This window comes from Panicum virgatum, chromosome 3K (assembly GCF_016808335.1).
Source record: "Panicum virgatum strain AP13 chromosome 3K, P.virgatum_v5, whole genome shotgun sequence".
NCBI lineage: Eukaryota > Viridiplantae > Streptophyta > Magnoliopsida > Poales > Poaceae > Panicum > Panicum virgatum.
This window is the reverse complement of record NC_053138.1, coordinates 15811740-15950849: the sequence shown is the minus strand read 5'-3', so window position 1 is coordinate 15950849 and position 139110 is coordinate 15811740. Positions and strand designations below refer to the sequence as shown.

The following is a 139110-nucleotide window of genomic DNA, read 5'->3' as shown; positions in this document are numbered from 1 at the left end:
AAAAAACGAAAATATAAAATAAAAAATAAAAAAACCGCGTCAGTTGCAAAATCTCCTCTCTCTCTCGGGGGTCAGAAGGAGGCTAGCAGGCCCAACACTAGCACACTACAGTCTAAAGGCAATTGAACCAATCTCCAGTTCCGCGGTACCTCCCTCAGCTGCTCGCCAATCGCCATGCCCATGATGCGTCGCCATCGGCATCGCCATGTGCAGACGCGCGGCGTGGTTAGCTCACCAACCCCCCCCCCCCCCCCCCCCCCAGAGAGGAGAACCATCATGCCCAGGATGAGGCTGCTAGCATGGAGTGTTGGGTACCAAAGGGACCCTATCAGATTATCACAAACTTTTCGAGGCCACACACAGGCGTCCGGAGCTTATTTTGCCGCAGCACCAGCTGCTCGACGCGGCGTTAGTTGGCAACATGAGTTGGCTCTTGCCACACCGGCTCCATCCCAGGCGCCAAAGCGTCCGCGTCACCAGTCATTTTAGCTACATTAGCACGGTGCCTCACTTCATCAGAGAGAGAGAGAGAGAGAGAGAGAGAGAGAGAGAGAGGAGAGAGAGAGAGAGAGAGAGAGAGAGGAGAGAGAGAGAGAGAGAGAGAGAGAGAGAGAGAGAGAGAGAGAGAGAGAGAGAGAGAGAGAGAGGGAGAGGGATGTGCTGGGGAAACACGAGATTAAACCGCGTTAAGTGTCATGGACTCATCGTGTCAACACAAGGGGGTAAAAAGGGACAAACAAGCATGGAAAAAGGGTCTACCTGTCTAATCCAATTGTTTTTTGTAATAAAATCACGACGTAGTGGGTGAAGGTCGCATCCATCAGCTAATGTAATGGGATTAGTTAGCGCTTTGCGCTTTCACTAGGCGTAAACTAAAGCCAACGACGGCAACATCTTCGGTGCGCGTGGTGGGCCTCGTGGAGGGTTGGAGCCCGATTTATGGCCGTATATAAACACCCCCCTAGTGGTTGCTCCAACAACCGGGACGGTGGTATCATCGTCGTTAGGCGAAAAGCAGGGGGGCATAATAATCTTCACATTTCAAATTAATGATCAGCAAGAAGAGCACTCCATCAAACATGCGTTGCCACGCACAGTGTCAGTGTCACATGTTCTTAGATTCTTCGCGACGCCAATAATAGCACATGAATTGAAGCAGCAGGAATGATCGGGCAGCAGTAGTTAATCTCCTGACGGGCTGCTTATTATTCTTTTTATTAAAAAAAAGGCGACGAGGACGGTCACCAAATGAAGCAGCGTTTATATAAAAATTAAAATTCTCGTGTTGACTTTGATGCCGCTGGCGGAGTGACCATTGGCCGGGAAAAACAAACAAAAAATGGTTAGTTGCGTCGCCTGACGAGAAAAAACAAAGAGCGCCGGCTGCTTCTGCCGAATCTATTCATCGCGCGTGTAATTTTTCATCGTCGGGTCGCAGAAGCGCTCGTTGCTCCCCTGTTCTACTTCTACCTCGCGATAGGGGAGGGGGCGCGGCCCCAGCGAGCAAGGGAGGAGGGGGAAGGGGGCGGGAATGGGTGGTAGGTGGGCGGAGCGGCCGCCGGCGAGGTCGCCGGCGGCCGGAGTGGTGGCGGGAGGCGGCGGAGCTTTAGGGTTTCGGGTTGCTGGGGGCTGGGGCGGGCTCCATGGCTGCCGGACTTAGAGGAGAGGGCCAAGGGCGGAGGGCAAGGCGGCGTGGGAGCGCTGTCGGCCGGGCAGGGTAGGACCTCCGGTGGGCGGAGGCCGGCGGCGGGGGCGAGAGAAGGCTGCAGCGGTGGTGGATCGACGGCGCGGCGGCGAGATTGGTTATCGTGGTGGTGGAGGGCGGTGGCGGAGGCGGCGAAGGCTGTCGGAGCCGGGGAGGTGGTCGACTGCGGGGGCGGCCGGGGGTGCTCGCCTCTGCGATGGGTTGGTCTAATCTCGCATAGTGCGAGGAATAGACACCCCCGCTGCTTCACGCAGACGCATTACAAACACGAGCTCGCGGCCTCGCGGGACATGCATGTCGTTCGGTCAAGTATTCAGCTGCTGCTCCCAGCCTCCCACCGCCACCGGTCGCTCCAACGCGCTCTCGCCGGCGCTAGGGGCACGGTACCGAGTACCGACACGCCGTTGGATTTGCCGACCCTACGGGATGGACGGCCACGCTACAGCACACAGGAATGAAGCCGCCAGTGAGGCGGGACCACTTTGTCATCGAGCACCTACTCTCTGAAAATCTGAAGAGATGGCTGCCGTTGGATCATCCGCTTGGTGATGCGGATGGGCGCCAGCTGGCCACCAGCAAAGGGCGGTGGCGCATCCCGGTACCGCACGTCCTCACCGGCCGGCGACAGTTTGCGAATATCACCCTGTTTATGATGAGATTTGCGGCTATTGCCTATGTATCTTTTTTAAACAACGACTCATCATTTGGAAGGCCTTTTTTGGGTTACCTCTTTGATTGCACTTAAAGGAACATCATATTGTAGCTTGTAAAGATAGGAATTTGCACTACAGTAATTTTGGGCTCACGCACCGCACGTGACTAGTTAGTAGGGAACATCTAATCGAAGGCAATATGTATGGTATGATTTCAAGTTTCTCTCCAAGTGATTAGACCAAGTCTACAGAATATTCTTTTTTTTTGTTAAGATCAAGTCTACGCAATTGTCATGCTATGGTCGGAGATAATAAAACCCATTCGTGTGCGAAAGCAAAAAAGAAAGGAAATGGTCTTATGTTGTGAACATGTCTTATAGCACTAAGTCATCGGTTGTAGAAAAATACAACCAAGATAGTTTGTTTTAGAAGATATCATTATAGCCTCGACAATGGCGGAGCTACGTGCAATGTTTGATGTCAGCTGGCATATATAATTTTGTGCAAAATCAGTGAGCAATCACTATTTTGTATTGTTCATATGTGGAGCTAACTTACCCACAAAAAAATATGTGGAGCTAACAATGTTGCGATCAAGAGCTGATTTCGATGGCTTCATCTGCTAGCTCAACCCCTCCAATGGCATTGATAACAAATAGTTTTAATAGTGTGATATAGTTGTCATATGTAACTATGTCCAGAAGGCAACTTACCAAAAAAGCACAACAACGTAGCAATGAATGATAAGAGAACTTTAGATAGTGCTAACCAAAGCTAAATATAATATAACATATTATCATCTATCATGTACACACTAGCTTTCAGAAAAGAAAATTTTCTTTTATTTTTTTACTTTTCCATAATCAAGTTAAAATTAGGCCATTCTCAGTGAGGTTTCATAAGTGTTTCATACACATAAAATATGATGTCATGTCACCATTTTAGATAATATGGCACTGATTAATCAGAAGAGAGATGAAATTAGTTTCATCTAGATGGAATCATGTATGCATGATTACCAACTCTTGATGAGTCTTAGAATTAAATGGGATGAGAGCCTACAAAAATAGCAAATACGAAACAATACATTGTGGAGTGAGTTTCATCCATGATTTCATTTGTGTTTTGGTGATGTGCACTTTTGAAAACAACAAAATGAAACCCCTCGTAGGGATTAGCCTTAGGGACCAAATAACATATTGATGCACCAAACCCTATCACTCCACACTTAGAGCAAGGCTAATAATATAGCCGGCTTGCTGGCTGTAAGGTTCTTTGCAGCACTATTAATGCATGGCTTATTTGTTTATCTCACAAATTTTTTTGGTTCTTATGTCTAAACTTATAACTCACTCCTCTTCTCTCTCATTCACCTTATCATTTAGTCAGTTTACACCCAATAATTATACTTACTCTTACCGTATGTCAAAAAACACCCAGTAATTATACTTACTCTTACCGTATGTCAAAAAGCCTACTGTGCGTTTGATGGCCATGACAGCTACGTTGACATAGTACCAGTTTCTTCAGTACTCGAAGTCCCCTCGATGATCGCATCCAGGCCATCTCCCTCGCCAGGATCAAGAAAGTCAAAATTCAAGTAGTACTTGCTCTACATCACACCGTGCAATATCTACATCCCTACATCATCTTTCTGGAATTTGCATCACCAAGTTTGCTACACTGTTCCCTGCTTCTAGTCGCACACTCGCACGACTTGACCGAGTCACTTAACCGAGTCTTAACCTGCGGTACAAAAAGGCCGTGCACCCAGCACACCAGCACATCACGCGGGAAGTCACACAAACCGCGGTCGCCATCCGTAAAACCGCAAGAATCCAGGGGCTCGATTGCAACCGGGGACGCACCGCAACTCAACTAACCTCCCCTCCGACGGCGACCGCGGGGCGGGCCGCCATTAGTTTACTCGCTGTCTCGCTCCCCCGCGCCTCCCTTTTCTCCAGCCATCCAGCCGTCGCCTCACCAACTCCCCATGTCTCCTACTCAAAAAAAAAAAAAACTCCCCCTGTCTCCTGCTCAAAAAAAAAAAAACTCCCCCTGTCTCGGTTAGCGTGGAGAGAGAAAGGGTGGCGAGCGAGGTCAGGTCAAGCCACAAGCCGGAGCCGAGAACAGCTCAACAGCAGGGGAGGCCGAGGAAAAGGGGAGGCGTGGGAGGCCCGCCCTCGAGGGAGCCAGAGCCACCGCGGCTGCCGTGCGCGGAGCAAAAGCCTGCATCTGGATCAGGCGTCCCCTTCGCGCCGCTCCCTGCTCCCGCCGCCGCCACCCGGGGCCGCCGCCGAGCGGAGATCCGCCCCGGGGCCTGGGCGCAGGCTGGTCTCTGGCTCTCTGCCTTCGCTGGTAAGGAAGCCCTTGCTTGGACGGGTTGTTAGCTTGCTTTGTCCTGCGGAATCCGATCCGTCCGGCTAGCTCCGGGTTCCCGTGCTGCGTGGCGCGGTGGAGAATGCTTGTAGTAGTTTAATTTCCCGAAGTCTTGCGCGGTTCAGCTGATCCCCCGTGCCCGTTAAGGTCCGCCGCTGCTGGTTAGAGAGAAATGTCTTGTCTTTTCTTTTCTTTTAAGGTGATCTCCTTAGCTCCTAGAGCTTTGGGTATCTTAGCTTTGGATCTTGCTGCTCTTGCTATTCGGATTGCTTTGGCTGGTAATTTAACACGTTTTTATGGATTTTTTTTTTGGAGAAAGTGAGTTCTATTAAGCACGAGCATGTACTGTTTGATCTTTGAGCTGACCTGAGGCAACTGGTTGTTTTGCAGGTACAATTCGTTTGATTACCTCCTAAATTCTCGATCCCCGTTTTCACATGAGTACAAGGGACAAAAAGTGCAGCAATTGTGACTAGAGGCTCGTGCTTTTGAGTAATTAAGGAGGGATACATGCGTAACGAAACCCTGATTCTGGAATGGTGTCCAGTCGAAGGAGCAGCGGGATTATCATACGGGAAGGGTCTAGGAACTGGTCTGAGTTCAATGATCCCTCGCCGTCTCCAAAACTGCTGTATTCACAGTCCTATGTTGCAATGAGGGGGTTGGTGGCCTCAGTGATATCCTTGGACTTTTTCCTGTTGTCAAGCAAGCTAAAATCTGCATGGGCAGGTATGACGTCCCATAGGCATATTCGATCTCAGGAGAGATCAAAATCAAGAGGATTGAACTGCAAGAGGGTTGTGGTTCATCTGCTATTGTGTTTCATGGTTGGCATTTTCATTGGATTCATGCCATTCTTCTCAGTTGATGTTTATAAGAAAATTGTCTCTGAAAATGAGAGGCTTCCGTTCCATGAGAGTGTGGTTGAGACGGAGATGATGGATACTAAAGTTAAGGAGTTGGAGACAGTTGTAGTAGAGAAAGAGGTTGAACTGATTGATGAGCCAGAAGTTGGAGAGAGTCCTCCAGTTCCTGCAATGTTGGATGACGAGGCAGATTTTGCTGAATCAACACGTGCATTACCTGCTATTGAAGATTCCGATATCAGTGTGAAGAAGCTGCTGATAATCGTGACAATTACTTCTGTTCGGCCACAACAGGCATATTACTTGAATCGGCTAGCCCATGTTTTGAAAGCTGTACAAGCACCTCTACTGTGGTTAGTGGTGGAATGGCCTGAACAGTCCTATGAAACAGCAGAAATTTTGAGGTCTTCTGGGGTTATGTACAGGCATCTTATATGTAGAAAGAATACTACAAGTGTGCGAAAGATTGCTGTCTGTCAAAGGAATAATGCAATCTATCATGTCAAAAAGCATCACCTGGATGGTATAATGCATTTTGCCGATGAAGAGCGGTCATACTCTGCTGACGTATTTGAAGAAATGCAGAAAATCAGGTCAGAACAGCCACATTTTTTTTTTGCTGTACCGATGATTCATAATAAGCTGTTTGAAAAGTTTATCGATGCAATTTTGTATAGATATTATAGCTTTTCCCCTTTAGCTTAACGCAAAATATTATGTGTTTTGTTGACACAAACAATCATAAGCATTAAAGTAGTCTTAATTCTAATGATGGAGCTAGAAAACCACAATGCTCCGATTCTTGCCTGAAACCTCTAATGCGAAGTTTCAGGTCAAAAGATCTGCTAGCCATATTTGGGTAGAAATAAATCAGACATCCTGTTTCCCTTCTCATGAACTGTGCTATGTTTTTCAGACGCTTTGGCTCATGGCCTGTAGCAATCCATGTTGGAACCAAGTATAGGGCGGTTTTGGAAGGCCCTATTTGTAAAGGTAGCCGAGTCACTGGATGGCACACGGTCCAGGCAGTTCAGAAGAAGAGTATGACTCGTCGATTCCCAATAGGTTTCTCTGCGTTTGCTTTCAACAGCACAATGTTATGGGACCCTCAGAGATGGAACCGCCCAGCTATGGATTCTGTTATAGTCCACTCAGGTGGAAGAGGTGGTTTGCAGGTGAGTATGTTTTAATGTAAACTATAATAGTCATAAGTAGTTTTTCACATCGCTTATGGAACCTCTGTTGCATAAAGTCAGCACTCATTCTAGTTGGTTGTTTTTTTTTTACATCTCGCCATGCAGCATACTGCGTAGCATTAGTTATCCATGGAAATGTTGCTTCTCTAATTGTATGAGATTTATGAATGAAGACAATCTGAAGAAACTGTAGATACCTTAGGGGTCTCTTTAAGCTGCTACAATTACTACAGTGAAACAAACTGAAATGCACCATGACCAACAAATTATGTGACAAAAACTATATCTACAATTGAGTTCTACTTGTCTACTTGGTCATAATACCGAATTACCAATAGATGTTCTGGCCTGCCATGTATCTTTGCAGGAATCGAGGTTTATAGAAAAGCTTGTTAAAAATGAGCGTCAAGTGGAGGGTCTTCCAGACAATTGCAACAGGGTTATGGTCTGGAATTTCAACCTGGAACCTCCTCAACTCAACTATCCCACAGGCTGGGCACTGTATAAGAACCTAGAAGCTGACATGCCTGTAATATAGTTTCTTGCTGCTGCACTAGATCTGCTCCTAGAGGTGGTTTTTCTCAGCGAGCCAGAAGCACCAAGGACGTTTCCAGTGTCACAATGGTTCAAGATCTTGACTCCCTGTTGTTACCAGATGTCAAAACTCCAGTTAGGTTGCTGGACGAAGCCATCCTGAGCAGGTTGCTCCAAAGATTACATGGATATCATGTGCGGAGATCTGCCTTCAGTAATTTCAGATCTATTGCGGGGCCAACCAAATCAGGATATTTTCCTCTTTCTTTTGTGTATTCCTTTTATGCTCTTTATTTTTTCTCTCCTTTATATTCACCAGCTAGATACATCATGTAGAGTATTTTTTTTAGGTTCTTCTGTTATTGCATATGTGTTACCTTCTTACAGATGTAAAAGCTCGCATACATTGGAACTGTTTAAGAGCAAAGGCAAATACCGTCTTGATACATGAAGAGATTAAAAAAAATGTTTAGCTTTTGAGCTGTTTTTGGCTTTTCACGGATTTACTTTCCCACGAGGCAATGGCATTGCAACACAATGCCTAACAATTAGGTTGGCCTGTCTGAGGTCTGAATTCTCGGACGTTTGATAAACCACATGGCCGTCACAGGTCAGGCGTGCTGAACGGTGGAATGAATGTATGATACGGGGCTTATGTTGGGCTCTTTTATCAGAGCTGTTCTGGCTTCTTCGTCACAGCGTTTAACAAGCCGACTACACTGGAGTTTCAAGACCAGGGAAATAAACTAGATACGGACTCTGTACATTCCTGTGCTATATTATATGCGGAGGGCTTGATGTTTCATACGATAATCTTACACGAAATCATAGATGGGCAGTGGCCTTGTAATGATAAAAAGTTTATAAATAAAATTATATGGTCAGCACATCCCAAGCGTCGATATGTCCGAGTGGTTAAGGAGACAGACTCGAAATCTGTTGGGCTTTGCCTGCGCAGGTTCGAATCCTGCTGTCGACGTTTTATATTTTTTTTTCTTCACCGGTTTTCTTATTTTTATTCTCAACACTTTTAAAATATTAATTTCATTGTATTGGTCAATGTGTTTTATATTAATTTTTTTTATCAATGCATTTGGTGCTAAATTTTGCTTTGAATTTCTTTAGCAGCAAACATATATTGATATACATCTTGTTTTCTGTCCCCAGGCTGGCGCGCTACTGGAGGCGACGTGAGCAAGCTCTCTGGGAAAAGGGCAAAAGGCGTTTAAATTTGCAACGATGAGTTCATCTTCCCTTCGACATCTTCGCAAAAATAGGCAGTCAGTTCATCATGCATTTCTGGATGTGCGTCCAGCTACTGCGTTCTGAATGGTTTTCTGAAACTGCAAGCATTTCCGAGTTCTGACGACCAGCTACTGCAAGACACTTCCTCGACCTGCTATCCGAATGACATTCTTTTGGCAACATTTGAGTTTGGGTTTGGACTCTGCTCAAGTCATATACCTGACCAAACAAGCAAGTCAGGGTCTGTTTAGTTCACGAAATCATACCTGACCAACCAATGGGAATGGACAAAATCGACAGCAGCGACGTACAGGAACGCCCGTTGATTGCTCATAAATCATACGGTTCCGTTCGTTATTGCTTTTGCACTAGAAAACATCTGTCAGGCACTTGAGACGATTTATTTATTTATTTACTTCTGTCCCCTGGATCAATGCCCGATAGGCCGATACGTATGATCTTTGTCGAGTGCGAATGAATCTGTATTGTGAAATTAAGAGCTATTGCTCTGCTAAGTTCCCTACGCGACAATGCCTCGCCTCGGCTGTCCTCATCTGCTGCGGCCAAGGTAAGCGGTAGCTCACCCTGGCGACTGGCGAGGTGACAAGTTACTTGTCTTCTACGGGTTGGAAGTTGGAATAACTAGCTAGTGATCAATAGTCATTCCTGCCGGCCACACGACGGCACGAGGCCAGCGGCGAAGGAGAGGCCTGGCGCGTCGAGTTGTCGCGAGCGAACGGGTTGACAGATCTAGTAGGGATGGATCTCGCGATTCGACGGGTACAGAAGTTTTTTTTTAACGAACAATACTCGACGAGTACGTTTCCATTAATATAGCAAAAAAAAATACAAAAATATAGTCCCGAAAAGCCATAACCAGTAAAAAGAAAAGAAACACACAACAACAACACCAACGGATTGAATTGAGACATCAACCCACGCCGAACGCAACTCCACTCAAACAATTTGGCTGGTCGGATTGGAACGTCGACGCAAGCCACACAACACATCTCCAAGAGGCAAACAATGTCCGTTCAGATTGGGACATCGACACGGACAATGACTCCATACAAAACCACCACAGCGTACCACCACCCAAAAAGAAGCCGAAAGTAACCCACCACACAAGCGCCGTCGGGGACGACGATGTCCCACGCCAACCAGCTGCTGCCATGCAGGATTGGCCGCCGCAGTCCGCTGCAAGCCAAGTAGCCACCACAACTCCTCCACCATGCTGCCGTCGTCTTCCGGTAATGCACACACGATCGCCGATCTCCCAACTCCGACCTTGCGTTGGCAGAAGTCAGTAGAGGAGCCTACTGCACCATACCGAAAGAGCCACTGCCATGCAGGATCCCTCGTCGAAGTACCGCTGCCGCACCATGCACCGCAAACATCAGAAACACCACGTCGGATCCTGGAACTCCGAGACAAGTCCTCGCCCAGGTCGGATTGAGGCATCGACCCAGGCCTCAAACGTGTGGGGCCTCGCCACATTCATCGTCGCACTCGACTCCTCAGACACCACCTTAAAACGCACGGGGGCTTCGCCACTTCTGTCGCTGGACTCTCCATAGATCCAGGTTTGCTTCGCCATCAATAGTGCCATAGTGCCACCGAGCCACTCCAATAACCTCGCCTTTGCTGTGCCGCCGCCGGAATCACAACTGCACCAGCGAACTCAAAGCCTCCAGAAACACGACCCACCACCTCTGCCTAGGTCGGATTGGGACATCGGCGGGTACAGAAGGTGAGGAGGACATCGGCGGCGGCCGCTGGCCGACGTGCCGGAGGGAGCAGCTGAACGAGGGACCGCCCCTGCCTCCATGCGTCCAGTGCTCGCCATCCAATCCTCCATCGGCCTGGCGAATTTCTTAGACGGCTCCTCGCTCGTGGCCAACGGCGGAACCAGGGGGGCGAGCAGGGGCCACGGCCCCCCTAAAATCAGTGAAAATTTTTAACCCCCACCTATATTCTAAAGCCCAACACAAAGGTCAATCAATGCAACGATGCTTTGTACTTAAGTTTTTCGGCCATCGTCCTTAACAAACCCAACAACACATATTGAACAGTGCACGTATACACATCTACCTAGGCAGCTAGCTAAATACTAGTCAAATCCAACCCGAAGACTCCAATATTACTCCATCCGTCACCAAATATAAGGCATTCTGGAGTTTTTAGAATAAATTATGGCTATATAAAAGACTCTCCTACCCCTAATTACCCTAATTATTAAGTATTGGGACTCTATTTGGTTAACTAAATATGTGCTAATAATTAAAGTAGCATGACATTTCTGTTCGCCGATGGCAAAGCGCCGACGGCAGCTACAGGGACGGCGAAGCCCTTGTTTGCCGTGTGTCAAAAGTCGTGCACACGGCGAACCTTTTCGCCGTGTGTATATATAGGCGCACGGCGAAAAAAAGCGAGAAGACGCCGTCCGGGCTAGCTGACGGCGTCGGCGTCTGTTCGCCGTGTGTCTGCACCGTGGACACACGGTGAACTTTCAGACTTCGCCGTGTGTCCTTGGTTCTGGCACACGGCGAAGAGCAAGGTTTGCCGTGTGCTGGCCCTTGGCACACGGCGAAGAGTAAGGTTTCCTGTGTGTTTTTGCTTTGCCGTGTGTTCTTCTGGCGACACACGGTAAAAGAGGTCTTCGTCGTGTGCCCGAAATAATGCACACGGCGAAGATTCTAGCACACGGCAAAATACCGTTTTCCGGTAGTGAATACCCTACATTTCTAGAAAACCAAATAAATAATGCGGTTTTCAATCATAATTGGTAGAAATAATTAGGGGTAACAAAGTCATTTGTTTAGATAAGTAATGTGTCTGAAATTTCCTAAAACTACACTCTTTGTGGGACGGAGGGAGTATGTTATAATTTTTTTCAGAAAACATGGTCAAACTAAAAAAACGAAGACATTTGATATTATTTTATGAAAGAAAGAGAATACAAATTCGCAATACGTCTGCGAAGTTGTAAAGTGCAAACAGAACATATGTAAAGCATTTTTTCTATCTAAAATATTAGGAACACGTATATATATCTTGATATATTTCTCACGTATAGTATAAAGTATCTGCTCGGCCCCCCTTATTCAAAATTTCTGGTTCCGCCGCTGCTCGTGGCAGAAATAGAATCACATGCGCCCGGCGAGGAGAAGCCTCGCTCGCCTCATCTGTCATGGGAGGAACAGGGCCGAGAGCGGCGCGCGTATCGGCGGTTCCGTTTCTGCGCGGGGCCATGGGCCGCCGCCATGGTTGAGCTTCCATCACGCGGTTGCCAGCGGCTGAAGCATACCAAACGCGCTCTGCATGCAACAACGAAACCCCCAACGAATCAGAAGGTATCACTACCACCACCACCGAATGCCACTTACGATTCCTCTCTTTATCTCGCGGCCTCCTCCGCGTCGCTTCCTTCTCAGCTGGTCCGCCGGCTCGCAAGCTACCCCGCCGTGCGCATGCAGCAGTGAGCCCGCGAGCGCGAGATGACGACGCATCACCTGGACCTCCTCCTCGCCGCGCTCCTCTGCGGCTGCGCCTGCACGGGCGCGCTCCTCGCCGCCGCCTCCCTGGCGCTGCTGGCCTTGCTCGCGGGCGCGCTGCTCGCGGCGCTCGCGCTCGCGGCCTCCGACGCGCGCAGGCTCGGGGGCCCGGCCGCGCGCGCGGCCGGCGAGGCCGCGGCCGACCTGAGGCTGGCGCGCGCGCTCGCCGCGTACGCCGTGGTCAAGGCGGCTGTGCGCGTGGTGCTCGTGGCACGGGCCAAGGCCGGCGCGATCGCGTCGCGCGTCAGAAGGCTCGAGGTGGACGACCACCGGGCTGCGCTGCGGCGTGGCTTCGGGCTTTGTTCTCTGCGGAGCTGGGCGTTTAATAATTTCTGTGTAGCATGACAATTCCAGTTGCTACAATTCAAAGTACAATAGAAATCTGAATAAATATCTTGCGAGTGTGGCGATGAGCATTTTGTATCGTCTATCTGTGCTAGAACTAAAAACAAAATTGTCTACGTAGTTATAGTGGCTATTTCTGACTTGATGATGTACATGAGGACATTTGTTTCAAACAAGATTTCCTCGCTCTTTTATACCTTTGGTGATAATGGGAAAGGATATGAGCGAGCGATGGAACTTCCAAAAGCTCGAACGTAAAGTCATTACTGTATTGCCTTCGACATGGTTTCCATGTCCAATTGGAAAATAGAACTTATTAACATACAAAAGGGGGTAAAAAAGGGCGCTTGATATTATTGATTGCATTCCTCCGAGGTACACAGGCAAATGGATTCTCAAATTTGATACACTTTGATGAAAACAAAATGCAAAGAATACAAGTAAAACTGTGAAACTAATCAATCTAGTATACAACAACGTATCCTCCTAAACCCAACACTGAGGTGCTTCAGATGTGTACAAACGAATATTTTCAGTGTCGTTGTATGGTTACAAAATTTCGAAGAAACATGCTCAAGACCTGTTATCTGGGACTTCGTCGATGCCCTGAACAAGAATTTGATGGCATGACAAAGCCGTACAATCACTATACACGGGCACCCAATGCCTGGAGCTGGTAAAGGGAGAAACATAGGTTAGGGCTTAGGGCAACAGCAGCATATAGGCCTTTGTGGTGAAAGGTATAGTTTCAAAGGATAAGCTAGATTCAAACCTGGCTAACGAGAAGATCCACTTGTTCTCTGTACATCTCTTTTAGGTCAACAATATCATTTCGTAGCTCTTCCAGCTGCAAAACAGAATCAAAATTAAAGTAAAATATAGAATTACGGTTATTTTACATAGTTCAGTTCTTATTTTGCGAACTGCATGCTGTTACTGCTATTGTTCAAGACTCTAGCTTACAAATAAATACTAACCAGTTCTTCACTACTGCATAACGCAAACATGTAAAAAAATGCATTGCTGACGCCTAACTCAAGCTTCAATTCATACCCCTTATGATACGGAAAAGATCCTGCTTCCATTTTCAAAAAAAGGTACTGTTTCCCCAGCTTATAAAATAAACTAGTTTTTGTCAATACTGATACCAGTGCATGAACATTAAAAAAACAGTGCATGTAACATTTAAGCCTATGCTTGTTGGCTGAGTTTACCTAGGCAGAATGTACCCAAAAAATGTTAACAGAAATCCAGCGAATCAAATACTGGTTAGTGACAGCATATGATTTGTTGCATGGGAGTATACCTCTTCATCACGTTCCCCCATAAGTTCTAGAGCTTGAAAATGCCTTTGTTTCAGAGCTTCCAATTCTGCCCTTAAGCCAGGCAGAGCAGCAGCTTCAGTCCGTAACTTTTCACACTGCATAAATTTTCAGTTCAGCTTGCATACAGACCAATAAAGAAGTAAAACTGTGATTGCATTGTCAGGATTTACTTGTTCTGTCATTTTCACCAACTCCTCTGCCAGTGAATTCCGAATAGATTCCAATGAGGCCTGAAACACACCATTGACATTATTTTCAAAGAACAATGCCCAGATCAGATCAGAATAACAAGTGAAAAAAACATGATTTCTTTGAGTGACTTCTGTCTCAATCAATATTAGAACAAACAATATGAAAGAAACTTCACATATTCTAGGAGCGTTTCTTTCAGAATATGATTCCGGAACCACCCTAAAGCAGAAACTTCTGCTTCTAAAGATGGAAGGCAAGAGTGTGTATAATGCACAGATCTGAAGGTACTAAGGGTTTTCGAACCGGTTCAGGATGGGACACAGCGACCAGTTTTTGGTAAAACTACGGTTGGCACAATTGTAGCAGGCAATTCGAAAATTGCATCATTTTTTAAAAGAGCAGCATGAAAGATACATTTTGGACAAGAATAAACTCAGTTATACAGTGAAAAACACTCAGCTTTTCAAACCTGTATACTTACTGCAGCCCCAGCTCTAATAATCAACTACTGCAAGTTTCAGAAGTTCACTATGACTATGATTGTTTAGCAGCAGGAGAAAGGTGACAAAGCTTGGGGTACAAACTGAAAACTAAACAGTTTGAGGGAAATAACAGAAGGACGTGTATACATACCAAGCGTGACATGTAAGAAGCCAGCTCCCCATCTTTTTGACGAAGTGCTGATTCAAAAGCACTCGGAGTCATGGTCCTCAGATAATATGACATATTACCTTCTGAAGACATTCTCCTTTCTAATGAAGCATTGTCTGATAAATCCAATGATGCTTGAAGGAAATGGCTTTCTTCCAGACTATTTATACTCCCAGAACTAGAAAGCTTTCTTAGAGGGGCATTTCCTTCAAGAGCAAAATAGGAAATAGTGAGGATGTAAGGTACCAAAGAGAGGCAAAGAAACTGGGTCTCACTCGCTTAAATTAACTGGAAAAAATCAAATGCATACTTGTTTGATCGGGAAGTGGAACCTTAGGTGCTTCACGGGAAGATGTTTTCTCAATTTCTGCCCTGGCAGCCTTTTCCCTTTCAAGGTCCTGAAAATGTAATTCACGAAAGATATTATTACAGGCATTCCAATTAAGTTGGGTCATGTATCAAGAAGCAAGCTAAACTGATATAATTATCTATTATCATTTTTCTGTAGCTATCATATGATCAGTCACATGTCAAAATTGTCCAAGTATAAGAAAAAATATGCTATATTAGAGCCTCCAAAGCCAAAAAAAGTTCAATCTTTGTGTTATATGATGTATTGATTAATGAATTTACTCAGTTAAAAATTAGGCATATAGATGAAATTGGCAGGAAACATCATCTTTATACACACTTACACAGTTCTGAAACTATTCAAAGTTTCAAACACAACTGGTACAATGATTTTTTTTCTGAAATTATTGCAGTTAACTACCTTCTCAAGCAGTTCCCTGTGTTCTTCTGCTTCTTGCAGCTCCTTCTTGTGCCTAGCCCTAAGCTCCTTTATTTCTTCTTCGAGTTGTTTGGCCCGCCCTTCTTGTATTGCCGCCTCCTCCTTAATTGCTAGGTACTCCTGTCTACTTTCAGACGCTCTCTGCCTCTCCTTTTCAAGAGATCGGTTCAGCTGTGTCTGCTCTGTTCTAAGAATCGTAATCTGCATAGACCCAACAATCATCCAAAAATTACTTGATCGTAAATCTGAAATTGAGATCTTAAAACCGTAATGCTAGCATAATTTTTTGTTTCGTTAGAAATTAGCACACAAACCTGGGTCTCAAGGACAGTTATCCGGGATAAACTTTGTGACAATCGCTCACTTACAGACCGCTCTTTTTCTTCTGCGGCAGCAGCTTTAGCTTCTGCTTCCTGCATATTCAAGCAAAACAACAGATTATACCAAGTTCTTCACATATATCTTCCTATATTTCTGCCTGATGCATTATGTCGACAGAATCATTTACTTCAGGTTTTTTATTGTTTTTGTGCAACTACAGTTAAACATTTTTTAACAAACCTGAAGACGAGAGTTCAAGGTTCTCTCAACACCAGCCCAAGCTTCTTCCCTACGAGCTGCTGTCTCCTGTTAACATTAGCACAAATTGATTAAGTGGCTGACAAAAGCAAAAGGAGCTCAATATGTTAAAAGAAAAAAGAGAAGAAGTTTGACACGTACACCAAGAATAAATAACAAACTAAGCGTGAAATAAGTTCAAGAAAATCCAAATACAAGGAACAATACCTGCATGGCTTCAATTTGCCTTAGGAGTGGTCTGGTAGATTCTGGAACTTGTGTGACCAGTTCATTATAACGAAGTTCACTGGCCTGAAGTTATTAGATAATGAAAGAAATTGAGAATTATTCCTTGATTATTTTACAGCCCAGTCAGCTAACCAAGAAGAGCCTTGCTTACTTGATACCGCTTTTGAAGATCATCATAGTCCCTTTTTAGCCTTTCTTCCCTGAAAGCAGCCTGAAACGGACCCAAAGAAACAGTTACAGTCAATGGAACTGACATTGAGCAGCTACAAAGTAGATGGTCAAACAGGTCATTACTCTTGAAGCATATAGCTAGATGGCATCAATTAGTTAGGTCAGCAAATAAAGTAGTTACCTAAGGACAGTTTGGTAATAGGTGTGGATACAAATGTTCAGCATTTACCTCCTGTTCTTGCCTCATAAGAGAATGCCTCAACTCCTCGATTGTCTTAATCAACATATTTTCTTTTTCACCAGCTTCTCTTAAAAGGCTCTCCAGTTCAACTTTGGCTTCGCTGTTGACTCTTGCTTCAGCCAATGCCTCAGCCTCTTTAGCTGCATTAAGAGCATTGGTGTAGAACTCCTTCTGAGCTGCAAGTTCAGTCTGATTTCTTTCTATCGTTTCTTGAAGCAACTTCTCAGTTGCTGCCTTGTCTCTCTTAATGCTCTCAACCTTAGTCTCCTCGACCTGTTTAATCATAAATTGCTAAGTGCATGCCTACTTTTGAGGAAAGGTAATAAAAACTAATGAAAACAACACAACATCATGTTCAGGAAACAGAACCAACCTCACTCATCTATCTAAAGATAATAACGGGAGAAAAACTTGTATAAATGCAACTAAATCATAAAAAATGTAAACAGCTATACAGGTAAGCTTTGATTGTAAGTTTGTAACCACATCATGAAATACAAGTGATGTGAAGTTATAAACCAAAGTTTAAACAAATTACAGCATCAGGTTATAACAGAAGTAACGAAAAGGGACTTTGTCTGATTTCATATTATGAAATCCAGCAAAGACATGTATTCTTCATGCTGTTCGATAAGGTAGGCAGAATTTAATTACTTTGAATCACAAAAGTCGATAAGAACTCAGTTTGGATTATATTAAATATATACAAAGTGCATATTCTTTTTACCTGGATCTTTGAGTTCAGACGTTGTTTTTCTTCTTCAAGTTCACGAATCTAGCTTCAACAGAAGAACAAAAAAGAAGCATAATTGGTCATACTGAGGAAAGCATTTTATTGTCTGAACATGGCGTAGAGTTTTATTCCATGCCTGTGCCCTCAGTTTTCGAATTGTAGCTTCTTGAGCAGCTTGCTTTTTGGATAACTCCTCACCTATTTCATTAGTAAAAACAAGATGACATCAACTGATGGCTCAAAACCAATTCAAAATGAAGAGGAAATAATTAATGGGGATCTAATTGTGTGCATCTGGAGTAAAGCAATGTAAGAAGTAACATCAGCGTGATATAATGTATTTTATGGTGTCACTAATGCATGAAATGGTCATTAAATTTAACGAAGAGAAACAATGATTTGTGTGTTCACAACATTACACTGGGAGAGGCCTTTCAATAATGAGAATTTAATATTGATTCACCATGAACATTAGTAGAACCGGCATAATAAATAGGTTATGTATACCTTCAGCCATGACCTGATTGATAATCTCATCCTTTTCTTTCAAAAGGGCAGCTGCGTCACTTTTTTTATTCTGTTCTCTCCTTAGAGTATCCCGTTCTTTGGTTAGTGCGTACACCTACATTCATCAAGGCACACAAATTACAAAAGATTTTTCCATAAGCACAAGATAATGTATAGATGAACCATAGCAAAAAAGGAAAAATAATTGTACAGGTTGACCCATAATAAAACAGAAAAAAAGAAAGATGAGGACAGAGAGAAAAGGCATTCTAGCAACTTATGGCATCCTGGCGGTGGCATTTCAGTGATCTCAATAATGCAACTTACATTTGTTCCTCCTTTTTATTATTAACCATTATCTCAACCAAACCAAATTGGAATAAATACATGAACAGTAAAAGTCTTCACCTATAATAACAGCCAGAAAATACAAGGAGTGAATCTAGTTTGCATTTTCTGGTGACTTTACCAAAAAAATATAATGTCACAAGAGTAAAGATTGTTTTTTAACTCCTGATTTTCTAGAACAATAGAAAATAGAAAATGAAGCATGTTGGTCAACTCCACGTATCAATCATCACACATCAGCCAATCTATCCTTGGTGAGTCGTGTACCTAAACAGCTAGTTGTTAAAGCATAGAAGAAAACAATGTTATTCCCACCACTAGCACAAAGAGTAATAAATACAAGGCAATCACACCAAAAAGGCGGTGATACAGTTGCAACAATGCATGCAGGTGTAACATGTCCGCTCAAGAACAGGTAAAATTGCAGCATGGTGTATCCTTTGCCAATGGCCATTACTCATAAATCTGGAAGCCACGACCGACTACCGAAGCATCAAGTAATGAGAAAGTGGCATTGTGCCTCACCTTCCTTTCAAGAGTTGCTACTCTCTGGTGGTATTCATCCTTAAGTGCATCCAGTTCTGCTTCAGATGATTTACTCTGTATCATATCAAAAATCGACCAGTCAAAAATTAAAAAAAGTTTAAGTGCACTACAGCACTAATGATTAATTCAGAGAGTAGTTTTATAGCATTCATTGCGTTCAGTTCCCATAATTTTTTTACTAAAAACAGCGGTAACTTTAAAAGAAGGGCGGGCCTGATGCAGCGGTAGAGCCTACCGTCTGTAACCGGAAGGTCCCGGGTTCGAGCCTCAGCCTCTGCACATTTGTGTGGGTAAGGCTTGGGGCTTAAAGACAACCCTTCCCCAGACCCCGCACAGTGCGGGAAGCCTACGGCACTGGGTACGCCCTTTTTTTTTTAGCGGTAACTTTAAAATTCATGACCTTATAAAAAACTGTTTCTGTTAGGGAAATGATGGAAAATATGCTCACAAACATACCTTGAGATCATCAATTATTGATTTGAGTTGCTCATTCTCGTTCATCAATCTTGCAATTTCATCAGCTTTGGACTGTGGAAATAATTAAGTGCTGTTAGGCATAAATGAATAATAAACAGACGGGTGTGTTGCAACTAAATGACATAAGATGGGACCAGAAACAAAATGTTTTCAAATGTACTAAGATGCTTCCCTTCTTCTCCACAAAAAGTATGAATTCATAAATTAAGCGTTCACTTCCATGTGAGAAATCATCTGCGGTTAACTTTCTTAGCATACTCTACATGCTTTTACTAATTTGCTAGAGCAGAGATTAGGGCATGTGGAAATGATACCTGAGATTGTCTTGCAGCACCTTGCAATGCAGCATCCATCATTTTCATTTCACGTCTTAATTTCTCTAGCTCAAAGACAGAACCAGCAGATTCCAGAGTCGAAGAACTTGTGCTTCTAACAGATTGCTGACTCTTTTCTTCTTTTCTAAAATCAATTGCAGGAGAACCTACTTCCACTGGTTCAGCAGGTACATCTGTCGAATTCACCACAGATTCATTCTGCAAATGCGAATCATGCTCGGCAATTATGGACTTTGATCTAAATTCTTCAGGCTGCTCCTGCACAATATCCTCCTGTTCATTGACAGATGCTGCCCCTGCCTCTGTCTTATTGCTTTCTTCCTCATTTTTTTCAGTATTAGTATTTTCATCATGTACTTTGACTTCAACATGAGCAGCTTTGTCAACTGTATCAGTGCTATCCTGTGGGCTACTTATTTCTAAGGGAGCATCAGGTTGATGATCAATCTTGTCCCCAGCTTCAATTATACCATCTGAGCTAGCCAGCACAGACTCTGGTTGTGACTGCAAGGCGTTCCCATCAGATGTCTCTTCCTTTTTTATAAGAATAGATTCCCCAGTTTTGGTGTCACCTGATTGATCTATTTTGGTAGGTGAAGATGCTCCACCATCAGGTATGTTGCCCACAGACTCTCCAAGCTGATTAGGCTGTGCTTCATCACTAGGACCAGAATGTTTGCTATCTTGATGGTCCTGGTTTTCATTCATAACTGAACTAATATTCTCAATGGAAACACTATGAGTTTCTTCTGCTGTTGAAGGATGTGTCGGAGATTGTGATGAATCATCCCCCTTAGACACTGGTGACTTAATGGAGCCATCAAAATCTTCTTCTACTGCTGAAGGATGTGTTGGAGTTTGTGGTGTCATGGATTGCTCAGAAACATCTGCCTTAGAAACATGTGATTCAGTGGAGATGTTATGAGCTTCTTCCGCTTTTGAAGGCTGCTTCGGAGATTTGGTTGTTCCTGATACTTCAGAAGCATCTACGTCGGATGTCTGCTGCTTAGTAGGGGTGCTATGGTTTTCATCCTCTGCTGGCGAATTCTTTGGAGATTGTGGCTTTTTTGATACTTCGGTGCTATCCTCTTCAACATTATGTCCCATGAAAGCCATGACAGGATTGAAGAATCCTATCCCATCAGAGTTGGATGTCCGTGATCCTGACGCTGCATCACGAAATAAACATTTATTTGATTTGACGAAGATAACCATGTAAACAAATGTTTACCTCGGAAAGTTCTAACCACCCAAACAAAACTATGAGAAACAGGTATTGACAAAGTCAATGCTTAGACTGGCTAAATCAATCAATCCTAAAAAAAATCAGCAAATCAGAGAGAATGCAAAACTTTTCGCATTTTCAAACTGATACGAGGTGAGCATAAGTTTGAAATTTGAAAATATGTCTAAATCAATCAAATAGTACACAATTCAACAAACTAATAGAGTGAACTTGGATTGCACGTGGAAAAGGACCCAATGATAAGCATATATTTTATTTGTCAAAACCAAGTTCTCTACAAACCCGGAGCATCAAAAATCAATTGAAACAGTTGATCCATCAGTGTCATTTCACTAGCCATAATGTTAATGCACAGCCAAAGCATGCACCAATGCACCCCGATTACACTGCAAAGGCGAATGACAGGACCTAGAGTCGTAGCATTAGCGACTCAGTTTCGTACCTTCTTCATCATCGCCGTGCTTCTCCTCTAAGCCAAGCGCGCTGTCAAAGTTCTTCTCGATGTTCTTCACACTCTCGCTGATCTTGTTGACTGCTCCGGCGATGTCCTGCAGCCCGCCCAGCGACACCTTCCCGGACCACCACGCCATCCCTGCTGCCGGACTCCGATCGCCACCAGCTCACCGCCTCCAGCTACGTACCCGCACCCCTAGATCTCAGGCATAGATCTGATCCGCGCCGCTGATCCACCTTCCCCCGCCCAAGCGCGCGCGAGCGGGGATCTGGACCGGCGACCTCGGCCCCGCCGATCAAATCGATCGAGCCCGCAGACCGCGCGAGAGCGAGAGGATGAACGTGCGGGAGCCGGGCCGACGTCGCCGGGGAGCGGGGGCGAGTAGCGGAGGAAGCACTTCGGCCGGCGAGCTCCCGCCGCGCGGCCGCGAGGCGGGAGATGTAGCTGCGGGAGGGAGGAGTGGGTGGGGTTGCGTCGGGTCGGGGAGCACGACGGCGAGGTGGGGGAGAGCTCGTGTAGTGCGTTCGGCCGTTGGCGTGGGGGCGCCGCGTCGGCGTCGGCGATCGCCCGCCGGTGCGGTGTGATATGAGCCGCCCGCCCGCGCGCCCCGCTCGGCTCGGCGCAGTGAGGTGGGTGCGATGGTGGGTCGGTGGATCTCGACCGGCCGGAGCTGAGCCGGTCGTCTTCTATCTGCAGCGGGTGCGGCTCGTCCCGTCGCTCGTGCGGCGTCGGGCAAGGTGCAGTACACGCTGCCTACCATGGCCAACCAAACCAACCTGTGCGCCGTACGGGGCATGGCCGTGTGGAGGCTCGGGTGGGCTGTTTCGCGTGGAACCGAAATCCACATAGGTTTTGGGCCCGTTCGGCCTGCAAATAGTCTGGTTAGAAGCTGTGTTGGGCCTAAAGTACAGAGCCTGACTAACATGGAAAACCCGTTCAACAGTCACGCAGACACCCCTCAAAAAAAAAAAAAGTCACGCAGACGACATGGTACATTGACTAGTGAGTAGTGATCACTGATCAGCATTGAGCATCCTCCTCACAAGATTTTTTTTATTTCGAGTGTAATTTCCTAATAGATCTGGAGGGTTGCGGCTTGGACAAGGACATCAGAAGCTAACAAAACTGGTGCTAGTACGGTACAGCAGCGAGCCGGGCTCCATGCTGGCATGCCAAGTCAGCTGGCAGCAGAATCAGGAGATGAGGATAAGCCTATCCGGAGCAGGCCACATGGCACCCTCCCTATGGGCCTCGGCCACCCCCGAGCCACGCGAGGCTGCCTCCCTCCCACACACGCCTCGGATCCTTAGCACGATCCGCCGGATTAAGTTTGTGCACGTACGTTCTCCCCGGAACACTAGCTAGCACCGGTCACAGCACCAACCGTACCGCCATGGCCTCCCTCACCGCCGTCTCCGTGCAGCCGGTCGCCGTAAAGGGCCTCGCCGGCAGCTCCATCTCCGGCAGGAGGCTCGCCGCCGCTAGGCCGTCGCGCGCCGGCGCCTGCCGCTCCGCCCGCAGGCCCCGCGGCGCCGCCGTGGTGGCCAAGTACGGCGACAAGAGCGTCTACTTCGACCTCGACGACATCGGCAACACCACCGGGCAGTGGGACCTCTACGGCTCCGACGCGCCCTCGCCCTACAACCCGCTCCAGGTGCCAACGGACTCGATGCGCAGCCGCATCGAGATCAATTTCTTCCTGCTGCAACCTCGCTTGCTCTTACACAAATTAAACTTTATCTCTGCAGAGCAAGTTCTTCGAGACGTTCGCGGGGCCGTTCACCAAGAGGGGCCTGCTGCTCAAGTTCCTGCTGCTGGGCGGCGGGTCGCTGCTGGCCTACGTCAGCGCGTCGGCGTCGCCGGACCTGCTGCCGATCAAGATGGGGCCGCAGCAGCCGCCGCAGCCGGGGCCGCGTGGCAAGATCTAAGCTCAGTTGTTCCTTCTCCTCCATCTGTCTCTACTAGCTGCTTGCTTGTACCACCACTGGCTCCGGACGCCATGGATCGTCGTCCCTGCTGCCTGTTGTGCTGCTGATATTTGATCGCGCTGCCTGTTTATCGATGTTGATACTGTTGTATTTATACTCTGGCATACGATTACAAATTTACAATGGTGTTGCGTACGTGCTTACCTTACCTAGATCGAGCTCGTGCAGTACGTGCACGTACAGTGTGCGTACGTGTTTTTTATGCTGTCCCGCACATGCTCTGTGATGCTGCTAGCCAAGAGCAGGACTAGTAACCGCTAGCCGGCTGCAACGATGCCAAGTCACCGTGTGGTAGTGGCGGACGCCACTAATATTTATCACTTCATGTGATACAGTTGTGGTGTAGAAGCACATGCAGCCAATAGGAGACAAGGGATCGCCTCTCCGCCGGCTTGAGGTGGACGCATTGTGAAACGCTCATTCCATTCTCTCTCTTATTTTGTCTCTCTTCCACGTAGATTCCAGCCGCCTCTCAGCCCGTTATTATACTTGCTCTAAGCTGCTCGATCGATTCCAATACTACTGTAGAGGCAGTGTACGTCTTCCTGGCAGAGAAGATATACAATGGAACGTACTGTTCCTCCACCGCCGCGTATGCATGGACGATGCAACTCAACACTTCATCGATAACTTGTTCTCGATTGGAGCGGCGACCCGGGGACACTTCGACGAATTCCCCAGCCCCAGCCGGAAGTCTCCGGCGACGGCGACACTGCTTTGTCTCGACCGATCGATCCTTTCAATTCCCTCCTCTCGCTGGAACACGCATCTCGTTGCCCAATCGATCGATCTCCACCGTCCCGCTACTTGCATTGTGCAGTAGCCGTCCGAACAATGAAACCAACAATCATGAGCGGCGTTTCCATTCTCCCACAAGAGCTTTGGTCTTCGTCTTCGTCCATCCTCGCTGCTGCAGTAGTGCAGTGCTGCTGATGGGGGCTATGAACGAGTGCCGCGTCACTGTCGATCGATGGGTGTGTGTGGGAGGACGAAACCAAAAGAGGCGCTAGCTGCTACCAAAAGCCGTCACGTGGAGGCCACCCGGCGGGCATCGTCACTCGCGAAAGGAGGGGGAGGGGCGAGGGCGAGAGGGTGCGCGCTGCCCTTTTTGACCGCGCCACTCCGTAACGTACGTGCCTTTGGCTCCATGCACGGGGACGACGCTGATGACGATCGATGATCGTGTCTGTACTTGCTTTTAAGCCCAATCAAGCCGAGGTCAATTTGCTTTTAATTAAGCCCATCGGAATCTCTGCATTTTCTATTTTACCCCCGTGATTCCAAGAACAATAATATATGTTTATTACTTGATCCATGGACATCGAATTGTTGCAGATTTAAGATTTTGCATGCGCGCACATCACGAGCGGCGTGGGCGTTCTATTTTTTTTTTTTTGAGCGCAAGGCGTTCTAGTTTCATGGTCATCAGCATCAGAGAGAGCCCAGACGACGTGACACAGCAAGGGCCTTCGAGGGGGGTCCAAGTCCAACGCCAAAAGGAGGATTCTACTGGGCTTTTCTTTTTTTTTAAAAAAAAAAGAAAGATGATTCTACTGGGCTTTTGTAGCCACTTTTACTGGAGATAGTTTTTTTTTTCTCTTTTAGTGGCTACTAGAGACAGATAATAGCACAAAGCAAATAAAAGCATACAGAAAAACTACAAAGACAGAGAGTTTTATGTAAAGCAGTTGTGAGGACCACGCTGAACAGATAAGAGCTAGTAGTACACTCCTTTGTTTTGCATGATCTATACGTTGATTCAATGACGAGTGCTGAGGTTGTCCATACTCGATGCTGTGACCTACCTCGTTCGATGATTTGCTCATTCCATCATGTGTTTGCCCCCGATGATTGGTGTCAGGACCATTAAGCCAGCTCTCTCCTGTATCATCATGTGATGATGTCTCTTAGCGTTGTAGGAGTGTATTTCCCCGCCCCATGGAACCATGTAGCAACATGTCTGATTCTTAATTAAGAAGTGCATCATATTCTTCTTGCGTCGCTTTTCTCCATTTTTGATCATCCAATGCTTCTTGCGGTCTCTCGAGGTCCACCTGTGTCATACAAAAATCCCATTATTGAACAATTCTACCAATAAACCTTTTGGGCTTAAAAACACCGCTTTGTAATCTAATCTTAGATCTAGTAAATAATAGGAGATGGATCTACCTTGCGGTGGCAGTGAAGAATCTTTCCCGCGAAAAGCATAGCATATCCAGAAGTTGATACAGAAGATCTTCGACAGAGCTAAATCTGGGGTTTGTGATTATGCACGCGATTACACACTTTTTTGCAATTTACATACTTAAAATTGGCATGATAGCGTAAGGGTATATTATCTAGGTACACTTTGTAGTTAGCAGTTAGCACATAGCTGAATTTAGTTAAGTGATCCCTAAGAATTCTTAGAAATCTAATCTGTTACCTTTATTTTGTTATGCACCTCGTAATGGTGGTATAACGAGGGAGCTATAACATGGTTTAAAATAATTATAAGTACTCCGTATAAACCAGCTTTCGTGATCTAGAATTCAGCTGCTATGATCCGATGAAAAAAAAAAAATCTCTGGCTGTGTCATGTGCCCACCTGCTCTCTCCTTTGGCTCAACCCAAGGTGAAGAAAACTCACCACCTTGCTAGCCTACTTCTGCACGGGTCGCGGTGGCCGCATCACTGCATCAGCGGGGTCTCACTTTCCGTTTCTCTTTCGCCTCTCCACTCCTCCCCCCACTCCTCTCTCTCTCTCTCTCTCTCTCTCTCTCTCTCTCTCTCGGCCTTCTTTTCCTAGTGGCGACGACAGGGCGAGGGGCGCCGCCCTTGGCCAGTTCTTCGTCGAGAGGTTCGCCGGCGACGAGGCATCCGGCAGGTACGCTCCCCCATTCCCTTCCCTTTCCCTTCCTGCCGTGCGAAATCGAGCACCCAAAGCCCTAATGTACGCTGTTTGCATTCGGATCTGGCCATGTATTTTACTCGCTAACTTCGATTTTCCCCCAAAATTATGGGTGTACACAGTCCTATACTGGGTCCGCCCCCTGAACTCAGGTGGGATCCGGGGAAATCTCGCGATACTTTTCAGGAGCATGTGATCCTGAGCAACGGTGGGTACAGTCAGAGATGTCTTCAGTCGGGAGCAGCAGTGGCACCAGGGCGGCGAATGGTGCCGCTGCCATCAGTGCTGCCGCGACGGCAGCAGGCTCGGCCGACGCCAGATTCCACTCCCAACTACTGCAGCAGGACAGGGTACATACGCTACACGACTTCTTGTTCCATGGGCGCATGAAATCGGGCTCGTGCTTTAGCCGCAGCTTTTGTCTCGCATGCTTTAGATATGTGGATGAGGACTGGAATTTCTAGTAGGCCTTGACGACCTAGATTGGCACAGCACAGCCTTTGCCTACCCAGTACGAATTGTACTGACCAGCAGTTGGTTAGAGCTTGAAACTGGGCATCTTATCCACCAATAATTAGGCTTCAGTACTACATGCTTGCTTGCTTCTATTGAATGTTCTGCTCAATTTACTTTTGTTTTTGCTGCTGATGTTGAAATGCACGCATTTGGTACTCTATACTTTTTTTTTTCAGTTCCGGAATACTGTCTTGCTCTTGCAATAGTATTCCCAGAGAATCTATGTACTACAGAATTGTTGATTTTAGGAACCCTGGCTACTTACACACATTGTTTACAGTTGAAGTCAGAAGCAAGATATCTTTTATACTTGAGATAATCCTGTTGTATGATAAAATCTCTTTCCACATGAAGACCTTCAGAATTTTGTGAAAGATTAACATTTCTTATGCTCTATTGTGGCACTGCCTTTTATGCTTATTGTTATATAATTTCCCTTTTCATGACTACAGTTAAAAGAGAAGCTGGCTAGTCTATGTGGGAAAGAGCTAGCCAACTGGGTTTGGAACCCTGGTTCTCGCTTTTGTTCAAGTGGGGTACCCACCTCAGTGTTTTAATTGTAGATAAAATGGTTCTTTTTGTATGTAAAGAGCAGAGGTCACTAATGCTTTGAAATTTCATTGTTGAGCTACTAGCCATACATTTTATTTCAGTTTCTAGAAACAGCTAAGTTATGTGGTTGGACTAATATGTGCTTCTCTATTAACAGCGGAGCAGATGGGCTGGCTGCTTTTCGGGCCTATCATGTTTTGGATTGCAGAAGGGCGGGAAAAGAATAGTTCCTGCAGCACGTTCTGATGGGAATGGATCAACTGCTCGTGGGAATGGTGTCCAGTCCAGTGCTAATTCGAACCAAAATGTGCCTCTGAATTTATCTCTTCTGGCTCCTCCATCATCACCAGCATCCTTTTCAAACTCTGCACTTCCTTCAACTGCTCAGTCACCAAATTGCTTTCTGTCAGTATCTGCAAACTCGCCTGGTGGTCCAACATCTAATATGTTCGCTGTTGGGCCATATGCTAATGAACCTCAACTTGTCTCTCCGCCTGTCTTCTCAACTTACACAACTGAGCCATCCACAGCACCACTGACCCCACCACCTGAACTAGCTCATGCAACTACTCCCTCATCTCCAGATGTTCCATATGCTCGATTTCTTTCTTCTTCCATGGACATCAAAACTGCCAGCAAGGAGCATAACATGCCTTTCTTATCAACAGCCTATTCTGGTGGTTCAGGACTCCAGGCATCTTACCCGCTTTACCCTGAAAGCCCTTGTAGCAGCCTCATATCACCTGCATCGGCAACTCCAAGGACTGGTCTCTCCTCACCTATACCTGAGCAAGAGGTTCCGACTGCCCATTGGAAGACCTCTAGGTCAGCCTGCGACACACCATATTTCAGGGCTTCACCCATTCCTGAGCAAGAAGCCACTGCACAGTGGAAGACATCTAGATCTGCCTGTGACACACCATATGCCAGGACCTCACCAGCCAATATTTTTGGGCTGGATTCATCTACCCCAAGAAATTACATGTTAGATAGCAACTTCTTTCGGCCAGCAGCATCTGCTCAATTCTATCTGGACCAGGCTCAGCAGACGTTTCCACATAACGGCGGGAGAGTTAGTGTCTCCAGGGAGAAGCAAGATGCTGATGAAATCGAAGCTTACAGAGCCTCATTTGGGTTTAGTGCGGATGAAATCGTCCAAACAAAGTCTTATGTGGAGATACCAGATGCACTTGACGAGTCATTCAGCATATCACCATTCGGAAACATTGCTGCTGCTACTGAGATGTGCTCATTTAATGATCTTCCTAATGAGGCTCAGAAGGTGGATAAGTCATTTGTCTATGTCAAAGATGGCACAAGTCCAAAGAAATCAACAAACCAGCTTTCCATTGATTCTCCAAATAAAGTGCTGCACTTGGACGTATTCAAAGGTAAATATCCTTACCTTTTAAGCCTCAATCATTCAGTTGTATCTGGGCATAGCAGAATCAATCTTTAGATTTTTCTTGCTACTATGCCAAATAAGTATCTGTTGACTTGAAAGTTGAGACACTATTTTCTATAAGCTGAACTCTGCATCTTTTATCAGCTACACCGAGATTTTAATATGAATAAATTTGTTATCCCTTGCTAATGTTGTGTTTCTGTTTCCTCAATTGCTTATTATATTTCTATCCTCGCATTGCAGGAACAAAAGGTGGTCATCAGTCTGAGGATGAGGGCATTGCAAAAGATAGCCATCCTTTCAGAAAGGCAACAGATGAAATATTGCTAAAACCCATAGAAGTAAGGAAGAAATCTCCTCCTGGCCAGTCGTGTTCAGATGCAGAAATCGAGTACAGAAGGGCAAGGAGTTTGAGGGATGCCAATGGCGTTTTATCGCGGCGCAGTGCATTGGCAAGACAACTGCACTAATAAATCACTAGTATGCAGGATAATTTAATAGTTCGCGTAGCCTAGTGTGCATCAAATGTGAGCTGTTGTTAGAAGTAATCTGTAGGCGAAGAGTAGCCTTTTGTCGTATCTGGGGATTATATTGCCTGAATGTTCTCTGGATATGCGGGTGAGCTTGTACTCTGTTTGAACTCCAAGATCCTCCTTTGTAGACACTCTAATAGTCCGCAGGAGCAGTGAAATGAAAGGGCGTTGGTCATTACAGGGCCTGTGTTTTGATCGTCCTGTGTAATTCTGGCAAGATTGTTTTGTTCATCCTGATGTGCCTTGTGCTTGAAATTCGCAGACTGCTGATTTGATTGGGCATCTTTCTGATGTTGATATATCTGTGCATATGTTTATTTGGGGATGATGAGTTGTCGATGACGATGAAGGTGGCTGCATTGGGTGGTCACTTTGGGGCTGAAAACATTTGCAATCTGCCTAGTTCCCATTCGGAAGGGAGAGAAGTCTGGCTTGGCCCTAGTTTGCATTCTGCCAGTCGATTGGATGTCTCCTTGGTGATTTGTCTTTGTTCTCGTTTCTTCCCTGGGGCAAGACAGCAGGTAGTGTTCCATTTGTATGTTTCTGCTTCTGCAGGTAGTGTTGGTCAGCAAGACAGCAACTTCTGTAACACAGTCTGACGTCTAGAATCTTAGACAAGGCAAACAACATCTGATCGACGTCAAGAGCATTTTAAACTCGTCATTTGTTGCTGTTATTTATTTGTTCTGCTACATGAAGAACTCTTTGGCGGACCAGGCTCCTCTGACGTAACAAAGGCACCTCACGCCGGGACGTACCTCCCTGGGTTTGCCGTTCCAACTAGGCACATCAGACAATCTGCTGTTTTTTCTTTTTCTTTGCGAAACACAGTACCGATGGGGGGCGTCTATATGTCGCTTTAAGCGACTTCAGGCGACAACATCGCAGAAGCATAGGCGGGCAGCGGGCAGGCGCGCACCGCGCGCGTCAGCATGGCGCGAGCGGCAACGGAAGCTGAGCGGCAACGGAAGCTAATTGGATGTTAGGCGTGCCATTTGCTTCAGAAGTGGTATTTATTGGAAAATGTTCTGATAAAAATTGTTTGGAAATGTTCGGTACTTCTGAGTTGTTTTCACGGTTCAAAATTCTTTTGTTTTGGCATGCGAATGCGCTTCAAATTGACCGCTTCATTGCACTATATCCAATGAAGCGAAATTGTTTAAGGGTATTTTGTAAATGTTCTGGAAATTTTATTTTCCTAATGTTTTGATAACAGTTCAAATTGTTTAAGGGTATTTTGTAAACAATTTTAATTGTTTAATACTTTACAGATATATTTGTTTTCATAATGCCGCGGTTTTTCAAAAAGTGTTCCGGAACATTTCAAAAGCGTTTAGGAACAATTTCAAAAATGTTCCGAAACATTTCAAAAATTGTTCCGCGGTATTTTCAAAAGAGTTCCGGAACATTTCTATATTATTCCAGAACATTAAGACAGTTCTCAAAAGTGTTTCTTTTTCAAAAGTGTTCCGGAAACATTTCAAAAGTATTCCGAAACATTTTAAAAAGTGTTCTGGAACATTCCAAATTGTTCCGGAACATTTTCAAAAGTGTGCTCCGGAACATTGTCACAAGTGTTTCGGAATATTGTTCCGGAACATTAAGATGGTTTTCAAAAAGTGTTCCGAAATATTTTCAAAAGTGTTCCGAAACAATTCATAAAGTTCCGGAACATTTCTTTAGTGTTCCGGAACATTTTCAAAAGTGTTCCTAAGCATTTTCAAAAGTGTTCTGAAGTATTTCAAAAGTATTTCGCAATATTTTCAATAGTGTTCGGGAACATTTCTATAGTGTTCCGAAACATTGTCACAAGTGTTTTGGAACATTGTTCGGAAACATTAAGACGATTTTCAAAAATGTTCTGAAATATTTTCAAAAGTGTTCCGGAACAATTCAAAAAAGTGCTTAGGAACATTATTCCGGAACATTAAGACGGTTCTCAAAAGTGTTCCGAAATATTTCAAAAAGTGTTCCGCAGTATTTTCAAAAGAGATCCGAAAGAACATTAAGACCGGAACTCTTTTGGGAAACATTTTCCAAAAAGTATTCTGGAACATTTTTATAGTGTTTTGGAACATTGTTCCGAAACATTAAGACGATTTTCAAAAATATTATGGAATATTTTCAAAAGTGTTCCCGAATGTTTTTCAAAAGTGTTCCGGAACAATTCAAAAAAGTGCTCAGGAATATTGTTTCGGAACATTAAGACGGTTTTCAAAAAGTGTTTCGGAATATTTTCAAAAGTGTTCCGAAACAATTCAAAAAGTTCCGGAATATTTCTATAGTGTTCCTAAACATTTTCAAAAGTGTTCCTAAACATTTTCAAAAGTGTTTCAAAAAATTTTAAAAATGTTTCGCAATATTTTCAAAAGTATTCTGGAACATTTCTATAGTGTTCCGGAACATTGTCACAAGTGTTTTGGAACATTGTTTCGAAATATTAAGACAATTTTCAAAAAAATTCTGGAATATTTTCAAAAGTGTTCCCAAACATTTTTCAAAAGTGTTCCGGAACAATTCAAAAAAGTGCTCAGGAACATTGTTCTGAAACATTAAGATGGTTCTCAAAAGTGTTTCGGGACATTTCAAACTGTGTTCCGGAACAATTCAAAAAGTGTTCTGCATTATTTTCATAAGAGTTTCGGAATATTTCTATAATGTTTCATTGTCACAAGTATTTTGGAACATTGTTCCGGAACGTTAATATGGTTTTCAAAAATTTTGTCAGAATATTTTCAAAAGTAATCCGAAACAATTCATAAAGTTCCGGAACATTTCTATAGTGTTCCGGAAAGTTTTCAAAAGTGTTCCTGAACTTTTTTTCAAAAGTGTTACTGTATGAATGGTTGGCTTAGCTTGCGTGTGCCTGCAGAAGATGATGAATGGTTGCAGAATCAGCCGGTCTGGCCCTGGCTGGCGCTGGCTGGAGCTGGTTATCTCCAGCCCAGCCATTTCAGCTCAACCGAACAGGCTGTCAGTGTTTGCATGAAAAGTATCCAATAAATAGTGTTAAACACTTTATAATGTTTTGAATGATTAAAAAATATTTTTAGGTTTGTTTAGAAATATTTCAGATTGTTTCAAAATATTTCAAATATGGTTGTAAAATATTGCATATATGTTTGGAGAAACATTTCAGAATTGTACTGGAACATTAGAACATTTGGAAAAAGTTCTGAAACATTGAGGACTTTCTTTTGGAACATTTCAGAGTGTTCCGGAACATGCTGATTTGTTTGGGAACATGAAAAGTTTCCAATAAATAGTGTTAAACACTTCATAATGTTTTGAATGATTAAAAAATATTTCAGGTTTGTTTGGATAATATTTCAAATTGTTTCGAAACATTTCATATATGTTTGTAAAACATTTCATATATGTTTGTAAAACATTTCAGAATTGTACAGAAACATTAGACCATTTGAAAAAGTTCCGAGTAAATGTTATAAACACTTTAAAATGTTCCAGAATTCTAAATGTTGTTTAACACTTCAAGACGCTAAACAGATTGTACAATAGAATAGGGGGAAAGCCTCCGCCGACGTAGCGGCGCGCAAAAAGCACGCGCGATGAATAAACGCCCCGTACCTAATGCACGAAGGCAAAAGCTAAGACTATGTTTGTTTCCATCAGTTTTTTAGCCCCAATCACATTAAAAGAAATCTTACTGTTTAGGAGTACCAAATAAAATTTGTTTATAAATTTTTTTTTGACAGATGAGTGCTAATTTGTTATACGAATCTAATGAGCCTAATTAATCTATGATTTGCTACAGCAATGCTACAGTAATAATTCATTAATTATGAATTAATATACCTCATTATATTCGTCTCGCAGTTTAGCCCAGAATTCTACAGTTAGTTTTACAATTAAACTTCATTTAATACTAATAAATATCAAGATTATTTTTGATGTGACATAGTCTAAAGTTTAGTCCCCGAAACCAAACAACTCCTAAATCAAATTAAAGAAGTAAAATTAGGATTAGAAGAAAGAAACGAGAATCGTAAGTGTCATTGGTCCATCCTAATCTATTTACAAAATTAAAATAATAGTAAAATGAGGCCTGCAAATTCCATATCACATCCTGCGTAGAAAATCGAGAACTGAGTAGCTGACGAATTGATACGAGAACATGTGTTGAATTAATATGGACCGACCTAATAGAAAGTGAAATAGTATTAGATGAGCCGGATAAAAAGAAAGAAAAAATCGATGCCACGTCCAGCGTACGGAATAGCCGAACAACACAACGGAACTCCGTAGCGACTTCTGCGCTTCTCGGCTTATGCGACGCGATGGCTGGCAGCCACGCGCGCGATAAATAGAATTGCCCGTACCGATGACACAGATGCTCTCAGTTGATAGAGGCTTCATGCTTGCAATAGAAAACCAGATCAATTCAAGTTCGGATGAGAAGGAACGCCAGATTAAATGTATGTTTTAATTCTTTAACTGACTTGCATGATTATGCTCCACAATAGTCTAGATCTGACATTCTGACCAATGATAGATGGCGTATGGTAGGAAGGAGATAGGAATCATGAATTTGGCGTGTGTATGTTTGTTTATCTGTGCATGGATTGTAACCATGAAACCCAGCCTTTTTTTTTTTGAGCAGAACCATGAAACCCAGCCTTGATGTCACATATACTTGTGGCCATTGTGGCTACTTATCACATATAATGATATCTGCAGGATATTATTCCAGAAGATGTATGTACTGAAGATATCCTTTGGTCATCTTATGACTTGGATTTTGAAGTCCAAAAGACTTGAAAGTTTACTAGTCGAACTAGCATCTTCCCCGAGCGTATACGAGATGCTTATGTTATATAAAATGTTTATCTTCAGAATTCTTTAGGGTGGCGTTCAGTTTTTGCTTGTTCCCTGGTTTTTTCCTGTATGTATCGCTGTATGTGGCCTGCATTTCGGCCTGCCCTAAAGACAAATTGTCAAAAATACCTCAGGTGTTATTACCTTCAGTAGAGGAGGTTTGTAGTGTAACACCCATGTGTTAAACTTGGGTTTAACTAGGTAACTAGTGACCAAATTCTCTCGGTTACAAGTCGAGTCACAAATCGACTCAAAACTCGATTTCAAATCCTGGAGCCAACGGAACCCGGATACTCCGGGTATGAATCCGGAAATTCTGGATTTACCTGGATACTCCGGATATTCTTTCGGATACTCCGGACCTGGAACTTTATATCTCATGTTTTGGTCCTTTTGCTGTTCCCAAACGTTATAAAACATTATTCACTCTCTCCCGTGCTCTCTCTCACTCTCTCTCGTGTTCTCTCACTCTCTCTCGTGCTCTCTCTCTCACCCCAAACCCTAGAGACCCAAAACCCTCCCTCTACCCTTGATCCAAGGCCAAGGGAGCTTTAATTGGGTGGTGGATCATCTCTCCCGCGTGCTCCTTCCATGGGCGGCTTGAGTTCAAGCTCTTGGTGCAAGGAAGAGCTCGCCCCAAGGTAAATAAGCTAGGGTTTGGCAAGTCACTTGTTCTAGGGGATTTAAATCGATTTCCTCCGGTTAGTCATCTTCTTATGAATCACTCTACTAGGGTCTAGGAGGGTTTCGATTTTTGTGGGTTGATTTTTGCTAGAAATCACGGTTTCAGTTTTTGGGGCGAAAAATGCTGTCGGGTCCGGAGACTCCGGGTATAAGCCCGGATACTCCGGGTTTTTGACACTCCGGGCGAAACTCCGGGTATAGCCCCGGAAACTCCGGATTTGGGAATCCGGATATTCCGGATTTAAATCCGGATATTCCGGTTTTGCAGAGTTATGAACGTCGGGTTGTGTGGTTAGTAGTATTTGTAAGCGGTTAAGGTTTATTTCAAAGTTTCAAATTATATTGCATACATTCTCATGTCATATGCATACGTATAGACGCCGCTGCTGAAGGAGTCGTATACGAGGTGGTTGCGGAGCCACAGGAGCCGCAGGGGCAAGCCCCGCAGCAGGAGGATCGTGGGGAGCAAGTCCAAGGCCCATCTCACCCTAGCACGGAGCCGCAGACTCAAGGCAAGCCCCGGTGCACATCCTAATATTTTAAATTATGTCATCTATATATGTCTCTAATATTTGTGCATTAGATTTAGGAATTGGTTGAAACCTTAGTTGCATGATTCCTAGTTTTTCCTGGGCCTCATACTAGTATGAATAGGTCGTTAGCACTGCTATGCTTAATAGGGATTGATAGAAGTCGAGTGATAATTCTATCACTCGCGAGATATAGGATGTCCTTATATTACAGTATGTGCTTTATTATATTCGAGATGGAAGGTAAGGGATGGGAGACCGGATGGGAGAAGGTATAGCCCCACCTGTGTTGATTAAGGACCGTTCTGTTGTCGGCTGTGCTAATCGGGGATTGAATTGTACTAACCGCATGTCGGGAGTAGGAGGTAGTCAAAACCGGCAAGCCGAGTACTGCCTTGCTTTGAAAGTACAGAACTTCATCACCACCCCTTAGGGCGAGTCGAGTAGTCGCGGAGAAATGGGATGCATATGTTTACTTTTGGTGGTCTCACGTTGAGCTCGACTGACTATATGTAGGTGGGGCGGTTCTGTAGTTCGAGGCGGGGAGGGGAAAGGTTGGTGCGTGGGGTCCGACGGGGCTTTTGCGTGCCGTGTTGGTTAGGTCCACCTTGCAAGGTTAAATCGGATCGATTCGCCGTGTCTCGCGGTCATGAGGGCCTTGATCTCTTGGTCACATCGTAGCAAGGAAAATGTAATAAATTGAGATGAGATGTGGACTACTATTATAAAAATTAATGGTTTGCTCACCATGATTGTTGTAGATTTGCAAAACATTGGAGCTTAGTAAATTGTTTACTCTATATTGAAGCTAAAACTTGGGAATAAGGACTCACTTGTAGTTGCGTTTTTCCGCAAAAACAACCACCGGCCAAAAAGTCTTGTATGTCTAGTTATGTGGGCTAAGTATACCCAATGGTCGGGTAAACCTTGCTGAGTATTAGTATACTCAGGGTTTGTTGCCACCATTATTTTCAGAACAGACAGAAGTTGACTTCTGCCCCTGCTGTATCAAGTTCATCCGCCGGGATGCAGAGGGGTGGGAAGTGGTGGAGCGAGACTGAGACCCCTAGGTTAGGGAGTGGTCGGTTGCACACTTTAGGGCAGAGTGTGCAGCTCCTCAATTTTTGTGACTGATCAGTCATGGTTATTCAGGGCTTATGCAGGCTAGTGTAGTTGTAGGATATAGTCTAGTAAAACTTCCGGGCATCGGATGTAAAGTTTGTAAATTATGCAAATCTTGTAAATTATTCGTATATGTGAACTCGGGTTGTAAAACCTAATATTTTGTATTCATATGGTGTTTATATATTTTTTTAGTATTATGTTGTGCTTGTACCATCTGCGCCCTCCTTCGCGTGGGACTTCCGGTGTTGTTTCGATCGGGACGTGGGTTGCGAAAGAATCGCCAAATTAAGCCGTTAAGCTAATGCACCCAATGTGTTCAAATGACGGCCATTACGCTTAATTAGAGTTTTAATTTGGCGGTTCTGTCACAGCTGGTATCAGAGCCGAAACGCACTGGGGATGGTACGAGCATGACTAGTTTTAAGGTTTTTACGACTTAAAAATAAAACTTCGACTTAAGGCAAAATGTTATTTAGTAGTGTGGGCGGGGGTTAATCGTAATAGCCCTATATAGCTAATGTTAGAGTTGTAGCTAGATTGTTGGGTTGGGGCTGAGAGGTTACCGTAGGACGATCATGCATTGTGCATCATGCCATTCATTGATTTAAAAGGATTCTTGCATTTAGTGGGTGGGAACAATGTAAACGTGATATGAATATCCGGATACTCCGGATATAGTTCCGGATATTCTGGGTGGGGGTACCCGGATATTCCGGGTGAAAATCCGGATAGTCCGGATTTAGTTGCAAAAAGAGTTCCGGCTTTTTAATTTAAATTGCGCTTTCTGCCTTCTTCCATGGTTGATTGCTTGTAATCAAAATTTTTGGGACTAATTCAACCATGGTTGAATGCAGAATGGGAGAGCCACCGAACCCTCCTGAGTTGGCTTAGGCCATTGCGGCCATGCTCACTGGGCGCGATGAGCAGACGGCACTCCTCCGTGAGCTTGTGGCGCAGGGCAGAGCGCCGCAGCCTGAGCATCACCACCGGCCACCTATTCCTGGATATGAGCAATTTCTGAGCACCCAACCGCCGTTATTTCACAAAGCAGATGAGTCGCTGGAAGCAGACAGCTGGCTCCGGACCATAGAGTCCAAATTCACCCTGCACCCGTACAATGATGGGGACAAGACAGGATTTGCCGCCTAGCAGCTTAGGGGCCCTGCTCGCACATGGTGGGACAATTATGTGGCTACATTTCCGGCGGGCACTCAATTCAGCTGGGCGGAGTTCAAGAACGCCTTTAGAGCATATCACATTCCTGCAAGGGTCATTCGCAGGAAGCTCACAGAGTTCTTGGCCCTGAAACAGGGTAACAGCAGTGTCCTGCAGTACTCTCAGGCCTTCAACACTTTGTCACAATATGCCGGGTACCATGTAGACACTGATGAGAAGAAGCAGGCGTGTTTCCGGCAGGGGCTTAGCAGTAAGCTCCAGGATCGCCTGGCAATGGTCAAGTTTGACACTTTCAGTGAGCTAGTCAATGGGGCTATCATTCAGGAGGACGCCCACCTAGCTCACAAGGTAGAGAAGAAAAGAAAGCCGCCGGCAGCGGGATCTTCAAGTAGCACTCCCCAGAGGTTTCGCTTGGTGCAGTCGGGCCCACAGAGAGCCCCTTTTCAGCACCAGCCACAACAGCAGTGGGGATACAGGCCCCCTCAGTACACATCATCACAGGGGACAACCAGACCTCCTGTTCCTCAGCAGGGTGAGCAGAAAGTATGGGTGCAGCAGCCGGGGATGCGCCCCAATTTATTCCCGTGCTACAACTGTGGGCAGCTGGGACACTTTACACGGAACTGCCCGATGCCACCAAAGCAGGGCCAGCAGTCCGGTCAGCTGAGCCAGAAGCAGAACATGGCTCATTTCAAGCCGGGGCAAGTGCACTACACCACCCTCGAGGGCATTCCAGAGGGAGCTCCAGTGATGGCGGGTACGTTTTCCATAAACGATCAACCCATTACGGTATTATTTGATTCTGGGGCATCTCACACGTTCATTAGCAAGGATTGTGCTACTAGACTTGGATTGGAAATAGGAAATATGTCGATTCCGTACAATATCCATTCGCCTGGAGGGTAATTAATAACCAATCAAACGGTTAAGCAAGTACCTTTGCAATTCCAAGGAAAAATCTTTGACACTCATCTGATTATGTTGCCAACTCAGAAAGTGGACATTATTCTTGGAATGAATTGGATGAAATTTCATGGGATTCTCCTAGATACGTCATCATATGTGGTGTACGTAAACTCTCCTCTTCATGGTTCATGACACTATCTTTGATGAATCATAAGTCGATGACTCCTATTGTGCACCACACTGAGGGCAAGAGCCTAGCCGATATATCAGTGGTGTGTGAATACCTGGATGTTTTTCCGGATGATTTGCCTGGCATGCCACCGGATCGAAATGTGGAGTTTGCCATTGAGTTGCAACCGGGCACGGCACCCATCTCTAGAAGACCCTATCGGATGCCACCCAATGAACTGGCGGAATTAAAGAAGCAGTTGCAAGAGCTGCTCGATAAAGGCTATATCCGTCCTAGCACTTCGCCCTGGGGCTGTCCAACACTCTTCGTTAAAAAGAAAGATCAAAGCCTCAGGTTGTGCGTGGACTATAGACTTCTAAATGCCGTCACAATTAATAATAAATATCCACTTCTCCGAATTGACATCCTGTTTGATCAGTTGTTCGGGGCCAAGGTGTTTTCCAAGATTGATCTCCGCTCGGGTTACCATCAGATCAAAATCCGAGTAGAAGATATTCCTAAGACGGCCTTTTCTACCAGATACGGGCTGTATGAATATCTGGTTATGTCTTTCGGGCTGACAAATGCCCCTGCTCATTTCATGTATCTCATGAACTCAGTGTTCATGCCTGAGCTAGATAAGTTTGTCGTAGTTTTCATTGATGACATTCTTGTGTTCTCCAAGAATGAGGAGGAGCATGCAGAACATCTCCGCATTGTGCTTCAGCGCCTGCGGGAACACAAGCTGTATGCTAAATTCAGCAAATGTGATTTCTGGCTCAAAGAAGTCCAGTTCTTGGGCCACATCATCTCAGACAAGGGGATTTCTGTTGATCCTAGCAAGATTCAGGATGTCCTGAATTGGAAAGTACAATCCTCCATTCCAGAGATCCGGAGTTTTCTTGGGCTAGCAGGTTATTATCGCCGGTTTGTACCGGACTTCTCTAAAATTGCTAGGCCCATGACGGAATTGATTAAGAAAGGGGTGAAGTTTGTTTGGGACGAAAAATGTGAACATGCTTTCCAGACTTTGAGAAAGATACTGACGTCGGCCCCTGTTTTGGCTTAGCCGGACGTTACTCGGCCTTTTGATGTGTATTGTGATGCATCAGGCACGGGGATCGGCTGTGTTCTCATGCAAGATCAGCGGGTGATTGCTTATGCCTCCAGAGCCCTTAGGCGACATGAAGAGAATTATGCCACCCATGATTTGGAGCTAGCCGCAGTGGTTCACGCTCTGAAGATCTGGCGTCACTATCTCTTGGGTAATCCAGTACATATCTACTCCGACCATAAGAGTCTCAAGTACATCTTTACCCAGAGGGAGCTAAATTTGCGCCAGAGGCGGTGGTTAAAGCTGATTAAAGATTATGATCTGGAGATTCATTATCACCCGGGCAAAGCCAACGTTGTTGCAGACACATTAAGTAGAAAAGTGAATTGCAACTGCACCTCAGCAATACCTGTGCATGCAACTCTATGCCAAGAAATGGAGAAGTTGAATCTAGTTATGATAGCTGAGGGTACACTTACCAACATTACCCTCACTCCAACCCTTCGGGATCAAATTATTGCTGCTCAGAGAAATGATGTGGGCATGTGCAAGATCAGACAGAGGCTTGGCGAAAATGATCCTCGGATTCAATGCTTCCATCAGGATAGTGAGGCAATTCTCTGGTTTAAAAATCGATTGGTGGTACCTAAAGATTTAGAGCTTCGAAATTAGATTCTTAATGAGGCTCACCTCTCTAGGTATTCTATCCACCCGGGCAGCAATAAAATGTACCAAGATTTGAAACAGAGGTTTTGGTGGACGAGGATGAAGCGAGAAATTGCTAAGTATGTATCAGAATGTGACATTTGCCGGAGGGTGAAACCAAGCCATTTGAAACCTGCCGGAATGTTTCAACCTCTGAATATTCCTTCAGGAAAGTGGGAAGACATCAGTATGGATTTTATTGTCGGTCTACCCAACACATCTAAAGGGTATGATTCCATTTGGGTAATAGTTGATCGACTCACAAAGGTAGCCCATTTTCTTCCGGTAAAGACTTCTTATACGGTGAGGCAATATGCTCAACTGTACATGGACCGTATTGTGAGTCTCCATGGGATTCCTAAGACTATTATTTTAGATCATGGGGCACAATTCATTGCACGGTTCTGGGAACAGTTCCATGCCGCTTTAGGTACACAATTGATCCGCAGTTCGGCTTATCATCCTCAGACCGATGGCCAAACCGAGAGGATTAATCAGATTTTGGAAGATATGCCGCGGGCCTGTGTACTCTCTTATAGTAAGAAATGGGATGAGTGCCTGCCCCTCGCTGAATTCTCTTACAACAACAGCTATCAGGAAAGTATCAAAATGGCACCCTTTGAAGCCTTGTATGGACGGAGGTGTAGAACTCCATTGAACTGGTCGGAAGCCGGTGAACGGAACTTCTTTGGACCCGATATGGTTAGCGAAGCTGAGGACCAGGTTCGTCTTATACAGGCAAATTTGAAAACCGCTCAATACCGCCAAAAGAGTTATGCAGATAAGAGACGTTGGCCTCTGATATTTGAAGTTGGTGATCGTGTTTACCTCCGGGTCTCTCCAATGAAGGGTGTTCAATGATTCGGAGTATGGGGAAAGCTAGCACCCTGCTATGTTGGGCCGTTTCCTATCGTTGAGCGTTGTGGGCCGGTGGCATATCGAGTGGAGCTTCCACCACATTTATCGGCGGTCCACAATATCTTACATGTATCCCAGCTCAAGAAGTGCCTCCGAGTTCCAACTGAGGCTGTTGATACGGAAAATTTACAGCTGGAGCCCGATCTTATTTATCCAGAGCATCCGGTAAGGATTGTTGATCACAAGACCCGGGTTACTCGGAATCAAACCAGCAATTTTTATAAGGTCCAGTGGAGTAATCACTCCGAGCGAGAAGCTACTTGGGAGACGGAGGACTTCATTCGGTCTAAATATCCGGAATTATTACAAATGTATCAAGGTACTCACCAAGTTCCATTTTCCTCAATTTAGCACATCCATTAAATCTCGGGACGAGATTTCTTTTTGGGGGGAATATTGTAACAACCATGTGTTAAACTTGGGTTTAACTAGGTAACTAGTGACCAAATTCTCTCGGTTATAAGTCGAGTCACAAATCGACTCAAAACTCGATTTCAAATCCTGGGGCCAACGGAACCCGGATACTCCGGGTATGAATCCGGAAATTCCGGATTTACCCGGATACTCCGGATATTCTTCCGGATACTCCGGACCTGGAACTTTATATCTCATGTTTTGGTCCTTTTGCTATTCCCAAACGTTATAAAACATTATTCACTCTCTCCCGTGCTCTCTCTCTCACTCTCTCCCATGCTCTCTCACTCTCTCTCGTGCTCTCTCTCACCCCAAACCCTAGAGACCCAAAACCCTCCCTCTACCCTTGATCCAAGGCCAAGGGAGCTTCAATTGGGTGGTGGATCATCTCTCCCGCATGCTCCTTCCATGGGCGGCTTGAGTTCAAGCTCTTGGTGCAAGGAAGAGCTCGCCCCAAGGTAAATAAGCTAGGGTTTGGCAAGGCACTTGTTCTAGGGGGTTTAAATCGATTTCCTCCGGTTAGTCATCTTCTTATGAATCACTCTACTAGGGTCTAGGAGGGTTTCGATTTTTGTGGGTTGATTTTTGCTAGAGATCATGATTTCAGTTTTTGGGGCGAAAAATGCTGTCGGGTCCGGAGACTCCGGGTATAAGCCCGGATACTCCGGGTTTTTGACACTCCGGGCGAAACTCCGGGTATAGCCCCGGAAACTCCGGATTTGGGAATCCGGATATTCCGGATTTAAATCCGGATATTCCGGTTTTGCAGAGTTATGAACGTCGGGTTGTGTGGTTAGTAGTATTTGTAAGTGGTTAAGGTTTATTTCAAAGTTTCAAATTATATTGCATACATTCTCATGTCATATGCATACGTATAGACGCCGCCGCTGAAGGAGTCGTATACGAGGTGGTTGCGGAGCCACAGGAGCCGCAGGGGCAAGCCCCGCAGCAGGAGGATCGTGAGGAGCAAGTCCAAGGCCCATCTCACCCTAGCACGGAGCCGCAGACTCAAGGCAAGCCCCGGTGCACATCCTAATATTTTAAATTATGTCATCTATATATGTCTCTAATATTTGTGCATTAGATTTAGGAATTGGTTGAAACCTTAGTTGCATGATTCCTAGTTTTTCCTGGGCCTCATACTAGTATGAATAGGTCGTTAGCACTGCTATGCTTAATAGGGCTCGATAGAAGTCGAGTGATAATTCTATCACTCGCGAGATATAGGATGTCCTTATATTACAGTATGTGCTTTATTATATTCGAGATGGAAGGTAAGGGATGGGAGACCGGATGGGAGAAGGTATAGCCACATCTGTGTTGATTAAGGACCGTTCTGTTGTCGGCTGTGCTGATCGGGGATTGAATTGTACTAACCGCATGCCGGGAGTAGGAGGTAGTCGAAACCGGCAAGCCGAGTACTGCCTTGCTTCGAAAGTACAGAACTTCATCACCACCCCTTAGGGCGAGTCGAGTAGTCGCGAAGAAATGAGATGCATATGTTTACTTTTGGTGGTCTCACGTTGAGCTCGACTGACTATATGTAGGTGGGGCGGTTCTGTAGTTCGAGGCGGGGAGGGGAAAGGTTGGTGCGTGGGGTCCGACGGGGCTTTTGTGTGCCGTGTTGGTTAGGTCCACCTTGCAAGGTTAAATCGGATCGATTCGCCGTGTCTCGCGGCCATGAGGGCCTTGATCTCTTGGTCACATCGTAGCAAGGAAAATGTAATAAATTGAGATGAGATGTGGACTACTATTATAAAAATTAATGGTTTGCTCACCATGATTGTTGTAGATTTGCAAAACATTGGAGCTTAGTAAATTGTTTACTCTATATTGAAGCTAAAACTTGGGAATAAGGACTCACTTGTAGTTGCGTTTTTCCGCAAAAACAACCACCGGCCAAAAAGTCTTGTATGTCTAGTTATGTGGGCTAAGTATACCCAATGGTCGGGTAAACCTTGCTGAGTATTAGTATACTCAGGGTTTGTTGCCACCATTATTTTCAGAACAGACAGAAGTTGACTTCTGCCCCTGCTGTATCAAGTTCATCCGCCGGGATGCAGAGGAGTGAGAGGTGGTGGAGCGAGACTGAGACCCCTAGGTTAGGGAGTGGTCGGTTGCACACCTTAGGGTAGAGTGTGCAGCTCCTCAATTTTTGTGACTGATCAGTCATGGTTATTAAGGGCTTATGCAGGCTAGTGTAGTTGTAGGATATAGTCTAGTAAAACTTCCGGGCATCGGATGTAAAGTTTGTAAATTATGCAAATCTTGTAAATTATTCGTATATGTGAACTCGGGTTGTAAAACCTAATATTTTGTATTCATATGGTGTTTATATATTTTTTTAGTATTATGTTGTGCTTGTACCATCTGCGCCCTCCTTCGCGTGGGACTTCCGGTGTTGTTTCGATCGGGACGTGGGTTGCGAAAGAATCGCCAAATTAAGCCGTTAAGCTAATGCACCCAATGTGTTCAAATGACGGCCATTACGCTTAATTAGAGTTTTAATTTGGCGGTTCTGTCACAGCTGGTATCAGAGCCGAAACGCACTGGGGATGGTACGAGCATGACTAGTTTTAAGGTTTTTACGACTTAAAAATAAAACTTCGACTTAAGGCAAAATGTTATTTAGTAGTGTGGGCGGGGGTTAATCGTAATAGCCCTATATAGCTAATGTTAGAGTTGTAGCTAGATTGTTGGGTTGGGGCTGAGAGGTTACCGTAGGACGATCATGCATTGTGCATCATGCCATTCATTGATTTAAAAGGATTCTTGCATTTAGTGGGTGGGAACAATGTAAACGTGATATGAATATCCGGATACTCCGGATATAGTTCCGGATATTCTGGGTGGGGGTACCCGGATATTCCGGGTGAAAATCCGGATAGTCCGGATTTAGTTGCAAAAAGAGTTCCGGCTTTTTGATTTAAATTGCGCTTTCTGCCTTCTTCCATGGTTGATTGCTTGTAATCAAAATTTTTGGGACTAATTCAACCATGGTTGAATGCAGAATGGGAGAGCCACCGAACCCTCCTGAGTTGGCTTAGGCCATTGCGGCCATGCTCACTGGGCGCGATGAGCAGACGGCACTCCTCCGTGAGCTTGTGGCGCAGGGCAGAGCGCCGCAGCCTGAGCATCACCACCGGCCACCTATTCCTGGATATGAGCAATTTCTGAGCACCCAACCGCCGTTATTTCACAAAGCAGATGAGTCGCTGGAAGCAGACAGCTGGCTCCGGACCATAGAGTCCAAATTCACCCTGCACCCGTATAATGATGGGGACAAGACAGGATTTGCCGCCTAGCAGCTTAGGGGCCCTGCTCGCACATGGTGGGACAATTATGTGGCTACATTTCCGGCGGGCACTCAATTCAGCTGGGCGGAGTTCAAGAACGCCTTTAGAGCATATCACATTCCTGCAAGGGTCATTCGCAGGAAGCTCACAGAGTTCTTGGCCCTGAAACAGGGTAACAGCAGTGTCCTGCAGTACTCTCAGGCCTTCAACACTTTGTCACAATATGCCGGGTACCATGTAGACACTGATGAGAAGAAGCAGGCGTGTTTCCGGCAGGGGCTTAGCAGTAAGCTCCAGGATCGCCTGGCAATGGTCAAGTTTGACACTTTCAGTGAGCTAGTCAATGGGGCTATCATTCAGGAGGACGCCCACCTAGCTCACAAGGTAGAGAAGAAAAGAAAGCCGCCGGCAGCGGGATCTTCAAGTAGCACTCCCCAGAGGTTTCGCTTGGTGCAGTCGGGCCCACAGAGAGCCCCTTTTCAGCACCAGCCACAACAGCAGTGGGGATACAGGCCCCCTCAGTACACATCATCACAGGGGACAACCAGACCTCCTGTTCCTCAGCAGGGTGAGCAGAAAGTATGGGTGCAGCAGCCGGGGATGCGCCCCAATTTATTCCCGTGCTACAACTGTGGGCAGCTGGGACACTTTACACGGAACTGCCCGATGCCACCAAAGCAGGGCCAGCAGTCCGGTCAGCTGAGCCAGAAGCAGAACATGGCTCATTTCAAGCCGGGGCAAGTGCACTACACCACCCTCGAGGGCATTCCAGAGGGAGCTCCAGTGATGGCGGGTACGTTTTCCATAAACGATCAACCCATTACGGTATTATTTGATTCTGGGGCATCTCACACGTTCATTAGCAAGGATTGTGCTACTAGACTTGGATTGGAAATAGGAAATATGTCGATTCCGTACAATATCCATTCGCCTGGAGGGTAATTAATAACCAATCAAACGGTTAAGCAAGTACCTTTGCAATTCCAAGGAAAAATCTTTGACACTCATCTGATTATGTTGCCAACTCAGAAAGTGGACATTATTCTTGGAATGAATTGGATGAAATTTCATGGGATTCTCCTAGATACGTCATCATATGTGGTGTACGTAAACTCTCCTCTTCATGGTTCATGACACTATCTTTGATGAATCATAAGTCGATGACTCCTATTGTGCACCACACTGAGGGCAAGAGCCTAGCCGATATATCAGTGGTGTGTGAATACCTGGATGTTTTTCCGGATGATTTGCCTGGCATGCCACCGGATCGAAATGTGGAGTTTGCCATTGAGTTGCAACCGGGCACGGCACCCATCTCTAGAAGACCCTATCGGATGCCACCCAATGAACTGGCGGAATTAAAGAAGCAGTTGCAAGAGCTGCTCGATAAAGGCTATATCCGTCCTAGCACTTCGCCCTGGGGCTGTCCAACACTCTTCGTTAAAAAGAAAGATCAAAGCCTCAGGTTGTGCGTGGACTATAGACTTCTAAATGCCGTCACAATTAATAATAAATATCCACTTCTCCGAATTGACATCCTGTTTGATCAGTTGTTCGGGGCCAAGGTGTTTTCCAAGATTGATCTCCGCTCGGGTTACCATCAGATCAAAATCCGAGTAGAAGATATTCCTAAGACGGCCTTTTCTACCAGATACGGGCTGTATGAATATCTGGTTATGTCTTTCGGGCTGACAAATGCCCCTGCTCATTTCATGTATCTCATGAACTCAGTGTTCATGCCTGAGCTAGATAAGTTTGTCGTAGTTTTCATTGATGACATTCTTGTGTTCTCCAAGAATGAGGAGGAGCATGCAGAACATCTCCGCATTGTGCTTCAGCGCCTGCGGGAACACAAGCTGTATGCTAAATTCAGCAAATGTGATTTCTGGCTCAAAGAAGTCCAGTTCTTGGGCCACATCATCTCAGACAAGGGGATTTCTGTTGATCCTAGCAAGATTCAGGATGTCCTGAATTGGAAAGTACAATCCTCCATTCCAGAGATCCGGAGTTTTCTTGGGCTAGCAGGTTATTATCGCCGGTTTGTACCGGACTTCTCTAAAATTGCTAGGCCCATGACGGAATTGATTAAGAAAGGGGTGAAGTTTGTTTGGGACGAAAAATGTGAACATGCTTTCCAGACTTTGAGAAAGATACTGACGTCGGCCCCTGTTTTGGCTTAGCCGGACGTTACTCGGCCTTTTGATGTGTATTGTGATGCATCAGGCACGGGGATCGGCTGTGTTCTCATGCAAGATCAGCGGGTGATTGCTTATGCCTCCAGAGCCCTTAGGCGACATGAAGAGAATTATGCCACCCATGATTTGGAGCTAGCCGCAGTGGTTCACGCTCTGAAGATCTGGCGTCACTATCTCTTGGGTAATCCAGTACATATCTACTCCGACCATAAGAGTCTCAAGTACATCTTTACCCAGAGGGAGCTAAATTTGCGCCAGAGGCGGTGGTTAAAGCTGATTAAAGATTATGATCTGGAGATTCATTATCACCCGGGCAAAGCCAACGTTGTTGCAGACACATTAAGTAGAAAAGTGAATTGCAACTGCACCTCAGCAATACCTGTGCATGCAACTCTATGCCAAGAAATGGAGAAGTTGAATCTAGTTATGATAGCTGAGGGTACACTTACCAACATTACCCTCACTCCAACCCTTCGGGATCAAATTATTGCTGCTCAGAGAAATGATGTGGGCATGTGCAAGATCAGACAGAGGCTTGGCGAAAATGATCCTCGGATTCAATGCTTCCATCAGGATAGTGAGGCAATTCTCTGGTTTAAAAATCGATTGGTGGTACCTAAAGATTTAGAGCTTCGAAATTAGATTCTTAATGAGGCTCACCTCTCTAGGTATTCTATCCACCCGGGCAGCAATAAAATGTACCAAGATTTGAAACAGAGGTTTTGGTGGACGAGGATGAAGCGAGAAATTGCTAAGTATGTATCAGAATGTGACATTTGCCGGAGGGTGAAACCAAGCCATTTGAAACCTGCCGGAATGTTTCAACCTCTGAATATTCCTTCAGGAAAGTGGGAAGACATCAGTATGGATTTTATTGTCGGTCTACCCAACACATCTAAAGGGTATGATTCCATTTGGGTAATAGTTGATCGACTCACAAAGGTAGCCCATTTTCTTCCGGTAAAGACTTCTTATATGGTGAGGCAATATGCTCAACTGTACATGGACCGTATTGTGAGTCTCCATGGGATTCCTAAGACTATTATTTTAGATCATGGGGCACAATTCATTGCACGGTTCTGGGAACAGTTCCATGCCGCTTTAGGTACACAATTGATCCGCAGTTCGGCTTATCATCCTCAGACCGATGGCCAAACCGAGAGGATTAATCAGATTTTGGAAGATATGCCGCGGGCCTGTGTACTCTCTTATAGTAAGAAATGGGATGAGTGCCTGCCCCTCGCTGAATTCTCTTACAACAACAGCTATCAGGAAAGTATCAAAATGGCACCCTTTGAAGCCTTGTATGGACGGAGGTGTAGAACTCCATTGAACTGGTCGGAAGCCGGTGAACGGAACTTCTTTGGACCCGATATGGTTAGCGAAGCTGAGGACCAGGTTCGTCTTATACAGGCAAATTTGAAAACCGCTCAATACCGCCAAAAGAGTTATGCAGATAAGAGACGTTGGCCTCTGATATTTGAAGTTGGTGATCGTGTTTACCTCCGGGTCTCTCCAATGAAGGGTGTTCAATGATTCGGAGTATGGGGAAAGCTAGCACCCTGCTATGTTGGGCCGTTTCCTATCGTTGAGCGTTGTGGGCCGGTGGCATATCGAGTGGAGCTTCCACCACATTTATCGGCGGTCCACAATATCTTACATGTATCCCAGCTCAAGAAGTGCCTCCGAGTTCCAACTGAGGCTGTTGATACGGAAAATTTACAGCTGGAGCCCGATCTTATTTATCCAGAGCATCCGGTAAGGATTGTTGATCACAAGACCCGGGTTACTCGGAATCAAACCAGCAATTTTTATAAGGTCCAGTGGAGTAATCACTCCGAGCGAGAAGCTACTTGGGAGACGGAGGACTTCATTCGGTCTAAATATCCGGAATTATTACAAATGTATCAAGGTACTCACCAAGTTCCATTTTCCTCAATTTAGCACATCCATTAAATCTCGGGACGAGATTTCTTTTTGGGGGGAATATTGTAACAACCATGTGTTAAACTTGGGTTTAACTAGGTAACTAGTGACCAAATTCTCTCGGTTATAAGTCGAGTCACAAATCGACTCAAAACTCGATTTCAAATCCTGGGGCCAACGGAACCCGGATACTCCGGGTATGAATCCGGAAATTCCGGATTTACCCGGATACTCCGGATATTCTTCCGGATACTCCGGACCTGGAACTTTATATCTCATGTTTTGGTCCTTTTGCTATTCCCAAACGTTATAAAACATTATTCACTCTCTCCCGTGCTCTCTCTCTCACTCTCTCCCATGCTCTCTCACTCTCTCTCGTGCTCTCTCTCACCCCAAACCCTAGAGACCCAAAACCCTCCCTCTACCCTTGATCCAAGGCCAAGGGAGCTTCAATTGGGTGGTGGATCATCTCTCCCGCATGCTCCTTCCATGGGCGGCTTGAGTTCAAGCTCTTGGTGCAAGGAAGAGCTCGCCCCAAGGTAAATAAGCTAGGGTTTGGCAAGGCACTTGTTCTAGGGGGTTTAAATCGATTTCCTCCGGTTAGTCATCTTCTTATGAATCACTCTACTAGGGTCTAGGAGGGTTTCGATTTTTGTGGGTTGATTTTTGCTAGAGATCATGATTTCAGTTTTTGGGGCGAAAAATGCTGTCGGGTCCGGAGACTCCGGGTATAAGCCCGGATACTCCGGGTTTTTGACACTCCGGGCGAAACTCCGGGTATAGCCCCGGAAACTCCGGATTTGGGAATCCGGATATTCCGGATTTAAATCCGGATATTCCGGTTTTGCAGAGTTATGAACGTCGGGTTGTGTGGTTAGTAGTATTTGTAAGTGGTTAAGGTTTATTTCAAAGTTTCAAATTATATTGCATACATTCTCATGTCATATGCATACGTATAGACGCCGCCGCTGAAGGAGTCGTATACGAGGTGGTTGCGGAGCCACAGGAGCCGCAGGGGCAAGCCCCGCAGCAGGAGGATCGTGAGGAGCAAGTCCAAGGCCCATCTCACCCTAGCACGGAGCCGCAGACTCAAGGCAAGCCCCGGTGCACATCCTAATATTTTAAATTATGTCATCTATATATGTCTCTAATATTTGTGCATTAGATTTAGGAATTGGTTGAAACCTTAGTTGCATGATTCCTAGTTTTTCCTGGGCCTCATACTAGTATGAATAGGTCGTTAGCACTGCTATGCTTAATAGGGCTCGATAGAAGTCGAGTGATAATTCTATCACTCGCGAGATATAGGATGTCCTTATATTACAGTATGTGCTTTATTATATTCGAGATGGAAGGTAAGGGATGGGAGACCGGATGGGAGAAGGTATAGCCACATCTGTGTTGATTAAGGACCGTTCTGTTGTCGGCTGTGCTGATCGGGGATTGAATTGTACTAACCGCATGCCGGGAGTAGGAGGTAGTCGAAACCGGCAAGCCGAGTACTGCCTTGCTTCGAAAGTACAGAACTTCATCACCACCCCTTAGGGCGAGTCGAGTAGTCGCGAAGAAATGAGATGCATATGTTTACTTTTGGTGGTCTCACGTTGAGCTCGACTGACTATATGTAGGTGGGGCGGTTCTGTAGTTCGAGGCGGGGAGGGGAAAGGTTGGTGCGTGGGGTCCGACGGGGCTTTTGTGTGCCGTGTTGGTTAGGTCCACCTTGCAAGGTTAAATCGGATCGATTCGCCGTGTCTCGCGGCCATGAGGGCCTTGATCTCTTGGTCACATCGTAGCAAGGAAAATGTAATAAATTGAGATGAGATGTGGACTACTATTATAAAAATTAATGGTTTGCTCACCATGATTGTTGTAGATTTGCAAAACATTGGAGCTTAGTAAATTGTTTACTCTATATTGAAGCTAAAACTTGGGAATAAGGACTCACTTGTAGTTGCGTTTTTCCGCAAAAACAACCACCGGCCAAAAAGTCTTGTATGTCTAGTTATGTGGGCTAAGTATACCCAATGGTCGGGTAAACCTTGCTGAGTATTAGTATACTCAGGGTTTGTTGCCACCATTATTTTCAGAACAGACAGAAGTTGACTTCTGCCCCTGCTGTATCAAGTTCATCCGCCGGGATGCAGAGGAGTGAGAGGTGGTGGAGCGAGACTGAGACCCCTAGGTTAGGGAGTGGTCGGTTGCACACCTTAGGGTAGAGTGTGCAGCTCCTCAATTTTTGTGACTGATCAGTCATGGTTATTAAGGGCTTATGCAGGCTAGTGTAGTTGTAGGATATAGTCTAGTAAAACTTCCGGGCATCGGATGTAAAGTTTGTAAATTATGCAAATCTTGTAAATTATTCGTATATGTGAACTCGGGTTGTAAAACCTAATATTTTGTATTCATATGGTGTTTATATATTTTTTTAGTATTATGTTGTGCTTGTACCATCTGCGCCCTCCTTCGCGTGGGACTTCCGGTGTTGTTTCGATCGGGACGTGGGTTGCGAAAGAATCGCCAAATTAAGCCGTTAAGCTAATGCACCCAATGTGTTCAAATGACGGCCATTACGCTTAATTAGAGTTTTAATTTGGCGGTTCTGTCACAGCTGGTATCAGAGCCGAAACGCACTGGGGATGGTACGAGCATGACTAGTTTTAAGGTTTTTACGACTTAAAAATAAAACTTCGACTTAAGGCAAAATGTTATTTAGTAGTGTGGGCGGGGGTTAATCGTAATAGCCCTATATAGCTAATGTTAGAGTTGTAGCTAGATTGTTGGGTTGGGGCTGAGAGGTTACCGTAGGACGATCATGCATTGTGCATCATGCCATTCATTGATTTAAAAGGATTCTTGCATTTAGTGGGTGGGAACAATGTAAACGTGATATGAATATCCGGATACTCCGGATATAGTTCCGGATATTCTGGGTGGGGGTACCCGGATATTCCGGGTGAAAATCCGGATAGTCCGGATTTAGTTGCAAAAAGAGTTCCGGCTTTTTGATTTAAATTGCGCTTTCTGCCTTCTTCCATGGTTGATTGCTTGTAATCAAAATTTTTGGGACTAATTCAACCATGGTTGAATGCAGAATGGGAGAGCCACCGAACCCTCCTGAGTTGGCTTAGGCCATTGCGGCCATGCTCACTGGGCGCGATGAGCAGACGGCACTCCTCCGTGAACTTGTGGCGCAGGGCAGAGCGCCGCAGCCTGAGCATCACCACCGGCCACCTATTCCTGGATATGAGCAATTTCTGAGCACCCAACCGCCGTTATTTCACAAAGCAGATGAGTCGCTGGAAGCAGACAGCTGGCTCCGGACCATAGAGTCCAAATTCACCCTGCACCCGTACAATGATGGGGACAAGACAGGATTTGCCGCCTAGCAGCTTAGGGGCCCTACTCGCACATGGTGGGACAATTATGTGGCTACATTTCCGGCGGGCACTCAATTCAGCTGGGCGGAGTTCAAGAACGCCTTTAGAGCATATCACATTCCTGCAAGGGTCATTCGCAGGAAGCTCACAGAGTTCTTGGCCCTGAAACAGGGTAACAGCAGTGTCCTGCAGTACTCTCAGGCCTTCAACACTTTGTCACAATATGCCGGGTACCATGTAGACACTGATGAGAAGAAGCAGGCGTGTTTCCGGCAGGGGCTTAGCAGTAAGCTCCAGGATCGCCTGGCAATGGTCAAGTTTGACACTTTCAGTGAGCTAGTCAATGGGGCTATCATTCAGGAGGACGCCCACCTAGCTCACAAGGTAGAGAAGAAAAGAAAGCCGCCGGCAGCGGGATCTTCAAGTAGCACTCCCCAGAGGTTTCGCTTGGTGCAGTCGGGCCCACAGAGAGCCCCTTTTCAGCACCAGCCACAACAGCAGTGGGGATACAGGCCCCCTCAGTACACATCATCACAGGGGACAACCAGACCTCCTGTTCCTCAGCAGGGTGAGCAGAAAGTATGGGTGCAGCAGCCGGGGATGCGCCCCAATTTATTCCCGTGCTACAACTGTGGGCAGCTGGGACACTTTACACGGAACTGCCCGATGCCACCAAAGCAGGGCCAGCAGTCCGGTCAGCTGAGCCAGAAGCAGAACATGGCTCATTTCAAGCCGGGGCAAGTGCACTACACCACCCTCGAGGGCATTCCAGAGGGAGCTCCAGTGATGGCGGGTACGTTTTCCATAAACGATCAACCCATTACGGTATTATTTGATTCTGGGGCATCTCACACGTTCATTAGCAAGGATTGTGCTACTAGACTTGGATTGGAAATAGGAAATATGTCGATTCCGTACAATATCCATTCGCCTGGAGGGTAATTAATAACCAATCAAACGGTTAAGCAAGTACCTTTGCAATTCCAAGGAAAAATCTTTGACACTCATCTGATTATGTTGCCAACTCAGAAAGTGGACATTATTCTTGGAATGAATTGGATGAAATTTCATGGGATTCTCCTAGATACGTCATCATATGTGGTGTACGTAAACTCTCCTCTTCATGGTTCATGACACTATCTTTGATGAATCATAAGTCGATGACTCCTATTGTGCACCACACTGAGGGCAAGAGCCTAGCCGATATATCAGTGGTGTGTGAATACCTGGATGTTTTTCCGGATGATTTGCCTGGCATGCCACCGGATCGAAATGTGGAGTTTGCCATTGAGTTGCAACCGGGCACGGCACCCATCTCTAGAAGACCCTATCGGATGCCACCCAATGAACTGGCGGAATTAAAGAAGCAGTTGCAAGAGCTGCTCGATAAAGGCTATATCCGTCCTAGCACTTCGCCCTGGGGCTGTCCAACACTCTTCGTTAAAAAGAAAGATCAAAGCCTCAGGTTGTGCGTGGACTATAGACTTCTAAATGCCGTCACAATTAATAATAAATATCCACTTCTCCGAATTGACATCCTGTTTGATCAGTTGTTCGGGGCCAAGGTGTTTTCCAAGATTGATCTCCGCTCGGGTTACCATCAGATCAAAATCCGAGTAGAAGATATTCCTAAGACGGCCTTTTCTACCAGATACGGGCTGTATGAATATCTGGTTATGTCTTTCGGGCTGACAAATGCCCCTGCTCATTTCATGTATCTCATGAACTCAGTGTTCATGCCTGAGCTAGATAAGTTTGTCGTAGTTTTCATTGATGACATTCTTGTGTTCTCCAAGAATGAGGAGGAGCATGCAGAACATCTCCGCATTGTGCTTCAGCGCCTGCGGGAACACAAGCTGTATGCTAAATTCAGCAAATGTGATTTCTGGCTCAAAGAAGTCCAGTTCTTGGGCCACATCATCTCAGACAAGGGGATTTCTGTTGATCCTAGCAAGATTCAGGATGTCCTGAATTGGAAAGTACAATCCTCCATTCCAGAGATCCGGAGTTTTCTTGGGCTAGCAGGTTATTATCGCCGGTTTGTACCGGACTTCTCTAAAATTGCTAGGCCCATGACGGAATTGATTAAGAAAGGGGTGAAGTTTGTTTGGGACGAAAAATGTGAACATGCTTTCCAGACTTTGAGAAAGATACTGACGTCGGCCCCTGTTTTGGCTTAGCCGGACGTTACTCGGCCTTTTGATGTGTATTGTGATGCATCAGGCACGGGGATCGGCTGTGTTCTCATGCAAGATCAGCGGGTGATTGCTTATGCCTCCAGAGCCCTTAGGCGACATGAAGAGAATTATGCCACCCATGATTTGGAGCTAGCCGCAGTGGTTCACGCTCTGAAGATCTGGCGTCACTATCTCTTGGGTAATCCAGTACATATCTACTCCGACCATAAGAGTCTCAAGTACATCTTTACCCAGAGGGAGCTAAATTTGCGCCAGAGGCGGTGGTTAAAGCTGATTAAAGATTATGATCTGGAGATTCATTATCACCCGGGCAAAGCCAACGTTGTTGCAGACACATTAAGTAGAAAAGTGAATTGCAACTGCACCTCAGCAATACCTGTGCATGCAACTCTATGCCAAGAAATGGAGAAGTTGAATCTAGTTATGATAGCTGAGGGTACACTTACCAACATTACCCTCACTCCAACCCTTCGGGATCAAATTATTGCTGCTCAGAGAAATGATGTGGGCATGTGCAAGATCAGACAGAGGCTTGGCGAAAATGATCCTCGGATTCAATGCTTCCATCAGGATAGTGAGGCAATTCTCTGGTTTAAAAATCGATTGGTGGTACCTAAAGATTTAGAGCTTCGAAATTAGATTCTTAATGAGGCTCACCTCTCTAGGTATTCTATCCACCCGGGCAGCAATAAAATGTACCAAGATTTGAAACAGAGGTTTTGGTGGACGAGGATGAAGCGAGAAATTGCTAAGTATGTATCAGAATGTGACATTTGCCGGAGGGTGAAACCAAGCCATTTGAAACCTGCCGGAATGTTTCAACCTCTGAATATTCCTTCAGGAAAGTGGGAAGACATCAGTATGGATTTTATTGTCGGTCTACCCAACACATCTAAAGGGTATGATTCCATTTGGGTAATAGTTGATCGACTCACAAAGGTAGCCCATTTTCTTCCGGTAAAGACTTCTTATATGGTGAGGCAATATGCTCAACTGTACATGGACCGTATTGTGAGTCTCCATGGGATTCCTAAGACTATTATTTTAGATCATGGGGCACAATTCATTGCACGGTTCTGGGAACAGTTCCATGCCGCTTTAGGTACACAATTGATCCGCAGTTCGGCTTATCATCCTCAGACCGATGGCCAAACCGAGAGGATTAATCAGATTTTGGAAGATATGCCGCGGGCCTGTGTACTCTCTTATAGTAAGAAATGGGATGAGTGCCTGCCCCTCGCTGAATTCTCTTACAACAACAGCTATCAGGAAAGTATCAAAATGGCACCCTTTGAAGCCTTGTATGGACGGAGGTGTAGAACTCCATTGAACTGGTCGGAAGCCGGTGAACGGAACTTCTTTGGACCCGATATGGTTAGCGAAGCTGAGGACCAGGTTCGTCTTATACAGGCAAATTTGAAAAACCGCTCAATACCGCCAAAAGAGTTATGCAGATAAGAGACGTTGGCCTCTGATATTTGAAGTTGGTGATCGTGTTTACCTCCGGGTCTCTCCAATGAAGGGTGTTCAATGATTCGGAGTATGGGGAAAGCTAGCACCCTGCTATGTTGGGCCGTTTCCTATCGTTGAGCGTTGTGGGCCGGTGGCATATCGAGTGGAGCTTCCACCACATTTATCGGCGGTCCACAATATCTTACATGTATCCCAGCTCAAGAAGTGCCTCCGAGTTCCAACTGAGGCTGTTGATACGGAAAATTTACAGCTGGAGCCCGATCTTATTTATCCAGAGCATCCGGTAAGGATTGTTGATCACAAGACCCGGGTTACTCGGAATCAAACCAGCAATTTTTATAAGGTCCAGTGGAGTAATCACTCCGAGCGAGAAGCTACTTGGGAGACGGAGGACTTCATTCGGTCTAAATATCCGGAATTATTACAAATGTATCAAGGTACTCACCAAGTTCCATTTTCCTCAATTTAGCACATCCATTAAATCTCGGGACGAGATTTCTTTTTGGGGGGAATATTGTAACAACCATGTGTTAAACTTGGGTTTAACTAGGTAACTAGTGACCAAATTCTCTCGGTTATAAGTCGAGTCACAAATCGACTCAAAACTCGATTTCAAATCCTGGGGCCAACGGAACCCGGATACTCCGGGTATGAATCCGGAAATTCCGGATTTACCCGGATACTCCGGATATTCTTCCGGATACTCCGGACCTGGAACTTTATATCTCATGTTTTGGTCCTTTTGCTATTCCCAAACGTTATAAAACATTATTCACTCTCTCCCGTGCTCTCTCTCTCACTCTCTCCCATGCTCTCTCACTCTCTCTCGTGCTCTCTCTCACCCCAAACCCTAGAGACCCAAAACCCTCCCTCTACCCTTGATCCAAGGCCAAGGGAGCTTCAATTGGGTGGTGGATCATCTCTCCCGCATGCTCCTTCCATGGGCGGCTTGAGTTCAAGCTCTTGGTGCAAGGAAGAGCTCGCCCCAAGGTAAATAAGCTAGGGTTTGGCAAGGCACTTGTTCTAGGGGGTTTAAATCGATTTCCTCCGGTTAGTCATCTTCTTATGAATCACTCTACTAGGGTCTAGGAGGGTTTCGATTTTTGTGGGTTGATTTTTGCTAGAGATCATGATTTCAGTTTTTGGGGCGAAAAATGCTGTCGGGTCCGGAGACTCCGGGTATAAGCCCGGATACTCCGGGTTTTTGACACTCCGGGCGAAACTCCGGGTATAGCCCCGGAAACTCCGGATTTGGGAATCCGGATATTCCGGATTTAAATCCGGATATTCCGGTTTTGCAGAGTTATGAACGTCGGGTTGTGTGGTTAGTAGTATTTGTAAGTGGTTAAGGTTTATTTCAAAGTTTCAAATTATATTGCATACATTCTCATGTCATATGCATACGTATAGACGCCGCCGCTGAAGGAGTCGTATACGAGGTGGTTGCGGAGCCACAGGAGCCGCAGGGGCAAGCCCCGCAGCAGGAGGATCGTGAGGAGCAAGTCCAAGGCCCATCTCACCCTAGCACGGAGCCGCAGACTCAAGGCAAGCCCCGGTGCACATCCTAATATTTTAAATTATGTCATCTATATATGTCTCTAATATTTGTGCATTAGATTTAGGAATTGGTTGAAACCTTAGTTGCATGATTCCTAGTTTTTCCTGGGCCTCATACTAGTATGAATAGGTCGTTAGCACTGCTATGCTTAATAGGGCTCGATAGAAGTCGAGTGATAATTCTATCACTCGCGAGATATAGGATGTCCTTATATTACAGTATGTGCTTTATTATATTCGAGATGGAAGGTAAGGGATGGGAGACCGGATGGGAGAAGGTATAGCCACATCTGTGTTGATTAAGGACCGTTCTGTTGTCGGCTGTGCTGATCGGGGATTGAATTGTACTAACCGCATGCCGGGAGTAGGAGGTAGTCGAAACCGGCAAGCCGAGTACTGCCTTGCTTCGAAAGTACAGAACTTCATCACCACCCCTTAGGGCGAGTCGAGTAGTCGCGAAGAAATGAGATGCATATGTTTACTTTTGGTGGTCTCACGTTGAGCTCGACTGACTATATGTAGGTGGGGCGGTTCTGTAGTTCGAGGCGGGGAGGGGAAAGGTTGGTGCGTGGGGTCCGACGGGGCTTTTGTGTGCCGTGTTGGTTAGGTCCACCTTGCAAGGTTAAATCGGATCGATTCGCCGTGTCTCGCGGCCATGAGGGCCTTGATCTCTTGGTCACATCGTAGCAAGGAAAATGTAATAAATTGAGATGAGATGTGGACTACTATTATAAAAATTAATGGTTTGCTCACCATGATTGTTGTAGATTTGCAAAACATTGGAGCTTAGTAAATTGTTTACTCTATATTGAAGCTAAAACTTGGGAATAAGGACTCACTTGTAGTTGCGTTTTTCCGCAAAAACAACCACCGGCCAAAAAGTCTTGTATGTCTAGTTATGTGGGCTAAGTATACCCAATGGTCGGGTAAACCTTGCTGAGTATTAGTATACTCAGGGTTTGTTGCCACCATTATTTTCAGAACAGACAGAAGTTGACTTCTGCCCCTGCTGTATCAAGTTCATCCGCCGGGATGCAGAGGAGTGAGAGGTGGTGGAGCGAGACTGAGACCCCTAGGTTAGGGAGTGGTCGGTTGCACACCTTAGGGTAGAGTGTGCAGCTCCTCAATTTTTGTGACTGATCAGTCATGGTTATTAAGGGCTTATGCAGGCTAGTGTAGTTGTAGGATATAGTCTAGTAAAACTTCCGGGCATCGGATGTAAAGTTTGTAAATTATGCAAATCTTGTAAATTATTCGTATATGTGAACTCGGGTTGTAAAACCTAATATTTTGTATTCATATGGTGTTTATATATTTTTTTAGTATTATGTTGTGCTTGTACCATCTGCGCCCTCCTTCGCGTGGGACTTCCGGTGTTGTTTCGATCGGGACGTGGGTTGCGAAAGAATCGCCAAATTAAGCCGTTAAGCTAATGCACCCAATGTGTTCAAATGACGGCCATTACGCTTAATTAGAGTTTTAATTTGGCGGTTCTGTCACAGCTGGTATCAGAGCCGAAACGCACTGGGGATGGTACGAGCATGACTAGTTTTAAGGTTTTTACGACTTAAAAATAAAACTTCGACTTAAGGCAAAATGTTATTTAGTAGTGTGGGCGGGGGTTAATCGTAATAGCCCTATATAGCTAATGTTAGAGTTGTAGCTAGATTGTTGGGTTGGGGCTGAGAGGTTACCGTAGGACGATCATGCATTGTGCATCATGCCATTCATTGATTTAAAAGGATTCTTGCATTTAGTGGGTGGGAACAATGTAAACGTGATATGAATATCCGGATACTCCGGATATAGTTCCGGATATTCTGGGTGGGGGTACCCGGATATTCCGGGTGAAAATCCGGATAGTCCGGATTTAGTTGCAAAAAGAGTTCCGGCTTTTTGATTTAAATTGCGCTTTCTGCCTTCTTCCATGGTTGATTGCTTGTAATCAAAATTTTTGGGACTAATTCAACCATGGTTGAATGCAGAATGGGAGAGCCACCGAACCCTCCTGAGTTGGCTTAGGCCATTGCGGCCATGCTCACTGGGCGCGATGAGCAGACGGCACTCCTCCGTGAACTTGTGGCGCAGGGCAGAGCGCCGCAGCCTGAGCATCACCACCGGCCACCTATTCCTGGATATGAGCAATTTCTGAGCACCCAACCGCCGTTATTTCACAAAGCAGATGAGTCGCTGGAAGCAGACAGCTGGCTCCGGACCATAGAGTCCAAATTCACCCTGCACCCGTACAATGATGGGGACAAGACAGGATTTGCCGCCTAGCAGCTTAGGGGCCCTACTCGCACATGGTGGGACAATTATGTGGCTACATTTCCGGCGGGCACTCAATTCAGCTGGGCGGAGTTCAAGAACGCCTTTAGAGCATATCACATTCCTGCAAGGGTCATTCGCAGGAAGCTCACAGAGTTCTTGGCCCTGAAACAGGGTAACAGCAGTGTCCTGCAGTACTCTCAGGCCTTCAACACTTTGTCACAATATGCCGGGTACCATGTAGACACTGATGAGAAGAAGCAGGCGTGTTTCCGGCAGGGGCTTAGCAGTAAGCTCCAGGATCGCCTGGCAATGGTCAAGTTTGACACTTTCAGTGAGCTAGTCAATGGGGCTATCATTCAGGAGGACGCCCACCTAGCTCACAAGGTAGAGAAGAAAAGAAAGCCGCCGGCAGCGGGATCTTCAAGTAGCACTCCCCAGAGGTTTCGCTTGGTGCAGTCGGGCCCACAGAGAGCCCCTTTTCAGCACCAGCCACAACAGCAGTGGGGATACAGGCCCCCTCAGTACACATCATCACAGGGGACAACCAGACCTCCTGTTCCTCAGCAGGGTGAGCAGAAAGTATGGGTGCAGCAGCCGGGGATGCGCCCCAATTTATTCCCGTGCTACAACTGTGGGCAGCTGGGACACTTTACACGGAACTGCCCGATGCCACCAAAGCAGGGCCAGCAGTCCGGTCAGCTGAGCCAGAAGCAGAACATGGCTCATTTCAAGCCGGGGCAAGTGCACTACACCACCCTCGAGGGCATTCCAGAGGGAGCTCCAGTGATGGCGGGTACGTTTTCCATAAACGATCAACCCATTACGGTATTATTTGATTCTGGGGCATCTCACACGTTCATTAGCAAGGATTGTGCTACTAGACTTGGATTGGAAATAGGAAATATGTCGATTCCGTACAATATCCATTCGCCTGGAGGGTAATTAATAACCAATCAAACGGTTAAGCAAGTACCTTTGCAATTCCAAGGAAAAATCTTTGACACTCATCTGATTATGTTGCCAACTCAGAAAGTGGACATTATTCTTGGAATGAATTGGATGAAATTTCATGGGATTCTCCTAGATACGTCATCATATGTGGTGTACGTAAACTCTCCTCTTCATGGTTCATGACACTATCTTTGATGAATCATAAGTCGATGACTCCTATTGTGCACCACACTGAGGGCAAGAGCCTAGCCGATATATCAGTGGTGTGTGAATACCTGGATGTTTTTCCGGATGATTTGCCTGGCATGCCACCGGATCGAAATGTGGAGTTTGCCATTGAGTTGCAACCGGGCACGGCACCCATCTCTAGAAGACCCTATCGGATGCCACCCAATGAACTGGCGGAATTAAAGAAGCAGTTGCAAGAGCTGCTCGATAAAGGCTATATCCGTCCTAGCACTTCGCCCTGGGGCTGTCCAACACTCTTCGTTAAAAAGAAAGATCAAAGCCTCAGGTTGTGCGTGGACTATAGACTTCTAAATGCCGTCACAATTAATAATAAATATCCACTTCTCCGAATTGACATCCTGTTTGATCAGTTGTTCGGGGCCAAGGTGTTTTCCAAGATTGATCTCCGCTCGGGTTACCATCAGATCAAAATCCGAGTAGAAGATATTCCTAAGACGGCCTTTTCTACCAGATACGGGCTGTATGAATATCTGGTTATGTCTTTCGGGCTGACAAATGCCCCTGCTCATTTCATGTATCTCATGAACTCAGTGTTCATGCCTGAGCTAGATAAGTTTGTCGTAGTTTTCATTGATGACATTCTTGTGTTCTCCAAGAATGAGGAGGAGCATGCAGAACATCTCCGCATTGTGCTTCAGCGCCTGCGGGAACACAAGCTGTATGCTAAATTCAGCAAATGTGATTTCTGGCTCAAAGAAGTCCAGTTCTTGGGCCACATCATCTCAGACAAGGGGATTTCTGTTGATCCTAGCAAGATTCAGGATGTCCTGAATTGGAAAGTACAATCCTCCATTCCAGAGATCCGGAGTTTTCTTGGGCTAGCAGGTTATTATCGCCGGTTTGTACCGGACTTCTCTAAAATTGCTAGGCCCATGACGGAATTGATTAAGAAAGGGGTGAAGTTTGTTTGGGACGAAAAATGTGAACATGCTTTCCAGACTTTGAGAAAGATACTGACGTCGGCCCCTGTTTTGGCTTAGCCGGACGTTACTCGGCCTTTTGATGTGTATTGTGATGCATCAGGCACGGGGATCGGCTGTGTTCTCATGCAAGATCAGCGGGTGATTGCTTATGCCTCCAGAGCCCTTAGGCGACATGAAGAGAATTATGCCACCCATGATTTGGAGCTAGCCGCAGTGGTTCACGCTCTGAAGATCTGGCGTCACTATCTCTTGGGTAATCCAGTACATATCTACTCCGACCATAAGAGTCTCAAGTACATCTTTACCCAGAGGGAGCTAAATTTGCGCCAGAGGCGGTGGTTAAAGCTGATTAAAGATTATGATCTGGAGATTCATTATCACCCGGGCAAAGCCAACGTTGTTGCAGACACATTAAGTAGAAAAGTGAATTGCAACTGCACCTCAGCAATACCTGTGCATGCAACTCTATGCCAAGAAATGGAGAAGTTGAATCTAGTTATGATAGCTGAGGGTACACTTACCAACATTACCCTCACTCCAACCCTTCGGGATCAAATTATTGCTGCTCAGAGAAATGATGTGGGCATGTGCAAGATCAGACAGAGGCTTGGCGAAAATGATCCTCGGATTCAATGCTTCCATCAGGATAGTGAGGCAATTCTCTGGTTTAAAAATCGATTGGTGGTACCTAAAGATTTAGAGCTTCGAAATTAGATTCTTAATGAGGCTCACCTCTCTAGGTATTCTATCCACCCGGGCAGCAATAAAATGTACCAAGATTTGAAACAGAGGTTTTGGTGGACGAGGATGAAGCGAGAAATTGCTAAGTATGTATCAGAATGTGACATTTGCCGGAGGGTGAAACCAAGCCATTTGAAACCTGCCGGAATGTTTCAACCTCTGAATATTCCTTCAGGAAAGTGGGAAGACATCAGTATGGATTTTATTGTCGGTCTACCCAACACATCTAAAGGGTATGATTCCATTTGGGTAATAGTTGATCGACTCACAAAGGTAGCCCATTTTCTTCCGGTAAAGACTTCTTATACGGTGAGGCAATATGCTCAACTGTACATGGACCGTATTGTGAGTCTCCATGGGATTCCTAAGACTATTATTTTAGATCATGGGGCACAATTCATTGCACGGTTCTGGGAACAGTTCCATGCCGCTTTAGGTACACAATTGATCCGCAGTTCGGCTTATCATCCTCAGACCGATGGCCAAACCGAGAGGATTAATCAGATTTTGGAAGATATGCCGCGGGCCTGTGTACTCTCTTATAGTAAGAAATGGGATGAGTGCCTGCCCCTCGCTGAATTCTCTTACAACAACAGCTATCAGGAAAGTATCAAAATGGCACCCTTTGAAGCCTTGTATGGACGGAGGTGTAGAACTCCATTGAACTGGTCGGAAGCCGGTGAACGGAACTTCTTTGGACCCGATATGGTTAGCGAAGCTGAGGACCAGGTTCGTCTTATACAGGCAAATTTGAAAACCGCTCAATACCGCCAAAAGAGTTATGCAGATAAGAGACGTTGGCCTCTGATATTTGAAGTTGGTGATCGTGTTTACCTCCGGGTCTCTCCAATGAAGGGTGTTCAATGATTCGGAGTATGGGGAAAGCTAGCACCCTGCTATGTTGGGCCGTTTCCTATCGTTGAGCGTTGTGGGCCGGTGGCATATCGAGTGGAGCTTCCACCACATTTATCGGCGGTCCACAATATCTTACATGTATCCCAGCTCAAGAAGTGCCTCCGAGTTCCAACTGAGGCTGTTGATACGGAAAATTTACAGCTGGAGCCCGATCTTATTTATCCAGAGCATCCGGTAAGGATTGTTGATCACAAGACCCGGGTTACTCGGAATCAAACCAGCAATTTTTATAAGGTCCAGTGGAGTAATCACTCCGAGCGAGAAGCTACTTGGGAGACGGAGGACTTCATTCGGTCTAAATATCCGGAATTATTACAAATGTATCAAGGTACTCACCAAGTTCCATTTTCCTCAATTTAGCACATCCATTAAATCTCGGGACGAGATTTCTTTTTGGGGGGAATATTGTAACAACCATGTGTTAAACTTGGGTTTAACTAGGTAACTAGTGACCAAATTCTCTCGGTTATAAGTCGAGTCACAAATCGACTCAAAACTCGATTTCAAATCCTGGGGCCAACGGAACCCGGATACTCCGGGTATGAATCCGGAAATTCCGGATTTACCCGGATACTCCGGACCTGGTTAGGTTGGTGCGTGGGGTCCGACGGGGCTTTTGTGTGCCGTGTTGGTTAGGTCCACCTTGCAAGGTTAAATCGGATCGATTCGCCGTGTCTCGCGGCCATGAGGGCCTTGATCTCTTGGTCACATCGTAGCAAGGAAAATGTAATAAATTGAGATGAGATGTGGACTACTATTATAAAAATTAATGGTTTGCTCACCATGATTGTTGTAGATTTGCAAAACATTGGAGCTTAGTAAATTGTTTACTCTATATTGAAGCTAAAACTTGGGAATAAGGACTCACTTGTAGTTGCGTTTTTCCGCAAAAACAACCACCGGCCAAAAAGTCTTGTATGTCTAGTTATGTGGGCTAAGTATACCCAATGGTCGGGTAAACCTTGCTGAGTATTAGTATACTCAGGGTTTGTTGCCACCATTATTTTCAGAACAGACAGAAGTTGACTTCTGCCCCTGCTGTATCAAGTTCAACCGCCGGGATGCAGAGGAGTGAGAGGTGGTGGAGCGAGACTGAGACCCCTAGGTTAGGGAGTGGTCGGTTGCACACCTTAGGGTAGAGTGTGCAGCTCCTCAATTTTTGTGACTGATCAGTCATGGTTATTAAGGGCTTATGCAGGCTAGTGTAGTTGTAGGATATAGTCTAGTAAAACTTCCGGGCATCGGATGTAAAGTTTGTAAATTATGCAAATCTTGTAAATTATTCGTATATGTGAACTCGGGTTGTAAAACCTAATGTTTTGTACTCATATGGTGTTTATATTTTTTTTAGTATTATGTTGTGTTTGTACCATCTGCGTCCTCCTTCGCGTGGGACTTCCGGTGTTGTTTCGATCGAGACGTGGGTTGCGAAAGGATCGCCAATTTAAGTCGTTAAGCTAATGCGCCCGATGTGTTTAAATGACGGCCATTACGCTTAATTAGAGTTTTAAATTGGCGGTTCCGTCACATTCAGTCACATGTAGAAGGTTTTTCGTTTTATATAGAAGAAAAATATGAGGAGATACTAGTCCTCGAGAAAAAACATGGTGGGAGATACTCTGGATGCCTGGATGATCTGAAAATGTTTCGTCAAGAGTGTCCTGTTTGATTTTTTTGAGAGAAAGTGTCCTGTTTGATTGAAAATGAAGATAATTTCTTAGGTCACTAACATTAAAAAAAGAGAGCTAACTCACTGGTAAATCTGTTAACTCTGGAATCTCAAGCTATTGGTCGTCCATGCAGCTTTTTGTTCAGCTGCTCAAAAAGAGCATTTTGAGCTTAGGATAGCTTAAGAGGAGGTTGAAACTTGAAATGAAGATGAGAAGTGAATAAGAAAATAAGTGCTTGTTTTGGTGATGATGATGCGATGAGTAGTATAAACTATGTGATGTTTCATGTTTGTGCTTTGTAACTTTCGTCTTTACTCGTTCGTTCCGTTATCGTTTGGCAAAGGTTCGCTGGGATTTTGTAAAGTAGTATGCTTGGCAAGATGATGGACTGCTGGTACTAATGACTAAAATAGTATCCATCCCCTTCCCCTGTCATCATCTCAGAGATGTTCTAAGCACAGTGATTTGTTATAATGGAAGTCATAAGGGGTTTGCCCCTTTTCCATGTCTAAAAAAGAATCCAATTGAACCAGGCGCTACTAGGGCAATACAATCTTTTCCCCTCCTTTTCTTTTGAAACCGTACAAGTACAAATCCCACAGGCCTACTGTTGATGGTCAGTTCATGAGTTATGATCTTCTGACTATTTCATGTAAACATGCCAAGAATTCACATTGGCATGGCTTCATGCATCAAACTTCCTCCGAGTTAGTTTACAGAACCTCAAAGGGAACTCCCAATTCCGAATTTCATGATGCTTTGGAGTCATCTGTGCTATGTACAAAGTTTCTTCCAAAGGTTTCCGGGCAGCATGATCCATCTATCCTCACCCCTATAGCAGCTAGTGTCTAGCTATTGGGCTTCTTGTTCCACCCAAATTATCGAGGTAAGAAAACCTCTTGGTTGCAATTGATGAGATCTTTGACAGCTTCGGACCATTAGCGCCCTCCTTGACATGGTCCCGTGAGCCCGCGAAGTCGTACATCGTTGCTGTAACTGGTTCCATTCTCCTCGACTTTTCTACCTCGGCCTTAGCATCTGAGACAACCTTATCTGTGTCGTCTGAAGTTAAACTGGGGATTCTCATTGAATCCGCGTTCTTGGGATCTTGAGTGGCCAGGTCAACATTGAGGACATCTTCGATCCGAGACATAACTGTGAAAGCTAAGCTCTCGAGAGTCCTGGAGTAACTCTCCAAAATGGCAAGGCCAACATCCTGAAAAAAAATATATAAAAGGGGAGATATGCAATACATGTGAGTAAACAAAGCACACTGTAGTGTATCTGTAAAAGGCAATGGGAATTGTGAATGCTTTCTGTACCCTGTTGCATTGGATTTTGCTTATGTCTAGAGTTGACTGAGCAATGCCAGGATATCTGTGCTTGATCAGGAGAAGAACGTTCTCTGCCCTGCCTTCAAACTTCCCCCTCTTCTCATGACTGACCCCATGTCCCCACGACAATTTGCTGTCCTTATTGGTCATTTTCTTCTGCCAGATGGCTACTGAGGCTTCGACTCGGTTCTTTAGATCAACAATGTTGTGCTCATCAGACAGGTCTACAGAACTTAGAAGTTCTTCCGGGTCAAAATAATCGTCAGTTATAAGTTTGTACATCGACTCTCCAAGGGTGGACTTCCCATTCTAGCAGACAAAACAACAAAATGTGGTAGAGTTATATTGTTAGAATTGCTGTAAAAAGAATACGGAAAAGGTGTTAGCAGTCTGGTCTTATGGATCACCTTTGGTAGGGACTCCATGTATGATTCTGGGACCTCCATTTCCATAAGAATATTAGCATTGATGGCCATTGCTGCCTTCAGCACTTGTGCAACGAGATCCTTTTGGTGTTGAAGCCATTTCCTGTATGCATCTGACAGGCCATTAGGAGGGACCCTAACAGTTGGGAGCCACCATTTGTCATCCTGCCTCGGCATGTTGCCCTTCTCCGATTCGCCTGCATCTTTGGACACATACCAGAACTCCTGTCTGTCCTTGAAACTATCAAGATATTCCTGTTGCACGGCAGAAATATGCAATGCCAAAAGTTAGCACCTCAGATATCCGTGTGAATTGGTTCAGTTTCAGGATGAGCAGGCCCATGCTTACAAGGAGCATTCCATCGAGCTTGCGCAATGCAGGGATGTTCATTTGTAGATCTAGACGCTGCTGGGTTACCATTATCTGTTTGACAGGAAGAAAGGGCAATTGAAGGCCGTTCACTGAATAATTGAATTGGGAACGTGTAGCTGGGCACTGAAAAGGGGGGATTTCTACCTCCATGCAGGTCCCGTTGTCGGACATCTGCTGCGAAGGAACAAATTCGACAATGTGATCGGCGACAGACAAAAGCCAGTCGATCTCCTTCTGCCACCGCGCTTTCTGGTCGGCGGCCATCGGCTGCAGACGGCGCTGCTCACCAAACACAGAAGCTGAAAAGATGTCATCAAACGCCTAGTTAATCAGGGATTCCATTAGAAATCGAAGGCTGCCCAGATAGTGGAATTGCAGAAGGAAAGACGTGATTCTTTCAGAAAAGAATAAGAAAAACAAAAAGATCCCTCAAAGAGAAAACGGATTACCCGCAAGATTAGTGATGGCGTTGGAGAGGGCGAGAGCAGAGGACACCCCCTTGCCGGTGCCGGACATGTCCTCTCCGAGCAGCAGCTTGGAGAACTTCTCCTTCACCATCTCCGCATCTGCAACTCACCAACGCAAAACCATGCTTCTCCAGTAAGATTGCAACTCGCAATAGCAGAACGGGCTCCCGACGTGGACGGTCCAAGAAAGATCGTCACCTGAGGGCGGGCCCTCATGCCGGGCCGGCCTGGGCGGCATCGCTTGAGACGACGAGCTCCCGGACGCCCCCTTATCCGACGGGCCGCCGGCCAGCGGCGGCGGAAGGTCCACCGAGAGCCGGCTTCCCTTGGACCCGCAGCTCCTCGACAGAATCCGCCTGGTGGAAGGCGCCGCCGGCGGCGGTCCCTCCATGGTGCTGCCGTCCGAGGCCAGCGACAGCGGCGACGACGGCGGCGACGGCGACGACGACGACACCGACCTCCGCCGCCTGAACGAGAACCTTTCGAGGCCGATCTTCTGGAACGGCCGGGCCATCACGGGCGCATGGCTGGCACGCGCGCGCTCGCACGCACTAACGCCCCCCTGGAGCCTTTCTTGGCAGAGAGAAAGAAGGGGTGGCGGTGGCTGGCTAGAGGGGGAGAGGAGGGGCGGGGCGGGGCGGGGCGTTGCGATCTGCTGGCAGGCTGCGGTTGCTGTTCGTGGCCGTGGGTGGCAGGCAGGCGGAGGAGCAGAAATTGGTTGGGTTCTGTTCGTTCTTGGCTGCCCCTACCCCTAAGCTTGGGGGACGGCAACGTTCCCAGCATGCGGCGCGAGGCTCCTGTTTTATCGCGCGCGGCCGCCGGAGTCCGGTTGGCTGGCTGGCCCCGCCCAAATATAAAGAAGAACGTGCACGCCTTAATTGGGCAGCAGTGCAGCACGGATCGCGAGATCTTCCGCTGCTCGTGCGATAAATGGCACGAGCCGTGCGAGGCGGCGCTGGCGCCGGCCTCTCCCCCGTCCTGCCTGCTCGCGCTTGGTCCGTCTCGTATTCTCGTCTCGTACCACCGGGATAGATATGCAAATGTTTCACCGCGGTTCGTACTGCGGTTACCTTTGCAGAGCGTCAGCTGAAAGCGTAGCGGTGATTTTTTTTTTTGGGTAAGTTCAGTAAAGGACTTCCTCGACCTCGACAACCAGAAGGTAAAATTCAAAGTCGCAACAACGGGACAAGCAAGAGAGCATCAACCATGAAAGCCTTCCAACATGGCACGCCAGAAACAGCAGCAGAAAGAGGCCTAAAAACCTCTCAGGCAATCTCGTGCATTTTTATTAGAGATATGAGATTTTCTTTGCATGCCCTGCTACAGCCCACGGCCCAGTAGGCATTCAGTAAGAAAGCCCAGTCAAAACGGCCGCCACACCACACAAACAAAATGGGGGGATGGATACATAAAAAAACTGGGTTACGACGCCTACGCCGGCCCGGATCAAGCAGCCGGCAAACAAACGTGCAGGTAGAAATTCCAAAGGAAAACACGACGGGGGTTATTTGTCGCGGCCCGATCCGTAATTGAGCCCGAACTCCCGGAAGCCGATCTCCATGTCGGCGGCGGCGATAAGCAGCTCGGCCGCCTGCGCCGGCTGCAGGATCTCCACCGCGCGCTTCATGGTGCGCAGCCGCAGCGCGTCCGCCCTGTCCAGCACCGACCTGACCCGGCGCACCAGCCCGCGCACGTCCAGCTCCAGCTCCAGCTCGCCGCCCCCGCCCCCGCCCCCGGGCGGCGCCGGCGCCACCGCCACGCCGCGGCCCTCCTGCACCTCCGCCATCTCCCGCGACAGCGCGTCCTCCTCGGCCACCGTGCGCCGCTGCAGCTCGTCCACCTGCGCCAGCTGCGCCGGGCTGAGGTCGCCCAGGTTCCCCGAACGCACGCCCAGGAGCAGGTCCGGCAGCTGCGCCTCGAACCGGCGCCCGGACTCGGTGTAGAGCAGGTGGACCAGCGTGGTGGGGCGCCACCCGGCCAGCCAGTACGCGGCGCCGCGCTCCGCGGGGCTGGCCCACGGCGCCGACAGCGTCCACACCGGGTCCAGCTCCGCGCAGTACGACTCCAGGTGGGCCACGAACCGGCCCACCAGAGCCTCCAGCTGGGGCGGGTCGTCTGACCAGCGGGCCGAGCTCAGGTCGCGGCGCAGCGCAGCGCAGCGCAGCCCGCGGAACCAGAGGTGGAACCGCCCAGAAAACAAGATTTTTTTTAACTTACCTTCCAGTATTTAAGATTCGTGCGAACAATAACAGCTCTTGAATCTACCTCAAACCCTAACCTCTTCTCTCTCCCCACAGCCCGCATCGACGCCGCCCCGTGTGGTGCCCCGCGCCCGCACCCCGCTCCGCTGCCGCCCACACCGGCCACGCCGCCACACGCAAGAAGCGCCGCCGCCCGCACCTGCTCCGCGCGCGCTGCTTCCTACGCCGCCGCCGCCTCCCGCGAGCTGCGCCGCCGCCGCCGATGAAGAAGCTCCATGATATTCTCCGTTCAACATTCCAAATTCAACATTTCAACATTTTGTGCTTCTAGCTTCAACATTTTATCTGTACAATTTCAACATTTTGATGGTCAAATGTTGAACTAGTTTAATAACATGTTGAATTAATTCAATCAAAATGTTGAACATATTTATAGTAGATAATTGGGCCTAAATGGGCTTTAAAGATGAATGTCTTATCTATCTTTCAAAAGATACATAGGAGCACCCGGAACCGCCGGGTCGCCGCCTCCAGCTCCATCGAGTCCTGGAGGTAACGCGCGTTACTGGGATCCGACTAATCGAAGAAGCGCCGCGTGCATCCTGTTTTTTTCGTCATGGGCCTTCCTTCCGTCAATTTCGGCCCGCGCGACCCCGAGCCGGCCCGTCCTGTCACAGAAGCACGGGTGAGCTGGGCTGCAGGGGAGCTAGGCCGCGAGGGGGAGCTAGGCTGATACTTCTTGGGCCGCCGCTCCCTCCATAACTAAAATAAATTGTTCCACCGGAAAAAAATTTCCAACAAATTGTTCTGCCGGAACAAAATGTTTTGTTGGAAGAAAAAAAAAGTTCAATCAAAACAAAAATAAAAAAATTTCGGTTGAATCTAATCTTACGCTTGAAAACAAAAAATGTTCCGCTTGAACAAATATTCCGTTGGAAAAAAAATAAAAATGTTTTGTTGGAACTTACAGAAAAAAAGAAAAAATCACAAATTGGGCTGCGGACCGTTAGTGGGCCGCCTCCGCGAGCCATCAGTGGACCGCGACAGGGCACCAAAAAGCGTTCGTGGGCCGCGCGCGGGGCTTGTGCGACGCACGGGCTCCCACCCGCGCGCGAGACCCTGAACATCGGCGGCTCCATCTCCTCCCGAGCAAAGGCGGGGCGCGCAGTGCAGGCGGCGGCAGGACAAGGTTTTGTTTAGATCCAAAATTTTTATGTCCAAAAATATCACATTAAATGTTTAAATACATGCATGAAGTATAAAATGAAATCTATTTACAAAACTTTTTACATGGATGGGCTGTAAATCGCGAGACGAATCTAATGAGCCTACTTAATTTATAATTTACAACAGTGATAGTACGGTAACCATTCGCTAATTATAGATTAATCATGAATTAATTACCATCATTAGATTCGTCTCGCGATTTACAACCTATTTATACAAAAAAAATTTATAAATAAACTTCATTTAGTACTTCAAATTAGCAAGATTTCATGCTAAAAAATTTTGGGTAAACATCTAAACACGGCCTAAGGCGGGCGGCGCGGCGAGGCGGGAAGGGGGGCCTAATCAATGGGAGGTGTCAACGGGCAACGGCCACCAGGGTTCACCTTACCGCTGGTAAATCGCCGATTATCGGTGATTTTACTGATACCGCTACTTAGCGGTACGCGGTTACTGGTTCGGTAAACGGTGTTTTCCGATTCAAAATTCAAAAATACAAAAATCAATTTTAAAAAAACGGTTACCGCTACAGTAAAAACGATAAGCGAACCCTCACGGCCACACGTGCGCGGCGGGATTTATAGCGGGGCGGCCGCGCCATCGGAGCCGTGGGGCGGAGGCGAACGGACGGCTGCCGGCGCGCGCCGGCCGGGCGTATGAGGTGGCGAGCGGTGGCGCGCATGCAAGGGCCCATGTGTGCGCAGAGCACTGGGCCACTAGTCGACTGGTTCTGGACGGCGACGCCGTCACGCCGGGCGGGTGGCTGGCTCGGGCGACATGTGGCCCGACGTTCCAGTGGATGGGTCTATGGGCACACGGCTTGGTTGGTGCCGTCCACCCAATAGACGACCGAACGGACCACTGGAAACTGAAGTTGAATTTCGTCGTGGAAGATCACGGCCGCCCACGCTCGCTTTACCTGCCGTCGCCGGAGAAACGCCCTCATCTGGACCAGTCGCCAATTGCTCGCTCTAGCCTCTCGAGCAGACATCCCAGGAAGGAAGGAAGAAATGTTCACTTCACTGGAAGTATCAGCTTCCTGACGCGAGCTCACGGGCTAGAAGGTTACTAGTTAGTCGGTCTGTAGACGATCACCAGTTCACCAGCAGCGGCTGGCACGATGAAGTTTGGGCCATTCGAGGCGAAAAGTTTTGGGTTGGACTCCGACCCATCTGGCTGGCTGCAGATTTTAGCAAGGGACGGCAGTCATGTGTTGGGCCACTGTTCACTCAGCTTCGCTGGACACAGGAGAGTGTTCTCGGCGCCCTGATCTTGGATTATAATACCTGGGCAGACAAAGACAATGTGGATAGTGTCGTCTGCTAGCGACCTCAAGGTCAGGCTTCCACTTTCCGGTATCAATAGTGGAGTTTTTTATATGCCGGGCTGCCGGCCATGGCGGGCGCGTGGCGTTTAGAAGCTTTGTTTGGTCTAATGGTCATGGCCTGCCTGCCCCGGGACAAATACCTGTACCCAGAGGATAGCTGAGAGTGCTGCTCTGACTTTGCTACGGTATACTGCTAGTACCAAAATTTTCTAAAAATATAACCTATTTATTATTGCTCTATTTCAATCTTGATTATTCAAAAAAAGACATAACTATAACCAACCAAATATTATGAAAATTAAAAAAATTGAATATGAATAACTGAAAAATATCATGGCAATAGATAGGATATGTTTTTAGAAAACTTTTGATATCCATTTCGTATTTTCTGATTTAAAATGAATTACTTATGAATTTTTCATTTTAAAGTTGAATATTTTCAATTCTCACAAAGTGGAAAACCACCTTCGAAACCACCTAAGACGTCAAATTTGTTCGACTTTAACAGTTGGATGACCTTTATTATCAAATTTTATAATTATAAGTTAAAAATCAGACTTTTGTGATAGTTCAAGAATGCAAACCGCACTTTTTCACTATCATAATCATTCTTTGATTGCGTTGCAATCCATGACTGCTACGGGTGCTCGCTTGGTGTTGCGTCGAAAAGGCCGAGCAGGGATTTGCGTCCAGTGGGGCCACGCCCGTTTCAATCTACTTTGGACCCACATGTGGTTGACCCGGTCTCTTCAATACCAAATCCAATGTTTCAGTACTATGTTTTTATTTCAAGTTGGAAAAAATTCAATTTGCTTCCCTCAACTATAGCCAAAGTTTGAATAACTCTCTAAACTATGACTTAGTTCAATTTACCCCCTAAACTATGTCATTTAGTTTATTTTACCACATAACACAATTTATCTTTTTTGTTTCTCCTTACACAAGTTGAATTTTAATTTTAAATTTTGCAGGGTAGTAGTGGACATCACAATGCATATTTAGATAAAGTTTTATAATTTTCCCCATTATTTTTCATATAATTTTGAACTCCAACGACTAATTTATTATTAAATATCCCAACCTATCAAAATAATAATAAAAAAATATAATTTAGTTTTCTAACATGTGTTATGGTGTGTACTATCATATTGTAAAATTTCAACTTAAAACTCCACTTATGCATGAAGAAATAAAAATGACAAATTACAGTATGGGATAATTTGAATTAAATGGGATAGCTTGAGAGGTAAAATGATTCAAAAAATAGTTTAGAGGGTTATTCAGACTTTGGCTATAGTTGAGAAGAGTAATTTAGACTTTTTCCTTTAAGTTTCATATCTTTTGCCGAGCAAAAGCCTCTGGCGCTCGAGACTTGAACACATGTATCTCTGTATTAAGAAGGACAAAATGATTAAAGTTAACAACCTAATGAACAGATGACATCCATCCAGCTGCCATATATAATTCGAAACACAAGACCCAATAATTACAATTTTCAAAAAAAAATCCAATTACTCAGGCCAGTCTAAGTGGAAGTGTCATCGGCACAGTTATCTAGACTGGAATCTTAAGGGCAATCCCAACCCAAGACACTTTAGTAGTTTCTATACTTGCCATGTCATATAGGCACTACTCATAGAAACTATATCCCCAATGGATGGTTTCTTCAAAATAAATTGTTATCCAATCATATTTCTTCTCTCTTTTTTCTCCATCCAATTACCTCTTCTTTTGTCTTGGTTTTCGCGTAGACGTGGTTTCTTGCATGAGACCAGTTTCTTCAATTTTTTTCTCTCCTCATTAACTCACGTGCCAACTCACCTTTTTGCTTATGTGGCACCATATTTAATGCTATGGAAACGAGCTGAGTTGGAGGGTTGGGACTGCCCTAAGGCCAATCCCAGTGGAGGGTTTCATATTGATGTTTCCAAAATAGCCACATAAGAAAAAAAACTATGAAACAATGGTTGAAACTACCTCTCTCAATGCATAATTTCATATTGTGATTTCCTAGGGTCTATGTTGTATTTAATTTCAAGACTCATAGAGTGTTGGTATTTGTGTAGAGAGAGTTTCATATAGATGAAACTGATTTCTTATCTTTCTTCTTAAATTCTATGACATGTCATCATATAATACCATTGTTCGCTTAAACGGTCGTTTAGCCCGTTTAAATGCTACACAGTGGCACACCGTTTCCGTTTAATTGGTTGTTTTCACCGTTTAAACGGCTGTTTTCCCCGTTTAAATATCTGTTTTGCCCGAATAATGGGTTAAACGATAGGTGACCGACTGTTTACCGTTTAGCGTTTAGGATAACACTGTATAATACTACATGGCATGCTAATTAATGTGCATGAAACCCCTATGAAACTCCCATTAGGAGTGGCCTAAGAACTATGACAGTAGTGTTATGGTGATGACACTGCTCACACATTTCATGATAGTCTTCTTTTTCCTCTCCTCGTATTATTGGTACATGTTAGCAAATTTAATGTGTATAACACTCTTATCACATTTTCACTAAGATTGGCCTACATCACGTACGCACGTGTGATGTCTAGGCATCGTCGATCAACAGATTGATTAATTAATTCGAGCACGCAACCGATCGACCAAGCTGACGATCCATCAGAACCTTGAGATGAAGTCGTAGATGTGGTGGCTGACCTCGTCGGCCTTCTCCTGCTGGATGAAGTTGCGGGCGCCGGGGATGACGACAACGTCCTCCAGCAGCGGCACGTCGGCCTTGAAGCCGCCCTTGTGGATGTAGTCCTGGATGCCCGGGTAGTGGTACGTGAGGTCGCCGTCGCCGACGACGAACCTGGTGGGCACCGCCACCTTGGCGTCCGCCCACGGCGCCGCCAGCTCCCAGTTCCGGTCCATGTTGCGGTAGTAGTTGATGCCGCCCGTGAACCCCGTCCGTTCGAACTCCGACGCGAACCGGTCCACGTCCGCTTCCGTCAGCCACGGCGGGAGCGGCTCCTCGTCCGCCGCCGCCGCCGGCCGCCTCGGAGGTGAAGCGGTTGCAGAGGATCTGCCTCACGATGTACCGGGCGTCAAGAACGTGGAAAGCCTCGATAGTATATATGGGAAGCGTTCTAGTTCATATGGAAAGGGATCGAAGGATGGCACCAGACAAAATCAAATCACGCGCGATCCCATTTCCCCCTCACCTGATCAATTTGAGATTTCTCGATCGATTTGCTCCCTAGCCCTCTTCATTATAAAGCCAGCCATTCCCGATCGTTCTAGCTGCACCTGCACGCACACTCCGATCCGGTCACCACGCAAGCAGCCTCGCTCGGCCATGGCTCCGGTGATCCTCCGCATGGACGTTCACTGCTACGGCTGCGCCGGAAGGATCCGCAAGGCCGTCAAGAACCTCCTCGGTACGTACGTGTCCCGGCCTCTTCGTGCTCCGGCCGCCCGGGCGGACGCGCATTCCGCTACTGCCTTGCGTAATTAACACGGATCTAGTAATTAACATGGCGGCGGCCTTGCGTTGCGCGTGCGTGCAGGGGTGGAGGAGGTGTGGGTGTCGGTGGACACGGGGCTGGTGGTCGTCTACGGGTCGTCCCTGGACGCGTCGCTGCTGAGGTGGAAGATCCAGGCGCGGACCAAGAGGCCCGTCGCCATCGTCAGCGACGGCGGCGGCGCGGAGGAGCCGCCGCACTACGCCGGGATGGTGCACCTGGGCCCGCACGGCCCTACGCCAACTACCCGCACGCCGGCGCCGTGAGCTGGGTGCCCGCGGCGGCGCCCCCGCAGCTCCTGCTCCAGTACGTGCCGGGCGAGACACTGCAGGCGCGCCAACAGTACGTGCCCAACGAGGCGCCGCTGTGGTTCCACGACGACAACCCCAACGGCTGCTGCTCCGTCCAGTGATGAAGGACTGGCCGCCGGCGATCGACGACGTGCACCAGCGGCGGCGCTGGCTGTTTCATTTAATTTGGTCGGCGCCGTTTAGTTATTGCTTGCCGTGGTCGAGTCCCGTGTCAGATTAGATCAGTTGTCGCAGCTGGCAGCATGCAGTACTATGTTTATGCACGCCTGCTGGCCATGAACAAACAATTGTGTTCTAGCAGCTCTGTGCGGCAGGCCTGCAGGGTTCATTTTCACTACGACCCTGCCTGGTTCAGTCGCAAAGCATGCGTTTTGGTTGGTTCAATAAGACATTGTTATTAAGTTGGCTTATCACAGACATCATGCCATTTTTTTGTCCTGATAATCTGCTGGTGATCTAGTATCACCTCGATAGGTTATCAATCTGCTGAAATCGCATCACTCTTTTATTTTAAAAAATAAATTTGCTGAAATAAAAAAGGCAACAATATTTCTGAAATTATGGACGACGTGTATGGTACGGAAGGAAGGTGAGATATCTACGGGTGGTAGGCGGCAGGATCTGATCGATCCGCGGCAGGTAATAAGGCATTGAATATTCAGATATATGTATGAAGCATTAAATGCAAAAATACAGTATATATATATTTTTAAATAAACAAGCTCAAATTCCTTATATATATCTGTCACAGAACAGTCCAAATAATACCAATCAAGTGCAGTAATTAACACTTAAACTTAAACCAGAATTACTGCACTCAACCAGTACACTCAGACCGCCTGCTGTAACCAGGATCGATTACACAGGAACTCTCGCCAAAAGACGAGCACAGATGATTACTGGTAACAAAAGCGTTCAAAGCCATTTACAAACCGAATTTAAAACAGAAACACCAACTTGACTACAACAAGTGTTTACAAGTCAGTTTTACAAATCAAACCTCAGAGTTCAAACGCAGCGGAAAGTAATTTAGAGTTTAAAACAAGCTTCAAAACAATACGATAACCAACGTCGCAGACAAAGACGAGCTTCACACCTTGCCCACTGATGTGAGGCTCACCTGCCCGAACTTCACGGAGAAGACGGGACCCACTCGACCGACCAACCCGGAGGAAGTGGTTGACCGATCCACGAAGCGCAGATCTCCTCGGAGTCCTCCGGAACGTAACCTGCTAAAAGATATAGCAACAACAAGCCTGAGTATTTTAATACTCAGCAAGACTTACCCGTCCATGGGTATACTTAGCCCAATAACTAGACATGAAAAGCTTTTTGGCTCTGGAGTTGTTTTGCTGAAAAGCTACTAATACTGGATCCTTACTTGCAATATTTTAGCTCAATTTAAGTTTATCAGGTACCAACTAGATTTGCCTAAACACCTAGAGCACGCATGGTGGATCACATTATCTTTTCAGAGCACCACAACCATAACATAGATTCTCAACTTTCCATTTTCAATTCCATCATTTACTACGATGTGACAGAGAGATCAAGGTTCTCATATCCGCGAGTCACGGCGAATCGATTCGATTTAACCTTGCAAGGTGGACCTAACCAACACGGCACGTATATGCCCCGTCGGGCTATACACACCAACCCTTCGCATATGCACACCGAATAGGCGAACTGCCCTGCGACCCGGGACTGCTAGCCCCACCGATACCAACGAAAGGTCAGCCATGAGTTTGTATACTAGCTCCACTGGTGAAGACAGTATCAAGTCCGCCTACCGGGGCACATATGGTACTGAGCTTACCGGTTTCGACTACCTCCTACTCCCGGCATGCGGTTAGTACTGTTCAATCCTCGATCAATAGTGCCAACAACGGTACGGTCCTCAATCGACACAGGCGGAGGCTTACTTTCCATAACTTCCATATCCATAACCAATCCATCTCCGCCCGGTCTCCATTTTTCTTTCTTTTTCTCAAAGATTTCATTCTCTAGCAACTTTTTCATAAGTAACAAGACCTATATCTCGCGAGTGACAGGAATCACTCGTCTTCTACCGAATCCTAATTAAGCATTGCAGTACTAACGACCTGTATACTAGTAGAGACACTGAGGAACCCTAGGGATCATGCATCTAAGGTTCCAATCAACTCCTAGAAACTTAAATGCACAATAATTATATAACAAATATTGAATACTGAAATTAAGAGTTATGCACCGGGGCTTGCCTTTTTACTGCTCAGTGTTAGTACTACCAAGATCTTGAGCCCTACTGGCCTTGGCCGGGTCCTCAGACTGCTCCAGCTGGTTCTTCTCTTTTTGGTCAGCCACGATTTGGTTCACCACGTCCTCAGCTACATGATCTACATGTATGCCATGATGCAATGCAAGTGAGTATGAACGCTTAACATTTTAAAACAGGATTGGGTAGACATTACTGAGTAGGTGCACAAAAGGACTGCACAAGGAAACATGGTGATGCAAGGTGATGACCAAAGTTGCAAGATATGATTTATGCATAGGACAACAAACTAAAACAGCTAGACAATCCTATAGGATTATTTAAAAGGATCCCTTAATTGATTTAGCTATTAGCAAACATGAATTACAAAAATTAAAGTCACAGGTTGAGTAAGGAAATGAATTTAAATTGTACTGACACAGGATAAAAAAACCAGATTATTAGAGTTGGATTTACATCAAAATCAGTTCCCATTATTGAGATATTATTTAAGCAAGATAAGGTGCCAGCAAACATATTAATTCACAGGAGGCATGTAAATAAACCAGAAAAACATGGAAGGTATTTTTCAAAGATGTTACACATAACTCTAGAGCAACAAAAGTGATTTCATCACTTTATGACTTTTCTGCTAATCGCTACGCAGTTAACAAAATTAAGACAGCAGCACCCCCTGCAAGAACCTATAGTTCACCTGCACACCACACCCAATCATCAGTACTTCACCATGGCTTAGCCAGCCTGAGTTTCCACCTTCACCATTTTTAGAGCATAGCAACAAAGCACAGCGTCACACTAGCACATCATGTACAATGAACATGGGGGATTTGGGTTTCGTAGCTATCCACTAGAGGGGGTGTAGGAGCAATAGAGGGGGTGTAGAAGGTGCGCAGGAGCAAACTAGAAGCTCACCTCCCTCATCTTGGTGGAGCAACATCGAGCTGTAGGCACAAGCTATGGCCGGAGCTGCAGCACGTACGAGTGATGAAGATTGGAAAAGAGGAATAGAGCTAGGTCATCGAAATAGAGCACACCAGAGGTCAAATCCGAAGGGGAAAAATGGGAGGAATCGCACTAGGACAGCAGGGAGGATGGCATGGAGGTAGCTGGAGGGAGGATCTATGGTTGCTGGTGGTGGATTTGGTTGCCGCTGCTCAGTTTCTGCTGTAGGTAGCAGAGAGCCAGAGAGAGGGGAACGGAACAGAGAGCTGGAAGGAGCTAATGTGCTGTGCGTGTGAGTGCAGGGGAGGAAGAGGGAGTTTGGGGCTGACGTGTGGGCCAAAATTTAGAGGATCTCTACTGGAAAATAAAATGATGAAAATTTGATGACTACCTAAAGCTGTCAACGTAGATAACTATAACATGCTAATGTCTGTAGGCACTTGCAAGCACAAAATCATGGAACCGAGAAATTCACTTCACTCTAGGATAGTAGGATTATAATTAAGTCAGTTGGCATTCAAAACAATATTTTGTGATGAATTTACTATTTTTCATACTTATGCATTTTCAATATAACTTAAATGAAATATGATATGAGCTCTTATTGGAAAACATTTTTAAATAAAATTCATCACTGCATGTGCTAAAATGCCAGAAAAATTTATTTAATGCCTTTATGCATACATGATTAGTACTAGCGACCGACCATATGCTAAAGGTAAATAACACCTAGGGTGTTACAATCCTCCCCCCTTAAAAGAATCTCGTCTCGAGATTCGCGCCCGGTAGAAGGTATAAGGCGAGAAGGTTGAAAGGTGAAGTACCTAGATGTGCATTTAAAAAGTCTGGATACTTGGATCTCAGAAATTCCTCCTTCTCCCAAGTAGCTTCATCTTCGGAGTGATTACTCCATTGAACTTTGTAGAATCGATTGGTTGTGCGACGAGTAACTCGATCCTTGCGATCAAGTATCTTGATTGGGTGCTCAGGATAAGTGAGATCAGATTCTAACTGAATGGTATCACTGTCGATAGCTTCAGTTGGAACTCTAAGACATTTCTTTAATTGGGACACATGGAAGATGTTGTGAATTGCCGAAAACTTTGCTGGAAGATTCAATCGGTAAGCCACAGGACCGCATCTTTCGACAATTGGATATGGACCAATGTAGCGGGGAGCTAGCTTTCCCTTTATCCCAAATCTTTGTACGCCTTTCCAGGGTGATACTTTTAAATAGACATGGTCACCAACTTCAAAAACAAGCGGATCACGCCGTTTATCCGCATAACTCTTGTAACGGGACTGCGCAATCTTCAAGTTTTCTTGAATCAGATGAACTTGTTCTTCGGCTTCTTTAACCATGTCAGGTCCAAAAATAGTCCTCTCTCCAACTTCGGACCAATTTAGTGGAGTACGGCATCGACGACCGTATAAAGCTTCAAATGGTGCCATTTTAATGCTTTCTTGATAGCTATTGTTATAAGAAAATTCAGCTAATGGCAAGCATTCATCCCATTTCTGCGGGTAGGCTAAAACACATGCGCGAAGCATATCTTCTAAAATCTGATTAATTCTCTCCGTTTGGCCATCTGTTTGAGGGTGATAAGCTGAGCTGCGGATCAATCGAGTTCCTAAACAAGTATGCAATTGTTCCCAGAAGCGAGCAACAAACTGGGTCCCTCGATCTGATATGATAGTCTTTGGCACTCCATGTAAACATAGGATGCGATCCATATACAACTCGACATACTTCTTTGCTCGATAGATTGTTTTAACTGGAAGAAAATGTGCGGATTTGGTCAGGCGGTCTACAATGACCCAGATCGAATCATAACCCTTTTGAGTTCGAGGTAAACCGACAACGAAATCCATGCTGATGTCTTCCCATTTCCATTCAGGAATACTCAGGGGTTGCAACATTCCAGCTGGTCTGAGATGACTAGCTTTGACCCTACGACAGATGTCACATTCTGACACATACTTGGCAATCTCTCTTTTCATCCGAGTCCACCAAAACTGTTGTTTAGTCTTGATACATTTTGTTGCTACCAGGATGAATTGATAGTCGAGAGGTATGAGCTTCATCCAGAATTTGCTTTCTGAGCTCAAAATCCTTAGGCACCACTAATCTGTTCTTAAACCATAACACATTCTCACTGTCTTGGTGAAAACAACTTACTTTCGAATCTCCTTCTGATAATCTCCTCTGAATTTCCTTTATTCCTTTATCTTTCTTTTGTGCTGCGATGATTAGATCACGAAGAGTAGGAGTGAGTTCTAGATGGGCCAGCGTGCCATGTGGTACAATGCTCAAGTTCAGCTTTTCCATTTCAAAGCAAAGGGACTCGCTTAATGGTATAGCTGAGATGCAATGACAGTGAGCTTTGCGACTTAGCGCATCTGCAACTACATTTGCTTTACCAGGATGATAATGCACTTCAAGTTCATAATCCTTGATTAGTTCCAACCATCGCCTTTGGCGCATGTTCAAATCAGGTTGAGTAAAAAGATACTTAAGGCTCTTGTGGTCAGTGTAGATGCGACAAGGACTACCTAAGAGATGATGCCTCCATATCTTCAGAGCATGTACTACAGCAGTTAATTCCAAATCATGAGTTGGGTAATTTTCCTCGTGGCGCTTGAGTGACCTAGACGCATATGCAATCACTCGGTTCTCCTGCATCAAGACACAACCAATACCAGTACCAGAAGCATCACAGTATATGTCAAATGGTTTTGATGTATCGGGTTGAGCCAGGATAGGTGCAGAAGTTAAAAGCTTTTTCAGAGTATGGAAAGCCTCTTCACATTTGTCATTCCAATGAAACTTGACACCTTTCTTGAGTAGCTCGGTCATAGGCTTAGCGATTTTTGAAAACTCTGGGATGAATCGACGATAATACCCAGCTAATCCTAGAAAGCTGCGGATTTCCTTAACTGATGTTGGAGCCTCCCAATCCAATACATCTTGAACTTTTCCTGGATCAACTGAAATACCCTCTGCAGATATGACATGGACTAAGAAAGGAACTTCTTTAAGCCAAAATTCACATTTGCTGAATTTTGCATACAACTTGTGCTCTCGTAGACGTTGAAGAACAATATGAAGGTGCTTGGCGTGCTCTTCTTCATTCTTGGAGTATATCAAGATGTCATCAATGAATACCACAATAAACTTGTCCAACTCAGGCATGAAAACCGAATTCATAAGATACATGAAGTAAGCTGGAGCATTAGTCAATCCAAAAGACATGACTAGGTACTCGAATAAACCATAGCGAGTGGAGAAAGCAGTCTTTGGAATGTCCTGAGGTCTGATCTTTATTTGGTGATAACCGGATCGAAGATCTATCTTAGAAAATACCTTAGCTCCGGCTAACTGATCAAAGAGAATGTCAATGCGAGGCAATGGGTATTTATTCTTGATGGTAACCGCATTTAAAGGCCGGTAATCAACACATAACCTCAAACTTTGGTCTTTCTTTTTCACAAATAAAGCTGGGCATCCCCAAGGTGATGAGCTTGGACGAATGAAACCCTTATTTAGTAGGTCTTGCAATTGTACCTTCAATTCTGCCAATTCATTCGGTGGCATCCGATATGGCCTTCTAGAGATAGGTGCTGTACCCGGTTGGAGTTCAATAACAAACTCAACGTCCCGATCAGGTGGCAATCCAGGTAAATCCTCTGGAAAGACATCTGAATAATCGCACACTACAGGTATCTCCTCTAAGCTTTTACCCTCCAATTTATTCATGGTTGCATTGTGTGTCTTGTACTTGGTCAAAAGTAACACCGTAGAACCATGTGCACGTGAATTGATATGAACAGCATGCGCCCGAGTATCCAACACAACTCCATGTGCCTTCATCCAATTCATACCCAATATGATATCAATCCCTTGATGTGGGAGAATGATAAAATTGGTCGGAAAGATTCTCCCAGCCAAGTTGATTGGTACCTTTCTTGCCATTTGGTTTGTGATTATTTGACCACCTGGGGATTGAATTTTATATGAAGTGTTCATGCAATCAATTTTTAATCCGTGCCTATCTGCACAAGCCTTGCTAAGAAATGTATGCGAAGCACCAGAGTCGAATAGAACTCTAACTGGATGATCATTGAGGGAGAATATATCTTCCATCACGTGTTCCCCTTCTGGCACGTCCTCACAAGTGGTGTAACTCACACACCCATCCTTAATATACGACATCTTCTTTTTCTTATTTGTATTGCTAGAGCCTTTTCTCGGATTGGGTGGAGTACAACAGATATTCTCTGAGTGATGGCAACCCTCGGCTAGGTGATGCTTGCACGGGTCAGGGTGGGAGTGAAAAACATGCTGCAATACGGGCTTCTTTTGCTCCAGCTGTGAAGGAGCCACATGTTCAGACACCCCCTGTCGTAGTTGATGTTGAGTTTGGGAGGAGCTAGTGGATCCCAGGCGTAGGCGTTGCACCACATTCCCAGGAAACCCAATAGGTGATTTCTTCCTCTTTTTCGCCTTTTCATGCTTCAGCATCGCATCTTCTTGGAGAATAGCTTTACTGACCAAGTCACTGTAGCTGGTAAATGTTCTCACTGCTAAACGCATGAGTAACTCGGTATTTAACCCTTTCTGGAAACAATCTTGCTTCTTTTCATCGGTATCTACGTGATGTGCAGCATATTGTGCAAGATGATTGAAAATATTGGCATATTCCATCACTGATTTGTTCTCTTGTTTCAGATTTAGAAACTCCTCCACTTTCACTTTTATGAATCCTTCTGGAATATAATGTGCCCTAAAAATCTCTCTAAATTCTGACCAGGGAATCTGTCTCTCTGTTGGTTGCATAGCTGAATGACTAGCCCACCATATCTTTGCCGGGCCTCTCAGCTGTTGCGCTGCAAAGGCAGTCTTGTCCACTTCTGTGCAATTAAGAATGCCAAACTTGTCCTCGATGGTGCGAATCCAAGCATCTGCCTCAAGGGGATCATCGGCTTTGTGGAACAGAGGTGGTTGAGTAGCAAGAAAACCGACGTAGTCAGTTTCTGCTGGTGGTGCTTGTCGGCCTCTGCCAGCATTGATTTGCACTAGTTGCCTCAACAATTCGGTCTGCTCATTTCGGTCGGCGATAAGAGCCGCAATAGCCTGAGTCAAGGAGGGAGACGGTGGTGGCTGTGCTCCTTGACCCTCATTTCCACGGTTAGCAGTGTTGTTATTTCCCATCTGCAAAAGCACCATCCCTTGGTTAGCCATTCCGCTATCGGGACTAATCCATGCAATAAAGAATGTGCATAATTAATATGAACACACAGCGATATGGTTCTCCAAGAGAACAAAATGGTTTGCTTTAGTTGAAACCACATCTACTCGGGTTGAACAGCAGGTTGGTAACTCGGCTAGCTATAACGTTGCAGTCTTAAGGTTGCATAACTATTAACTACGAAGCGACCAACCAACTCGAAAATGTAAGATGCATGCACGTTCTATCGTTCTCACCCAAACAATTACCAATTATGGTATACGAAGACGACTAGTGGCACAATTACGTACTCTCCCTATATATACTAGTCGTTCCTACGATCAAGGATTCATAACGTGCTTACGTAGTTAGTGTTCCTGCAAACAAACCAAGACAACAAGAGAGATATAAATATCCATTTCTGGACCCTTCGTGCCAGCACACACGAACGGCCCCCATGTGTCCTACGCCACACGGGTAACGCATATGCAGTTTCTCACATATTCACACATACATTACCATCCACTATAGAGATGGCACCCAAACGTTCGACGCTGAATGGGCAGCGCTGCATACATTACCGAAGCAACGTATTCACTTCCCGTACAAATCGCCTTACGGGACACCCAAGGGTACACGTGTCCCAAGGTACACGGTTATGACCAACTGCATAACAAGTCTTCGCCTCGTAACATTGCCTTACGAGATGGCCGTGATCACAATCACACGGTAAGAAATCTGCATTCCATATCAGGAGGCAGATAGCGACAGGCTCGTTTGAATTGAGCCTTATCACCTCCTCGTATGCTCAACATACGGGACCCGCGCACGTATGAAACACGTGGGCTATTCTAAGGACTATCAGAATACTCACCTTGCTTACCTCAGCGTAGGTGCGTCGTTACAGAATAGTAGTTGTGCATAAAAGTAAGGTTTAACGAGAAGTAAATGCTGGAAGTGCTGGAATAAAAATAGATACTTAGATGCCACCTAACTTATAGAACATAATTAGGGCATACGAACTATCTACTCTATTCCTTAGCGCATCAAGCGTCAACCTTTCGAAAACCCGAAATTTTGCAAAACCAAGTTTACTTAACGTAGTTAAGTACACCAGTAATCACCCCCCAGTGCAATTAGCTCTGATGCCAGCTGTCACAGAACAGTCCAAATAATACCAATCAAGTGCAGTAATTAACACTTAAACTTAAACCAGAATTACTGCACTCAACCAGTACACTCAGACCGCCTGCTGTAACCAGGATCGATTACACAGGAACTCTCGCCAAAAGACGAGCACAGATGATTACTGGTAACAAAAGCGTTCAAAGCCATTTACAAACCGAATTTAAAACAGAAACACCAACTTGACTACAACAAGTGTTTACAAGTCAGTTTTACAAATCAAACCTCAGAGTTCAAACGCAGCGGAAAGTAATTTAGAGTTTAAAACAAGCTTCAAAACAATACGATAACCAACGTCGCAGACAAAGACGAGCTTCACACCTTGCCCACTGATGTGAGGCTCACCTGCCCGAACTTCACGGAGAAGACGGGACCCACTCGACCGACCAACCCGGAGGAAGTGGTTGACCGATCCACGAAGCGCAGATCTCCTCGGAGTCCTCCGGAACGTAACCTGCTAAAAGATATAGCAACAACAAGCCTGAGTATTTTAATACTCAGCAAGACTTACCCGTCCATGGGTATACTTAGCCCAATAACTAGACATGAAAAGCTTTTTGGCTCTGGAGTTGTTTTGCTGAAAAGCTACTAATACTGGATCCTTACTTGCAATATTTTAGCTCAATTTAAGTTTATCAGGTACCAACTAGATTTGCCTAAACACCTAGAGCACGCATGGTGGATCACATTATCTTTTCAGAGCACCACAACCATAACATAGATTCTCAACTTTCCATTTTCAATTCCATCATTTACTACGATGTGACAGAGAGATCAAGGTTCTCATATCCGCGAGTCACGGCGAATCGATTCGATTTAACCTTGCAAGGTGGACCTAACCAACACGGCACGTATATGCCCCGTCGGGCTATACACACCAACCCTTCGCATATGCACACCGAATAGGCGAACTGCCCTGCGACCCGGGACTGCTAGCCCCACCGATACCAACGAAAGGTCAGCCATGAGTTTGTATACTAGCTCCACTGGTGAAGACAGTATCAAGTCCGCCTACCGGGGCACATATGGTACTGAGCTTACCGGTTTCGACTACCTCCTACTCCCGGCATGCGGTTAGTACTGTTCAATCCTCGATCAATAGTGCCAACAACGGTACGGTCCTCAATCGACACAGGCGGAGGCTTACTTTCCATAACTTCCATATCCATAACCAATCCATCTCCGCCCGGTCTCCATTTTTCTTTCTTTTTCTCAAAGATTTCATTCTCTAGCAACTTTTTCATAAGTAACAAGACCTATATCTCGCGAGTGACAGGAATCACTCGTCTTCTACCGAATCCTAATTAAGCATTGCAGTACTAACGACCTGTATACTAGTAGAGACACTGAGGAACCCTAGGGATCATGCATCTAAGGTTCCAATCAACTCCTAGAAACTTAAATGCACAATAATTATATAACAAATATTGAATACTGAAATTAAGAGTTATGCACCGGGGCTTGCCTTTTTACTGCTCAGTGTTAGTACTACCAAGATCTTGAGCCCTACTGGCCTTGGCCGGGTCCTCAGACTGCTCCAGCTGGTTCTTCTCTTTTTGGTCAGCCACGATTTGGTTCACCACGTCCTCAGCTACATGATCTACATGTATGCCATGATGCAATGCAAGTGAGTATGAACGCTTAACATTTTAAAACAGGATTGGGTAGACATTACTGAGTAGGTGCACAAAAGGACTGCACAAGGAAACATGGTGATGCAAGGTGATGACCAAAGTTGCAAGATATGATTTATGCATAGGACAACAAACTAAAACAGCTAGACAATCCTATAGGATTATTTAAAAGGATCCCTTAATTGATTTAGCTATTAGCAAACATGAATTACAAAAATTAAAGTCACAGGTTGAGTAAGGAAATGAATTTAAATTGTACTGACACAGGATAAAAAAACCAGATTATTAGAGTTGGATTTACATCAAAATCAGTTCCCATTATTGAGATATTATTTAAGCAAGATAAGGTGCCAGCAAACATATTAATTCACAGGAGGCATGTAAATAAACCAGAAAAACATGGAAGGTATTTTTCAAAGATGTTACACATAACTCTAGAGCAACAAAAGTGATTTCATCACTTTATGACTTTTCTGCTAATCGCTACGCAGTTAACAAAATTAAGACAGCAGCACCCCCTGCAAGAACCTATAGTTCACCTGCACACCACACCCAATCATCAGTACTTCACCATGGCTTAGCCAGCCTGAGTTTCCACCTTCACCATTTTTAGAGCATAGCAACAAAGCACAGCGTCACACTAGCACATCATGTACAATGAACATGGGGGATTTGGGTTTCGTAGCTATCCACTAGAGGGGGTGTAGGAGCAATAGAGGGGGTGTAGAAGGTGCGCAGGAGCAAACTAGAAGCTCACCTCCCTCATCTTGGTGGAGCAACATCGAGCTGTAGGCACAAGCTATGGCCGGAGCTGCAGCACGTACGAGTGATGAAGATTGGAAAAGAGGAATAGAGCTAGGTCATCGAAATAGAGCACACCAGAGGTCAAATCCGAAGGGGAAAAATGGGAGGAATCGCACTAGGACAGCAGGGAGGATGGCATGGAGGTAGCTGGAGGGAGGATCTATGGTTGCTGGTGGTGGATTTGGTTGCCGCTGCTCAGTTTCTGCTGTAGGTAGCAGAGAGCCAGAGAGAGGGGAACGGAACAGAGAGCTGGAAGGAGCTAATGTGCTGTGCGTGTGAGTGCAGGGGAGGAAGAGGGAGTTTGGGGCTGACGTGTGGGCCAAAATTTAGAGGATCTCTACTGGAAAATAAAATGATGAAAATTTGATGACTACCTAAAGCTGTCAACGTAGATAACTATAACATGCTAATGTCTGTAGGCACTTGCAAGCACAAAATCATGGAACCGAGAAATTCACTTCGCTCTAGGATAGTAGGATTATAATTAAGTCAGTTGGCATTCAAAACAATATTTTGTGATGAATTTACTATTTTTCATACTTATGCATTTTCAATATAACTTAAATGAAATATGATATGAGCTCTTATTGGAAAACATTTTTAAATAAAATTCATCACTGCATGTGCTAAAATGCCAGAAAAATTTATTTAATGCCTTTATGCATACATGATTAGTACTAGCGACCGACCATATGCTAAAGGTAAATAACACCTAGGGTGTTACAATATCGTAGATAGAGTGGCAATATATATATATAGTAGGTCTATTGGGTACCTGGATACTGAATAACATATTCAGTACTCGAGCCCCCCGCTCGACTCGCATCCGACCCGACCCCTGCCGCCGTTCTCCCCGTGCCTTGTTTTCTCTCCCCCACGTCCGAGCGGTTTTTCCGCCCGCCCCCTCTCCACCAGCTCGTCCGAGCGGTTCTTTCCCCCGCCCCCTCCAACAGCTCGCAGATGCGGCGGCGCGGCCCCGCGATTCCCCTGCGCCGCCGGCCCCCGTGTTTCCCTCCGCCCTGCGTCGCCGGCCGCGCGATTTCTAGGCGCCCGTGTCGTCCGGCGAGCTTGCAGCGACTGCTCCCGCCGGCCCGCGCGAGCCCCTGCCCGGCGAGCTGCAGCGTCTGCTCCCGACGCCGTTCGTCCCGTTGCTGATCCGGGGACTGGCACCGCCCACCGCCCACTGCCCGCTGCTGGCCAGCCCCTGCGTGTTCCCGCATTCAAGGCGACGATCTCCCGTTCCCAACGCCGGTCCGATCCATCCTCACGTCTCCGGCGATCCTCCTCCGGCCTGGCTTTCTATCAGGTGATTCCCCCACTGACTCTAGGTGCATCGTTGTGCCCCCATTCCCATCCAATTTTATTCCCCAAATTTTTTTTTCTAGATTTCCCGTTTAGGTATGGGCGATTTGCAAATGGATTGGATCATTTTAGCAGGCAGAATGTTTAATTTCATCACCACTTCACGATCGTATTGCAGCTCAGATCCTTTCGTCTTCTTGTTAGATCAGACTGTGGAGCAGCTCAACGGAGCGATCCAGGTTTTTGGATGAATGCTGCTGATTCCCTGCAAGGCACAAGGTACCCTCTATCCTCACCCTGCTTGATTTCCATTTGTTTTGGTCAATTTCCTAGTAGGTGTTGATGATTTGTCCAGTGTGTAGTTTTCAAATAAGGTTTTAGGTTGTTGCAAACTTGCAACCGTTACCTGATCCTTTTTTTTCAGTTCTCCCTTCCCTGTTCTTGTTCGTGTCACACCAGACATTGACACAATGTCGATTTGCATGCAGGATTATATTGGTTCTCAACCGAGCCGGGGAGCATCTTCTAATGTGCCTCCTGTCCAGGCAGGTGTATGTATTCTTTGTTTTTGCGGTTTTCTTAAGAACTTAGAGAATTATGCTCCAGTTTAATAGGTTTTATATGTGCAAATTCATGTCACCTGGATTGCTTTTATACGTGAAAATGATTACACATTGAGACATATGTATTCAAGATTCAAGATACATCATCATTTTCTGTGATTTCCAATCAGTAGCGCTGTCATAGGCAGATCAAAGCTTTATTTAAATTATATATATCCTTCCAGTGTATGATACATGCATGTTGCTTCTTTCCTGTAGCCATGCAATTAATTATTTTATGATTATCTCATGAAACATACCATTCATTTCCTGAAGTAGCTTTTGTATATAAGTTGGTGATTATTTTCTTTTTTACAAAGGACATGCAGTTTTAAGCTCTTTCGTATATATTTTGGTGATTTTTCCTAAACTTTGCACTGCTTATTTTTCTAGCAAAGCCTAATACAGAGGTGAGCTTAATTGCCTAGTAAAGCCAGCCTGTGTTTATCGACACAAATGCTACTGATTTCCCAGAGATATACGGCATTGCCAGTATATTATCAGCTTGTCTTTATCAATGCTGCATATCATTGCCATCACTGTTGTTTCTTGAATGTTGAAAATACTCATTGGTGCAGCATAGATAATTCTTTTTTTTTCTTTAGAATCAGGATGCCACTGCAGGTTCCATGACCATGGAGATGAGGCTGCAGAACAGCGGGTGTACAATGGGGCGTACACGGACGAGCTCTGCAAAAAAAGAAGGTCAGTGACACCAAGCTGCTCGGATGGTCAAAAGCAACGATCCTCTCCTAATCATGATGCTGCCCCTATCCAATCTTGATTTTTTCTGTTGTTTTTTTTAATGTTCCTGAAATCTTAATTACCTAGAGGTATACATCTGGATTGCTTGTTGAATCCCAATGCCTCATCTCCTTTTTGTTGTCTCTGGAGGGATACGGATGACCGGATCAATCCTGCTGCGACAACCATTTAGACCCTGCTGGAGGCGACAGCTAGACGGCAAACAATGTCTCGTGAATCCAACCTCTGCTGGTGCTAACCTGACCTCTGCCTGTGGAACACCCTCTATACAGGTCTTGAGCTCCAGCACCATCTTCTTGCGAAACTTCCATGACCATAGGTTAGGTTCCTGCCTGCAGCCCTGCACCTTCGAATATCATCAGTCTATTCTTCAGCTCCAACATTTTCTTATGGCTTTTCCATGAGATGGGTCCTGCAAACTGCTTTATCCCTTGGTATTATTATATCAGGGTCTTTGGAAGGTAAGCTATTTACATTTACATATGTTGTTATTTGCTGCTATCAAATTATGTACCACAAATCCACAATACTAGACTTAGTGTGTAGACTGCAGAATTGGTGAGTAGACTAGTATGGTCGCCAATAACTGAGTTTTTTATGGTTCACTTGCATCATTTTAGAAGATAGTATCTTTTTTGCATGTGCATATATGTCATTATTTGTGACAAGAAACCTATCTCTGCTACATCCCATCTAATTGAAGTTTTTCTAGTCTCACATCAAAGTATTGCGATCAGTTTGGTTAGCTTCAGACAATTGTGGCTTTTATGGTTCGTTAGGTTTCATCCGTCTAGGCATGATAGATTTTGCTATCAGGCTAGTGTGGTTGCAAATAACTTATGTTCTTATGGGTCACTCTCTTCATTTTTATGGGTCACTCCCGACACAGCTCCCCTCCTCCCGGCGGTGCTCCCCTCCTGCGATGCCGCTGCCTCATCCCTGCGCCGCTCCCTCATCCCGACGGCCCTCCATCCTCTCGACACTGCTCCCCTCCTGTGACGCCCCCCCCCTCCCCCCACCCATCCCTGCGCCGCCGCTCCTCCCGTCGCCGATCTAGGCATGGTGCCGCCGGCTGCAAGCTGCTGGTTAGCCCTCCGTCGATCCCACGATTCGAGATCTTGGCCTCCTAGGTCATTAACCTCCGTCCAGATCTGCTTCGCCTGTTCCTAGCTCCCTCCGCCTGATACTGGACTTGTATATTTTTTTAGTATTACTGATTTGTTGTTACATGTATTTTCTCGAAGGATTTGCACATTAATTGCATTCTTATGTTCAGATGTAGTAGAATTTGATCGCAAATGTGTATGTGTTTTGTTGTGAAGTTCGTGCGAGCTCTGCAGTCAGCCTGTTGTTGGTGATCAACCTTAGTTCGCTGCCTATCGTCTCTTTTAACAACATGCTATAGTGGTTCATTAGACATTCATCTGCTTCTGTTTCAGGCCTTGGTCATATCAAGATGGAAACACCTCCCCATTCACTGAGGCCAATCAATAGGTTGAGTGATAAAGCTTGTACTGTTAATTTAATATATGTCCCATATGAATATTTGAGCTATATAGTGTGTGATGAAGTTTAGATAATGACATTTTTTAATTTTATAGAAATGGTAGTATAAACACTTATTTCTGTTGATGGGTATTTCTCAATGGTTGCCTGGTTGGTTGAGACGGCTACAAAACAAAGTAACCATAGGTGCAAAGAGTGCCATAATCATGGAAAGAGTCCTATTTTACAAAGTAAAGGCTAGATCAGAGCGTTGATTCCATGATTTCTTACTGAACTACCTTTGATTAGTTTTTCGAAATCCTTTCAGTATGTCTTATTAGATTGCACCTATTAGACTTTAGGCATAATATAGTAGTAATATATCTATCGAACTACCTGTGGTTAGTTTTATGAAATCCTGCCAGAATCTCTTCTTAGATTGCACCTATTAGACTTTAGGCATATTGTGGTACCACTTCATCTTTATATGTAGACGTTGATATTTGAGACTGAGGTGTCCATATGCATGCTTATGCATTCTGAAATTTCAGTATCTGATTATGCATATCACTTTGCTCCCCCACCCTGTCATGAGCATAATATGGACCAGTTCAGTCTTTCTCTAGAGTATATACAACGGCATGGTGCTACATACTGTGTGCATTTTTCAGTTCAGACAATAAGAGAACAAGCATGCTATCCTGGTTCAGTTCAGACTTTCGTAGTAAAAAATAAAAATAGTTCGTGTAACTTTTTTTACTCCTTGCCCATTTCACCTTGCGAACCATATTATTTTGAAGCTTTAGTCTTGTGGCACTAGACTTCCTAGTAAGAAATAAATTAGTCTGCACCCTCTGTTTTGCAGGTGTCACCCAGCTTGGGATTATGTCGCTTCCGCTCCTCCCGTCGCCGGTGCTCCTCCGGCGCTCCGCGATGTCGCTCTGTCCTCCCGTCGCCCCTAGGAGAGTACTGCCAATGGCGCCGGATCCTGCAACCAAATCCTCCTTCGGCGTGCCATCTGCTCAGGAGCTTCCTCAACACGCCCTCCGTCTATGTTTGCTCCCATGCGCCCCTAGATTTGCTCTTATGCAATGTGTATAGGCTGTCTTTAACCTGCATATACTAATAATTCTTAGCTCTTATGCAGATTGCAATATGCATGCTGGATACCTGCACATGAGATGGTTGATTGGCTAGATAGTTTCTGATTTCCTTTTTGTTTATTGTTCTACCATATTGTAAAAACAGGGTCAATAAAATAGCAGAATGCATTGAGTTTTTATGAACTCTTGTGCTCGGTTTAAATATGGTGAATGTAAATGCAAAGTGTTCTCAGTTTTGTGATAAGAGAACTTACTGCTACTTTGCATAGAATTGAAGTTTGTATGATTGCATATGCTTCAGCGACAAGTCTTATGGTATGATAGAAAATGGTTACGGTTTTACTCAATGACCTGAACGATCATCCCAGCTGGAATTAATGGTTTCTTTCTCTAGAATGAGAATATTCTATGTTCTGACCAAAAAATGGCGTGTCGTCACACTCGCATGTCCTGGGGGAAATGCACTTGCATGCCTACCCGGCTGCCCCTGCACCACCGATAAAAAAACCTGTAAACCACCGATTAAAAATACAGAAACAGGACACGCGGAGTCAATAAGGAAAAAAAACGAAGGGAGAAGGGAACGTGGGCGCAGGGAACGGCACGGGAGGGGCGCCAGGCGGGATCGCGATGGTGGGCTGGCTGGCTCGGGTATGGAATAGCTATTCCATACCCAGGGTAGAGATTAGCCATGTCATATATATATATATAGTGAGTACCTGACGGATCGAGCTCGTATGCCAATGCGATGCCACAATCTTTTTTCAACTGATGAGATACTCGTAGTAGATATGATCCATTCATCCATTATTCAAGCCTGGCTTGCCGTGATATACGTTTTTCTTTTTGAAGGAACCGTGATATATGTTTTCAAGTGAGAAGATAAGTTTGATCTCGAGATCACAGCGCCTCCCCCCGCCACGAATGTTATCGGAGATGTGCTGCCAAACCACTAGCTACCTGCTATGCTGTTGCTAGCACATTTTGCTGATATGAGATGACCTTCAGAAGTTCAGGCACATGATGATGCAGGGAAAGGTACTACTACATACTACCAAGCATCCATGAGGATTACTATTCCTACAATTTGCTCTTTTACATTTACAGCAGTGAGACATGCGCAGCCTGCAGAGTGGTTTTCTTTCTTCAGAACACATCTGATCAGACGATGGTCATCGTCCCTTCTTGGCTCTTGCCAATTATTAGCCTGCTTCCGCGGTCGAAAGGACCTCCAGCTCTGCCCACCAGAGCGGAGACAGCCTCGGCGTCGCAGCGACCGGCGAGATGCCTATGGCATCCCTCAGCCTGTCAGTGATCTCCCTCATGCTCGGCCTGTTTCTCGGATCGCTCTGGATGCAAGCGTGGATCACCTTGCCGATGATCGCTAGCTCATCTTCCTTGTGATCATTTAGTGTAGGATCAAGCAGAGAGACTAAACTCCGGTCACCGTTGTTAATGCACTCCAGAGCCTAGGAAGAAGAAAAACGACATCATTTGATTTTTTTTTCAAGATGTTTTTTTTTCCAGTTAGATGATGTTCCATCGTTGATATCATTACCAAGCTGACGAGGGATCGGTCGTGTGCAGGGTCAGGAAGCTTCCCCGAGATGATTTCAAGAAGTAGAACGCCAAAGCTATATACATTCCCAGCCAGGGCAGCAGACACTTGTTCATGGTGAGGGCCAAGCTCACCGTCTGTCGGCGCTTTCCCTTTGGAAATCAGTTCATGCCAAACGCTCATGTCAACAATCTGCAGAGAGCACTCGGATTGGATCAAATTGGTAGTTACTTCACTCTGATGCTAAACAGCATGGTGATTCAATAGGCGACGTTGGATCAATTTGGTAAAATGCAGGGACTAAAAATGACAAATGGCATAGGACTATCCTGTAAGAGTACTCAAAATCGTCAGCTGCAAAAACAGTTTCAGAGGGAGCAAGCACAGCAGTTGACGATGCTAGATGCTAGTTGCTAGATGCATATATAGAAGTATGTACCTTTGCAGCACCATCTTCAGAGAGCAGTATGGAACTGGACTGCAGGTCAGGGTGTGCCACTGGAGGATTGAGCTCATGCATGTGTTGGATGCAGTATGCTAGCCCCATGATAATCCGCATCCTACCTCGCCAACCGATGTGCTCAAAGTCCTCAGCTGCAAAAAACACTTTCCAAAATTTGTTAATTAATCGTGAACAATATTTAAAAAATAGCCCGCTCAATAGATGAACTAGCAAGATTATTTTTTAACATACCATGAAGACTCTCATAAAGTGTCCCATTCGCTGCATATTCAAGCACCATCATCCTGGTGAAAGGTTCCTCCTCCTCACAAAAGCCAAGCAGGTTGATGAAGTTTTTATGGTTTATTCGCGACAGCGTGTCTATCTGCTCATTCATGAAAGAAATGTAAAATTTCCACGCAATACAGAATACACAATTTGTGTGAGATGTTCATCTAATGGGCCAAAACGCACTTAACCTTTTTCCTGAAACAGCTCTCTGAATGCTCTGACCACTCCTTGCTTGATGTAATCATAGTGGATACCACAGCAATCTCAACACCAGATGACAGTGTTCCCTTGTAGACAGTGTAGTGTGGATAACATGTTATAATGTTGCTGAAGTCCTCACAGGCACGTTCCAGCTCCGATCTCTGCAATTTCGGTACTCCTGAAGCACGAAACAGATCAGCAGAGTTAACCGCAATAAGCAGCAGCCCATGTGCAATTTAAAAGGCAAAGTGCTTCTCAAAAATAAGAACAAGCTAACTGCATAATGGAAAGACCACAGAATCAACATAGCAATGGAGAACTTTATTCTTTGTATTTTTGTAAGAACAGAGGTGTTAAATAGTATATCTGAGCACATGTATGAACTTGCAGCAAATAAAGTAGCACCTGTGACGAATGCCTTCTGCAGCTGGCCACTGAGTCCCGTCTTCCAAGGGCCTATGGTTGCAACCGCACTCTTGCGGCATGGCAAAAGCCAACAAGCTATTCCAGCAAGCAACAGCAGGCCAGCCGCCGGAAGAACAATCAAGTAGAGCCACCTCATGGATGTCAACAAATAATGGGACTTGGACGGGGCCGGGCGATGCGGAGAACTCCCAGCAGCAGCAGCCGGCGGCGCTACCTTTTTCGGTGCCCGAAACGAGCCGCTCCCCTGAGAAGGAACGCGAGCAGCAGCCGGCTCAGGAATATTTGCCTCCGGACGCGCAGCGAGATTGGTGTCCTGGAGCAGCCTCCGGTGGCTAGGCTGCGCCGCCGGCAGATCCGCGGCGGAGCAGCCGGCCATGGCAGAAACAGAGTGGAGGAGGGTCAACACGGCGAGCACGAAAGAACTCGGCGCACCCATCGTCGGCTGCGCGCCCGGAGGTTACTTCAGATGACGATCAGATCGGATAGCATAGCCCTGCTCGCGACGGCCCTGACAAAAAAATCAGAACCTGGACAGAACCATCGGAGTCGTCAGACACTTGCGTCACCGACGAACAACTGAAGAACAGTTTCTTTTTTTTTTCTTTCGAAAGGAAGGAAGAACGTGGTGGAGAAGAGGAACAGGGGCGGGTGGAGAGCTTACGGTGTGAAGAGGATCGCGACGAGAACGGGTCTCGGAGTTGTTTGGTGGCAGCAGTAGTAGTTGGAGGAACCCCGGCAACACACTTTTCTTCGTTTTCTTGGGGCCGAAAAGGGGAGGAAAATTAAGCAGTATGCCAAAGAGAAACGGGTGAAGTTTCGTTGCTCACTGCAGCAGCGTCACCTCTCTTTCGTCAAAGATCGGTTCAATACTTCAATAACCGGGGGCTGGGACGCCCACCCTTGTGGATCTCCTTCCATGGAACAGTTCAGTCCTCACGCTGGCGCGTAGCTCCTTGTCGGGCAGCGGCCACGTACGCTTGGCGATGGCGCCGTCAATTAATCGCCGGCGCCCAGAGTTTCAACGCGCAGCGTTTTTAATCGCAGCCACCGTGGTAGCGGTAGATTCAACCACGTGAAAACCTGAAAGCTTAGACTGCGGCGTGCAAGCCCCCACGCTGGCCGCCCTCGCCGGAATCTGTCCCGGGACGAGCGCCGGCGCGCCGCGGCGACCTTGGGGTTGTAGGTCCTCCACCGCGGGAGGAAACAGAGGCGCTGGGCGGCCGTTTGGTTCTGAATTGTAGCCGTTGCTGTTGGTCCCCACTCCCGGGGCAACAAGCCCTGGCTGAACAAGGTGCATGTCGACTCCGGCAGGCGGCGCAGCTTGGCTCGTCGCGGCGAGGACCGCGAGGCGAGTCGCGAGCGAGCCCACCGGCCACCGGCGAGCAGGACAGGCGCCTCCGTGGATCGCAACGGGCAAGCGCATCGCGCCGCGCGCTTTGACTTGTTGCTGGACGGCGACCGCTTACCTGCAGCCGAGTCGGTCTTCCACGGCTGTATGCCTCGCCGTTGTTGTTGGTACTTGGTAGAGCCGGTTAACTAGGCTCGTCACAACTCTTTTGTTTGGCATGTCGTGAGACTCGATACGCTGTGGATGGATATCTTGTCAGTCGCAAAGGCTTATGGAAGCCGTGTTGAGTTGCTTCCCGTAAAATTTTTGAAAGAATATTTTTTTATATTTGAAGTATTAAATATAGATTAATCACAAAAATAATTACAGAACTCGTCTGTAAATCGTGAGACGAATCTAATGAGCCTAATTAATCCGGCATTAGAGACTGTTTACTGTAGCATTATTGTAGCAATTGTAGCCTAATTAGATTCATTAGATTCGTCTCGCGATTTACAAGCAGCAGTCGCAATGCGTTTTTTATTTCGTCTAGATTTAAGTCTCCATACAGGTGCTGGAAAAAAAATTGGAATTTTGATTTTTGGAACTAAACACGCGTAAGTGTCGTTGTCACAGTATGAAAATCATGGGGAAGAAAAAGAGAGAAAAGACAGCCGCCTGCAAGGAGGAACGAAGGGTTAAGGCCGTTTACTCAGACTTTTCTTTAGACCCTGTCACATCAATTTTTTATTATTATTTTAGAGTATCAAATAAAATTTGTTTGTAAATGTTTTTTGACAGCTGAGTGCTAATTTGCGAGACGAATCTAATGATTCTAATTAATTCAAAATTTACTACAGTGACCATCCGCTAAATATGGATTAGTATATCTCATTAAATTCGTCTCGTAGTTTAGCCATAAAGTTCTATAATTAGTTTTATAATTAATCTTTATTTAATACTTCTAAATATTAAAATTCTCTTTGATATGATATAGACTAAAGTTTAACCCTTCAAACCAAACAACCCCTCAATGGCTTGCTAGAAGCGGCACTGGCTTAGTGACAGCATGTTTTTCAATTTTCATTTTTTTATACTGAGGTACAACACGTAGCGGGTGCAATTACTCGGCAACGACAGCGACAAACGGGAGCCGTTGACTTGGAGCAGTGCTGCCTCTGCAGGCTAGTAGTGGTAATTGCCTGTTAAAAATACTATAGCCAGACGCCGGATGGATACCTGCTCCTGCACTATCAATTCACAGGTAAGAAGAAAATAATAGGTAAGAAGTAGCGAATGCTATCACTCGAGCGTGCGTTTGTACTGTGTTTTGTAAAAATAAAATCACTCAAAGAACTGCTCCAAGGATCTGACCCCACAGGTCAGCGAGGGAGGACTACTGCACACTGCTACTGCAGAGGAATTCAGACGGTATCGGCTATGGCCAAACCCAGTGCTCTGCCGAAACTGTGATACAAATCGCAGTGCAATTTTTTTTTGGAGCAAAGTCGCAGTGCAGTTAGGAACCGCACAAACTTTATTGACGACTTGATGAGAGAGAGAGAGAGAGAATGCAGATATACGAGTTCTACTCCAAGGGCCATCTGTGCTGCCGCTGCTAATTCTTTTTGGAAGGATCACTCGTGACTTTGAATCTTTGATGCCTACGCGGAGATGGGATTATGGGAACTTGGCAACCTGCATTCCTGCAAGTAGAAGCATCGACCCATTCCCGGCGTGTGGCCGCGAGACATCAGGCACCCCATCCGTGCCATCGTCGTCTCAGACGCGGCCAGCCGGCCACCAACCGTGCAGTGCTGTGGGCAGTGCCGCTGTGGCAAGCAAAATTCTTCCAGAAAAATAAAAAGGGGGAGGTAGTAGTGGCGAATCAGGGGTATCACGGGTCCAGCCCGAAACGGAGCCCACGAAGGCCAAAGACGATGCGCAGCAGCGCAGGGTAGTAGTTTGAGCCGGCCTGCAGGGGTTTATCTGCAAAAAAAGCCGACAAAAAATTGCGACGAGGTCTCTGGAGGACCGGCCGCCCGACAGAGGGGCGGCGGGCCCTGCCGCCTGCCTGCGGGGCGATCGGCCCCCCAACATCGAGTACCTCCAGATAAAGATCTGTAATATTCCGAGAATTCACTAAATAAATCATGCGCTAAGTTGTTTTTGTTGAGCTCGACTTCCCTTAAACCCCGAACCCAAGAACAACCCGACACCCGAATTAAATTCGCGTCCCATCTATTTTCCATCCAACGCGACGAGTCGCGACCGGCCGCCGCGAATCCCGCCCCTCCTTTTCCCTCTCTCTCCTCCGACCGCGTGCCCCACCTCCCGCGGCCCGCACGCCGCGCGTGGCCGACCGCGGCCGCGGCCGCCGCTGGCGCGCACCGCCCCCCTCCTTTTTCCTTTCTCTCCTTTCCTTTTTCCCATTTTTTTTCATTTCTTTTTCCCTATTTTCTTTTCCTCTATTTCTTTTTCCCATTTCTTTTTCCCTTTCCTCTTTTTCCTTTTTTTTCTCTCCCTCCCTTCTTCCTTTCTCCCTCCTCTGCCTCACTCCCGCTCGCCCCGAGCCGCACCCCGCCTCCCCCGCTCGCCCTGCATGACCGCCCTGGCCGCGCACCGCACTGCGCCCGACCACCCCAGGTCGTGCTCACGCACGCGCAGGCGCGGGCTCGCCACGCCGAGCCGGTCCACGCGCGTGGGCCGCGTGCTCGGAGCACCGCCGCGCCACCCGCCGCTGCCGGCCTGCCCGCTCCCGCCACCGTGGTGCCACCCCGCTATGTCTCGCCCCGCTTGCGCGCACGCGCGCACGGAGCACAGGGCTGTGGGCGAACGCGCCGGGCCGCAGCGACGTGAGCTCCGCCGAGCCCACGTGCGCGCCTGGCCGCGCCGCCCGCCACTGCCCCGCACAGCGCCGCCCTGTGCTCACCGCTGCCGCTCACGTCCCGTCATCCCTGCGCAACCTCGCTGCCCGTGCGCCGCTCCACGACGCGCGAGCGCGGCCGAGCGCCATTAAGGCCCGCCGCGCCGCCCGCCGGGCGGCGCCTACTCGCCCCCGGCCACGCCCCCCCAACCGACCTACTTCGGCTATAAAAGGTCCCGCCGGCGCCGCTCTTCCGCACCCAAACTTCCCCAGCCACCACCGCCTCTCCTCGCAGCCCACAGCGCCGCCGCCGCCGCCATTTCCGCCCGCCGCTGCCGGTTCACGTCGCCCCGCTCCCTCGCCGCGCCACGAGCCGAGGTGAGCTGGGGAATCGAACCCCACGCCCCCCCCTAGCCCTTTTCCCCCCACCCCCGGCCGCCGCCGTGGTCCAGGACGGCCAAATCGGCCGCCGCCGACGCACAGGGGCGCCTCCCCTGTTTCCCGGTGCGAGTGGGAGGAGGGAGATGGCAGTTTTGCCATTAGGCCCTCCCCCTTCCCTCTATTCCATAAAGAACCCCCCCACTTATGGCCTTTATCCAAAAAGAACCCTGCCCTTTGTTCTAATTCCAAGAAAACCCTTTCCACCTACAAACATAATTCTAAATATGCCCCTGAACCTTCCAGAATAGTTAGATGTTTCCAAAAATTACAGCCAGGCCCCTATCCCCCTCCGGATTAATTACAACTAGACCCCTGACCCCTTAACCGACCCATGAACCTTTATAAAACTTATCATTTCATGTAACAAACAACCTCTGATCAACCCGAAACTTTACCACGCCTCTCATAACCAAGTTTGGGCCATGCCATTAGGAAACCACTCGAAAATAATACTTCGTACTCTATATTTTATGTGTTTCCGATTCGAGCTCAACGATAGATCTTTGTATTGATTGGATGCTTGTTTGTGTGTGCTATAGACCACGGAGTGAACGAAGGAGAGCCCGTCAGCGAGCAGTACTGTGAGCGGGAGAGCGAGGACCAGTTCCACGACCCCGAGCCCGAAGGACAGGACTTCCCCGAAGGCTTCGAAGACGGCAAGTTCAATCCCATCCTTTGATGCATGTTTCTGTCCTAATTTTTATAAACACAACCCAATGATCTGCTTTATAAAACTGCATATGTTTTACTTGCATGAAAACACGGTTGGATAGCCACCCCTTGATTTGTGATGACCATTCCTTGACCACCTAGATTAATGTCTGATTTTGCTTGGACGTTAATCGATATTAGAATGCTTAGGTCTTTACTCATAATACGATTTATTTTTCGTAAAGGAAAGGTGTGCGTATGTGGGATGGGATAAAAGTGGTGTTTTTGAAAAGAGAGTTTAGATGGGATGGATGGCATTTCTGTGTGATTTGCCATTTGGTGTGCTCGTGCCTGTGTGGCAGGGCAAAGAAGAGAGATATCCATCTTGTCGTGTCTAAGGACCGAGTTGGTGTGTCATCTCACCTAACTCCTCTATCGTGCAAACCACTCGACCGTTGAATGAGCAACGATGTAGCATAAATCCCACTAGTTGGTGTGATAGCCATCAGGAGGGCTGAGAGCAACGGGTGACCAAGGAGAAGGGATATGCTCAGTGTGACTTATACCCCGGTTATACCTCAGAGTTAGGTCGATGACCCCTTGGTGAACCCCGTGATGGCTAGTCACGCTTAGCTAAGGTGGGTAATGGCTATGTTGGGATCTACACCGACACGACGGTGTTCGAGTTGTGGTATCCTACTTGTGGGTAAAGTTGCACACCTCTGCAGAGTTAAGAATCTATTCGAATAGCCGTGCCCACAGTATTGGGCGAGTTACGGTGTGGTCACATAACTAGTGTTTCATTGGGATGAGCTGGTGTGAGTTGTTTTGGAATTGTGTCCGGCAGTTGTGCCGTGTGCTACGACGGACGGGGAGTCCGGTAGCAGTTTAAAACTTGAACTCCGTGTTACTACAAAAACTGATTTTTCTAAAAAGGTTTTTCGTTAAATGAACCCCTGCATAAAGAATCGTTTTTCTGTAAATTAAACCGAAACCTTATCCTTGATTTACCTATGCATATTATTCTGATATAACCCCCCCTCCGTGGGTGTGGTTGGACTTGCTGAGTACGTTTGTATTCACCCCACTCTTACTTTTTACAGAAGAAGACCCAGACTTCGTACCAGACGACGCTGAGTAGGGTTATCGTTCTACACCCAACCTTGCCTGTGGAACCGGCCTTGTCGAGATGTCTCCGCTGTCGCAGTACTCTGAGCCCGTGCTAGACCCCATGTGGTTTGCGGTCTGGTGCTATGTCGTAGCTTGGTTAATTATTATTATTATCTGTATCGAGTGTCCTTCAAGGTTTGTACGGTTTTGAACCATCTGATGTAATAAATGTGGCATCAGCCTCCTGGGACTGGTGTTTTGTATCGCATTTAAGTCTTCTCTTATGAGGGGACGCTTCAAGATCTTTGATCTGGAATGTAAGGTGAACCATTACGAGGAAGTGAGCGAGGGTAACAAAGACGACGAAGATGATGACACCAGCAATGCTGCCGCTTCACAGGATGAACAATGTACTATTCCTTACTGCAACTGCCCTTGTCACAAGAAGAAGGGCCCTGCCCCTCCGGCACCACCGCCTGCACCACCTGCAATGGGTGGATACTGCGGAGAAGGCTCAACGCAGTTTGCTACGTGGGGGTACGGCTACTAGGACTATCTAGTGCTAGTGACATGCTGCATCGTTGTGTTTGTTGTGTTTTTTTTAAATTAACTAAGGCATGTTAGTTTAGTTCGGGATCTGTTTACCGTAGTTACAACGGGTTCTGCCATGCCACTGCATGTCTGATGTGTGATTCATTAACATTGTATTATGATGTAATTCCTATAGTTTACATTGTGTAATGCAGTTTTTAGTTCTTAATTCTTACCGTTATATTTGATGTGTGGTTCACAGTATTATAGTCTCCTGAAAAGGTCCGAAAATATTAAAGCCAAGTTCGAAGATTCACTAGATTGCTTGTGCGTGCGTGGCACCTCGGCGCTGTGATCTGTGGCGCCAAGACGTGTTATCTTGGCACCACATATTACGGCGCCGACCCCCAGGGTCTATTTCTGCAAAAAGTTACAAAAAAGGCACATATGTGAAATTCTTTCGCGAAAAGGGCTAAATTGCAAAAATTACGGCCGATCGCCCCCGCAGCCGGGAAGCCAGGGCCGGCCGCCCCGCTGCCGGGCGACCGGCCCCCAGGGACCTGCGCGCAATTTTCTCCGCGAATTTTTTTCAGAAATACCCCTGCCGCTCCGCTGCCGGGCGGCCAGGTCCCGGCCGCCCGTCAGCGGGGCGGCCGGGTATATTCCTGTAAATTTACAAATCAAAAATATATTTTTGTAAAAAACGAAAATAAAAAAATAAAAAAATAAAAAAACCGCGTAGTTTGAGGCCGTCGCCGTCACCGTCACGCTTGCCCGCTGCCGGCCGCCTTGCTTATCTCTCGCCCCCGGTTCTGCCGTCCGGCAACCGGGCATGCTCCAAACGCGTTGTATTTTAGCAGGAGACCTCTGTTAAGTCCACGCTAAATTTAGCCGTCCTCCTGACTCCTGCTGCGTTTCGAGGCAAACAAGTCTCCTGACAGTGGCGTGCGAGGCCCGATCTCGTTGCCTGATTCTCACAGGCGCTCGCCACACCCGGAGAAACCTCAACCTGTGCCGTGTTTGGATGAATCCGTGAATTTTTTTTCAAAATAAACGAATGTATGCATGGAGTACTAAACGAAATTTATTTGCGAAATCTTTTCACGGATGAGTGTAATTTTTCGAGACGAATCTAATGAGCTAAGTTCCACCATGATTGGCTACAGTGATGCTACATAATCATCCTTTGATCGTGCGGTCAAAGACCTTATTAGCTACAGTAACTGCTACAACACCATGGTTGCGGAGGTGCTTTTATAATTGGACTTTATTTAATACTTCTAATTAATGGTCAAAAAACCGAAAAAATTTCATGAAAACTTTTCCAGGGCCAACCAAACACGGCCCTGAACTCTTTCAGACACGACGCCTGCCTGGAAGAACACTGCCGAAATTTTTTAGCCCTGGTGGTCAATCCGTGCTGCCGACCTCCTCAACGATGTGGGATCCGACAGGCCGTGGACTTTCCATCGCGTCTTCGCTTCGATGATGACCAAACAAAAACGCGTCAGCGCTAGCGTTGGCCTTGCCTCCAGTGGACAGGAACGGAGAGGAAGCGATCGTGCCCACTGCCCACCCGCCGAACCAAATCCGTAGCAGATCTTCTAGAAACCGTCGGGCGTGGCAATAAAGGCGCGCGCTGCAGGAGTGCGAGCGCTGGATCCGCTTCCCGCAGGCACGAGCGAATTTCCCTTCGAGCGGCGCACACGACACGACGCCACACGGCACGGGGTTCTCGGCTCTCTCCGAGCAATCTCCGCGGGGCACCGTGCCACCACTGACGAGAGCACGCAACGCAAGCAGGGGAAAGGGGGAGAGGAGGTAGTGCGGAATGGCGGCGTCGCTTGCATCTGGGGAGGTGGCGAGGCGGGATGGGGTGGCGGAGGTGGGGACGGGCGCGGGGGCGGGGACGGAGGAGGAGGAGGACAGGTGGGTGCGGCTGCTGCCGGAGCTGGTGGCGGAGGTGGTGCGGCGCGTTGAGGCGTCCGGCCGGGAGCGGTGGCCGGCGCGGAGGGACTTGGTGTCCTGCGCCTCCGTCTGCAGGCGGTGGCGCGAGGCCGCCGCGACGGTCGTGCGGCCGCTGCCAGAGTCAGGGAAGATCACGTTCCCGGCCTCGCTCAAGCAGGTGAGGTCGTGAGGGCTGAGGAGCCCGTCGCCGTCGGTGGGCTCAGTGTTCTGTTTCTGTCAACATACCACTCATTTTGTATCTCGGCTGCCGCATTAGAGCTGTAGAAATGCCAGTTTTATGGTCGATTTTTGATAGATAGATCGCGATCGATGCGAACTAAGCTGTGTTTCCATAGGATTTTGGGCATTTCCATCACGACTAGGAAATTGTTAAAGTGCTACGTTTGGAATCTAGACTAATCCTTGGAAGTTTTTCTTGTCCCAAAATCCAAATATATGGCCCTAGTTTTACTTGCCAGATGTTTCAGTGGAACTTTTTTCTTCTGATTTGTTGTCTATTAGGGTTGTAGCTATCGAGGTTTGAGTTCACAATTTAGATGAGGGGGTTCAGGTGTATTTATGTCGATGGTTTAAATTGGGGGGGGGGGGGGGGGGGGTCAGGTGTCTAGTTTAGATTTTTCAGGAAGCTCTATAGCTAAAACTGATCCTTTCCCCCCCATTCCTTGTGATTTGAACAGCCAGGGCCAAAAGACTTCCCGATCCAGTGCTTCATCAAGCGAAACAAGAACAACTCTATGTTCTTTCTCTACCTTGGGTTGAGAAACAGTAAGTATATAGTACGACATCATACAGTGCCACCCTTCATGCTTTGATGTGTTATTCACTTATTCATCTTATTGGTGAACTTCAGATCTTAGACGACACTTTGTACTGCAGTGTGAATAAACATGATTTGTTCTGAGTTTCCTCTTTTTTTATCCATCTCTGTTGTTTGCTTAAGTTATTCTAAGGACCTGTAATGGATGCATTATAAAGGTTGTCTTTACTGAATGTTATATTTGAACTGCTTTTGTATATCTTCGCACATTTCAGAACAGAATGTCCATTTCAGTGTAATAATATGGTAGAGCACGTTAAGAAATTTTATTATTAGCACAACCTGATAGAGTGGACACAAGATTTACATAGCATTGAAAATTGACATTCTCCTCTACTGGGGCAGCAAAGGTGATTGTGTGCGTAAGCTAGCTACAAAAGATTACATGGATCAGTAAAATAGTTTACCAAGTGCATGCTTGTTTAGCATTTTTTTTGCTTTAGTTTACATGGTTGTTCGTTTCTTATTTGATTCTCCAATAAGTTTTTTTTTATGACATAAGGTTTTCTGTTTGGTTTTAAGATCTGACGGTTGCCACGGACAAAGGGAAGTTTCTCATGGCTGCTAAAAGGTTTAGGCGGGGTGCTCATATAGAGTACATTATTTCTCTTGATGCTGATGTTCTGTCGCAAGGAAACAAGGCGTATGTGGGGAAATTGAGGTACTTTCATGCCAGCCCACAGTTTGCTTCTATAGAGTTGAAATTTTAACTTCAACTGAGTTTGAAGAAGTGATACTTATTACAAGAATGTATGCTCTATATAGTTATTTGCATTTGTACTTCTATGCTGGGGCTACCCTACATGATTGTGCAAAACAGGTCTTTCTGTCTTTGCCTTGGGGGAAAACTAAGGCAAATATTAGTAGTTGAGCCAGTACTTGACATAAAATAGATTTAACTTTTCTTTTGCTTTTATTTTAATCAAGCAAACAAATGTAGTACATGGATACGTTTGCTAGTCTTCATTTATCTATGTTATCTCTTATATGTTCCCATAAAAAAAAGAGGGTCTTATTCTCTTGTTTTTCCTTTCTACTCCCTCCGTCCCAAAATATAATTACGTTTAGTTTTTTCCAAAATCAAACTTTTTTAACTTTGACCGTCAATATCTTTAGAAATAATTATTTCTAATAGAGAAGGTTACATATTATAATAGTTGGTTTCACGATAAATCGACTAACATAATTTTTATTTATTAGCCTCTATGATTATTTTGCTATTTGTAATTAAAATTGAAAATGTTTGATTTTGAAAAGTCTAAACGTAAGTATATTCTAGGACGGAGGGAGTATTGGACTTGTGCATTGGAACTCTGCATCCCAAAAGTCTATGAATTTTAAGTAAGCAGTTTACTATTGCTGATTATATGTTGCAGCATCACTCTGCTTTGCATTTGATTTCTCGGTGCAGAAATATGGAGAAGAGATTTTTTTTCAGTCTTGTGTGTTTGTGTTGCAATCTTTTGGCAGGTCTGATTTTTGGGGAACAAACTTCTGTTGCACACATTGCAGGTCTGATTTTTGGGGAACAAACTTCAAAATATATGACAGCCAGCCACCCTATGATGGTGCGAAGGTGTCAAGCACGCGATCTATTCGGCGTTTTGGAAGCAGGCGAATTAGTCCTCAAGTGTCATCAGGGAATTTTGATGTTGGACAGGTTTCCTACAAATACAACCTACTCAAATCCAGAGGGCCTAGGAGGATGTTTTGCACCATGGAGTGTCCATCAGTTCAAGAGACCTGGGAGAATTCCCTCAAGGTGAAGTCTCTAAGGCGAACGGGTACCACGGTCCTCAGAAACAAAGCCCCACGGTGGCACGAGCACTTGCAATGCTGGTGCTTGAACTTCCATGGGCGGGTGACAGTTGCATCTGTCAAGAATTTCCAGCTGGTGGCTACACCCGATCCGGGCCATCCTGATAGCATTGGGGATGAGGAAACCGTTCTCCTGCAGTTCGGGAAGGTTGATAGTGATATCTTCACTATGGATTATCGCCAGCCGCTCTCAGCATTTCAGGCGTTCGCCATCTGCCTTAGCAGCTTTGGTACAAAGCTAGCTTGTGAGTAACAATTTTGTTCGGAGTAGTTCATGTCACAGTGTTGTTTCGGCCAGTTGAAAATCTGCAGACGCTCTTCTCATGTCAACTGGCTTCATACTTCAGCCAGTTGAGTCGACTCTCTTCTTATGCTGTTACCTTCTCTTCCGGTTTGGATCAAGGAGCAGTTTCTGCCATGTACAATCATTGTGCAGAGTTGTTTCTGGGACGAAAAATGTATGTAGGATTAGCTTGTGCTTGGAATTGAAAAAAGGAGAAGGGGCTTTTGTATATATGACCTTGAATTAAGGAGCTACCATTTTTCGGTTTTCGTTGAGAGCCGCCATTTTATATATTGTTGTAAACCTGGCGATGCTGTTTGAGTTATAAAATCATGGTTGATTGAAGTTCCGCAATTTGTGTCAGTTGTAGTCTCCACAGAGAAGTTGTGACTGGTCATCCAAATAAGAGATGAACTCATGGTGGTGAAGGAATATAACTGAAGTATCGAATCCTCCAGGAAGAGGTCAAAATTGCAATTTCAACAACAGTGGTCGCCTGACTATAACTGAAGTATTGAAGCATCCAAAACGACGTGAAAGATCCTGCCATAGTGCTCGCCTCAGTCACAAACGAAGTCACTGATGCTATCCCACGCAAAAAAAAAGAAGTCACTGATGCTATCATCTAAACTCTCCCGGAGAGTCGCTTAAGGCAATCAGTTATTTCAGCTGCAACCTTCTAAGATTTCAGAATCACCGCTCGCCTTTGCAACGTCAGCCTCCAGTGTCTCCATCTGCTGCTCAAGCAGCCCCAGCCTCTGATTCATGCGATGCAGCCTCTTCGTCACCGACTCATCTGCCAAAAGGACGCAAGAACCAGTCAGTTTCCTCTTACTGAACATCAGGAAATGGTAACAGTCGAAGCAGACGAGTTTCGGTTCAGCCTACCTAGCTGCGTGATGAACTGCGAAACGTTCGCCCCCTGCCCGTTTCCAGCAGTGACGGCCGCCCCGGTGCTGGGTTCATGCGGCCTGGGTGACGATCCACCTCTCCTCCTCCCAAGCATATCTGCCGTCTAGCCGCTCTCCCTACCACTGCAATTTGCAGATCTCAAGCAGCTTACTTAGATCATTAGGTGCGCGACTGGTGCAACGACCAAAGAGGCTCACGGTGTGCTTATATATGTGGCTGGTTGTACTTGAATTTTGACTGAACTCATGATTGGGTGCACCATATTAATCGATTGGATTTCATGTTTGTGGTCTAAAGATTTCAGTGATCGAGCTTGCTTCAGTCAAATGTTGGGGGTCAGAGTCGGAGTCGGAGTCAGACCCGGCGACTTGGACCGGAGCCCTGGCCTCCAGTTACCACGACGACCAGGGGGCTTGTCACTTCACTCGCTCGTGACCTGTGAAAGTGATAAAACCCTTAATCTGATTCACTCTTTCGGTTGCAACTAGCTAGTAGTATTTATTTCTCATATCAAATTAGCATCAGCTACCGGCCACAATCATTTAGCAGTATTTTTCTCTCACAATAAATCAGCACCATCTATAGCCAGCCGAATAGAGTTGCACACAAATAAACATAAACTGTACTCAACAAACACACGCCTATTTAACGGTTTCAGTTTGCACATACAACTGCGAAGACCGCTGCGACGAGCGGGCAATTTCAGTGCCGCCGCGATTGCCGTCGCTCGGACTCCATCCGTCGACCAGCCCCTGCAGCTTTCTCTAGCTTGGGGTCGCCGGGTCGGTGACCGGTGACAGCCCCACCCAACGCTGTCCGTCAGTGCCCGGTCCATCCCCGTGCCTAGAGCTAAAAAAACTTCGCGTGTCGATCGCAGATAGAAGAAGCACCAACTTCTCGGGCGATTCTCCAATAAAATCTTTTCCAATAACCAGCGTAGTATTTTCCAGTATGGGCAGAGCCGCAGAGGGTCATCCGGCACGGGCCAGCACTGCACTGCAGCTCACCTCAGTAACCGACGTGAGGAGTCCAGTCCAAGTCCGCGCTGTAACCGGCCGTTTCCCTTCGAGCAGATCGACATCGCCGCGCCTCTTCCGCGCGAAAACTGGCCTGAGGAACCGGGGAAAAAGATGCAACGTTAATGGCGTGAAGGCCTTGCCCCGGCTCGACCGTTACCGGTGGGCGGCGTCGTGCACGCGCGCGAGCGCGACTCCGTCACCGGCGCGCCGCTCGCGTCGTGTGAAAAGGCGTGGCCGGGGAGTCGGCCTCCTTGTCCGCGGCGGCGTGCGTCTCCGGCGTCACAAATCTGACCAGGCTGAAGGCTACCGCTAGCTGTAGCATATCTTGGGCGTACGAACTTCTAGTATTGAATCTATTGACACGCAATTGCTTGAACAAGCCAGCCAGATCCACGTACAGAATCCTTGGGTGCGCCGGCCGTGGCAACTTGTTTGGGGGCAGGCAGCGCCGGCCGGCGTGGCGTGGCTACCACGGGCTGCGGGGGCGCGTACAGCCAGAGCCAGCCGGCCCGGCCGGAAAACGGGGGCAGGGGTAAAGGCAAAGGCAAACCGACGGGCGGGCGGGCGACGTGCTGGTACCCGCCGGCCGGCCGGCCGGGAATTGATGGGTGGGTGGTGGGGACGTGGGGTACAAGCAAGCGAGCGTTACTCGCGGCGCCCGGGCCGGACGGCCGGACGTTGCCCTGGGGACCCGCACGACGCCGGTGGTGGTTCCCGAGTCCACGCCGCGCGTCGGCGCGTGCGATGCCGTGCCCGTGCCGTGCCGGCCGCGCTGGTGCGTGACAGGCAAGGGCCGCGGCGCGGCGGGCGGCCTTGAGGGAAGGGCAAGTCCGTCCAATTCAATGCGACCCGGCCGGCTCGGCTTTCCTTTCGCTGGCCGCCGGTCGCCGGCGGCGCGCGTGGCGATGTAGACTCCAGGGAGGAGACGGGACCACGTACGCAGAACGGCGAACGCGCGGCGCCGCCCTTCACGGCCGGACGGCGGCCACCACCGGTGTCGTGTGGCGCGTGGTTCGCCTGAATATCCTTTTTTTAATTGAAGGAAAGTTCGCCGGAATATCATGCTCCGGATTCAAAAAGGGACGGCGTACGAACGCACGGTGAGGAAACCGGCGGCAGGAGAAAGAGGCTGGCAGCTGCGTGACCGTGCGGGAAAGTCCTTATTAGCTCACTGGCATGCCAAACAACGGCGGCTTCAGGCGGACCATGGGAAATTCGGCGATTCTGCAACCTCGTTGATGTATCGCTGCGATCAGGTGGTACCGAAACAAACGATCAAAAGCTATTTTTCTGAGACGGCGGCATCGAGACCCTCGTATAGCCCGTGTGCAGCCGAGGCCTGCCGCCTGCGCCAGCAAGCGCAACCCGCCGCGGCGGTGCCGTCGTCCTCTTGCCGGGCGAGGTCGCCACCAGCCCACCACCCAACAGAACAGAGACGACAATAATTGCCAGCCTCCCCGCACGCGGGCCCACCAGCAGCGCCCCCCTCCCCTCACGGCCTCACCCACCCCGCGCCGCGATCCGCGAGCACGCCGAGCCGAGTGGCTGTCTTCTCTCTCTCTCCGCCTCCCCCGCCCCCTCTTCACTGAGAGCGCCTCTCTCCCACCTCGTCCTCTCTCTCTTCTCTTTCGGCGCGGCGACCACCTCAGCAGCCCTCCACCTGACACGCCCGCGCGGCTCCCGTGCCCCGAGGCCACGCGAATTGCCCTCCCTGCCCCTGCCGCCCGCCCCCGCCCGGGGGGGCACGCCAGTAATTTTCTCGCCGCCACCGCGTGCCGTCCGGTCTCCGGACCCCGGTGGCCTGTCGCCTCTCGCCTCGCCCCGCCCGCCTGCGCTACGACGCTCGCCGCGCCTCTCCCTGCTGTCCCCACCCGCCCCCGTCTCCGAACCCAAAACCCACCGGCCTCGCTTTCGCCGGTTACCCGGTCAAACGCATCCAACGGCGGGCGGCACGTCTCCGATCCGGTCACCACGATGCCCGCCCCGCCCCGCCCGCCGGTCAGGTTCCGGTCAGGTCGCCCCCACCGCGTCGTCACGTGCGACGCGCGTGCCGCGCGCCGTGCCGTCCTCGGCCGGCGCCCCACCCCCTCTCCGTCGCCGTGTCCTTTTATTCCACCCGGCCTCGCCTCACCGCACCTCCCCCCAATTCACGCCACCACCACGACTTCCGTGCTCGCCGTCTCGTCGGGCTAGGGTTCGGCGCGAGATCTGATTCTGGGCGCCGGAGGAGGGGATGGAGGTGAGGGAGATGGCGATGGCCGCAGCCGCCGCGGCGGCGGTGGGCGGGGGAGGGGCCAAGCTGCCGCCGCCCAACCCCAACCTGCCCTACAGGGAGGACTGCTGGAGCGACGGCGAGACGGCCGCGCTCGTCGGCGCGTGGGGCAGCCGCTACGTCGAGCTCAACCGCGGCAACCTTCGCCAGAAGCAGTGGCAGGAGGTGGCGGACGCCGTCAACTCGCGCCGGGGAGCCTCCGCGCGCCGCCGGCCGCCGCGTACCGACGTGCAGTGCAAGAACCGTGTCGATACCCTCAAGAAGAAATACAAGGCCGAGCGCGCCCGCAACGCGCCGTCCGGCTGGTACTTCTTCCATGAGCTCGACCGCCTCGTCGGCCCCACCCTTAGCGCCTCCGCCTCCAAGAGGCCCTCGCCGTCGCAGGCGCCTCAATTTGCCCTGCCCTTCCATCCACCAGCCTTGAGGAACCACCAGTCGCCTTCACCGTCCCCGCCTCCGCCTCCGCCTATGGCTCTGCCACTGCCCGACTACCACCGTGGGTCTCCACTTCCTGCTGCTGCGCTCATCCAGAAGGCCGCTGCAGCTGCAGCTGCAGCTGTGTCTGATCTGGAGGACTCTGATGATGACGGTGGTATCAATAATCACAATTCACAGAGGTCGCCGTCGCACTCGGTGTCCTCCCTCTCTGGCAATAACAAGAAGCGCAGCAGAGATGAGCCTGGCAGCGGGGGTGACAAAGGTTTCAAGGAGCTAGCAAGGGCGATCGAGGCTTTTGCGGAGATGTATGAGCGCGTGGAGAATGCTAAGCAAAAGCATGAATTGGAGATGGAGCGGCAGCGAATTGAATTCCTGAAGCAGCTGGAGGTGAAACGCATGGAGAATTTCATCGACGCCCATGTGAAGCTTGCTAGGGCAAAGCGCCCTAAGAAGAAGACTACAGGGGGTGCAGCTGATGGCGCTGGTGCAATGGAGTTGGTTGCCACCGTTGCTTCGATGCCTTTTGTCTCCACCTCCAACTTACTCTGATGTTGAAGGAAGAGTTCAGGTACAAGTCCAAATTTTGGATTAGCATCACCATAGACAATTGTTCATTTATCTGATTTATGGCTATTATATGTAATTCTACCGTGGATGTGAGTTTTAGTTACTAGAGGGGTACTTTTTTGGATGCTAACTGTGCTGTGTCATAATTGTCCATGGTCCCTATTCGGGATAAGTTTAGCATTGAGAATTTGGCGATGTGTGTGACATAATATAAACCAACTCATGATCTTATGAATTAGCGAGTCTGTTTGTGAGTGCTAATTTGCTCAAGAATAAATGTCTTCAACACCTCTGGAGAGTAAACCATCTTTGACACCTCTGGTAGTCCAATTGTGCTGGAGAATTTTGTACCATTGTGGCATTGTGTCACCGCCTCTCCTTAGTATGTTGCGAATGAATTGCTGAAGTTAAAAATTGAGCACATCAATTGGGTTTGGTAGCTCCAGCATAATCATGTATGCTATGATAAGGATTTCTTAGGCTCAGCACTGTAGGCAGGGTATGCATTATGATCTCCTTTTGTTTTCCTAGATCACATGCTGACAGCCTTTTCAAACTTGCCCTCTATTATTTGCAAAATAATTTAAATTTGTCTAGTAAAACTACAGTAGATAAACAATATATGTATCTTGATCAAGTATTATTTTTTGCTAACATATACTCCCTCCGTCCTCAAATATAAGTCATTCTGGGATTCAAAATTTGTCCTCAAATATAAGTCATTCTAGGTTGAGAGTGGACCCAACTATCTTAATTGTCGGTACCCTGCAACTGGGGTACCTACTCCTACTGTGCCAAGACTCGCGTAGTTATCCGTAACTACACCCTAAGGAGCTGAGCAGCCGGACCCCTGGGGTCCGACTCCATCTCACCGGACCAACGGTCCCGGACCCGCTTCCCGCTCGGGGACGGGTCCGGTGTCACCACGTGTCCCAGAGGTGGAAATTCTCAGCACCTGTGGCCGCGGACCCGGACCCCCTCAGGTGGATCCGGGACCTCCACGTGCCATCCGGACTCCCGCAGATGGGTCCGGGACCTCCACGTGCCTATCCGGACCCCCGTGAGCTCTCGGCTCAGCTAGCTGCTCGGGAGGGGTCCGGAGCCGCCACGTGTCACGCAGACGCGGGCGCGGGCGCAAGCCTTCCGCTGGAAGCTCCCTCACCCACCCGCATTAAGTGCGAGTGGTTGAGGCGGGGTCTGCTGCCGCTGGGCACGGAGCAGCTTTTGTCAGTCCACACTGTGGATCGCCAGTTACCGAGGCGGTTCGTCAGTTACCAAGGCAAGCATTAAAGACTCAGCGCCGCACGCATGGGCGACGAGTCATGATGACCAGCTACTGACTGGAGCAACAGTGCACGCTGCTACAGTGGACTGAGTTAGTAGTTCGGCGCTTCATCATGTCCTCGACACGCGGCTGCAGAGGCTAGACTCTACTCTGACAGGACAGCTCAAGACCATCCCTGGTCAGAAGCTACGCACGGAAGCCGACGACAAGATCTCCGGATCTGAGGCATTGAAGGCCAAAGTGTAGTTTATAATATATCGCCGGGTCCACATGTCGGGGCCCCGCTCAGTGTACGTGCTCCCCTTGGACATATAAAAGGGAGCACGCCCGCTAGAACAAACATACACACAGGCCAAGGCCGAGGCGCTCGAAGGCCAGGCAAAACATACACACAGGCCAAGGCCGAGACGCTCGAAGGCCAGGCAAAACATACACACAGGCCAAGGCCAAGACTCTCGAAGGCCAGGCAAAAGGCAGACACAACACAAGCTCGGATTCACTCCGAACAATCCCGTTCTCAACCTCTTGAGAGCACAAGCAATACAACACACAGTGGACGTAGGGTATTACGCTCCGGCGGCCCGAACCACTCTAAACCCTCTGTGTTCATCGCATTCTTGCATCTAGATTGGACTAATCCTAGCTAACCCCCGAGTACTCACCCTCTGGGTTTAGGCGGGTACACTACGCCACCCGGCTGTGGGTTTGCACACCACGACATTAATTGTGCATCATTTTTGGGTTTTTCCTAATAGAAAGATGTGCATGCAACCATGTAGGGGGAGGTACATGTGGGGGAGGTGCATGGAAAAAGGCATGCTAGTTTAATTGGCACATTCCCAATGCTTAATAATTAGGGGTAGGAGAGTCTTTTCTACACAACTATAATCTTTCCTAAAAACTCTAGAATGACTTACATTCGAGGACGGATTGAGTAGTTAGGATTGCTAACATATAGTTAGGAAAGGTAAAATTGTATGTTTGAGAAGGCTGGTGATATCCAAAATGCCATGCTCAAGAGAATGGATGTAGTTATTTACACGTAGGTGATCCTAGTTGAGCTGAGTTTGTTAAACAAAACAGGATTGAAGTTTAGTATCTTATTACTCATTCCTAATGTGCATTGTGAAAGATTTTAAGAGGCTTCCACCATGTTGCATTTTCATGCCCATAAAAACCCCTAAATATTTGTTATGGGATCGATATATTAGAGTTAGGCCGATGATCTGTTAATATTACTCAGGTTTAAATTTGTGATTTTGACAATTACTTACTGATGATCTGTTTATTATTTTGGTTTGAAGAGAGTACTTCTGGATCCATATTAATTTACTTCTGGATCCCGATGTTTGCGCACCTGAACTCCATGGAGTTAAAAATTTTGGAATCTAGTATTGTCCCTATTTGTGCAAAGTTTTACACACAGACTGGAGTTATTATGTTTTGTACCATAATTATGTTTACAGTAAGAGGATCTTGTAATTTTTCAGTTGTTGATCTTAACAAAAATCCAGATGTAACTCACAGGGATATTGTTGTGGTCCTTTCTAGCTGGAATGCTTTTTTTTTCCGTGATCAGGCAGCTGATTACTGTCCAGTGATGTGTTATTTGTTATTTGAAATTTAAGAAACTTCAAGCTTTATGACATCATATAGCCATAAGGAGAGCTCAGGCTAGCTAAAATAAACTGAAGTACCATGTATTTACCTATAGGGTGAAGTCGGGTTCGGGGGTTTCCTTGGTCAGTTACTGAGGTTTCTTCTTGGTGAGAAAACTGTTGGGGCGCGGTTGTCCCTCACCGGCTGAGTTTTTATTTACAGGGAAACAGGGCCGGAGCTGAGCTTTGCCATTGGGGTCCGCCGACCCCGATGATTTAAAAAAAAACAGTGGAAAATTATTGTATCTAGTTGTTAATAGTTCATTATGACTCGTCCTCTTCTACGTGTAAGACCCCGGTGCTCTCCTGGTCTGGCTTTGCCCCTGCCGGGAAATATCCATAGCTCCATACTAGTGGGATTTTAAACCTTGCTCTTTAGGCCTGGATAACCACTTGTCTGGGTTTGAGGTCCAAGTTCATTCTCTGTGCCCTACTCTTGGGTAGAACTGCTGAAAGCAGCTTTTCATACCTTTAGATATAGTTGAACATGAATTTGTTTTGGTTCACACTTGTACAACTACTAAGAAATAAGGTTGTCTGTTGAACCTGCCATCTTTGTTCATAAGTTGAAGCTTGACAAACCACCGAACCATGATTTTTGGACGCTGAAACTTTAAGATCTTGTCCCACATACAAGTTTTTCTTGGACCATGATGGTCCAAAAATACTGTGTGATATGTGGTTTATGTAAAATAGGGTAAACATGTGTTCGTTTAACTGTAATGTAACATCCGGATGGATTAGGTCTTATTTCTTAACATGATTACCATTACATTCGCATTCTGCGTCATGCTAAATTCTCAGTCAAAATTTGCCTGTTCAATAGCTATATCCTTGCGCATACTAAAAGCAAGTCACTTTGACATGTTATGTGCCATTTGTCTAAACAAATATGCCTCAATGTTATGATTTTATGGCTGCTCTTCTCTTAAATGATTTATTCATTGTTTACCAACTAAATTCACTTTCTGCAGATCATTGATGGCGTCCTCTCTGGTGAAGGGCTGCTTGGTAGTGAACGCTACTGCCGTTGGGGTATTGTTTTGTCTGAGCTGTTCTTCTCAGGTTAACCGCTATTTGTAATCTAGTACATGAAGACTAATTGAGGACTAAAAGTTCTTAGTGTAAAGCTATGTTGGCAGTGTTTTTTTTCCCCAGCTGTTTACCTGATTGTTTTATTGACAGTGTAGCTCAGAGTGTCTGACCTCGTCTCCAAAAACATGGTGAATGAAAATGGTGTCGAAATCATTTCCCATTCCTGTCTGGAAACATGCGACTCCGAGCTAGTTGCAACTAATTTTTTGCTACTTGCATCTTTGTCTCTTGTGACCCGGTACTTCAGATAAGAGTTTTTTTCTGTTCCTTTTTTGTGAGGAGATACTAGAGGATATTGCCTGTTCGCATGACGGCGAATGGCGTCCGCTTGCAGGCTTGCAGCTGCTAGACCTGGTACGACACACTTTTACGCATGTGAATGCTAGGTTGCTTGCTGCTCGGTAACCATTTGTATAGTTAACGCCCATTCCAGTGACGGGGCCGTTAGCCGTAATGCATTTTTCGCGATAGCTAATAGGATGAGTAGCTCACTTTGAGAAGTACAGTTTGATAAGCTCCTCTGAAACAAATCGCATAAAACTGATGTCCATCTTCAAGCCACAACGGGCTTAGCATGTACTAGTAGAGTATACATGCTCTTTCTTGGTCTGCACTCTGCAGTCACTTGACCAAAGGAAGCGCGTGGCATTCGAGTTGTGGGTAGCGCGGACCGAGACAGAGAGCCGGAGCAGGGCGCGGCGCAGCGAATCAGGCAGAGCAATTCCCAGTTGGAATACTCTGTCTGTTCAAACACAATGTTTCAGAAACTGCAATGAGATCAGACTTGGGGCGCAATTGTGTACACGGGAATCATCACAAAAACTGGAACCTGAGATGACCAGATGCGTTAGGGACTGGGACGAGATGCAGCTGGCCAACGGCGACAGGAGATTACAATCCTCAAACTCTAGACATTCCAAGACCGGACAGCTCAAGAAGTCCAGAAAGCTACTGCATACCACCACGCCGGCAAAGTCCGGTCGGGTGTTGGGAGTTGAGAGACATGTCGTCTAGCTGAACCCAATAATGCTCCCGATAGAAGGATATATCGAGCCTGAGATCCCTGGAATCGGTTAACTCGTCATTATCGAGCAGCATTTCGGTTAACTCGTGGATACCGAGGTCACCAAACCTGAGGCTCGCGCGTGCGGAGAAAAGAGCCTTCACGGGCTCACGGCATAGTCGCCGACGACGCGCATGCCCGTGGGCCGTGGCGGACTTCCAGAGGTGGCGCAAGCGGATGTGATGGCGGGAGGATCGTCCAGGAGCAGGAGTCGCAGCTCCGCTATGGGCTCTGTAGGCGGAGAGGCGGTCTGGCCCACCCAGCGCATTGGGCCTTGGCTCCGTGTTCGGCCCATCCCTTTCTCTTTTGCACTGCAGCAGCGTTCGTTCGTGCGCCCGGGACAGAAAGGCTGCTGGAGCCTGGAGGCCTTCCACTCCCCAAGTCCCCATCATGCAGAGAAGTATTGCAGGGGCTCGGGTCCTCTCTCGGAGCCTCGCGTCTAGCTAAAGTTGAGTTGAGGGAGGAGGAAAAGGGCGACGCCGTCGCCGCCGGCGGGGCCAGCGGTCCCTTCCGCCTCCGATGGCCTATATGCCGTTGGGAGGTAGCGGGGACCGTTGCGCTCGCGCCGGTTGGTGCTGGGTGTATAGGCTTAGAGCATCTCTAAGAGTTTGGTAAATCGAGTTGGCATCTTTGATTTTTGGTAAAAACATTAAAAATACTCTTCCAATAGTTTGGCAAAAGACTTGGCAATTTTTGACAACTTGGGAAAAACCAGTCTCTAGCGCGTAAATATATGCGCGCGGCGCGCGGTTGCCATCGTGGTTTCTAGTCAGGTGGGAGGGTGAAAAAAAAAATAAATAACAGAGAAGGGTTCCTGATTTAAGTTTTCAAGAGGTGGAATGGCATAAATATAATTTTGTTTCTCTCTCAGGGTTCCTGATGTAAATTAGATCTGTATTTGGCAAGTGAATTATGCCAAACTGTTGGAGATAAGCTCTTTTTTATTTGGCATATCTTTTTAGAAGTTGGCAAAACACAAGATATGCAAAGTAAAATATGGCAAACTCTTGGAGATGCTCTTAGGTCCTATTAGATCTAGGATTGAGTTTCCCGGCGGTGGCGGCGAGACGGTGGCGGCGCCGGCGCTGAGAGAGAATAAGTCCTCTCGGGTACTTCCTCGTCCTGGTGGCGCTTCTCTCCGGCGTTGCTGGCGTGCCCGTGGAGGAGGGGCTCCCAGCGTGGAGCTCCTGTACAGGAGGATCGTCCCGATTCGCCTCTGTCTTCGGCGGGCGACGGAGGTACGGGGCTTTTGTTTCTTGGATGCAGTGCAGGGTGGAGGATCGGTGGATGGTTGGTGGCAGGGTCAAACTCGATCATCCCGCGACGGTAGCAGTCGTCTACGGCGAGCTTTGGGCCTGGATCAAAGGAGTTCGGGGTGCAGCCCGGTCGATGGGCTACCGACGACGTCTTCTTCTCATCCGTCTGGGTGAGAGTTTCTTGCGACTCTTTTCCAAGCCTTGTGGCGATGGGACTCCTCTTGGTCTGGGGATGGCAGCGAACCGACGATGGGCTCCGGTGGCGTCCGGCGACGGCCGGCGATGGAGGTGCAGAAGGTCCTAGGGATCTATATGTAATTTTGTTGTTTGTTAGGGGCCGATCTGCAAAAAAACCTATTGCTTGTATCATTGTCGAATGTATCTGTATTTGTATGGGTCCATGTGCGCTTTCCTTATCATCAATACAGGTATGTTCTGATAAAAAAAAGTCCCCATCATGCTAATCAGCCCGTGCTTATCATTCTCAAAAAAAAAATCAGCCCACACTTATCTGAAACGGAACATAGGCTTGTTTGGTTATTGGTGAAAATTTTTTTATAAAAACTTTTCGCTCCTTTGATCACTAATTAGAAGTATTAAATGAAATTTAATTACAAAACAACCTTCACAATTATAGTACTGTAGCATGTGATGTAGCTAATAAGACCTTTGACCGCATGATTAGATGATGATTAGGGACGGTTACTGTAGCATCAATATATCCAATCATGGTGGAATTTGGCTCATTAGATTCATCTCGAAAAGTTACACCCATCCATAAAAAAAATTCGTAAATAAATTTTATTTAATACTTCATGCATACATTCATCTTTTTGTAAGAAAAATTTTAGAATGCTAATGTTTGGCCATAAGCAGCCGGGATCACCGCAGAACCGGCGCTAAAGCCGTTAACAGCTGGTCGGCTTCGCGCAGGACGTTTCACGCCTTGTGCGCAGGCGCTCAGCTGTAGGGGTGGGCATTCGGTCTATTCGGGTATTTCGGTTCGGTCTATTCGGGTTTTGCGAATTTCGGGTTTCAAAAAATGAGAACCGAAATTTTAAAGACAAAATTAGGAACCGAACCCGAATAGACCGAATATTTCGGTTCGGTCTATTCGGTCCACCGAATTAACCGAATAATAAACACACTCTCATCTTCCATCAAAATATATGCAATGAATAGTTAAATAGAAGTACGAGTAATAGCGATAAGTAACTATGAAAAAATAGCATAATGAAATAGACATACAAATATTAAGATGAGATAACAACTATTAGCTAATAAGTTCAAAAATCACATAAGATATCATGACATACCAAGAGTTTGAATGAATTTCGGGTTATTCGGTCTATTCGGGTTTTGGAGGTTAGGAACCGAACCCGAACCCGTACCCCGAATTAAACCATAAGTGTGGACCGAACCCGAACCCGAGAACCCGAATAGACCGACATTTCGGTCTATTCGGTTCGGTTCGGTTCGGTTTGGTTTTTTCGGGTTTTAAATGCCCACCCCTACTCAGCTGCGACTTGCGACGTGATGATCTGTCACTGACACACTTGTGTGGTGAACATTAATGGCAACAGCAGTGACTTTGTTTACATGTAAAAATTTTATCTTGTAAATATCACATGGAATATGTCGACACCTATTAAATATGAATTAGTTATAAATATATTTTAGGTTTCATCTGTAAATTACGAGACAAATCTAATGAAGCTAATTAATTCGTCATTAGAGCATGTTACTAGCAATTTGATGTTCAAGGCTAATTCAAATGGGTGGTTTCATTTTGTTGTTTTCAAGAGTATCACATCACCAAAATATAAATAAAATCATAGATAAAACTCATCCTCACAATGTATTGTTTCGTGTTTGCCATTTTATAGACTCTCATCTTATTTAGTTCTAAGACTCATCAAGTGTCTGTAACTATGCATACATGATTTCATCTAGATCAAACTCATTTTATCTCTCTCCTTATTGAATCGGTATCATATCATCTAAAATGATGACATGACACCCTATTTAATGTGCATAAAACTCTCATAAAACCTTCACTGGGACTGGTCTAATCATAGTCTAATTAGACTTATTAGATTTGTCTCCTAATTTATAAATAAACTATGCTATTAGTTTTTTTATTTCATCTAAATTTAATATTTAATGCATGCGCCGTACATTTTCGATGCGATAGTAATAAATTTGCAAGTAAGGCCCTGATTAGTTTCCAAAAAAATTTCTATAGTACCCGTTACATCGAATTTTTGGATACATATATGGAGCATTAAATGCAGTTGAAAAAAATAACTAATTACACAGTCTAACTGATTAGCACGAGATGAATCTTTTAAACCTAATTAGTTTATGATTGGACATTATTTGTCCAATAACAACAAAATGTACTACAGTACTAAAATCCAAACTTTTTCACGAACTAAACACAGCCTAAGATTGACTCAAGATTTGACCTTAAAACATACTCCTAGATTTCGCTAGGCACTTGCATTGAAGGTTGGAAGTTGGAACCAATCAACCAAGGTCCTGTTTAAGTTCCCACTCCGTAAACGCAAAAAAATCGTAAACGCAAAAAAGTGCAAAGGAATCTTACTAATTTGAAGTACTAAATGAAGTCTATTTACAAAACTTTTTGCATGGTTGGGCTGTAAATCGCGAGACGAATCCAATGAGACTACTTAATCCATGATTTGCAACAGTGATGCTACAGTAACCATCCGCTAATTATTGATTAATCATGAATTAATTAGCATCATTAGATTCGTCTCGCGATTTATAATCCATTTGTGTAAAAAAAAATTGTAAATAGACTTCATTTAATACTTCAAATTGGCAAGATTCTCACACAATTTTTTTTTGCGTTTACATGTAAACTTAACTAAACAGGGCCCAAAGGTCACGACATGGAACCTGAGAGCGCGCTGAATTACCGCGCTGCGGCGGCGCTGAAATGGTGGAGAGAGTTTATAAGAGCAACTCCAACAAATTGATTATCCCCTTTTCCCTTTCCACTTTTTAGCCATAAAAGGGATTTAGGGGAAAAAATTTAGTTCCAACAGATTGATTTTCCCTTTTCCTCTTTCCACTTTTCCCTATATTTCCCTCCCCTCTCCCCTTTTTAAAGGGGAATTCCACCTTCTCCCTTTCCTTCTCCCTTTCTATCCATTCTTTCCTAGCCATAAGATCCATATGCATGAGAAGATCCTGACCACTCATGAATTAAAGGGGAAAGAGAAAAATCAATCTGCTGGAGTACATCTCCCCAATAAACTAAAATTGTAATGGGGGATTTTTCTATACGATGAGAAAGGGGAAAGAGAAAATCTGTTGGAGCTGCTCTAAACGTGTCGGCCCGTGTGTGGCGTGTGTTGCTTGCTGCGCATTCGCCCCCGTCGCCTTTGACCCCTCTCGGCTCGTCTCGTACTCTCGTCTTCCTCCGTCGCCGCACGAAGCTTGAGGCAATCCACCCCGCTCCCCCTGCCCGCGCCCCCCTAGCCCTGCGCTCCCCCCTCCCCCCCCCCCCCCCCCAAGCCCGGCTCCATGGCCAACAGCAACCTCCCGCGCCGAATCATCAAGGTGCGCCTCGCGATCTGGTCGCCCCTCCCCGCCCCCTCGGCAGATCTATCGCCCCGCAGCGCACTCATGCTCCGTGGAATCCGATACTTCTTTTCCGCTTGTGATTAATCCGTTGCGAATTTGGATCTGTGCAGGAGACGCAGCGGCTCCTCAGCGAACCAGGTGCCCTATTGCTGCTTCGCGAGATATTTTTTCTGAGAATTTTGGTGCAATCTGGAGTCCGATGCTGCTGCTCTGGTCTCGTTACTCATGTTTATTGTTTGATCGATCCCGCTTTTGTACTTCTTCTCGTGCGTGCAGCGCCAGGGATTAGCGCGTCGCCGTCGGAGGAGAACATGCGGTACTTCAATGTCATGATCCTTGGCCCCGCGCAGTCACCCTATGAAGGTGTCCCTCTTCACTGATTTTAGTTGGCATATTTGCTGTATCTGTAGTCTGTGTGCTCCTCATGCTGTAATGCATGCGTCGTGGCGTGTGGATTCGATTTTGTGAACCCTGTTTGTAGTGTTCTGTAGACTATCGTCCGTGTTAAATGTTCTAGTTATCTGTATGCCTCCTTTTGTTTCTGAAGAAGTTGCAAATGAATAGTGGACTAGTGTACATGGATTACCATTACAAACAGGGTCTTGTAGGAGAAAATACAGCTTGTTCAACAATAATAGAACAATGGTAGCTTATGCACATTCAAACTTTGTTGTATGGGTATTCATCTATGCCGACTGTGAATTTTCAATCCAAGCTCTAGATCCTTTACTTCTTAGTGGACCTGGTTTTTATTAGTGTCTTTTCAGGTATCTATATATTATGTCATGACTCACGACTCACTTCTACTCGTGCATGGAAGTTCGATATGACTTGTGGCATGAGCTTTGACTCTGTTAGGTTCATGTGGCAGCATAGTGATTAATCTGCCCATTACACAATTCCTTTTATATTATCTACCATTTCTTGTGTGCCATATACAGTGTCCTGAAATATGTTGTATGTAGATAAGTAGATGCAAATAGCTAACAGTTTTATACTGTTTTTGTGAAATCTTATTATGTTTCATCTGAAATAATTTCTTATCTGTTGGCAGGGGGAGTTTTCAAGCTTGAACTATTCTTGCCTGAGGAATATCCCATGGCTGCTCCAAAAGTAATTTCTTGATCAATCATCATTTTAATTTACAAAATCATTAACTGGCATGTATATTTCCACATTCTGTCTCCTCAGCTGTACCATTTGCTCCATTGTACAAATTCCATTCGATCAATATAATCCTATCAAGAAGAATTTCATATGGTGTTGCTTCCTAAAGCCTACAGACAGGCCCAGTAACATTTTATTTTTGTTAGCCCCTTCCATATATAGCAGCTATCATTAACTTTGTTTTACCAAATCATTAACTGGCATGTAAATTTCCACATCTGTGTCCCTCCATATATGTTAGCTAGTATATCAACTCTGCGTAGCTGTTCCGTAATGAAAACTTGCTATGCTTCAACTTTGTCCGAGTGGTGTTTCTTATGCATGTCTACATTTTGCCCATTTGCTATTCTAGAGGGGTCAATGTCTAATCTTAAGTTAATCCTTATTGATCAGAAGTACTAGCACTTTCACTTTGCTGGAAAGTCATCAGTAGCATTCCATTGATATATTTTCTATCCTAGATTTGCTCTTGTTTTCCTCGAATGCACAGAATTGCGTATCATTGCATTAAGATGAAGAAACCTACTTACGATGCCCTCAAAACACATGCACCCACCCACACATCAGTACCACAATTACAGTCATGCGCAAGACCAAAACTTAACAGTCATATGTTAGCTGCGCTAGACCCCTAGCTCCTGCTAAACACAAAAGATATCATTCCTCTAAAATTTGCTGAGGACAAGCTGCACGCTTGGGGAAGCTCCATTGAACACATAGTCATTGTGGTGTCGCCACAACATCCAAGCACCTGAAATGATCACCGAATTCAGCTCTCGCTTCATGTTCCTGGGAACCAGAGCATTAATCTTCAGCCACCATTCGCAGAACACCTTACCAGAAGGCTTTGGCGAGAGCTGAGTGCAAGCGATCAGGGTGTCCATATCGCCAGAACAGGAGATACCACACCTGCCTAGATTTGTTCTTTTCTTATAATTGTAACACTCGCCTTTCTTTTATAAGCATTACATTCATGTGTGACTCATAACATAGCACTTCTGATTTCACTCACACCAGTTGTCAACTAGTTAAAACATGGGTACACTTTTTGCTTAATATTAGAATGAGGGGGTTTAGCAAAGCAGCAAGTGTATTGACTCATTGCTCGTACCAGTTGACAATTAATATTGTAAGCTCTAAATGTGTGTATTTTTCCTATTTGGGGATTAACATAGCTATTCTATTTGTACTTTTATCCATCTCTTGCCACTGTGTAATAAGCCTTTCTGTCTGCTGCTGATGCAGGTTAGATTTCTCACCAAAATTTATCACCCCAACATTGACAAGGTAGGCAACGTTACTGTTTGCATTTTTCTTTGTGTGATGAAAGAAAGTTATGTCTCATCTCTGATGAAATTTGCAGCTTGGTAGGATATGCCTTGACATTCTTAAGGACAAATGGAGTCCGGCTCTTCAGATACGTACTGTTCTGTTGAGGTAACTGCTTATGTTATTGCTTGCTTGGCAACATAGTTATGATGGTAAATGATATATGAATCCTGACTACATTATAGTTACTGGAAACATGATCAAGTTTTCTGAAAACATTGTATCACCATAGTATCCAATTTTTAGATTGGTCGTGCATTTCTCTGATGTGTACCACATCATTGTGCTACCTTACTGCCTCCTGATAATATTTGGTCTTCAGCATCCAGGCACTGCTGAGCGCACCAAATCCGGACGATCCTCTCTCAGACAACATTGCAAAACACTGGAAAACAAATGAAGCTGAAGCTGTCGAGACAGGTACATGTAGATTCAGTACACACATCCATGGTTTAATACGCACACATTTGATCCATGTTTACTTTCCTGATGTATTAATGAGGCACTCTTTTTGTTGCAGCCAAGGAGTGGACTCGCCTGTATGCAAGTGGGGCATGACAACCAAGGGTTGTTATCTTTGTAATAATAGTCATAGTTCGATCACGATTGAATATCACCTGCTTGAGAGCAAATTGCAATGTTTTGCAATAGGGGGGGAAAATGATCGAACCATAACAGTTCGAATTATGCTTTGTACTTGTGTCTCCCTTCAGTGCAGTAAACATCAAAGCAGGTGTTGCTTGGTCTGATTTAATTTGCTGTTCAGTAGCTCTTGCTCCCTTCTCTATCTGGACGATTTTGATTTTTGTTTTTTTCACCATTCCTGTTGTTTCCCCTTGAGCACCTTTGGAGCCATTTCTTAGCTTTGTAGGCTGAATTGGTTGGGCTACCTCCTGGCCTCCTGGCTGGGAACCAAGTTTAGTTTGTACGCTGTTGTGCCAATAGGCAATAACTTCATGACTTCTTTTCGTTGTCTGTAGAAGCTCGTGGATGCTGTTTTGGGTTGCCAACGGTGTTGCCACATTAATGACTCTGTTATGGACGGTCGTATTTTCGTCCACTTGCACGGCCGCTTCCATCCACCGTTCCAGCTGCATTAAACAGCGGAGGGGCTACCTACAGCTGGTTCCACATTCAGAAAGGACAGAGCTTGCGCCTTCTCGTTCATTCCTGCCCCCACTCTCTCTCTAGGGTTTCTCTCTCTACGGTTTCTCGTCTTGCATCCACTGCACCATTTTTGGTTTTCTGGATTCATGCGGGTTTGGAGGGGGAGGCGAAGGAGGCACCTGTGGGATTGAAGCGGGGGAGGGGAATCGCAGAACCAAACAAAGGTGAGATGAATCCCCTTGCGTGCAGACATTTTTCTCGCCAATTTGAATTTCGTTTTCGCCTTTTGTTTTGGCAGAGGTCATTGGCATGCGCTTCCGGAATCCAGCGATTTGATCCGTTGATCTTGGGAGGGGGCACTGGAAGTTGCAGATATCGGATCCTCAGCTGCTGTTGCGGCACACTCCTCCCTTCTCCTTCCCGACCTCCGGCCGTCATCCTCACCTTCCCGTAGCAGATCTGGCCAACTCCCTCCCCGGGCATCGGTGTCCTTGCTGGTTGCGGCCCCGCCGTAGGTGTCGCTCAGGTAAGGCTAGTTGAGTTGAGAACTTGAGATGCAACATCTTCAATTCATTATTTTAGTGCGACTCTGTTCTCTCGGATGCACCGTGAGGAAACCTAATTGCTTTGTCTGTTAGCTTGATTTGGCATGCTTCATTCATTCGAATTTAGTTTGGACGTGCAGATCTCACTCACGGAGGTCTCAAGTCATGCGCAGGGAAATTGGGGGTGTGGGGGAGGGGGGGGGGGGGGCAAATTTACTGATGAATGCACGCTGTTTCTAGGATGGCCTCATTTTGTTTCTATGTTTGTATGCATGATTCTACAATGAGACCCATGTATTTTGCAAATGGCAGTAGGGGATGGGGAGAATTCATGTCTAGTTGCTAGATTCAGTATAAAGAACATCATACTTAGTTGCTAGAATTTTTTTAGCTTCGGTCAGTCGATCAAGATGATGGAAGCTTCTCAAATCGTTTTTCTTAAGTCCAGAACTACAATTACAGTGCGAAGAGCTTTTTTGAACTGTACCTAGATGACTGCAAAGAAAAAGGGCCTCTATATATACTACCATTATATATTCTCGTTTCATTAAATACACTAGAGGATAGATAACTAAGTTCAGGAGCTTAAGAGCTAGTGTGTTGATTTTTAGACATGCCTTTTTTTACCTGAAGAGATGAGTAGCTTAACTGAATGATAGCCAGAGCAAGAGCTAGATAACTGAATGCTCTGTTCTTTTTTTTAGCTTTTTTACCAGTGAAATTGTTTACCTGAACGATTGTTTCTGCTAGATTCTAGCAGTGATTTAACAACTGCATTTTTTAAATCATTTAGATATATATTGCCTATGTAGAACCACATAGTATATCTTTTTTAATTATGTATAGCTGCTGAGTGCAGACAACACATTTGTGATTCACTTGAGAATCTGGTTAATGCTATTCAAATAACCATACCCTGGTTACAATGACAACTTGACAAGCAATGTTCAAAAAGGTGTTGCTAGGCACTCGCCTAGCAGCACTTGGGGTTAGGCATTGAGAGCCTTTCCAGGCTTGCCAGCGAGTTCGACAACATCGTCAAGGCCTCCACACCCCTAAGCCCCCACCTTCATCGCTGGATCTAGCGCCTCCGCACCATGAGGAGCGGCGAGCTCCGGCGATGGAGCTCGGGTGACTATGTGGAGCTCTACCATTTCTACTTATCAATTTTGTGCTTTGTTGTTTTGGTGTCAGAGCTTGCTTATACGAAATGAGTGGTGCAACTGAACCAATAACTAGAGGATTCATTTTGTTAGATAATTAGTAATCAGTAGGCAATATACCCTATCGGATTCATTCTGGCAACTATCACTGAATCATCAAGCAACTTATTCATTTTACTTTAGCATTTTTTGCATTCCGATTATATCATTTTTCAGGTGTTTCTACTAATAGTTATTTTGGATTTTCGTGTATACAACTTATGCTAAATCAACATGCAAATTAATCTTACCAGCTAAGCACTTTTGTGGTTTTAGATAGGAGCTTATGCTAAACTAGCTAAAGCAGTTTATGTTTCATGCCGTAGCATTTTTTAAGTTACATGCAAGCAGCTTAAGTGTTTTGCCCAGTGTACGACAGTAGAGCTGTTGACCAAATCTCTTCCACAATTGGTACACCTTGTGTGTTATCATCATTTTGCCTGCATATCCTAGGGTGCTTTCAACGAGATTGTTTACCAATAGTAGCAAAATTGTTGCCAGAAACTACATCATAAAAAACTGCAACTGACTCTTGATTTGGAACATGCTCAATATCACGTATTGCTCCGTCTCCAAGTATTGCTGAGTGTAAATAGGGTGGATTTGCATCTTATTCATCTCGGAAATCATAACCAAATTCTAGTGGGAGATCGATTAAATCCATTTTTATCTTCTATATCCCCTGCACAACCATTCAACAAGTCACAAATCTGATTAGACAGCAGCATCTGCATGAGAGCATTTTTTGTATGCATCAAAAGCAACTAAATGTTAATCATCTAACAATGATGTACTGTTCAATAGGCAAACCAATAGTCAAGGCAATACAATGCAAATCGTTGGGCAATTTTTACAACATTCTTTCTTCTTTAATTTCTCTGTATTTTTTGGTTCTTACATTGCAGGTCCCCAAGTTATCCTGCAGGTGAGATCAAGTACAATGCATGAAGAAGATATGATGTGCATATGATCCAACTCAAGTAAATAAGTGCATATGCAGTGAGAGCAAGCTAAGTACATTTCTTCCAATAAATATGTACTTCATTGGTAATAATGTTGTTCTAGTTAGGAAAATTATGTAATTGTTTTAGGCAATAATATGGTTCTGAATTAGGTAATATTATGACCAGAAATTTAGAAAATAATGTGTTTGTGTATTAGAAAAAATAAGAGCATGAATTAATTAGGTTATATAGAACAAGTAATGTTTGTTACCGGAGGTATTCAGGCTTCCTGATATTTTAGTCCTAATACTAACTGCACTTGCTATTCGTTTCAGCCATACAAAACAGTGTCTGGATCTAAAACCTGATGTGCCTTTTTTCTGCCTGCAAAATTCCTCATCGAATCAGCACCATAACATGCTCTTGATCTTGGTGTTTGGTGGCCCTCAGTTCATCAGATTGTAATCGGCAGTAGTTTAGTTGCAGCTCAATGCAACCTCGATTTTGATTTATGAGAAGCTTGGTAGCAGTTGTAATAGATCTAATCTTTTAATTTGATCAGTACAACAGTGGAGGCAAATTAGATGGGTTAAAATGCGTTTGTATATGATCTAATTTTCTTAGTGCTTTTCAAAGAACGCTTATCGGAGAGTAAAAATGAGGTCTGTATATTTATTAGATGGGTTAAAATGCGTTTGTATATGATCTAATTTGCTTAGTGTTTCTTCAAAAAATTGCTTATCGGAGAGTAAAATGAGGTCTGTATATTTATTCTGTGTTTTTTGTTGTGCGTATCATGCAGTATTCTGTCAGAAAGTGCAGAGTTTTACCAAAAAAAGAAATCTGAGCATGCTGTGTTTGTCTTCTTTTAAAAAATGGAGCGGCCGTACTGCAGGGCTAGCTGTAATTTAGCCAGCCCCTTATTTCTTTGCCCTTATTATTAGAAATGCCACGGCTCAAAACTTACATGGCATCAGCTACGTAAATTGACTCCAGTATTATCGTCGGGACTTTCAAAAAATTTATCGTCGGGGCCTAGCAGAATCGGCAATCGCAAATGTGCTGCGGCACTGCTAGTCTGCTAGTACGTGCCGGTTGGGTCACGCACCCAGACCCGAGGCCCAGCAAAGAAGGGACGGCCCAAGATTTCGCATCTTGCGGTCATTGCACAGTAGACCAGCAAAGCAGGGCCGGCCCAAGATTACGCGTCTTGCGGTCATTGCATAGTAGCCCTTGTTTCCAGGAAAGGACCGTATGGAAAATTAGAAATGTGGGCATGTTCTTTTGGTATAGCTTCATGGTTTGCTTCACATGAGCTCTGCCAAACGGGTATATTTTGGACTTCCACAAAACCTATTATATGTGCTTCCAATAGTGGGATGAAGCCACAGAATGTAGCTTCGATCGGCTTTACCTCCACCTCCACTTCGCGTCTTTCGCTAAAAGAAGTTGCTTCATCAACCATTTCAGCTTAACAGAGAAACTGCTTTTTTAGAAAAAGCCGAAGCTATGCCCAACGAGATCTAACCGCGCGGTGAATACAGAGCAGCAGAGGACAGTTTTGTGCGGTTTGGGCTCTTGAGCGAGAAGAGGTTGTCGAGCACGTTTGCAATACTCAAGAACGGCTCGGAGCTGGCCGGCGACGGTGGTTAGCTCGCTGTCTCGTGAGGACCTGACTCGAGTGGTGGTGACAGTGACAAAACGGACGATCCGGCATGCGAAGCGCAAAGCAAAATTCATGAGATTCTTTGCAAAGCCGGCTATCAGCGCACGGCTTTGTGGATGGAGAGATCTTTATCAGTCGACGGCGACGTGTAGGAAAGGTCTGGCATTGGCGAGCGATCTACTCCTGCTGAAAATTCAGACTAGGGAGCGACTGTGGAGATGTCGTCATCAGGAACAATCAGGGAGCGGGCTGCTTCTTCACTTCACTCCTGTAGAGTTAAGAGTTCGTCCATAGTACAGGCTCCAATGTTGATGCACATTTTTTTTAAAAAAAAACGATGCACATAGCAGGCTGGCAAGAAGTTCGATTCATGAAACTGTAGACAGGCATGTAGGGCACTTGTATCCGTCGAAGGTGTTTGTAACCCTTATTGTATGCTCATAATTAACAAAGGATGGTGATCTAAAAAAAAGAGAGAACATAAGACAGGTTAAGCCGTGAGTCACCCTTTCTTGCAGCTCTGGGAAGTTCCGCAGTGCCGGACGGATGCGCTAAGGATCACGATCGGGCTAGCTGGATCAGGAGATAAGCTCGGGCCTCGATCGGGCACTCGTCCGATCCTTTCCGGTCACAAGTTTGCATTGGACGCATACATCTATCTGCTTCCGGTGAGGACGTACGATTGCTGGACCTCTTCCTTCTTGTTCGCCTGTGTGCTCGAGTGCTCTAGGTGGTCAGCAGGTGCAGGGAGCCAGGGAGCACGAGACACGCGGTCGCCGGCTCTCTGGTGGCCTGGACCTCTCCCTTATCCTCTCTTCGATTCCATCGCGGAGGACGGCGAAAACATGTTCCTTCGCTGGGCGCAGGCTGTGGCGTTCGTTCTCCTCTCCCACCCGGCATTGGTCCTGCAGGTCTAGCTAGGACTCCCTCAGGGCACCACTCGTAGGACAAGAACGGGTGCCCATCGGTGCGGTGCACCTTCCGACATCCGGATAGCCTCGCACCAGTAGCGCGTACGACGCTCGCGATGCCGCCCCCGAGGAGAAGCCATCAGGGCTGGCCTGATCCTGTCGTCGCCCTCTCGCCCATCTCTATCGTCTCAAACCCTAACCTTCTCTAGAGCCGGCCGGCTAGCGTGCACGGGCCACGGCCCACGGGGGCGATGCAACGCGAAAGGGCTCGAGCGCCCGCTCCGACTTGTCCAATCCGACTCGCGCGGGGCAGAGCGCGCGATCTGCATGCGCAGGGGGGGATGCTAGCTGCTGCTCCACCATTTCCGTCTGGCGCGCGCGACAGAGAGATTCTCTCCTGTGCGCGATGCTCCGATCCATTGCCGCTGCTTCGAGGACGAAGCCGAAGGGGGGCCGGGGCCTCTCGCTCCGCCCGGGCCGGCCGTGTCCAGGTTCCTGAACTTGTGATCGATTCGCTCCGCGCGTGCTGGGTGCAGCGCCAGCGCCACGGTGGCTCCATTGGTATGTACGGGCCGGTTCGTGGTACCTCCCGAAAGGCGGACACCTAGAGGTGGCGCCAGCCTCTTTCTGTTCTTGGGCACGAGGTCGGACATAATTAATCCGGCCAGGTTTGGTACAACAAAGAAGAAGAAGAAAACGAACAGTGAATATTAAAAAAAACATATCTCGATCAACTGAAATCGAGGGTCTCGATTGATGATCATTGGATACACATAGATATAAGTAAATAACATGGAAAATATAATACAAAGCCTCACGTACATAAACTGTTAACGGCTGGAGTACAATGGTAGATTTCGGTAACGGCTACTGTGAGTCGTCTGCAAGCGGTCTAAATGGCATGTAATGGTTGAACTATATGTAGCCATAAATTATAAACTACTATATTGTATGATGAATCATCTCTCATGCTTTCAGTTTCAGACCGTCTATTACTTTTGCATGCCATTTTTTCTCTCCTCTCTTTGTGTCTCGAACATGTCTGCATAAATCCTATGTGACGTGCTAAGACAGCGGATGTCACCTATCGTACTCCTATATACTAGTACGTGCTAAGACAAAAACTTGAGGCCGTCCAAACATTTTTACCAGAAAAGGACCCGGCATCTACCTTTTTCTAGGGGCAGATCGAATCCTGCAGCTGCAGGGCGAGCCCTGGAGACAACCACCGTAACCATGCAGACTACGCGACTATTATTAAAAATTCAAAAATTTACATGTTGTTATATTTTTACTTAAATGTTATATTATTTTTTTACCGTACATCATCCTGTTCATTATCGTAAATTATGTCTTATTGTTAATTAAAACAATTCAACTATGATCTACCTATAATAGCAATTTGATTTGTTGAGCTTTAATAATATTATGCAAATATTTTTTCTTATTTTTATTTTATTTTGATTGATTGTTGTTAGTTTTATTTTTTATTAATAGTATATATTTGTAACCGGTACATAACTAAATTGTATTTTATATTTAATTTTTCATAATGGCATTGGTAGGTGATTTTTAATTAAGCACAGGGGTATTTTAGGCTAATTTTTATCGTAATGGCAGTGGTGGGTAATTTTTATTTTTCTATTTTTCTCCGATTAACGTGAAAATTTCTAAGTCTTGAGAGCGAATGTGGAGACTCAATTTGTTAGCCAAATAATAAGATAATAGATTAAATCTGTCACAGAGACAACTTTGGTCAAATCATCAGATGACAAAAAGCATCATTTGCACGGCAATGACTCCTTTGACCCGCGTGCATGCGCTCCCTGATTCGTGCCTTCTGTTCTGCGGCCTGCGGGGCAACTGAAACTTCAGGTCTGGTCCAGAGTCAATAAATGCCGTCCCTAATCAGAGGAAACGGTTTCCTCCACCGGAGCCTGTCATTTTTACACTAGGACAATGGACATGATGCACGTTGGACATGTTTGGGCCAGGGGCGGATCCAAACGGGGGCTGGGGCCACTACTGCTGGTGCATCAATGAAAATATGGGGAGGGTGAAGAAGAAAAGGTTGAAGAAAGAAAAAAATAGAGAGATAGTGAAAGAAGAAGAGATCAAACTCTTCAATCCTGTTTTGCATCTGCCACTGGTTTGGGATACTGTACCAGCGGCCTCAGTAGGGACCCGCAGTTCTTCGACCCCATTTCTGTAGGGGTCTGGCTGCGCATAGTGTTGCATACTCCTTCCGTTCCAAATGACATTTCAACTTTCTTAGAGAGAGAACATTTCAAGTTTAATCAAATTTATACAATAAATACTAACATTTGTGATACCGAATAAGTATTGTTAGATTTTTTGTTAAATATACTATTATATGATATCTATTTGGTAATTTTTTCTTTGTGATATTTTCTATAAATTTTGTTAAATATAAAATTGGTTTGACTTTCTCTAATAAAGTTGGAATGACTTACCATTTCGAAACGGAGAGAACTCGGAAATCTGTCGACGTGGGAGTCGGACCTCGGTCACAAACGCTCCTCGAAACGGTCAAGCGCAGTGGGAATATCAGAGTATACAGGCGTGTTCGTGACTGGAACCGGGAGGAGCACCGGTGCTGATACTTCTCGCGGTTTGCTAAATCGAGCGAACAAACAAGACGCACGTCAGAGCAGCGCTCCGGCGCTGGTCGTGCTCGTGCAAGAATCTCATCAGGCCCCCGTCGCGCTCAGAGCCAGCCACCAACCTTGGTAATCTGCCAGCACATGATAATCGATAATCCCCTTTTGGGATCCATTCTTGTACGGTTCTTCATTACACACTCTGACTGGAACTGCCGTGGTGTCCCAAAATAAAGCTTGCACCATCGTGTCGACGACATGTACGTTCTTTCTGGACGGCCCCACTACGTCCGCGCGCACACGTCGACACGCTGAGACATAGTAATAGCGGTGCCGATCCTGCGCCGCCGGCCCACCTGCTTGCATCGCCGGCGACGACGGCGACCGGCGCGCGATCAGCGACGGACCGACCGGGGCCGGCAGTCCGCACGGCGTCGAAGGGAACGCGCTGGCAAGCCGATCGAACTCGAGGTGGGCACGCACGCACCTAACTGCCAGTGCTTTAGTGTCGCCGGCGGCGCGCCGGCCACGTCGATCGGGGAGCGCCGCCGTCGCGGCCGCTGGCGGGGCCGTCCGCCGGACACGTCTACATGCCCGCGGCCCCGCCTCGAGCACTAGCTCCCGCGTGCGCGCCCCGCCCCCGCCGCGCCCCCGGTGCGGCCGGGGTTGCTGCCAGGAGGCAGGAGATCGCACTCGCGTTCCATCATCTGGCCACTGATCCGGCACGGGAACCCCGCCGGACCGGCCCGTAATAACGCCCCGCCCCCGCGCCACGGGCGGTCACCGCAGGCCACGTACGTCCTCGCGTAGGCCTCGCGCGGCGGCACCAGCTGATGTGCATGTGCCGCCGCGGCCCGGCCGGTGATGCGACGCCCGGCCTGCCTGCCTGCCTGCCTGCATGTGAGCTTGCCTTTGCCTGCCTAGATGTACGGCGCCCACTGCCCGAGTTCAGGACGCGTCACCGATGAACAGTTTTCCTGTGGTCTCTGCCCTGCCGCGCGACGTCGGCAACAGCCGGTGCGGTGCCTGGGCGGCTCGATCTCCGTCGCTCGCTCGAGGCCTGACGAAACCTGGGTGCCCCGGCAAAAGTGGTAAGTAGACTGGTAGCGGTAGCGCGTGGGTTGGCCCGGGCGCCGGGCGCGTATCGAGGGAGAGAAAAAAAGCACGCACGTACATCTGAAAAAAGGGCGTAGCCACATGGGCGCTTGTCAGGGAAGGGTTCACGTGGATGTGGATGTACTAGCTGTTCGTACGTGCCGATCCCTCGATGTGCTCTGCTACGCCAATTCCAGAGTTATTTTGGGTGTCAACATCGCGGACTGTAACCAGTATATAGGAAAAAAAAAAAGAAGAAATGTTGATGCATGTGGCGAAATGGTCCGGTCATGAACGGCAGCTACTGCACAACACAATGCTCTGCTGCTCGATGACAGGCTCCGCTCGTGTAAGAGATTGTTTGGTTCCACGGATTTTTTTTTAAGTTTAAAAAACTTTTTAGTATTTAGAAGTATTAAATAAAAGTTAATTATAAAACTAACTGCAGAACCCTGGGGCTAAATTGCGAGACGAATCTAGCGAATTATATTAATTTATGATTAGTGGATTGTACTGTAGCATCACTGTAGCAAATTATGAATTAATTAGGCTCATTAGATTCGTCTCGCGAATTAGCACTCAGCTGTCAAAAAATATTTATAAACAAATTTTATTTAATATTATAAAATAGTAAGATTTTTTTTATGTGATAAGGATTTCTGAAAAAAAAAATAAAACCAAACAGGGTCTAAGCACGGAGAGAGAGAAAGTGCTGCGTGTTGTTTTGGTCAATGTTCAGGACTTGTTCATGCTCCGGAGAATCTGCTGACTTAGGCGCCGTTTAGTTCCCAAAATTTTTTGACTCATTTTTTTATAAATGAATGGAGTATTAAATGTAGGTAAATGATAAAACTAATTGCATAGTTTGGATGTACACGACGAGACGAATCTTTTGAGTCTAATTAGTGCATGATTAGCCATAAGTGCTACAGTAACCCACATGTGCTAATGGTGCTGTCAAAGGCCTCAAAAGATTTGTCTCGCGGTTTCCAAACAAATTCTGAAATTAGTTTTTAAATTAGTGTTAAAAAATCATTCCGTCTGGTCAAAGAATCGATTTGACAACTAAAAAATTTTATTCGGGGAACTAAACAGTGCCTAGAAATTCGAGTCTCCAGTGGATATCACGGAGTTCCCTTTTTTTGCTCGTCTGGTCAGGCAGCAAGCGTCTGTATCCCAGCAAAAGAAAGTAGGCAGGGTAGGCGAGGGAGGCACGGGCAGCGCCCCGCGCGAGCGGGCGCGTCGCGTGTCTCTGCCCGTCCCCTACCAGCCTGCCTGCGGCCGGTCCCGTCTCCGATCACATCGGCAGATGCAGCAGCAAGCGTGAACCCGTCGGTCTCCGTCTCACACAGGAGTGGTACGATCTGAAAATTTATCCACGGATGGGATGAGGCGATGGCCACTGGCCAGGTAACAGTGGAGAGGGTGCGAAGGAATAGCAAGCCCACCAAAAGCTTGGTCAGTGTAGTGCATGGTAGGAAGCCGCGGTGAATCGGACTATGATGATGTTTAGCTCATTGCCATGTAGGAAGAAGGAAGATCAAGAAGAATGCTTGGAGATAGGCTTACTTAGAGAGCTTGAGCGTCCTCCCAAGAAAGGAGGAGCCCGGTGAGAGAAAAAAAACCCCGCCAGAGACCAATTTCAGGTTGTGTTTAGATCCAAATTTTTTTTAGCGCTATAGTAACTTTGAACGTTTGATCACTAATTAAAATTATTAAATATGGATAACTGACAAAACTCATTCCATAACCCCGGGTGTAATTCTAAGACGAATCTTAAGTCTAATTGGACCATTGTTAGACAATGTCGTGCTATATCAGTAGACAACCTCTGATGACGAATTAGTTAGGCTTAATAGATTCGTCTCGTGATTTCCCGTCCATCTGTAATTAGTTTTATAACTAGATCATGCTTAGTCCTTCTAATGTTCGGTAAAAAATTGCTACAGTGAATTTCGTCCAAAGTTTTACAGGATCTAAACACAATCAATAGCTAATTTCATTTTGAGTACTGTTTTCTAGATGAAGTCGTATAAAACCATGAACAAAACAACATTTGCAGTGTAAAGATTTCATTTTACGGTTTCATATGCTTACAATAGCATTCAAGTTTTGCATGGTTATGGAATGAAACGTTCTTAATAGTCCCACAATGTTTCCAAAAGTTAGGGATTTTTTTGAATTAAGAAAAATCCAGCCTCAATCGAAGAAGGTCCACAGCCAAACACACAACCGCAGGAAGCAAACTGCAAAGCAAAAGCTAATCCTGAACATCTGGAACTAAGTCAACTTTTAGCCAATAGAGAAACACAGCACTCTAAAACTGACTAGACCAACTAACACTCTAGACAATTTTTGAGGTTCCATCCACTTCTGGAGAATACCTCCAATTGCTTTGTTCGGCCGGTGGAAAAGTTGGCTGATTTCGGCTGATTCCATAGTATTCCGTGAGAGAGAATGCATTGGAAAGTGCTTCTTCAAAAGATTTTTCTCTTCCTCTTTAGACAGCTGCGACCACAACCAGGTTAAGTGAACCTCCTCTGAAGATAACCTGGAAATATGAGTTAGGAAACGATTGATTGAAAACTGCATCATTTCGAGTCAACCAACACATTGCTGCTACCCCTAGCAAAAGTTGTTTTCTCAGCGAAGAACCCAATATGTTTGAAACACCAGTAGGTGGTATGAAACAAAATGCTCTCGTGAAGTTACATTCGATTTCTAG

The 139110-nt window shown here is 46.3% G+C and overlaps 12 protein-coding genes, 2 long non-coding RNA genes and 1 other non-coding gene across 16 annotated transcripts; 8 read left to right on the top strand and 7 right to left on the bottom strand.

The window, feature by feature from the left end:
* The first annotated feature begins 4337 nt into the window (after positions 1 to 4337).
* On the top strand, positions 4338 to 7808 carry LOC120697864 (probable beta-1,4-xylosyltransferase GT43E). The gene is made up of 4 exons (XM_039981229.1): positions 4338 to 4716; positions 5128 to 6196; positions 6520 to 6778; positions 7167 to 7808. Exons 2-4 carry the CDS (start codon positions 5274 to 5276, stop codon positions 7335 to 7337), a joined length of 1353 nt encoding a protein of 450 aa, XP_039837163.1. The 5' UTR covers positions 4338 to 4716; positions 5128 to 5273; the 3' UTR covers positions 7338 to 7808.
* A 422-nt stretch (positions 7809 to 8230) lies between these two features.
* On the top strand, positions 8231 to 8312 carry TRNAS-CGA. Its single transcript has one exon. It is a non-coding gene; the product is annotated as a tRNA-Ser (tRNA).
* Positions 8313 to 12819: 4507 nt separating this feature from the next.
* Positions 12820 to 22027, bottom strand: LOC120697862 (golgin candidate 5-like). Its single transcript, XM_039981227.1, has 19 exons — positions 21289 to 22027; positions 19580 to 20769; positions 19245 to 19316; positions 18768 to 18842; positions 17895 to 18009; positions 17524 to 17585; positions 17382 to 17429; positions 16643 to 16927; positions 16394 to 16453; positions 16222 to 16305; positions 15997 to 16062; positions 15750 to 15848; positions 15418 to 15636; positions 14956 to 15043; positions 14628 to 14851; positions 13973 to 14032; positions 13784 to 13897; positions 13250 to 13324; positions 12820 to 13150 (listed from the first exon to the last, which is right to left on the bottom strand). The coding sequence occupies exons 1-19, from the start codon at positions 21434 to 21436 to the stop codon at positions 13124 to 13126; spliced, it is 3111 nt and encodes a 1036-aa protein (XP_039837161.1). The 5' UTR covers positions 21437 to 22027; the 3' UTR covers positions 12820 to 13123.
* A 525-nt stretch (positions 22028 to 22552) lies between these two features.
* LOC120697863 (photosystem I reaction center subunit VI, chloroplastic) lies at positions 22553 to 23431 on the top strand. Its single transcript, XM_039981228.1, has 2 exons — positions 22553 to 22954; positions 23049 to 23431. Exons 1-2 carry the CDS (start codon positions 22694 to 22696, stop codon positions 23226 to 23228), a joined length of 441 nt encoding a protein of 146 aa, XP_039837162.1. The 5' UTR covers positions 22553 to 22693; the 3' UTR covers positions 23229 to 23431.
* A 2549-nt stretch (positions 23432 to 25980) lies between these two features.
* LOC120697861 (uncharacterized protein At1g76660-like) lies at positions 25981 to 29415 on the top strand. Its single transcript, XM_039981226.1, has 4 exons — positions 25981 to 26154; positions 26301 to 26528; positions 27404 to 28637; positions 28895 to 29415. The coding sequence occupies exons 2-4, from the start codon at positions 26403 to 26405 to the stop codon at positions 29119 to 29121; spliced, it is 1587 nt and encodes a 528-aa protein (XP_039837160.1). The 5' UTR covers positions 25981 to 26154; positions 26301 to 26402; the 3' UTR covers positions 29122 to 29415.
* Positions 29416 to 65983: 36568 nt separating this feature from the next.
* On the bottom strand, positions 65984 to 68813 carry LOC120697860 (rop guanine nucleotide exchange factor 12-like). The gene is made up of 7 exons (XM_039981224.1): positions 68241 to 68813; positions 68025 to 68141; positions 67720 to 67874; positions 67552 to 67626; positions 67185 to 67457; positions 66766 to 67086; positions 65984 to 66659 (listed from the first exon to the last, which is right to left on the bottom strand). Exons 1-7 carry the CDS (start codon positions 68554 to 68556, stop codon positions 66285 to 66287), a joined length of 1632 nt encoding a protein of 543 aa, XP_039837158.1. The 5' UTR covers positions 68557 to 68813; the 3' UTR covers positions 65984 to 66284.
* A 533-nt stretch (positions 68814 to 69346) lies between these two features.
* On the bottom strand, positions 69347 to 70783 carry LOC120701251. Its single transcript, XM_039985375.1, has 2 exons — positions 70762 to 70783; positions 69347 to 70232 (listed from the first exon to the last, which is right to left on the bottom strand). The coding sequence occupies exons 1-2, from the start codon at positions 70781 to 70783 to the stop codon at positions 69547 to 69549; spliced, it is 708 nt and encodes a 235-aa protein (XP_039841309.1). The 3' UTR covers positions 69347 to 69546.
* Positions 70784 to 75428: 4645 nt separating this feature from the next.
* LOC120700642 (epoxide hydrolase A-like) lies at positions 75429 to 76109 on the bottom strand. The gene is made up of 2 exons (XM_039984890.1): positions 76069 to 76109; positions 75429 to 75834 (listed from the first exon to the last, which is right to left on the bottom strand). The coding sequence occupies exons 1-2, from the start codon at positions 76107 to 76109 to the stop codon at positions 75429 to 75431; spliced, it is 447 nt and encodes a 148-aa protein (XP_039840824.1).
* A 2715-nt stretch (positions 76110 to 78824) lies between these two features.
* On the bottom strand, positions 78825 to 80559 carry LOC120697859. The gene is made up of 3 exons (XR_005684602.1): positions 79751 to 80559; positions 79533 to 79591; positions 78825 to 78959 (listed from the first exon to the last, which is right to left on the bottom strand). It is a non-coding gene; the product is annotated as an uncharacterized LOC120697859 (long non-coding RNA).
* Positions 80560 to 89323: 8764 nt separating this feature from the next.
* On the top strand, positions 89324 to 94159 carry LOC120700641. Its single transcript, XM_039984889.1, has 9 exons — positions 89324 to 89332; positions 89431 to 89937; positions 90112 to 90212; positions 90422 to 90482; positions 91141 to 91240; positions 91430 to 91619; positions 91750 to 91761; positions 92740 to 92794; positions 93651 to 94159. Exons 1-8 carry the CDS (start codon positions 89324 to 89326, stop codon positions 92792 to 92794), a joined length of 1035 nt encoding a protein of 344 aa, XP_039840823.1. The 3' UTR covers positions 93651 to 94159.
* Positions 94160 to 94827: 668 nt separating this feature from the next.
* LOC120697858 (protein MALE DISCOVERER 2-like) lies at positions 94828 to 97685 on the bottom strand. Its single transcript, XM_039981223.1, has 7 exons — positions 97468 to 97685; positions 96786 to 97333; positions 96368 to 96558; positions 96141 to 96273; positions 95886 to 96040; positions 95447 to 95638; positions 94828 to 95357 (listed from the first exon to the last, which is right to left on the bottom strand). The coding sequence occupies exons 2-7, from the start codon at positions 97240 to 97242 to the stop codon at positions 95091 to 95093; spliced, it is 1395 nt and encodes a 464-aa protein (XP_039837157.1). The 5' UTR covers positions 97243 to 97333; positions 97468 to 97685; the 3' UTR covers positions 94828 to 95090.
* A 7487-nt stretch (positions 97686 to 105172) lies between these two features.
* Positions 105173 to 108967, top strand: LOC120697856 (tubby-like F-box protein 10). 2 transcript variants are annotated; one of them, XM_039981221.1, is made up of 4 exons: positions 105173 to 105857; positions 106378 to 106465; positions 107040 to 107178; positions 107988 to 108967. In XM_039981221.1, exons 1-4 carry the CDS (start codon positions 105564 to 105566, stop codon positions 108586 to 108588), a joined length of 1122 nt encoding a protein of 373 aa, XP_039837155.1. In that variant the 5' UTR covers positions 105173 to 105563; the 3' UTR covers positions 108589 to 108967. The 2 variants fall into 2 exon arrangements, with proteins under 2 accessions (XP_039837155.1, XP_039837156.1); XM_039981222.1 differs by having other exon boundaries at positions 105204 to 105857; positions 108030 to 108967.
* An 85-nt stretch (positions 108968 to 109052) lies between these two features.
* On the bottom strand, positions 109053 to 109717 carry LOC120697857. The gene is made up of 2 exons (XR_005684601.1): positions 109507 to 109717; positions 109053 to 109414 (listed from the first exon to the last, which is right to left on the bottom strand). It is a non-coding gene; the product is annotated as an uncharacterized LOC120697857 (long non-coding RNA).
* A 2400-nt stretch (positions 109718 to 112117) lies between these two features.
* On the top strand, positions 112118 to 118028 carry LOC120697855 (trihelix transcription factor ASIL2-like). The gene is made up of 2 exons (XM_039981220.1): positions 112118 to 113827; positions 117744 to 118028. The coding sequence occupies exon 1, from the start codon at positions 112783 to 112785 to the stop codon at positions 113806 to 113808; it is 1026 nt and encodes a 341-aa protein (XP_039837154.1). The 5' UTR covers positions 112118 to 112782; the 3' UTR covers positions 113809 to 113827; positions 117744 to 118028.
* A 5559-nt stretch (positions 118029 to 123587) lies between these two features.
* Positions 123588 to 127068, top strand: LOC120697854 (ubiquitin-conjugating enzyme E2 36-like). Its single transcript, XM_039981218.1, has 8 exons — positions 123588 to 123774; positions 123909 to 123936; positions 124075 to 124161; positions 124853 to 124911; positions 126211 to 126252; positions 126329 to 126402; positions 126617 to 126714; positions 126815 to 127068. The coding sequence occupies exons 1-8, from the start codon at positions 123739 to 123741 to the stop codon at positions 126850 to 126852; spliced, it is 462 nt and encodes a 153-aa protein (XP_039837152.1). The 5' UTR covers positions 123588 to 123738; the 3' UTR covers positions 126853 to 127068.
* Positions 127069 to 139110: the final 12042 nt, after the last annotated feature.

What these genes read in the sequence shown, in the direction of transcription:
- LOC120697864 (XM_039981229.1), top strand. Translation starts at nt 5,274, where the DNA reads ATGGTGTCCAGTCGAAGGAGCAGCGGGATTATCATACGGGAAGGGTCT. An exon ending in GAAGAAATGCAGAAAATCAG is followed by an intron (nt 6,197 to 6,519) that starts GTCAGAACAGCC and finishes TATGTTTTTCAG; the next exon opens with ACGCTTTGGCTCATGGCCTG. An exon ending in GTGGAAGAGGTGGTTTGCAG is followed by an intron (nt 6,779 to 7,166) that starts GTGAGTATGTTT and finishes GTATCTTTGCAG; the next exon opens with GAATCGAGGTTTATAGAAAA.
- LOC120697862 (XM_039981227.1), bottom strand. Translation starts at nt 21,436, where the DNA reads ATGGCGTGGTGGTCCGGGAAGGTGTCGCTGGGCGGGCTGCAGGACATC. An exon ending in ACAGGGAACTGCTTGAGAAG is followed by an intron (nt 15,044 to 15,417) that starts GTAGTTAACTGC and finishes TTACATTTTCAG; the next exon opens with GACCTTGAAAGGGAAAAGGC. An exon ending in TGGGGGAACGTGATGAAGAG is followed by an intron (nt 13,325 to 13,783) that starts GTATACTCCCAT and finishes TCTGTTTTGCAG; the next exon opens with CTGGAAGAGCTACGAAATGA.
- LOC120697863 (XM_039981228.1), top strand. Translation starts at nt 22,694, where the DNA reads ATGGCCTCCCTCACCGCCGTCTCCGTGCAGCCGGTCGCCGTAAAGGGC. An exon ending in CGCCCTACAACCCGCTCCAG is followed by an intron (nt 22,955 to 23,048) that starts GTGCCAACGGAC and finishes TTATCTCTGCAG; the next exon opens with AGCAAGTTCTTCGAGACGTT.
- LOC120697861 (XM_039981226.1), top strand. Translation starts at nt 26,403, where the DNA reads ATGTCTTCAGTCGGGAGCAGCAGTGGCACCAGGGCGGCGAATGGTGCC. An exon ending in AACTACTGCAGCAGGACAGG is followed by an intron (nt 26,529 to 27,403) that starts GTACATACGCTA and finishes CTCTATTAACAG; the next exon opens with CGGAGCAGATGGGCTGGCTG. An exon ending in GCACTTGGACGTATTCAAAG is followed by an intron (nt 28,638 to 28,894) that starts GTAAATATCCTT and finishes CTCGCATTGCAG; the next exon opens with GAACAAAAGGTGGTCATCAG.
- LOC120697860 (XM_039981224.1), bottom strand. Translation starts at nt 68,556, where the DNA reads ATGGCCCGGCCGTTCCAGAAGATCGGCCTCGAAAGGTTCTCGTTCAGG. An exon ending in ACAACGGGACCTGCATGGAG is followed by an intron (nt 67,627 to 67,719) that starts GTAGAAATCCCC and finishes CCTGTCAAACAG; the next exon opens with ATAATGGTAACCCAGCAGCG. An exon ending in AGCTCGATGGAATGCTCCTT is followed by an intron (nt 67,458 to 67,551) that starts GTAAGCATGGGC and finishes GCCGTGCAACAG; the next exon opens with GAATATCTTGATAGTTTCAA.
- LOC120701251 (XM_039985375.1), bottom strand. Translation starts at nt 70,783, where the DNA reads ATGGAGCTGGAGGCGGCGACCC. An exon ending in GGAGCTGGAGGCGGCGACCC is followed by an intron (nt 70,233 to 70,761) that starts GGCGGTTCCGGG and finishes TCTTGTTTTCTG; the next exon opens with GGCGGTTCCACCTCTGGTTC.
- LOC120700642 (XM_039984890.1), bottom strand. Translation starts at nt 76,109, where the DNA reads ATGGCCGAGCGAGGCTGCTTGCGTGGTGACCGGATCGGAGT. An exon ending in CGTGGTGACCGGATCGGAGT is followed by an intron (nt 75,835 to 76,068) that starts GTGCGTGCAGGT and finishes ATCGTGAGGCAG; the next exon opens with ATCCTCTGCAACCGCTTCAC.
- LOC120700641 (XM_039984889.1), top strand. An exon ending in CCGGCCTGGCTTTCTATCAG is followed by an intron (nt 89,938 to 90,111) that starts GTGATTCCCCCA and finishes ATCGTATTGCAG; the next exon opens with CTCAGATCCTTTCGTCTTCT. An exon ending in GATTCCCTGCAAGGCACAAG is followed by an intron (nt 90,213 to 90,421) that starts GTACCCTCTATC and finishes ATTTGCATGCAG; the next exon opens with GATTATATTGGTTCTCAACC.
- LOC120697858 (XM_039981223.1), bottom strand. Translation starts at nt 97,242, where the DNA reads ATGGGTGCGCCGAGTTCTTTCGTGCTCGCCGTGTTGACCCTCCTCCAC. An exon ending in AGAGCTGTTTCAGGAAAAAG is followed by an intron (nt 96,274 to 96,367) that starts GTTAAGTGCGTT and finishes ATGAATGAGCAG; the next exon opens with ATAGACACGCTGTCGCGAAT. An exon ending in CTGAAGATGGTGCTGCAAAG is followed by an intron (nt 95,639 to 95,885) that starts GTACATACTTCT and finishes TGCTCTCTGCAG; the next exon opens with ATTGTTGACATGAGCGTTTG.
- LOC120697856 (XM_039981221.1), top strand. Translation starts at nt 105,564, where the DNA reads ATGGCGGCGTCGCTTGCATCTGGGGAGGTGGCGAGGCGGGATGGGGTG. An exon ending in TCCCGGCCTCGCTCAAGCAG is followed by an intron (nt 105,858 to 106,377) that starts GTGAGGTCGTGA and finishes TGATTTGAACAG; the next exon opens with CCAGGGCCAAAAGACTTCCC. An exon ending in CTACCTTGGGTTGAGAAACA is followed by an intron (nt 106,466 to 107,039) that starts GTAAGTATATAG and finishes TTTGGTTTTAAG; the next exon opens with ATCTGACGGTTGCCACGGAC.
- LOC120697855 (XM_039981220.1), top strand. Translation starts at nt 112,783, where the DNA reads ATGGAGGTGAGGGAGATGGCGATGGCCGCAGCCGCCGCGGCGGCGGTG.
- LOC120697854 (XM_039981218.1), top strand. Translation starts at nt 123,739, where the DNA reads ATGGCCAACAGCAACCTCCCGCGCCGAATCATCAAG. An exon ending in TCCCGCGCCGAATCATCAAG is followed by an intron (nt 123,775 to 123,908) that starts GTGCGCCTCGCG and finishes GGATCTGTGCAG; the next exon opens with GAGACGCAGCGGCTCCTCAG. An exon ending in AGCTGAAGCTGTCGAGACAG is followed by an intron (nt 126,715 to 126,814) that starts GTACATGTAGAT and finishes TTTTTGTTGCAG; the next exon opens with CCAAGGAGTGGACTCGCCTG.